Source organism: Anastrepha obliqua, chromosome 5 (genome assembly GCF_027943255.1).
Source record: "Anastrepha obliqua isolate idAnaObli1 chromosome 5, idAnaObli1_1.0, whole genome shotgun sequence".
NCBI classification, from domain to species: domain Eukaryota; kingdom Metazoa; phylum Arthropoda; class Insecta; order Diptera; family Tephritidae; genus Anastrepha; species Anastrepha obliqua.
The window spans coordinates 6,908,172-7,052,350 of NC_072896.1; the positions used below are offsets into that span (position 1 = coordinate 6,908,172).

Sequence of the window (144,179 nt, forward strand, 5' to 3'; positions counted from 1 at the left end):
GTTTCTTATGTAAACGCGTTGGATTGTAAAGATTGTAAAAAGAAACAAAAAATTTGCTCCGTGCTTTTATTTATGACTAGTTAAGACTAGTAATCAATATTGCTGAGAGTTATAAGTGTAATAAAAATTTACCAAGAGAATACTTAAATCGTAACTACTCGAATATCTACTCTAATTCAGTCCATGGAGAATCATGCGGGGTTTCAAGAGAGACTATTGGGACCAACATGTTCATATGATTTTCAGTAAAATCATCTGCTCCTTCAACTTCGTTCTGATCTAGCCACTCTAAGCCGTTGACGCTTGCGCACAGTAACTCATTAGCTCGTCTTGTGACAATAAGTGAGGGTCGCACTTTGCTCGCCTGTGCTCTGCAGCTCTTGTGATAGATACGAAGTAAATACCGCATGTACTGCAGCATCTGTTCTCTAAATTATCACGTATACTTGGGCAATAGAGATCATAAGGCGTGCTGATGAAGGCATTCAGCGGTTGAATCGATAGGCGTATTAGAAATGGAGCGAATGACTTTCCGTCGTGTTCTTTAAAGTCCGGAATTGTCAAACGTCCATCAACCTGAGTGATAGGGTATGGAGGTGGCAGAAAACGGTGGTGAAGAATCATATGCAGATCACTCCGGCGTGGGCTGTAACACTTCTGGTCATCGCATTTCACAACGTAAAAAAAAAATTAAAAGAGGTTGTCTGTAAAGTCGGTTTACTGACGATAGTTTAACGTGATAACGTCATAAGAAAATACTGACTGAATGGTTGCATTTTTCAAAAGAAAATTTTAATTTTATTTGTTTGATAGATATTTTGTATGGATATAGAGAATGAGGTAGCATTAACATAACATAACATAACATAACATAACATAACATAACATAACATAACATAACATAACATAACATAACATAACATAACATAACAAAACATAACATATCATAACATAACATAACATGCTGTTCAAGCAAGGTAACGAGGCATTTTTTGGTGCGTGCAGCCGGCTACATAGAATTATAAGAATTATCACGTCAAAAAATAATAATAACATTAAAACAACAGGTATTATTAACAAACTTGGTTTTATTTTAAATTCTTCAAGTAAACCAAATTAATAATAATCAATAAGAAGGCATATGCAAATACAAATATGTGAATTTATATATGTACATATGCGCATATACATACATATATACGCTCACTTAAGTAAGAGAGAGCAAGATGTCGAACGTTGCCGTTCGTTTGCTTTGTTTGCTTTGTCGTTCGTTCCGCGCTTTCGCTTGCAGTTCATTCAAGGTAACGGCAATGAGCAAGGTAACGACAAATGAGTAAGGTAACGGCAATGATCAAGGTAACACTAATGAGCAAGGTAACGACACATTTTTTCGTGCGTGCAGCCGGCTAAATCGAATTATAAGACGTTATCACGTCAAAAAAAAATTCCTTTTGTAACACTTAATGAAAATTTGTTGACATTCGCGCTCGTTAAAAAACTAAAAAAAAAAAATAAAATAAGCACGCATAAAAATTTGAAAAACATTTTTTCGTGCGTGCAGCCGGCTAAATCGAATTATAAGACGTTATCACGTCAAAAAAAAATTCCTTTTGTAACACTTAATGAAAATTTGTTGACATTCGCGCTCGTTAAAATACTAAAAAAAAAAATAAAATAAGCACGCATAAAAATTTGATATGAAGAGTAAATATTGGCTTTCTCTAACGTGCTCAGTGTACCATTCTTCGGCTGGCAGGTCTGGAACACTGGAAGTGTCATTATTCGGGCCTATATATTTAGCGACTACTTCGTGTCCGTCAATGCACACTGCAGACCATTTTCAGCCAAAATATTCCCTGCCTTTTTGAAATTATCCTTTTCCAGACTTTCGCCTAATATTCTGCCGCTGGAGTTAAGATGTGTCCCAAAAGAATCATGGGGAAGAACAACGCCTCTTAGCTCTCGACTGAGTGGAGCCATGTGTCTCTCTACTCTGTTGAATGCGCTCCTGCCAGTGGCATTAGTCACAATAAATACTGCGTCCAAATAATATTGTTTAAAATGCTCTATGCCGTGTGTGATCACTTTTCGATATCCTGGACTCTCGTCAGGCCCACCGTCACTTGTATGACGCTATATAAGTTGGCCCACTATATGAAATTATATAAAAAAAAGTATTTTCTTAAAAATACCTACCTTTTGAAGGAATGCTAAAGTAATATAGACCGAACTTTTCTCTCAGTGGATTCCCTGAGAAGCCGTTCAATCTCATGTTTAATGTGATGTATTAACTCTTCTTTCTTCGGGAATTTTTGCTTCGCAGTATTCCATAATTTTATCACATCGTCCTGGCAGGACTTCTTCGTCTTATAGACGTATCTTTTGACGTATGCGTTACAAAATCGTGATAACTCATTTTAAATTAGTAAGGGCATGAACTGAGTCGAGTAAAACATTTACAAGAATAAACAAAGAAGGTTGGAACCTGTCCGTGTGTCGTTGCCACTCAGTTCGTACGCTCTCGTTCATCGAGTCGCGCGTTCGGCTGATAGTGGCGCGAAAACAAACGACGGGCTACACTGTACCGTAAATTCAGATTAAATTGAGCTATTTGGTGTAAAACAAATATGGTGGTTTGACAGTAGTAATGTATAACGTCGAAGTATGAATGAAATTATTTTCTTTCGAACGAATTAGTGAATGATCTTAATCATACTACGATTACGCTTAAGATTAAATCTTAAGCATGTACAATCTGGATAATGGACCAAAATAGTATAATTTTTTTTGTTTCAATCAGAAAAAAAATTGCGCGATATTTGCCGAGACCCCTCCTCTCTCCAACGTAAGATTAGATGAGATTTGAGTCGACCCCCTCCCCCCTTAAACATCTCACGTAATTTATGGACGCCCCCTAAGCGGTAACATAGTATTTACGTTCTTATCGTTAAGTGTTTAGATCCCTCTGTATATAATATACATATATATATAGGGTTATTCAATAGGTGCGCTTCAACTTTTTTCCGGTAGGGAGGGCGAACGACGCAATATTTTTTATTTTTCGCTTGTCATTTGTAAACTTCATTAGTATACATTTCATCATGGAACGCTACACACTTCAGCAACGATTGCAAATCGTGCAAATTTTTTATGAAAATAATCGTTCTGTTGCTGCTACTTTAAGAGCATTACGGCCATTTTACGGTCCATTTAACAAGCCGTCCCGTTTTGGGGTTATGTGAAGTCATTGGTCTACAGTAACAAGCCGGCGACGATTTGTCAGCTCAGAGCCAATATTGAACGCGAAATTGCTGGAATTTCGGCCGATTTATGCAAAAGAGTGGTCGAAAATTGGGTTCAACGATTGGACTTCGTAAAACGTGCACGCGGTGGTCATGCAAAAGAAATCGAATTTCATACTTAAATGTATATGTTCAAACTCGATAATAAAAAAAAATTAGTTAAAAAAGTCAAACCGTTTGTGTTTTATTCAATAAAGTTCAAAAGTTGAAGCGCTCTTACTGAAAAACCCTATATATGTATATATGTATATATGCCGAACGGCAGATATTTATATGAAGAGCTTTTTCATGGCCTAAATACACTCGGGAGCTTGCCATTGCCTGCCGAGGAGCGACCGCTTTTAGAAAAATGTTTTTCTTAATTTTGGTGTTTCCCGAGATTCGAGCCACGTTCTCTCTGTGAATTCCGAATGGTAATCACGCACCAATCCATTCGGCTACGGCGGCCGCCCTGTAGTACGAGAAGTTAAGTCACTTGATCGGAAGCTTTAAGTTTGCTCCACAAAAATTCATTTTAGGGCTTTATTCAGTACATAATGAGGTATAAACATATATTTGGCTTCCAACAAAAAAATCCAAATAAAAATATTTTTTTCTTATTTATATGAGATTTTCAAAATTGGTAAATGTAATGATTTTTCGCAGCGAAAAATTGCAGTAGCTTGAAAAAAGAAAACCAAAATCTTATGAAGAATATGACTTTAGTTGATAAAAACCGAGTTTACAGCAACCGTAATTTGTGCGCGATCACAGAGTCATGTGCATGGCTTAGAATAGATAGTTTATCTTAAAACTTACAGTTAAAATTTTAAGTCGATCAGATAAAAATTGCGCAATATAGAGAAGTTATGGTTTCGTGACAAACAAATTTAAAATTTCAAAATATGGTGGTATAAGTATAGCGATATATTTGTTTCCAGAATTAAATAAAAAATTTCAATAAAATTTATAGGTGCTGTCGACAGATCTATTCCCTCAAATAGTACTTTTTTTTAATTTGTCTCAAAGTGAAGATTTTTTATAAATAATCAGAAAAATCACTAAATTCAGTTATTAACCTTCTGCTGGACACGTTTCTTAAAATCTTCTGTTGAGCACTCGGGTCTGGCCTTTTTCGTCCTATTCGAGGACTCTTCTTAAAAGCTTATATTCACAAATCGATAGAAAATTAAATTTTAGGAAGCTAGCTGGAGGCTTAAGTCCTTAGTTATAATAGAAATATGTTAAATTCACGTTCAAAGTCGAAGAAGTATGGCCGGGTGTCCAACGTAGGGTTAAAACAAAATCAAAAGTCCAAACATAAAAATCCTCACACGGAAGACATCGGTAACATCTGAAGACTTTTTGACGTGATAACGTCTTATAATTCGATTTAACAGGCTGCACGCACGAAAAAATGTGTCGTTACCTTGCTCATTAGTGTTACCTTGCTCATATGTCGTTACCTTGCTCATTGCCGTTACCTTGCTCATTGCATTGAATGAACTGCAAGCGAAAGCGCGGAACGAACGACAAAGCAAACAAAGCAAACGAACGGCAACGTTCGACATCTTGCTCTCTCCTACTTAAGTGAGCGTATATGTGTATGTATATGCGCATATGTACATATATAAATTCACGTATTTGTATTTGCATATGACTTCTTATTGATTATTATTAATTTGATTTACTTGAAGAATTTAAAATAAAACCAAGTTTGTTAATAATACCTGTTGTTTTAATGTTATTATTATTTTTTGACGTGATAACGTCTTATAATTCTATGTAGCCGGCTGCACGCACCAAAAAATGCGTCGTTATCTTGCTCATGCGTCGTTACCTTGCTTGTTATGTATGTTACGTTATGTTATGTTATGTTATGTTATGTTATGTTATGTTATGTTATGTTATGTTATGTTATGTTATGTTATGTTATGTTATGTTATGTTATGTTATGTTATGTTATGTTATGTTATGTTATGTTATGTTATGTTATGTTATGTTATGTTATGTTATGTTATGTTATGTTATGTTATGTTATGTTATGTTATGTTATGTTATGTTATGTTATGTTATGTTATGTTATGTTATGTTATGTTATGTTATGTTATGTTATGTTATGTTATGTTATGTTATGTTATGTTATGTTATGTTATGTTATGTTATGTTATGTTATGTTATGTTAGGGAATCTTTTTATAATAGTTTTGAATTTGAACACAATGGAATTCCCGCGCCTAAACGGGCTTACCAATTGAAAGGCATGAAATGGCGCTGTCATCGATAAGGACGTATTGAAGTTCGATAATCATAGAAGAACATAGAGTCAATATTGCGGATTTATAACCTATTCCATAATCACGTTTGCATTGTTATTTGTTTATCATCTCATGATGAAAAGATTTTTAGTGGCAAGAACACCCTTTGCTAAGAATAGCGAAAATGAAGAAAATGCAGAATTATCTGCTGAAACGACTGCGAAGAAACTTCGTTGTGAAGCATCAGGCAGTAAAAATACAGTCGAAGAAAATTCTCTCGATGAAAGTGGAGAGAGTGTTGAACAATGCATCCCTCAAGAAGTTATAAATAAAAATGGCATCGGAAATTTTGTCGACACACGTTTGAATGATTCCCGAAGGTTCGATTTATTAAAAAATGATTGAAAAGATTGAATCTGACTCGATGGGTTTCGAAATATGAGGCCGTCAACGACTTTTTTGAGTTATTCCCGTTTGTTTACGAAACTCTAGATGCAATAAGAACCTCGGAAAAAGACGCCAAAAATCTGAAAAACGCCGTGGATTGCGAATTTTTAATATGTTTACATATTATCAATGTAGTTTTTCAACTTTCGTTGCCTTTGAGTCGTGAATTGCAAAAGGTTAATTTAGATTTGGTCCAAGCCATGAATCTCGCCAAAGATTTGCGCGTGGAAGTAAAAAAGATTCGCGCAAAAGAAGACGCTTTTTCTGCAATTTACGAAGCTTCGAAAAAATTGCTGAAAATCTTGACATTGAGATCAAACACAAAAGAATAGCGCGCAGACAAAAAAATCGAGCAAATCCTGAAGTTCAAAGCACGGAAGATTATTTTCATGTGACAGCGCTCAATCCTTTTCTAGATTTTTACATCATGAATCTTGGAGAAAGATTTACCAAACATGAAAATATATTAGAAGGATTTTCGGCCCTATTCAAGCATGATTTGAACGAAATCGACAAAGTAGCTGATAAATTCATCAAAACAGTCGAGTTTTACCAGGAATTTCTCACTGCGGGGCCACATGCTGTTCTTGTCGAATTAAAAGTGTGGAAGAGATATTTAATTCGTAAAGGCGATATTAAACCTGGAAACTCATTGGCTGCACTTGATCATTGTCCAGAAGAAAATTTTCCGAATATCAATGTGTTGCTAAGGATATTAGCTACTTTACCAGTATCAACATCTACTGCGGAACGCACTTTCTCTAGTTTGAAACGGATAAAGACGATTTTGAGAAACACGAAAAAAGAAGTAAGTTTCTTTAAGATCTTAATCTTTTCTCTAAGATCTGTAAATTTTATTACAAAATTAGACATTTATTTTTGTCTCTTTTTTTATTGTAGGATCGCTTGAACGGATTGACTGCTCTAGCTATTCATCATGATATTCCAATCACAGCTGATGAAGTCATAGATGAGTTATCGAAACAATCCCGAAAACTTGATTTTCTTCTTTAATTGATGCAAGAATTTTTTCCATATTGAGGGCATCCAAGGGAAAAATTTATATAGAGTATGGTAAGTGATTCCCATGATTATGGAAAAAGAAAACCGATAAAAATATATTGAATGTAAAAAAAGATATTGTCAAATTATATCCCCCCGCCCCCCCCCATCACAAAAAGCTATCTACGCCACTGAATAGAAGAAATGTGTATTGAAACATTTATCTCCATTGCTTTAAGAATTCTGAAAGTGTGTTGAGCGATATCAGTGCACGTACTCTCTGTTGTCACTCCGTTTAATATTTGCGGTCGATAAAGCAGACTGCAAAAGGGCACTTGGAAACACGGCTTTCATTCGCAGAAAACGTACGCACAAGAAACAAATATGCGGTTATGTTTATATTCATAAAAACATGTATTATATTAAACATTTTGTTTTAATAACCACATATTTTCATAAAAGATATTACCAGCGAAAGAGCATTATTTCTTTTGTTAATTTCTATATAATGCTTTTGTTTTTTGTAGATTTCAATATAATAATAGTAATTAATAAGTATTTAATAAAATACCTTCGGTATAATTTCTAACCATTTTAAAATTCCGTTAAATAAATTAAATTTGGCTCTTACTGCACTCATTCACGCCCTGTAAACTCCCTATTCTATATAAATTTCACAAATGCAACCGTGTAACCTAAACAGCTGTTCATCTTCGAAAATCACAAAACACTTGACTTGTAGATACTTTGTTTTGCTTGGTTGTCCGACAAGGCCGACAAGTAGATAGATAGACAGATAGAAGTGGTGCGAAAGCGGTTAAAAGCGCAACAAACTGGAAAGTTTTTGGTCAAGAAAATTCGCAAAGCTTTTGCAAGCCAATATGCAGTGCCAATAGATACTCGGAAAGTAAAAGAAGGCCAGTGGCAGTCGGTTTTGTCAAAGCACCGCGTAGACAACGCTAACGTTCGGATGTACATCGAAATTTCGTGCTATTTTTAACTGATTTTCATTGCTGCCGGGAAAGTGCCGCGGAAGTGGATACAAGTGTTTCTGAAAGTGTAGAATATTTTGCTGCTACAACGTACAAAGTAGCGATACAACGTTACCTCAACATAAATGCTAGAGTAACAGTCACGCGACGCGTGCCTACGTGACGTCATTCGCAAATCAAGAGCGAACCAAATTTGTGCGGTGTGTAAACTAGCTAGGAAATATGATACACAATAGCCATATAATGAGCGCTTAAAGTTGTGACTAAATTAAACAAAAAGTTATATTACAATCGAAAGTAAAACGTAAACATCAGTTGCCGCTCTTTCCACAAGTTTATTTAATAAAGTTGCAAAAATGCAGACCGAGAAATTTTTATTAACACGCTTTGCTCGGACTTGTTTGCGTTTGATTCAAACGCAACAAAAACAAACATGCCAACAACAATCACTATTGTCACAGTTAGAAAAACAACGTAAACCGTTTCACGTATTAGGAGGCATCAAACTTGATATCAACACTATTTTCACTGCCAATACCGGCAATGTTGCCGGTGACTTTTCTCAGCGGCGATACCAGCATTACCTCCTCCCTCGCTTCCAAAACAAGCAACCAAACAGCCATAGTAACTTCCGTCTTAGTAACTTAGTAAGTTGCTACAATAATGACAACAACAACAACAACAATGTCAACTTCCGTCAGCAGAAAGCCAATATTTATACGCAATCTACGACACCGTTGCGGGGTAAATATCCCACTGATACGGTACATGAGCCCCTGTGCTCGGAACGCGCACGTGAATTGGTTTACAAGTTGAAGGATTCCGAACGGGAAGCTATCAAGGTGGCTCTACTGAAATACGATTCTGAGCGCCAACGGTTGGGATTAGAAGGTATGTACATACATACATATGCACATTTTCAACGTTTGCAAAAGCCTTACAGATTTTAAGTTTAGTTAGTTGGTTATTGAAGTATTTTGGCAACTGATAATATTCATTTTGACAAGTTTTTGTTTTCAGGTCAATGCTTACTTTTAATTATTTTTGCACATAATTATATAAATTATTTTTCTATATATAGTAATAAACCAGCTTTTTTGATGTAACTTTTATGAGTACAATAACAACGTAGCTTTTATGAGTACAGTAAAAGTAGACAAGACACGTTTGAGTGTCTTTGAATCTGTTTGTTATTATCAATTGTTTATTTTTCAATTGAAACATACAATTCATTAGTTACAATAAGTTTTCCTAAGTATGTATTTATGGGCACTGAGGTATGTTTTTAGCAATTTCTCAGCTAAAATTTTACAATAAATAAGTTGAAAATGTATAAATAAGGAAAGTTTTACAAAAAAACACACGTAAAATTCAGAAAAATGCATTAAATTTTTATTTAAATCGATAGTACAGTCCATATAATTTAATGTTTGAAGATTATTTCATGCAAATGTTGACCGTGACTGCGCTTCAAATGGTCCATTCGCTTAGTCCAATTTTGGCATACTCTTTCCAATGTTTCGGCCAGTATCTCACATATAAATGCTTTAATGTTGTCTTCCAATGCGTAAATTTAAGCAAACTTGTCTGAATAGACATGAACTTTAACATAGCCCCACAAAAAATAATCTAAAGGCGTTATATCGCATGATCTGGGTGGACAATTGGCAGGTCCCGAACGTGAAATAAAATTACACCGAACTCACCTTTTAACAAGTCCATTGTTACGCGTGCTGTGTGGCATGTGGCACCGTCTTGCTGAAACCACATGTCATGCAAGTCAAGCTCTTGCATTTTGGGCAAAAAAGTTGGATATCATTTCACGGTATCGCTCACCATTCACAGTTACGTGACGATTCGCAGCATCTTTGAAGAAGTACGGTCCAATGATACTTCCAGCCCATAAACCGCATCAAACTGTGACCTTTTCTGGATACATTCGTAGCTCTTGCAATTCTTCTGGCTGATATTCACTCCAAAATCGACAATTCTGCTTATTTACGTACCCATTGATCCAAAAATGAGCTTCGTCGCTGAACACAATTTTTCGACTTTAAACTTTCTTAACAGAACACGCATTTTTATAATAAAATTCAATGATTTGCAAGTGTTGTTCGTTTGTAAGACGATTCATGGTTAAATTATAGACCAAACTGAAGATGTTTTACAGTGAAACAAAACACGAAACGTGCGTCAGCTGTTTAAACCAACTGTTTAAAAAGATAATAGCTAAAAAATCACCATTTAGTAGGGGACGTAGGCGGCCTCTGTAGTCGAATAAATTGTGTGCGATTACCATTAGGTAGGGCTTGTGTTCGAAACCCACTGTGGGCATGAAGCACGAATATTACTGGAAAGTTTTATTTTATTATTATTTATTTATTAGCGGTCGCCCCATGGCCCATAATGGCAAACCTCCGCGAGCATTTCTGCTATGAAGAAGCTTGTCATAAAAAGCCAATTGCCGTTTCGAGGCGGCATAAAACTATAGGCTCTTCCATTTGTAGAGCAACTTCGAGACGTATACCACAGATTTGAGGAGGAGTTTAGCAAAACGCACAAAAAGGGATATACGGCGCTAAATGTGTATGTGTATTTACATAAAAACGTGTAAGTAAATCTTTAATCTTTACTCATTAAGGGGGGAGCCTGCTTTAGAGCCTTCAAAAAAACGATTGTTTTGTGGTTTTTTTTGGGAAGGAAAGAAATATTCGTTTGAAACGAAACTTTCAGGTTTTGTTGTTATATATTTCAACAGTCTTCTCAAATTTTTTCATTAAAATATATGTCATGTTATGCCTGGTACAAGCATTTTGCCGAGGCGCCTCGAGTGTACATGTGTCGTGCGGCGGAAAAGATGTAGGTCGCAATTTTCATCTGACACCAAAAATTCAAAAAAGTTTTTATTTTAGTATAGTATAGAAATTCAACAATTTTTCGCTAATTAAAAAAAATTCATTTTTTTGAAAAAACAAATTCACTTTAAATTGTTTAAAAAGTGGGTTAATCACAACTTTCTTAAGGTTTTTTAGGTTCAACTAGAAGAGAATTTAATTCCGAATACAATCAATGTTATCTCGTTTCGATAGGACGTTTAACTTTTTCCCTATCTTTCCCGCCAATTAGGAAAAATCGTAAAAATAAAAAAACCGAGAAATCGCACTTCGAGCGATCCGTCCGCTCGTATACCTGCTCGACGCTTGCTCACAATTTCTTCTGTAACTCTTCTGAAATTTTGAGGACACATTCTTGGATAGTTTGGGAAGACATTTATGCAAAAAAAAAATCGATTTTTTTAAGCCTCTAAAGCAGGCTCCCCCCTTAAAAAATTCTTACCTTCTACTGCATAGATAAACTAAAAAAAAGTACATATATCAAATTCTCTTCACAAAGAATAATAAACGAAGCCAATATCGTGTTTTGCGAGTCGATAAAGCCTGCATACATACATATGGACACATACACACATGCACATTTGGGATGGTATATCACTTTTTATTAACTTGCAACATTATTCAACTCCTCGCAGCCGCATGTTGCAGGTGATGAATGTGAAATATTGGCTGTTGCATATGAAAAACAAATTGCACCAAAGGGAAGGAGCTATCAAAAGTTTAGTCGTAAAACTCTACTGAAATCTTCGAATGGGTAGAATGTTGCAACTAAAACGGAAGAGGAGATATAAGATACAGATGTATGTAGGTATGTGGGCAGGTGTATCCCATAGGTGAATGATATACAGCTGCATATAGCTCATCCGCTTAGCACCTTTTCAGTTTTGCTGATGTTAAGTTGCACGTAGTTTGAAATACGTGATTGGCTGCAGATACACGCGCATATACACCTACATTTGCAGATACATATACATACATATATTCTTACCTATACATGTAAATGTGCGCTCCTCGGCTTGTTCTAGCTAATGTATGCCTTACACGCTCACCCAATAAGCTGAAAGTGTTTCAAGATTGATTTCTTTTAAATCGGAATGATGTGTGAATTTTAGGTTTTGATGCTATGGGCTGCGATATGTTTCATTTTACATTCGATAGCAAAAAGACGAATGGAAACACTTTATAAATCAATTATTTTTAAAAGAATTAGAAATCATTTGTCGATTGTGTAATGATAGGAAAATAAGTTTGCTGTCTTGTGTAAAGTATTTTAATCATGTATTTGAATTTTTTTTAAATTCACTTAAAGCCCTTTTTCGTTCTTCTAATAAACAATTTGTGAAATGCACATGACGACTCGTTACCGTTATTTTCAGTTTGCGGTTTAGTTTTGCGCACCTGAAAAGTCAAAGTCATCTGCTCTGCTTCAATCTTTCATGTGGGATTTACTGTATGCCTTTGTTATTTTACACTGTAGTTAGGTGTGTCTAGCACCACCAGCATGACAAGCTATTTTGCCAGCTCGTGTGCGATTTCTTCAGCAATCAACTGTTTATTTCATTTTGTTATAATGAGCCATAAGAATACCTACTTGTAAATTCTCCCTGTAAAAAGGTTTATACGCCCTGAAGATTTTTATTTGATTACGTGTTTTGAGGTATTCACACACAACCGACTTGCTCTACATAATTCGTATCTGTATGATTTCTTCCATTTGTGGAGCAATATCAAGATGCTTGCTACAATAAGGAGGCGAAGGGCGAAAAAGGGAGTAAGCGCCAATTATACAATAGGTATATATAAAAATATATGATTTCTTCTCTTATATGTACAAAATTATAAACACACCACATTTTTTTTTTATAAAAACATAGTTCAATCTTCAACAAAAACTATATAACTTTTTCAAAATTCCATCAATTCTTTGAACACTTTAACTAGAATTTAACAAATTTTTCGAGTATGAGATTTTATAGTCCATTGAATTTTAATATAACAAAAGCCAAGTTTCAAGTAACTCCAAAATACCGTTGTTTATTGCCAATTTTGTTTTATTGGCGATGCTAGGCTTTTTGTTTCATATAACAAAAGCATGTATCGGCTGTTTTTAAGAGCCTGAGAACTTAAAATGATAATACGAAACAGAAATATTGTTGAAATGAATTGTTTTTATTACAATCTGGTAGATAATTCCATGGCATTTACTTTTTGAATTTGATATTCGGCATATGTCCGCCGCCGCTACGAGTTACATAGTCCATTCGATTAAATCTATATGAGCGCAATCAGCAAAAACGCAACACAAAAGATGGTCATTTGGCTTCAATTCTTGCACGAGCTGTATTTTATTGTCACGCAAGCCAATATCTTTACGTAAAAATTTCCTCGTAGTCGAAGGACAAAGACCAACAAGTTGAGAATGACGACGAATCGACATTTCAGCGGCTTCTTCAACACTTTGCTCTATGAAATCTCGAACAGATTTATTTATTTTTTTTTTTTTTTCAAAGTAAATATCCACAATTTGGAAGCGTTGTTCTAGCGTTAAATGATTCACGACGACTTGACAAACTTTACTGAACCGAAATACCAACACAATTTGCCATTCTCAGCTGTCAAACCATAGTTATCGATAGTTCTTATGCAGCAAAAAAAAACACCCACACAACATACTTTGTAGGAGTACGAATTAATAGTGGTTATGCCAATTATATGCACAGCTGTATACAAATTCAACTATGGGGAAAAACAAATAGGTAGTATTTTTTTGTATGTAATATTTTTTGTATCTTTAAATTCTCATGTAAAAAACATAAATGTATTTTTGCTCAATAGCATTTCTTCAATAAAATAGGGGATTACATACATATTGAAGAGATGCTATTGAGCAAAAATACAGCCATGGTTATATGAATACCACTTTAGACTTTGAAAGCAAAGAGTTTTATTTATTTTTTTTAAATAATTATTTTTTATTGGGAAAAAAGCAACATAAAAAATAAAAAACTTATTTTCTTTCACTTTAAAACCAAAAAATGGTCAAAAAGAATTTTAGTTCCACTATAGCACATCCTTTTTGTTTTACCAGATTAGTATTTTGTACTATAGGGTGATCAATTAAGAGGAGTTTTTTTCATTTGCGTTTTTTTTTACAGATCGCGCGCGAGTTGTGGCAAACTGTCATCGTGGATTTGTTGAACAGCGTTTGGCATTTCATCATGGAAAGACTCACACCGCAACAACGTCTACAAATTGTTCAACTGTATTATGAAAATCAGCGTTCTGTGACAAGCCACTTGCCATACAGCTCGTGAAACAATGACTTTATTGAGAAGTCATTTCGGAGAGCAGCTGATTTCACGTTTAGGACCTGTGAGTTGGCCACCAAGATCTTGTGATATCACACCTTTGGACTTTTTTCTTAGGGGATTCGTGAAGTCCAAGGTCTATGCTGATAAACCAGCTACGATTGAAGCTCTGGAAGCCAACATTACGCGTGTTATTCACGACATACCAGTCGAAATGCTCGAACGAGTGATTGAAAATTGGACCTTCAGAATGGACCATTGAAAAAAGCACCTCATGATTGATCACCCTATATATCCACCGTTTTTGATTACTTCTACAAGCCGTCGCTCCATGCTTTCTACAAGCTTGTGGCATCTTTCCTTTGGAATCGAGTAACAATCCTCCTCAACTGCGGCCCACAAATCATCAAAATTTTTAAAATTTTTGTTAGCGATTTTGACCTTAACGTCATTTCACAAATTTTCTATTGGATTGAGATCAGAGCTCTGCGCCGGCCAATCCAGTACATTAATTTTTTCTCTTCTGAGCCATTACTTCACTGTCTTTGCAGTGTGTTTTGGATCACTGTCCTGCATAAATGTCTAATTTAATGGCATAAACTCAAACACAAATGGCTCCATTTTATTCAAATACTGAAATCTATCCATTTTACTAACCACGCGAACAATCGGCCCAACACCTTGCCAGGAAAAAGCTCCCCAAACCATGATATGTCCGCCGCCGTATTTAATCGCCTTTTTTGTGAACCTAGGACTTAGCGCTTGATTTCTTGGACGACGTACAATAGTTTTCCCATCTGGTCCCATCGTATTTATTTTGGTTTCATCGGTCCACAGTACGTTTTTCCAAAACTGAATAGATTTGTCTTTGTGGGTTTTTGCAAAGGCAAGTCGGTGTTTAATATGTCTTTTTGAGAGGAGTGGATTTTTTCTGCTTTTTTCTGCTTCGCCTTCCTACAAGCTTTCTGGGTAGCTGTAGACCAGATTCTTGGTTTATTTCAAGCATTATTTGCCGTGCTGACTTAAAGGATCTGCTTTGCTCTTGCGTATTATAGCTCTATCCACATTAACATCAGTTTTTCGCGGCTTTGGTTTTCTTTCCGTTTATTTGCTTAGATAGGATGAATCTTTCTTAACTAAATTAAGAGCATTATAAACCATTTTCCGAGAGCACATCATCATTTCAGCTATTTCTGCATAGCTTTTTCCGTGTTGACTCATGCGGTATATAAGAGCTCTTTTCTCTGGCGTCCAATGTCCCCGTTCCACGTCCCATTTTTAATAATTACTTTAAAATTCTATTTAAGAAACAAAAAATTATACTAAAAATCGCTGAAACAATATTAAAGTTTCACTCTCCGCTGCACAAGTTAAAATTTACTATTTTTGTGTCCATTTCAAAACAGCAATAAGCATAAATAAAATAGAACGCAAAAAAGTCCATCGAAAAAAAACTGTAAATGTAAGCTTAATAACGGAAATGAAAATAAACAAACAAATTTATTTGTTCAAAGCAGATTTCGTACTAAACACTTAACATATAAGGTTCACATTTGTGCTATCTATCTGCCCATGGCTGCCCTTCATATACTCGTACACATTCATATAAATGTACTTCTGCAAAAAGTTGAAGTACTTTACCTTTATAAAATCTATCAAATTAATTATTGGTAGTGTACCCACTATTATTGCTAACTGATCTCCACCAACACCACTTAGCTTCTGCCCTGTGATAAAGCATCATGTCTCTCATGCACTGAAGCGCTTGTAGTTTCCCTGAATTTTTAGCCTTTCTTGCTCGTTCTTAATTTTTACTTCATTCCAAAGGTTTTTTTAAGCTACTTATAGGATCGAGAATTTGTGCTGGCTAGAATGGAAATATAATTTTTTTTCTGCATTTGCTCTGCGTTTTAGATTATTATCGTGCATATAAAAACAATTGACAGAAATATGTAGCTAGGAGTGTGTCACATGTATTTTTTGATCAGCTGAATCTGGCCAGAAAACTATCGTGAATACCTAATATTGGGAGAGGTGCGGCCTTTCGCCTAAATAATTTATTTGCTTCATAAAACTATAATAAAACCAATAAATTTGTAAGGGGTCCTTGAATGTTGGAATTTGTTACAATTTACCGTTGTGACTGACTAGTGCAAGCACATTATTCTCCTCTCTCCTCAAATGAAAAATGTGAAACAACGCCTAGTGAATCTGTTCACGTGAAACTCTATAAACGGCAGTAGAATTACTGCTGCCTAAAGATGTTTGTATGTATTATATGTATGATATCTTCAAGGAGATACAACTTTATACTAATAATCAAGCGAGATTTGTATGCTTTGTTTTGTTTTTGCAGTCTGGCGATTTGAATGCCAAAATTTTAATCAAAATGTAAGCAAACAAGCAAAGCAACAGCAAAAAGCAGACCACTTATCTTTCATTCAAACCATCTAATCGGAACCACAAAAAAAAAAACAAAAACAAATCAGTTGCTCTAGTAACAACACCTATCAGTGCTCAGAAAACAATACATTCAACTAAATATTTTCTTTTCGTTTGTTGATTGGTCATACAGCGACTTTAATGCTCTTCGCCTCTCTGACAACAATTATGTGCGAGAGAATGACGTTAAGTGAGCTAAATACGAGTAGCGTCGAGTACTGCTCTAGGCTCACTGGCGGTGTATGCTTGTGTGGGTACCAGGTTGCAGAGAAACCAGTTATCCATCATTATTTATGCAGTAGCCTAATTAATCCTTATTTATGACCCAATGTTTTGATTTGAAAAGTCTCCCTAAACTATTGCACTTCCTTAACCTTATTACTGCTTTGCTGGTTTATTGGAAATTAAAAAATTTACCTATCGGATGATAAATAAATGATTTTCCATCGGGTCCAATGTGAGTGATTTATGCTTCAATGTTTCACAATATTCTTTGTTTAACATTTGATGCCCGTCTCTATGTATTTAGCTGTAGACAATATTTGAAATTTGTATAAATCGTGTGTACAAAAATATGTGTACTTACATACATATGTACATAAGCATATGCAAAAATTTAGCTTGTTTATAAAAATAACCTCAATATGTACATTACGTACATACATATATCTCATGTACACTGCAGTTTGTATGTGTATTCGGGCATTGGAATTTCGCATGTGCTGAAAGGTGCGCTCACGCATAGCAAGTGAAATGGTCGTTAAACAAATTTGGCTGTAAAAAATGCATGTTTTTTACAGAGTTCCTTTCCAGAAAATTGGCAGCATATCTTAATTGCCTTCTTTCTATAGCCTCTATGGGAGTTTCATCAATTTCCTCATTTGAATTTCTACAAAAGGCAAATGAGATTGAAGGAAAGAAGTTTTCTCTTAATTTTTTGTCGTTTATGGAAAGTTTAGCGACTTTTTGGTGCAAAATTACTGTTTTCAAAATAATTTAATAGCTAGCCAACAATAGCTGTTTCGTTTAACTTACCTGTGGGCAAAAAGTAAGGTGAATTTAGTTGTAAAATGAAAAATCTTTATTTATTCTTGTAAATCAATTTCATCCCCTTCAAAATAATCCCCTCTCGATGAAATACACTTATGCCAACGATTTTTCCAATCCCCGAAACATGCCAAATAGTCCATTTCCGGTATAGCCATCAGCACCTTCTTCGATTCAGCTTTTATCTCCTCAATCGACTCGAAACGCGTTCCCCGGAGTGGTCCCTTGAGTTTTGGGAATAGCCAGAAGTCACACGGAGCCAAATCAGGCGAATAAAGTGGTTGCGGAACGATATGCGTGGAATTTTTGGCGAAATGGTCACGAAGAACGAGTGCAGTGTGAGACGGTGCATTATCGTGATGCAAAAACCAAGGGTTATTGACCCATAATTCTGGTCTTTTTAGACGAATTGCTTCACGTAAACGGCGCATAACGCTCAAATAATATTCCTTATTAACAGTTTGGCCAGGTGGAAGGAATTCATAGTGCACCACACCACGAAAATCGAAAAAAACTGTCATCATGACTTTTATTTTTGAACGACTTTGACGTGCTCTTTTCGGTCTGGCCTCGCCTTTAGCACGATATTCGCTTGATTGGTCGGTTGTTTCAGGGTCGTAAGCATAAATCCAAGTCTCATTTCCCGTAATGATGCATTTGCGCTTGTCCTGATAGTCTGAAAGCATTGTTTCACACACATCAACGCGACGACTTTTTTCCAAGAAATTGAGAGTTTTCGGTAACAAACGAGATTTGACTTTTCGTAGGCCCAAATGGTCTTTCAAAATGGTTTTCACAGATCCTTCTGATATTCCGATCATATCAGTAAGGCCTTTAACAGTCAACCGACGATTTTTGAGCACTAACTCCTTCACTTTATTGACGTGTTGGTCATCAGTTGACGTCGATGGTCGTCCGGAGCGCTCCAAGTCATCAACACGCTCTCGAGCCTCTTTGAAGTCTTTGTACCACTTATAAACATCTTTCTGCGACATGGTCGAATCACCAAATGCCTTCTGCAACATGCTAAACGTTTCCGCAGCCGAAATTTCATTCCGCAAACAAAATTTGATGGCACTTCTCTGCTCAATCAAATCAGACATTGTAAAAATCGAAAAATGCACTCTTGGTCGTTTGGTTAACACAAGCGTAAATATATTACTGATAATGACATTCACATGAAAGTTGGCCCAGATGTTATTAACAGTGCTGCCAACTCATGAAAAAAATAACTAGAGCGTAATTTTAATCCCGCGAAGTTTGACAAATAAATTCACCTTACTTTTTGCCCACAGTAGTACAACAAATGGTTAGTAAACAATATACACGGTCATTCACAACAGAACATGTATAGGGCGTGTGAGAGCTATAGGAAGAAAACTAATTTTGTAAATTACGCTTGCAAGTGCTTATCGTCTCTCGTATGAAATTTCATAATTGGGCTATCAGTTAACTTAGAATTCATTAAGTGCATCTTGAGAGTATTTTGTAAATTCTCCCACGACAGTTTGTTTTATGTAACCGAAACGATTTGGATTTCTATCCGGTCAAGTAATGTGACTTCAACAATAACAACAAAAGTACTCTGTAAGCTAATCAGTATCGACTACTGCTCTAAAAGACGTTCTTATTGCAGTCGAGAGTCTACGTTACCGGAACAACTCAAATCTATGTTCGATCAAGAGCTGTCCGTCGGACTCCACACAAGTTTACGAGCAATGTTTTACGCTTTCATAACAACAGCTACTAATCTAAAGGAATGAAACCAGGAGATACACATTTTATTACTTCTTTTTTCTAACTGCGTCACTCCCAACAGCTATCGCATACTTTTCTGCCGTAAAGTGATTGTTCCACCAACTGTGTGTATAGTTATAATATTTTGGAGAGCTCGGCCCAAACTTGTCCAGACGTTATGCACAGTTGCTATGTGTTATACATACATACATACAAAAACACATACATATACGAGTAGACCCAGCTGTTATATGTAGATTTGTTCACATGCACATCCTACCAACTATTGTTTACAATATAAACATTTCGATCCACTCTTTTCTCTTTTTACGCGAATAATTAACATTAATTAAGAAATTTTAACGCATCAATGCTTTTGTTTTGATTCCGCTTGGTTTTGTCATTGTTTGCTAAATTTTTTTCATATTATGCTTGCGCGACAGTTCGCACGTACTACACTTTATTATATTCCAAGTAAACACTAAATTTTTTGTTGTGTGTTTTTTAGAGGAATACAATTTTTTGTAAAGAGCACAAAAAACAGTGAAATTTCGGATTGGAAGTATCATAAAACAAACACATTGGTCACACAACATGAAGCACTAAAGGTTATGAATTGAAGGACATAGGACATCATCACAATAAGCCGTTTGGCCCATTAATGCTTCTCTTCACCCTGCGGTGAGCGAGCCATAGCTACCGAAACCTAACCTAACCTAACCCTGGAAATGAATGCATGTATTTGTGTGGTAATCTGAGAATGTCAGATATGTTAAAAATAAACTTTCTTTACATGTAAATGCAAAAAAACAACATTCATAATGCGTCATAAAAGTGTCCGCAAATTAGTCATTCACTCGTGCAGTCAAAACCACGCGCTGTGGGATAAAGTCACTGCATGACGGCAGTTGTTATCAGCGTACAAATGCTCACATAACAATAATGTTTTACATAATTTTTCTTATCTGTAAATCTTCGCAGCAATTGACGAGATTTCTTCGCAGCAGGGAATAACTTTTCTACGTACATATCTACGTACGTTCATATATTTTTATACTCGCGCACTTGTGCACAGAGGTACCATAATTTGGTCACATAACGGTTGTGTGCAAGAGCATAAAAGAGTCGAGATTTTTATAGATACATATAAGGGTTGCCGTGAAAGTCGTCCTAGATACTTAAGGACATTAAGGATACTTAAGGACACTATTATTTATAATGTGCATATATGAAATGTGCCCTGACGCTCGGACAGGTTGAAAATGACTGCTTGATAAAGATTTGAACTTACGATTTTTCACTGTTTCTTACTTCACATCATTAAACAATTTTTGGTTTATAAGGAAACTTTCTAGAATTTTTTTTTAAACATTTTTAGCTGTCTTTTTTCAAGTTTTATTGATAATTTCTATATATTGACAGACATGTACTTTAAATAAAAACAGAAAAAGTCGGAACCTTCAAGTTTTTCTTCTTGATTTACACGATTTTGGCCGAGCTTAACAAAACCAGTCGTTTCACACTAAGTCAAACCAAGTCATTCTCCACCTGAACTCTCTAACGCAGAGAAGGCCTTTCGTTTCCTCTGCTAGCGCCAGCTGGTACCGCATCGATTACTTTCAAAACCGGAGCGTTTGTATCCATTCGGACGACATGACCCAGCCAATGAAGCCGCTGGATCCTTATTCGCTGCGCTATGTCTATGTTGTCGTAAAGCTGATACAGTTCATTGTTCCATCGTCTGCGATACTCGCCGTCACCAACGGACAAAGTACCAAAAATCTTCCGCACAACGTTTCTCTCAAACACTCCAAAAGACATGTCATCGTCCACGCTTCTGCGCGATACATTAAGACGGGTATGATGAGAGCCTTGTAGAGTGTTAGTTTTGTTCGTAGAGAGAGAACTTTACTACTCAGTTGACTACTTAGTAGCACTTGGCAAGAGAGATTCTATGCTGGATAAACGAAGTCTCTAACGAGTACAACCTCGAAATCATAACTGTCAACAGTGACGTGGATGCTTTGAGCTAATATTTGATTAAAAGTGGACGTACTACAAAAAAAAAATATATAATTTTAATAATTTTTCAAATCGATTATCTTGCAAACTGATAAGCTTTGAATATTATTTCACATAACCAAATTAAACGCAAATTACCTAATAATAATGTCCTTGAGACGAATTTCCGGCTAACACTGTGGATACCAAAATGCTCAGAATGAGTCGATAGGAGTCGATTTAGCCACGTTTGTCCGTCCGTTCATCCCGTCTGACAAAAATTAATATATTTCCATGGACCCCGGTTCACATATTTCCTTATATTCCAGGCAAGTTAGTATTGCAAATAGCTGAAATCGGTCAAAAACAACGCTCACCTTCATATAACGGTCACAAAAAAAAGAAAAAAAAGAAAAATGGTACCTCTGTTATAAGTGAAGCAAAATTGCTCAAGCTTGTTAAAAGTAATGAACTTAAAAAGAAATACGAGAGAAGTAAAACATTGAAAAATAGACAGTGCCACGCCCACTTTTGGGTAAACTCATGTATCTTAATAAATTTCGTCCAAATTTGATGTTCGCATATTAGAGCCGGCATTTAAGTAGTTTAGATCTGACATAAATATTCTTGATTCATATATTCTTTATATTCAAGTCAAACTTTCCCTCCGTTCGTCTGAGGTTACAAAATATAGCACTAGTTGTCTATGAGTTTGTTTGATTCTAAAAATTAACAGCCGGCCCAAATTAAATTTTACTAAAATGTGCGTGGGCACATAAAATTCGGTTCGGTCCGGTCTGAACTTAGCACCTCCTTACTTGCTTGAATGTATTATCAGATTTACTTTTAATATCTTTCGCTTTCGCTTTCGTTTTTTTTTCCTTGATCATCTTTTGCTGTACTGTTCTTCTGTTAACTATTCTTAAACTATTCCACAAAATTATTTGTTCTACGGTTTATTGACCTTTCACACCTCCCTAATCTAATCAGTTGCTCGTTTAAACAAAAAAAAAAAGATAGGCAAACTACATACACGTCGAGTATGTATGTGTGCACAGCTATTGTTATAACTAAATAGAAGTTCATTTGTTTCCACTTATCGAGTTTGAGACCTTCAAAAGCTACAGCTGTTCGATTAGTTTGCGCTTCACATGCACTTGCACGTGTTGTTTTTGGTTTTTTGTTACCCAAACTTTGCTTCTACATAATTTACTGCTTATAGTTCACTATTTATTGCTAGCTGCTTCACTATTGTGGGGAGGGTGCAGAAACTTTTTTAATTTATCTTTGATTCTATGCTCACATGTCAAACTCAGCTGTCCCAAATGACTATCAGTAAGGCTGGCTCACTTCCAACAACGCCTTTGAAAATATTTATACCGGAAAGAGGTGGCGGTAATGCCAGAACCGGTAATGGAAAATGGAAAACTTTTTTTTTGTTTTTAATCTGGACATGATACCCACCGCACCAGAATCTGTTTTAAGGCCGTGCCGCTGCTTTAGTGCTCTGTTAGCCAAGATTTGGACATAATTTTACACAACATAGACCAACCTACCATACCAGCATCACGTGTTTCTGGTTAGCCTAAGCACAACTTAACATAGAGAGCTGTAGGTTTTAGAGTACTAAGTTATGTATTTTACGAAAATAGAGAGCCGTGAGAGAATCATGCTGCCATGTAATTTTTGCACCTACTTAGAAAAATATTCCTCCAAATATACTATTCAAAATAGGTTTTTTGTTTTCAAATGTAAAATATATGGAAACGCGTCACAGCCATGATGGAAAGAATAATGAGATGGCGCCTATCGTGGTCCCGTTACTTTGCTCTCAGCGAATTTGACAACTAGTTACGTGATTTTAGCTCCAGTATGGCCAGATTACCATTTTCGTAACTTGATTTAGCATTTTTTTTGTTATTTAGTCTCGGAGTTTTAGTTCTTTCTTCATGACATTTTTCTAGCCTGTTCTAATTAAAATGTAATCTTTATAGTTTTGTAAAATATACATTTTTTAATAACTAGTTAAATAATTCACTCAGTTTTATTTAGCTTTAATTTTTTTTAACATCTGGTGGCATTGTCCACGATTGCAGGTGTTGTTGGTGTTCTTCTGCTTTCGGCAGTCAAATCTCTTTCTCACTACTGCAGTGCTGCCTAGCTTTGGATATAAAAACGCATTAAAATGCGCATTTAAAGAAAAAAAAACACCAAATTTTTATTGAATTACTTGAAAAACTTTGTATGCGTGACAAATTGTCTTTAGAATGTGCGTTTTTTTTTAAATAAATGTGTTATGCTTATGTACAATTTAATTTATGAGGTTTTTTTGTTAAGTTCTTTTGTTAAGGGAACGACTTATAACCTCAAATAGGTTATGTAACTAGATAAGGTACTCTTTTTGTAAAAATGTCAGTATGGTTTCTTTAATATTTTCTGGTATTTTGTGGCTTATTTTTAGAATGAATACATCTATTGATGCCCTATGTCCCACTAAGGATTGATGGCCGGAAGAAACGATTACACCTCTATGGTTTTAATCCGCATTCAGTAAATTAAAACGCCTTTTAAAATGCCAAAAAAGGTTTTCAATTTTAAGAAGAGTTGAGAGAGGGACATTTAATATTCTTGCATAACCCTAAAAGGAGCAAAAAATTAAATTTTCACTTTCAAAATATCAAATTTTATAAGAACCAACTAATTTTAATTATCACTAAAATCTTCTCAGAGTGGCCTTTTTTAACCTTCTTTTGTATAATAATACAGTTTTTTTAACTTAAAGTTTCGGTAGCTTTAAACAAACACTTCAAAATTTTCACATTTTACGGGTTTACGTGTTAAGTTTGCATAAAAGAAGTTTTTCAACCAAAAAGAAAATTGTAATCATTTTATCACTTCTAAAATAGTTTTCCAAGAATATTTATCAAGTCACAATTGGACCGTATGAAGGAAGTAATCTCTCAAAAACGACAAGCTTTAGGCAATAGGAGAATACCGATAGCGACAAGCTTGGTTGGTAGAATAGAATACGATTTCCCTCATGTGACTGCGTCGGCAGCATCCTCTTAATCCAATTTTCCAAGTCCTTGCTCGATATTCGTCTTAAGGACTTATAACGTTAATCAATTGCTCGCATAACTTCGGTCCTTCACGGCATACCACAAAAAATAAGTCTAACGACGTCAAATCGCAGCTCCGTGGTAACCAATTCACGGCGTCGAGGTGGCTGATAGCCAGATTATCGAAATTGGCACGCAAAAGATCGATTGTGGCATGGGCGGTGTTTCAAGGCGCGCTATCCTGCTAAAGCCTGAGATTGATGCAAGTCCATGACCAATTGTGCTGAGCTCATGTAGCGCTCACCATTGACTGAAATGGTATTTTCAGCAGCATTTTAAAAGAAAAATGGACTCCAAAATCCGCACCAAACTGTCACGCTTTAAAAATGCATTGGCTTCTCGATTGTCATGTGCGAGTTTGCTGATCTCCAGATGCGGCAGTTTTGCTTATTAACATAGCGCCGAGATGGTATAGCGCTTCGTTGGAAAAGAGGTTTTTGACTTCTTTTCAATAAATGCACTATACAACATTGACTTTCGAAATTAGTTTGCAATTTTTCCCAACGTAGTTCAAGCGCAAAGCGATTCATTTCGTTTCGCGGAGATATGATACTGACTTTCCGTCAAGATTTCCAGCGCTAAAGAGCTGTCACTGTCAAAATAACATATGATTCAGAAACAAAAAACCCACTACACGAATTACCCTGTATGAGAAAAGGTATAGAATTAATAACAAAATCCAAACCAGTTATTTTACTAACTAAGCCAAGAATTGCACATTATTATATATTTTATATTGAATTTCAATTTAGTTGAAATCTTCGAGTTTCTTGAAATTTAGTTTCTTTACAAATTTACAAACTAAAGTCTCCGTCAACAGTTTCAAATCGTGCCGATAAGTAAAACAACTTTCCTAGTAAAAATTGATTACAAGTCCAACATGAAACTCAATACAAAACTTTGCTATTTAAACTTCCTCTGTCAGATGGCAAGGGTAAACTGGGTGTGCACATACATACATACGTACATAGAATATAATACATTTGAGCAGCTTGATAGATACACTTTGTGTCTTTGCACTTGAAACTTGCTCTCGTAGATACGCAACATAGTCTTTAGACAACTTTTGCGTGTCTTGATAGCTGCCTTGAGTTAAACGGACAATGTAATATCTATAAATTTATGTGTGTATGTTTGTATGCACTTACATTTATTGGTTATCTGCTTTATCAGCTCTTTCGCCTTACACTATTTTTCTAGATAAGCTGCTAATCTGATATTGAACTTAAAGTTTGACACTAAAATTGTGCACTCTAACGTAGTTACTTATTGCTAGAGTTGGATTTAACTGCAAAAAAGTTTTGAAAATTTTCAACTTGAATTTATATATAATTCTTAAATTCTTTTTATTTTAATATACTATAATATAGTAATTCAACAGTGTGAATCACCAAACAAAGGTTTATAAAAATAAAATATTTTATATTGTCACAATTTGAGTTAAAAACAAAAATACTTCATGACTCCAATGAAGACAAGAGGAGCGAAATTGAAATTTCTTCCAAGTAGTGCAGTACAATGAGTTCATAGTTTATACTCGAATAAATGTGGCATAGTCTTGCTTAAGGCGTTATGTTACCTTGGGGCTTGAAAGAATTAATATGAAAAGCAAAAATAGCTACTAACTGATGTCTAATTTTCACCCTGTAACCCTGTAAGATTAAGGGATTCGACAAGTCCAAGCACTCAGTCAGGAAGATACAGATAGATACGGATTGATTACAGTTGAAAGATAACAGACGCAGAATAGATACTCGTACACTATGGATGGTAAGGCAGAAAAATTGGTTTGAGGTCACTCTTCCGCGAATGTTGATGAATCTTAAGAGATCCGGAAGAGAAGGAGAATGAAGTTTATGCATACTCAGTACATCGCAACCCAACAGCCTAAGTCTGATTCTAGATAACGCCGGACAGCTACAGAGTCATCTTTACTTAATAAATCCGTGATGTTCCCTTGGAAAAGCTAATTTTTATTGCAGAGCAAATTCTAAAGTAAAAGTACTCAAAAGCATAGAAATAAAAACTTTTGCTGAAAAGGTTAGCAGGCAACTCTGTTTTTGTTGTGCCACAAAACGCGGGCAAAAGAGGGCGTTAAGTTTGTGACAATATAAAAAGAAAAGAGTGGGTAAAATCGCTCGGTGCTTCTTTGAAACCAGGTGAAAAAGTTTGTGTGTATCTTTTTTCGGTAAAGGATATCGAGATCGAGCTAGATCGGAAGAGCGCGAAGTTGTTTAGGGATGCTCTTTCGATGCATATAGAAATTTTGCGTTGCTGGAATGAGTTCGAGACGGTCTATCCCTTGGTTCACGCTTTGAGTAAATCCTGACAGAGTAAATCCTTTTTCATATAAAAAAAGTGCGTGTAGCTTAGTACACATAACAGAAGTGAAACTCTAAAGGCAGACAAAGAAAGAGGGAGAGACCCGAGAGAGAATGAGAGAGAGAGAGAGAGAGAAAGAATATATCTAAATAAGTTCACACCATTTGCAGAGAATACAAATAACCAAAATTTACAAAAAACGGAGAAGGGTCGACCGGTGTAGGTAAACGCCGGACGCAAACCGTGGCAACAACGCGCACTACTCCGAGCGTTTATCACCCGCACAAACGCAGCGATTCCAAGACCGCAGTAACGGCACAAATTACCGTAAGGCAATACCAATAAATCCGACGACGGAATGGATAGCACTTTATAGTACGCACAAGCACTAGCCAAGAAACGGAAATAAGCGCCAAAAGTAGGCACCAAAAACAAAAACGCCAAAAAACGACCCAAACAGTAGGCACCAAGGAAATAGAACGCCAAAAAGTAGGCACCAAAAATATATTTCGTACAAGTTTGCACCAACAAAGAAGCGCCAAAAAGTAGGCAGTGTTATTGCTCACTAGAAAATAGCAACCATAAGGAAAAACTTAGGAAAAATAGCCTAAAGTGTATCTAAGTTATATAAAAGGTATAGCTCTCTCTCTCCTTTTCCTCTACGTTATATATTTTTTCTCTCTCGCGGAACGAAAATGCCCAAAACGTTGCATGACCTTGAAAGTTTACCCTCCATTCTCGCTCGTCCATCGACGCCTAAGAAGTTTCACTTCAAAAGTATAGTTTTATTTAAAGGAATTTTGATTAAGATCGTATTCCGCTTGTCGTGGGTTTCACCTTGAAAAAGAATTGATTTTGTCAAAGCTTTTGTGAAACGTACCGAAATTTGTAGAAATCGTTAAAATAGATGTCAATCACAAACATTGTGACAAATCCACGGGGATGGTTAAGTTAAATATTGGGTTTGGGAAAAAGAAATGTCGTATTTGTGATCGAAATTTGACGCTTTATTTAACGTACTTAGAATTATCCGATTCAAGTCAAATATGTCCCGTTTTGTTCGCAAACTTGTTGCCATTTAGAAGGCATTCATTTCATTATCCCCCCTTTATAAACACACCCCAGGTTGTCCTGGTGGAATACAACACCATTCCTATTGACCAATTCTGGCCGCTTCTGGTCAATCGCCTGCTTCAAACGGTCAAGTTGCTCACAGTAGAGGACCGAATTAAGGGTCTGGCCATAGTTGAGCAGCTCATAGTAGATAATTCCCTTCCAATCCCACAAAACACACAGCAAAACCTTCCGGGCTTGGCGATGGTTTGGGCCGGCTCGCCGCTTCTCGACCACGATCTTTTTTGCTTGGCGTTGTCGTACGTGATCCACTTTTCATCGCGAATCACCACCCGCTTCAAAAATGGGTCAAGTTCGTTCCGTTTTAGCAGAGAATCGCAAGCGTTGATTCGGTCCAAGAGATTTTTTTGCATCAACACGTGTGGCACCCAAACATCCAGCTTTTTTTTTAATCCAATCTTCTGCAAATGGTTCCAAACGGTTTTGTGGTCTACACCTAGTTCCTGCCTAATCGAGCCCATAAACTTCACAAATTTTTGCCGCCGCCTTCGTTGCATTTTTACCTCTAAGGTAGTAAAAACGTAAAATATGACTAATTTCTTGCTTGGTGGACTCCATCTTTGACGCGCTATAACTTAAGACTGAAGCGTAGGATCACAACACTGTCAAAGAGACATTTGTAGTACAGATTGTCGTCTTCAAATCGCCGTTTAGTGTGACCCGATGCAATAAGTACAACGCAAGATATGTTTAAATGTCGCGCTCAATTGACAAAATACGACATTACTCTTTCCCCAATCCAGCATATAAATAATTAAGTACCACTCATAAAATAACATAAAATTATTCTTTGGTTTACCCCAACCCTTTTCAATTTTTACTACCTTTTTAGAAAGGGTCAGAAACTCATGCCTCTCTTTCCCTTACTTCCAAATTACATCAGTGGAATGAGTGCTAATGTAAAATAATTGTTGCTTTGCACTGAGAACAAAGTGAGCCAAATATTTGTTTCTTTTTATGTTCAAAAAATTTACAATCAGCAAAAAGCTTAAAACTTACTTGCAAAGTTGGTGCCGATGTTCTCAAAAACAAAGTTTTAAAAGCCAGCCTAGCCTTGTATAAATACTACAGCGTAGTAGAAATGTCACAAGTTCGAGCAACAGGTATGTAAAGTAAGTTACCAAAAGAAGCTATCCTCGTGCTCGTGCGAGCCGTTCAACCGCGAATACCATATACACCAGCTGTCAGCAACTCAAAGTTAAGGCACTGGCTTGAAACAGGCCTGCTTTGCTGCTTTCCTTGCTTGCTTTGTTTTGCTTTGCTTTACTTTGAAAACTTTTATAGTGCATAGCTTTGAACGCGGTCAGAATAATAGCGAAAAATGAAGCGATGCGTGAAATTGAAATGTCAAAGGCCCACACAGCGCTGTCAAATAGAATATTGCGCTATTCGAAAATTTAAAGCGCTTCAAGGCGCCTGAAGCGAAGCTGCCTTGTAGGTATTTTTCATACGAGAATTGCGTTTTATACTTTGCATCCTGCGTTACACTACGTGTGATGAACTGCAATACGATACTTTTATCGTAAAGTTTGGAATTCTTTAGCATAAACTTACATACAACTTTTTCACTCACGAGCTTTATTTGTTATTTTTTGAGTGAGCTGAAAAATTGATCTTTAGCCGATTTGATAGTCACGCACAAACCCCTTCAGCTCAGGCGGCTACAAAAATATTTAATTTTCACTTTGAATAGATTTTCAGTGCCATGCATTTTGTTTTGTTATTTGTACATTAGGTGGGGTTCGCCGTTGAAATCCTGAAATATTCACCAGATAAAATGCAGCTTTGCTGTAGGCGCGAATATTTAAGATCGGTATGCAAATATTCTGAAAGACAAACATTGGAAGTTTAGTCAATGGAGAGTTGGCCAAGAGAAAAGAGCAGAAATGCAGTGCACATCAATAGAAACCAGCCACACTGAAAATACTGGTTAATTTACCTTTACGCGCTGTATATGAGCACGCCTGTGTATTTAATTTGAATACTAACGGCATTCGACGAAGTCCTCCCAGCCTTTCATAGACCCTGAATCGCAAGCATTCACGCAGCACCCACCAGCCCACGAGCAAGCCAACGTGTGCAACTGGAAAACCAAATATTGGCACAAGCAATAACCAACAACACTAGTACATAGCAGCAGGCAGGCAAGTCCTGCAGCCAGCCGGGAGAATGTATATGTACATATGTGTGTGTGTGTGTGTGACTGTGTACACCCAATAGTTTACTCGATACATGTACTTGCATAATTGTTCGTTGATGTGTGGTTTAAAGCACTAAAAGTTGCCTGACTGAAAGTTCAAATTTTTGCACGACTTGCCATTTAGCACCCCCTTCCGCTCGACCATGCCAGCCAGCCATGCTTTCTATGGCATATCGGATTAAATGAATGTGCGATGAAATGCTTGAAAAAATAATTCACTCAAGCTCAAGGTATATTGAAAAAGGACCTACAGGTCGAGCGAGTGAATGTGTAGTACGAGGAGGAGGCAGAGGCGGAGGCAGAGAAGTTTCGAAGTTTCGTAGTGCATACAAATTTATAAACGTGCTTTGGTGGTCAAACTAGTCACCCCATTGCGCTCTTTATTTGAGTTGAACGAGCGTAAGCTTTTTTGCATGTTTTTGCGTTTGTCGACTTTATTGATGTTTTTTTTATTTAAATGTAACTTGGCACTATTAATCACCCTGGGATTGCTATTCCTATCACGTGCAATGGATTAAATTGATGACAATGAAGTGCATGTAAGCGATTGTGTATGTATGTACTTATGTAGAAATAATTGTGTGCATGTACCTGTACGTATGCAGTACTCAGCTAGTTTTTAGTCGTATGCCTAGGCGAGTTTAACTCTCCGCCACAAAAACAAGTGAGCCGAAAAACGTTCTTAAATTAAATTCTTATATTGTGTGTGTGTGTAATTGGCGCTTACAACCTTTTTGAGAGTTTGGCGGAGCTCCTCCTCCTATTTGTGGTGTGTGCCTTGATGTTGTTCTACAAATGGAGGGACCTACAGTTTCGTATCGACTCCAAACGGCAGATATTTTTTATGAGGAGCCTTTTCAAGGCAGAAATACACTCGTAGGTTTGCCATTGTCTGCCGAGGGGCGATCGCTATTAGAAAAAACTTTTTTCTTCATTTTGGTCTTTCACCGAGATTCTGACCTACGTTCTCTCTAAATTGCGATGGTAGTCACGCATCAACTCATTCGGCTACGACGGCCGCCATATATTAAGTTGGGGAAAAAGAAATCCATTATTTTCTCGGCAAATGGCTGTACTGATCGATAGCTCGTAAAGTATCGATCAAACAATTTAAAGTTTATACTCGTCAAGGTGACATTCCACACTAAAAAAATGCTTTTGCTTTTTTTGTTTGTTCCTCTCAGTTATGAGTTTCCTGTAAAGTTTGGTTTATAAGTTTGTTCAAAGTTAAGTTAAGTTAATGAATACCATACGCCATCTTACACTTTACGTATTTTCACGTCTTTTCGTTTTTGAAATGGAAATGTATTGCGCTCGGCCTGACATATCTGAATCCGACCTTACCGGACTTAACAAATCACAATTTTGAAGCCACGCAGGGTTGCGATGACAGAATTCAGTATTCCCGATAAGTAAATACGGTTAAGACGCTCGACAATGCAGAATATAAGGAACGTAGTAAGAGTTCAGAACAATCCGTCACGAGAGTTCGCCACCTTGAACCGACTTCGGCTAGGGGCTGGGCTCTCATGTCTCCTCTTTAATATTGCCCTTGAAAAGGTTATCAGGGACTCTGCCGTAAACACAAATGAAACTATTTTGTTTAAATTACGCGGACGACATACACTGCTGTGTTAGGTTAGACGCACCATCGTTTTTTTTAAACAAAATCAATTATTTATTATCATACTTGTTCTAATTGTCGAAAATGCTTTTCTTATCAAAGTGCGAATCTTGTTCGAAAAAAAAATGCTGACAGCTGGTTGATTTGCGAAAAAATAACTGTACATTCGGAGATTATAGAAATTTCTATGGCAATCACACCTGTTTTCGGTTGGTCATTGAATTAGACGCAGCTTAAATTTCTTCGTCTTGCGTGGACAAGTGTAAACTTTTGTATTGAAAAAATATCAAAAATAAACAAATAAAGTGTTTTCGAGCTACATTTGAAGAAAAAAATGGGAAAAGCTGTCAAAGTAGCCTTTCTTCACTCGCAAGGACTGTTCAATCGGAACATTGCTAAACAAATAAATCGCAGCTCCAGAACTGTTGACAGATATTTGAAGGATCCAGAGGCATATGGAAATAACTTCAAAGGGGGGAAAAAGGCATTATCAAAACTAGCAATACGCCAAATTGTTAGAATTGCTTCGAATTCGACTAAATCTGCTGCTAAGATCAAGGAATTGGCCGGAGTAAAAGCAAGCCTATCAACTGTTCAGCGTACGATCAGAAATGCAGAACATCTGAAGCGTCTAAAAATCAAGAAAAAAACCCCTTTGAATGCAATACGCAAAGAAAACCGGCTTCAATTCGCGAAAGAATACATGACGTGGACTGTTCAATCTGACACTCGACTAAATGATTGGCGTTCAGTTGTATTTACTGATGAAAAACGTTTTAATTTAGATGGCCCTGATAGATTTCAATGTTATTATCACGATTTGCGGAAAGATGAGCTATATTTAAGTCGCCACCATAGCCGAGAAGGGGGAATAATGGCGTGGGGTGCTATCACGTTTTATGGAACAATTGACTTGGTTTTTATCGATCAAAAGATGAACGGCGATCGCTTCAAAACATTGCTGGAGTTCGTATTTCCAAAATTAAAAGATCTCTTTGGACCAATTCCTTGGATTTTTCAACAAGACAATGCTCCTATTCATAACTCTCGAGTAGTAAAATCTTTTATTTCGAGTCAAAACGTTAATATCATGACCTGGCCACCATATTCTCCAGATCTTAACGTAATTGAAAATGTTTGGGGCTGGCTAACACGGAAGGTATACGAAGGAGAAAACAATACGAAAATAAGGAAACATTAACTGCAGATATTAAACGTGCTTGGAGCGAGATTTCCTTGAACTACATAGATTCCTTGTATCATTCTATGAAGGACCGGATTTATGAAGTTATTACTAACAATTACTGAAATTATTATTTTTTTTTTATTTCAAATAAATCAAATAGTAATTTAAGTTAAAATCCTAATACTTTTCTTATAAAAATTAAAAACCCAAAGTGCGTCTATTCTAATGACCAATAAAAATTCGCTCTATTTTGAGTAGCTTTAAGAAAATGTTTGAAAAACACAATTTTGTTAAATATGTAAAATCATTTGAATATTATATTTAAAGTATCATTAAATAAGAAATGTTTTTGCATATCAACTTCTTTTCTATCGTCCTTTAATAAATAAATATGAAGCAAAGTTGTATGCAACTAAACATGCGTCTAACCTAAGACCAGCAGTGTAGACATAACCGCATCCTCGCTGCCGATTTTGAAAGAAGCCTTCGCAAGTATTGAGAAAGCAGCAAAATGTAAGGGTTTAGAAATAAACGAAACCAAAACTAAAGCGCTAGTTCCAACTACATCGGACTCTGTCAGACAAAATGGGGTCAAATACTAAAAATCGGTGACTATGGTTTCAAAGTAGTGAAAGAATTTCAATACCTTGGGGTAATCATTAATCCTGACAACCAAATTTCTGCACAAATCGGCCTCAACTGCTGCTATTTCTCGCTGTGTCAACACCTAAAGAGTCACCTCCTAGACAGAAAAACAAAGATTTCACAACACTAAACAACGATTGCAAATAAACAGAAACTGCTAATTTTCGAGAGCAGAGTACTGCGAAAAAATTTTGGCACGATATGCGATAAAGGCGAGTAGCGGAAACGCTACAATCATGAACTCGAAAAACTATATGCGCATCCATCTGTGATAACCATCATCATGATCAACAGATTGAGATGGAGAGGTCACATATTGCGGGCTAGCACCGATTACCCACCTCACCAAATACTCTTTGGTAAATGTCACAGACAGAGAAGAAGGGGTCGCCCGCCGCTTAGATGGATAAACGGTGTAGAAGAAGACGCAGGCTTATTGGAATTTCGGACATGGAGGACACAAGCACGAAACCGAGACAATTGGAGGTATATGCTAGAGCAGGCGAAACCCCAAAAGGGGGTTTCTAGCCAACAATGATGATAACTTTTTAACTTTGTTCTTCTTGCTGTTTTACAAAGCCGTAGTATGCATTACTACCGCACTACATTACTACACAGAATCTTCAGTTTCATGGGCATAGGGAATTTTTCCTGGATAACAAAAAGTTGATTTTTATCGCACGGTGTAATAAAGTCTTCTGTATGGCACATTTAAAGAAAGCTGTGCGCTCAAATTTAGCTTCACAGGGTCCGGCACTCGAAGTATAATCAATTAAAAAGGCCATAAATTTAGTTTGGAAAATTACTTTTATGCAATTCAAAGTAAAAAATGTGTGAAAATAATAAAAAATTAAGAATCAATTTACTTTTGCTTGATATGACCACCTTTTGCTTTGACTATGGCCTTGAGATGGTCCAGAAACGAATCGCAAACTGCCAAAATGTGACTTGCCGGTATTTTGGCCCAATGGCGGACAATGGCTTTTTTCAGCGCCTCGAGACTGGTGAATCTTTAATTTGGGCCTTGCTCTCGAAAATGGCCCTAAAAGAATAATCCGTCGGATTCGCGTCTGGTGAATTTGCCATTGGGCCATTGTGTGGACGTTATGAAGTTCGGCACGTTGTTTCTTAGTCATCTCGAGCTTTGTGAGATGGTGCCGCATCCTGTAGAAACAACATCCCGATAATATATCGCATTTACTTTGACGCCAGGCTCGATGAAAACGATTGGAGAGCGTCCATCTGCGGTTACAGCAGCCCAAACCATTACCTGCGGCGGGTGCTGCCTCCTGCCAATCGATGACTCAAACTCTCATATGCACTGTCGGTCAAATAAACCCTATCGTTTTGGGAGTTTACGAATTTCTCAATTTGAAAAATTTTCTCGTCATAAAACTAAATGTTCGGAAGTTGACCGCTTTCGGCCAAGCTAACAACTCTTTCGCTCTCTCGCGTCTGACTTGTTGCTGCTTTGGTGTGAGATCATACGCCTTTTGAATCTTGTAAGGCTTGTCTATGAGATCATTTTTCAGTATGCGGTGGATGCCACGGTCAGATATTTTCAGTTCTTTTGCCATTTGATTGGCACTTCGTCGGGATTTCGCTCAAGTCGCTTCTTCGTTTTTTGAACCATTTCACGTGACATTGCAATCTTTTGATGACCACCTCCATGACGTTTCGCGATGCTACCAATATCATTGCAACGAGTAATGGTGCGATAAACAATAACTTTATTTACTTTAAGATGATCGGGCTCACGAACAATCGCTGGTTTCCAGCCAGATATAACGCAATCACACTATTACGTTTGAAATCCATTACTGATTTTCTTTTTTCGCGTTTACGCTCGGCAAAATGCTTCCGTTCCGCGGGCTTGTAAACAATACTCTGGACTGTCATTTAGCCAAGCAGACCGCTGATGCACCAGCTGCGCGAGCGCTCTGAAGTTGGTTACGCTTCGAGTAAATAAATATTTTTAGCACTGAGCATTTTAACCTGCATAATATCGCCTGCTCGCGTTATCTCCACCTACTAAAATAGAACTAATTTTGTTAATAGAACAATACAACATTTTTGAGTATTTGTGGATAAAAAAGCAAAAACAGTGTGACTCAGTCAAACAACAGTGCCTTATCTCCCAGCGCTTTCCTTATACAGTTATGTAATCTCCATGCGAGTCAATAATCAAAATTAAATGTCAAGGGTAAACGCTGAGTTTCCATGAGACGTTTTTTGATCCAACTTTTAGCTGAATGCAACAGTTGAATGCGACAACTGAATTTCAGCAAATCGCTTTCAACAAAGTTGGTTGCCCGCAAATTTTGTGCCATTCAACTTTCCCCAAGTTTCCTTACATCCTCTACTATGGGTACGTCCATTTTGAAAGTGAAATTATAGCGAGTGGCTTCGTTGACGATTGTTAAAAATATAATATAAATATAATAAAATCAATATAATGAAGTTTTTAAAATGCTAGGAGCATTTCACCAAGTGTTATTATTTCTCATATTCATCCAAAACATGCAAATATTTTTTACTGCATTACTTCTGCCAATGTTTCTGCATTAGTTCCTCTTAGTTTTGTGGTTGGCTTGTGCTCAAAACGAAGGTCTGTCTGTAAGCGCCAACGAATCAAAGTAAACAGCAAAACGGTTAGTAAAGTTTGAAAATTGCCAACGAAAAGCAAACAACCAAAATATTTCAAAGTTACAAATTCGACATAAAATAAAATTTTAAACGTTTTTATTTGCAAATCCGATTAAAATTTTGCATACAGTTTTTTGTCCCAGTTGCTGTTACAACAGTTTTGCCTTCAAAAATATGTAAATTTGTCTTGCAAAGCTCAAATTTTCAGCAGTCGATTCAGTGAAATTTCTCACTTGAATAGATAAATGGCATTCTTTGATAAATGCCGGCAGTCAGTAGGATCCTCTAAATGCACCATTTAAATGCACATTAATTAACACAAGACAGGAAAAGTTGCCAACAGTGTTGGACGACTGATATTTCCGTGGGTTTTCTCTACTCGCAGCATTCAGCTGTTGTGGAATTAATGAAGCATGCATTTGCAATTTCCGTATTTGTTATCTGTTAGATAGGTAGAAATTTCAAACTGTTGTTCCTAGTGGTTCACAACTATTAAAGCGCAAATTATGCTTTTCTTAAAATGGCAAAGACTTGGTAGAAGTAGCCTTAATTAAGCAAAGCACAATTAGAAATGGAAAAGGTTCTTTAGTAAATTTGCGGTTTCTTGTTTGTTTTTTATTTTTTTTTCCAGAAACTTGCTACAATTCTTTCCTACTTCTTTCTAACTGAGCTGTAATATCTTTTGTTCACACCATCTCCTTAAAATTGTTGTGCTTGCTTTTTCTCCAATTTCTATTCTCCTCGAAAGTTCTACAATTGTGGCAATCAGACTGTCATAAATGTCTACAACTTTCGTTATTTAACAAATAAACTCTTTCTAACTTTTACATTCGAATCAGCGCGTAGTTTGGTTATGACTTTGCCATGTGAGTAGATGTGAGTATGGCATGATCTGCTTGAAATACACAATAAGAAAAAAACAATTTTTTTTAATTCTTCGTGGCAGGTCAAATGATTTTATTTTTGTCAATTTTAGTATAAATATGTCGATATATCACTAAACTGTTTATTTTTAAAGTCAAGAAAATGTGTTTATATGGGGAAATATAAGATAACATAGTTATGTAAATCGTAACATGAGATGTTACCAGAGAATGTTAATGAAATCAATACTCACTATGATCTTAACATTAATATTTGGTTGATACTCCGTCCTGCTTAATGACGGTTTTTATGCTGTTAAGCATTGAATCAAATAAAATTGTGTATTTTTGCCGGGAAATCACATCATTTCAAACTTTTTCAAAGATCAAATCTAACTCATTAATTCGAGTAATGTTCTAGGTTTGCTTTCATTCAACTCAACCTTAATTATGTGCCAAAGGGTTAAGATTTTGGCTATTTCCAGGGCATCCCAGTGTTTTTCAGACAAATAATTCTTTACCTAAGAGAGGAAAATCGTTAAAATATAGGGTGGGTCATGTAAAATTTGTTTTTGAATCGGCTATAAAAAAAAAACTAATCAATATTTTTTCAAACTTTTTTTTATTTTGAAGAATGAACATTGTCATTTATGAATGAAAAATAATATCGTTCAAATGACTGCCACGAGTGGCTTTACAGTAAGCCATTCGATCAACCCAATTTTTAAGCACATTTTTGATTGCTTGGGCTCCAATTTCCTGAATGGCAACTTCGATTTCGTATTTTAAAGCATCAATCGTCTCTGGATGGTTCGCATAGCATTTGTCCTTAACGGCTCCCCACAAAAAATAGTCCAACGGGCTTAAATCACAGCTCCGAGGCGACCAATTGATATCAGAATTTTGGCTGATTATTCGGTTTTCAAAAACGGTAGCCAAAAGTTCGAGTGTAACTTTGGCAGTGTAACAAGTTGCACCGTCCTGTTGAAACCAAATGTCGTCCATGTCATCCTCTTCAATTTTTGGAAACAACTCGTTGAGCATGTCACGGTAACGCTCGCCATTTACTGTAACCGCGGCTTCTCGCTCATTTTCGAAAAAAAATGGCCCGATGATGCCGCCAGACCAAAAACCGCACCAAACAGTGACTCGTTGTGGACGCATTTGCTTCTCTACAGTAACGTGTGGATTTTCGGAGCCCCAAATCCGACAATTATGCTTATTGACGTAGCCACCGATGCACACTGGGCCAGAAGACCCGAGTGAGTGGTCAAAACTCTTTTTTCTTAGGAAAAGGCCATAAAACCGATTAAAACCACGTTTATTATAGTTATTTAACTCTATAAATGCGAATCTGAAGTCAAAATTAAAAAATTCAAAATGGCGGATCCAAAATGGCGGACATGAATTTTAAAAAATCCGTATTTTTGCTTCAAACTCAGAATGTAGGGGTTTAGAACAATGCACATTACGAATATAATGTCAACTTTGAGAAATTCAAAATGGCGGATCCAAAATGGCGGGCATAAAATTTAAAAAATCAGTATTTTTGTTTCAAACTCAGAATCAAGGGGTTTAGAACAAAGAAAATACGTCTGTACTCATACACCCAGGATACACCGCGAGGAGGATTCTAGTACGATTTAGTATACCAATTTTTTTTTGTAATTTTTGTAATTTTTAAATTTTTTTGTAATTTTTGTAATTTTTAATTTTTTTTTGTACAATAATTTTTGTAATTTTTAATTTTTTTTTGTAATTTTTGTAATTTTTAATTTTTTTTTTGTTGTAATTTTTGTAATTTTTAATTTTTTTTAATTTGACTTAATTTTTGAATCTGCATTTAAGCTCAATTTATTCAGAATCAGAAGTTTCTTCTTCTGATAGTTCAAGTTCATCTAGAAGTTTGTGAACGTCATTAGACGCAATCATTTCATGATCGCGTTCGGCCTCTGTTTCATCTTCCGATTCATATTCGTCTTCATTTGCACTGGCACTGCTATGATCATTTTCCATATTTTGAGTGTCTAACAAAAGTAACTGTTTAACTTCTGCTGAAAGTGGTAAACGTCTTCTGTTATTAGCTCTAGACAACCTGTTCATACTAGACAGTAATGGATCAGAAGTATCTAGTAATCGATTAAAGAGATCCTATAAGTTTGTTTTCCTATCACATTCACTCTCGCTCAAAATATGACATCGCGAAATGACTTCGTAGTACTGCAAATAGTCGCTCCGCAGTTTTCGTGTACAAAATAAAAACGGGGGTGGGGGCGCACATTGACCGAACGATCTGCTGAGAGTCTCTCACTCTCTGAGGTACTGGACAGTTCTGGATCTTTCTGGAGAAAGTTCAATCTCTGTTTTTGGTCTACTGCGCATTTTATTTTAGTGACTATGAGCTCCTGTGTAAAACTACGAGGCAATTATTTTTCTACTATGACTCTGACTGTTGCGCAGTTAGAGTCATAGCTTGGAGTCCTAGTTTGACTTGTGCGCTATCAGCTCTACTCTGTAGTTGACAATGTTTAACTACATAGTTAGAGCAGAGCATTATTTGGGGTAGTACTGCTGCTCTGAAGTAGTAAATGCAAACACTGAATTAAACTCGATTTTCCCTCGGTAGTTTTGGCTCAAACATTAATGGGTCAGAATTATTTGAGATTTCTCTCACACTAATATCGATATTTCAGACATGTTTATGAAAAGGCGCAAAAAGGCGCATATATGCGTTATTTAATACTTCTTTACGAACAATTTGGCATAAAATTTAACTCATTTGATAGGGGAACTTCGGGGAACTTTGTTTTCAAAGTAAGTCATGTATGAATAAAAAACAGATTTTGTTGATTAAATGTTAAAAAAAAAACTTATTCAACATAAATACACATGGTTTCAATTATAAATTATTTTTTGATATCCATAAAGAAAAGTTATGGACGATAATAACATCTTGAGTAGTATTTTTCACAACAACTTATTGATAAACATTGTTTGAAAGTGTTAAAAATCGAACTAAAACTTTGACTTTGAACTGTTACATAAAAAAAAACTAATTGATAAAAACTAATGAAACTTTATAATTTGGTGTAAAAAATTACTCAAAATAAGATGATGTTATAAATTTCCTGTTTAAATTAAGTCGAAAATTTTTATTTTTGGCCACTCACTCGGGTCTTCTGGCCCAGTGTGCGATGTGAAAATCAGAAAAGAAGAAGAAGACTCACCCCTTTGGAAATAGGTTTTCAATAGTATTAGTAAAATTGGAAGTACACCTCACGATAACCGATGATGATAGATTACCAGATGACGACAAACGTGAGAGTAATTCTGGCTGTGACGCAACAATAAATAAACTAGTAAGAGAACCTCGTTGTATGGAAATTCGCTACTGAAGATCAATGACAATGAAAAAAAATTACAACAATAAAATGAAAACAAATATTTAATTATTACGCCACGAATCAGCTGATTCTGTCAAATTCACTGAAAGCCAGATAGTGATTCCCGGATGTCGCCATAAGCATATTGTTTCGATTACTGGATTAATGAAAAATCTCCTTTCACCTCCCAAACGTACAATGAGGGAATTTTTGTCAATAATTTCATATTCCTTCTAACCAATAAATGGGGAAGTTTTGGAGGATCTTTGCCCAAACCTCTCAAATGCAAGTGAGTAATGAGGTAGTTTTTGTAGAAAATCGCACTTCGCTGCTAAGCGAGCTATGAGCGAGTTTTGCAGAATCATCCCTCAAGCCTATATACACAAACAAATGAAGAGGAACCTCCTAAACAAGCAATTAAAGAGTACTTATAAAAATCTCGTAAGCGTTCAATAGGAAATCACTTTAGCACAGCAGCAAAATTGGTTATTGCGAAGAGATAAGACTAGAACAGCTTTTGGGTTCAACTCTAGAATTTAATTCTGCCAAAATGTTCTTTTTTACAATGAACGAAATTTGTTTTCTATTGCTGAATTGACGAGAAAATATAACGGATCTCTTCTGTTCCTCCAAAACCATGCCGAAAGGAGTACTCTCTTATTCACCGCTTGGGGAAATCTCACTTCAAGTTCAACTGGGAAGGAATCAGTATGAATGTATACTCGTACACATACATGCAAACATATATTATACTAAGCTTTCATGCTAACTAGTGCCTTTGTGTTAGCTCATGCAAGTGAACTTCGGAGAGATACTCGTAGTCCATCTTTCTCATAACTAAAAATTTGCATATTGATGGTCGCATTGAACAAGCATGTACATACATACATATGTACAATCCACATTAAGGCAGGTCGATTTTTTTACATGTCAATAATATTGGTTAAATATAATCTAGAGTTAGCTCGCGCGGAGGAAAAAATAGTTAAAATAATTGTTAATATTTTTTTTTTCAGGAATACCGCAATTTCTTATTATTTTTCGTTCATAGAAATGGAATGACTAATCGGAATATGTTTATATGACTAATAGGCGTATGTTTATTTCCATTGTGTAAAAGCACCGTTCAAAGTCGTATTAAAACTGTAGGTCCCTCCATTTGTGGAAGAATACCAAGACCCACGCCACAAATAGGAGGAAAAGTTCGGCCAAATACCCAAAAAGGGTGTAAACGCCAATTATATATACATATATTATATATATAACACAAGGGCGGCTAATAAGTTTGCTGTCTAAGGTATTTAGTAAAGCAGGACTTTCACAGATATGGTACGATGCATTTATGCCACTGAAAAAATATTTTTAGAATCTTTCTGCAAAATGGTTTTCTACAGCCGTCTTCAACTCAGTGTAGTTCAAAAATCTTCACCTCGTAACTATTTTTTTTTTTTTTGAGCTTAAAAAGAAAAAAGTTCACTAATAACCAGATCAGGACTGTAATGTTGGCTCAATTTCTGTGAATCTTGCAGTTTTTAAGGCGTCCCTCTCGACTCGAGTGCTTTAAATGTGCAGTAATACCAACAGCGCATCAACTGGAAACTTCTCTTCTGTATGGATACCTTACGTGTCTGATCCAGTAAAATAACGTTTCTTGAAGTTCTATTATGCAATTATTACTCAATTACTGAAATTCACTCGCTATCCCTGAAAATGGTAGCTATAATCTTTCACGCCGACTATTCGATTTTAAATTGGTTGCCTTTCGTTGCCTTTCTTCATCCTCTTTTATCCACTACATCGGTGCCTGCTTGGGCAGGTTTCATCAAAGGTACGAATATAGTTGTAAACTGCGTTAAAATCTTTCTGACACAACTCCGAGAAATTCTAACCACTCTCGAATCGTCACTGCCTGTTGAGCGATAAGCAATTGGCGGAAACGAAGATAAAGCAGAAATAGCTAAAAGGCCATCTAAAGCCTGGAATAGTTTATTGACTCGGTTAGTAAAGCGGCCGCCGTGGCCGAACGGGTTGGTGCGTGACTACCATTCGGAATTCAACGTAGGCGAAGGACCAAAATGAAGAAAATGTTTTTCTAATACTGGAACAGCCTCAATACACCCACCACAAATAGGAGGAGGAGGAGGCCAAACACCTAACAGAAGTGTACGGGCCAATTATATATGCATATATGTATAGTAAAGCTCACTTAATTGGGGAAATGAGAAAAAAGTCCTTAGCTTCCAAATGAGTCCTTCTCATATGAATATATAGATTTTTGTTTTATTGCAAAGAATCAGCATCTGCTGAACGCATATCGATACGTCCTAATGTATGGTACATAGTAGGTACTAAATACGTACACTGTGTGCTCCTATAAATAAGGCAAGTAGCTGACATACCACCTAACATATCCATCCGACCTATCAACATGCATAGGATGTACAGTTAGTTAAACGGATATTCATGTAAACTAGCAGACTGGCATGTCTGTGCCCATGGCACTGACAACTTAGCATAAAGAGGTTAGTGTGCTTTTACCGTAAAATCAACTTCATTGTATCAACTCAAATGCTAAATTTGTATGAGTGGCAAAGAATGTTATGTTAATGTGTGTATGCAAATATGACTTGTTACTACATCAATACATACATATGCAGGAGATATTTCAAACGCTATGTATGTGCTGCAAGTGTGACTATAAATAAATGAAATGCTCTGCTAAGTAAAGAACTCCATTTGAGTAGGTACACAGCTTTTAAGTGTGCAGAGAAGTGCAGAAGAAAAGTTATCTTTTTATTAGTTCGAATTTAAATATCCTTGTAAGTTAACACATCTGAATAAGCGAGCTTACTAATAATGCAATATAGGATGGTTTATATACTTGTATAATATAAATTTACATAACCTGCAAATATCTGTATACATGCCAAGGTAGAAAAATAGATTAATATTGTAAAAAATAATTATTTATTATACAGAAGCAAATATTTTTTGAAAGACTTTTAAACAAACATTTTAAGGTATAATGGGTAAGTAATTCACGTCAATATAAAAATTTGTTAATAAGACTCAGGTTGTTCAATAAGCTTTGCTGTTCTATAAGAAAAACACAATTTTATGCTTTGAAATACTATTTATTATTCAATATAGTCTCCCTGAACATCACTACCCTTGTTCCAAAGAGATTCGAATTTATGAATTCCATCGCTGTAGTGAGAATCTGGAAGGGCTGCAAAAAACGCTTCCACATCTGACCTCATAATTTAATGAAAAAGGCTTTCCACGCATGCATTTTTTTATGTCCGGAAACAGAGGGAAGTCGCTAGGAGACAAATCTGGTGAATATAGTGGATGCTCCTACTATTGAAACTTTGAGAGGTTGCATACGTCCAGCATCGTCAAAAATGCGCTAAAAGAAAAGCTGTTTTTAGAAAGGATAACAATAGAAATAAATATAATAAAATTGTATACATTTTTATTAGTACTTAAACTTTATAAAAAAATTTATTTTAATTTTTCTTTACAAAAATTAATATATAAAAAATCACGTGCCTCAAAGTCTCCACGCTCTGAATCATTTCTCCTTGAAATGTAGATGGATCTGTAAAAAGTTAAAAAATTTTTCTAAAAAACAGTTGTAAAGCCGTATTTTTGAATTTCGAAAAATTTTGCAATTTATGGCATTTTAAAAAAAAGTATGCGTTTTACGTCATAAATGTCACACTTTAATTAATATATATTTGAAAATTTTTTTAATAAAAATATCAAAAATCAAATCTATAGAGAAAACACTTTCGAATATTAAAAAAAAACCGCATTGAATAAAATATTAAAAACTGTATGAGTTATCATGCAGACCGTGCCGCAAAAAGTAGTTTCGAGAAAAACGAGTTTAAAGTTTGAGGCACAGGAGCGCGCGAACCGCACTCTACCTATTTAATGGGCTGTAGAAGCTATAATATTGGGAATTTCCGCATGAAAATTTCACAGTATATTCTTAAGGTACTATACTTTCGAAATATCCTAGAAACAAAAAATCGAAATTTCTGGATGCTTGTAACCGCTTAATTCAGGGATTTTTGTCAAAATGATCTTGTGACACGTTGCGTTGTCCTGATGAAAATAGTTTTTTCTTTTGCAAACTGGGTCTTTTTTCATGAATTCTTTTCTTCAACTGCTCTAAAAGGTTACAATAATGATCGTAATTTATTGTTGTACCAGTTTGTAAGTAATCCACAAACGAAATTTCTTTTGCATCCCAAAAAACCGATGCTAACACCTTAGCTCTTTATCGTTTTGTTTTGATTTAAAAAAAACATTTTAACGCCTTTTCGTCTCTCACAGTGGGCTTTTTTTACCCTTTATCTGACAAACACCTAAAATATTCTATTAAAAAAGGAATTAGACGGTTAAAAGGCTCTACAAATATATTCCTTGGAAAATTTTACTATGAGCGGTTGATATAGCCTATTCTCGATTCGCTTCTAAAGTTATTTCCATAATAATCAATTATTCCAATGCTGCTTCCAATTTGAAAACAGTTTTCATAGGCTTATTTGGGCTACAGTTCCTGCGGGTTTTCTTTCATCCCCTCAGTCGTCTCAAAAAAAAAAGCATAACGTGCATGACGCTCAATAGATATTCGAGAGAGACATCAGTTGCTATGCCCCTACGATGAGTGTGCGAAATTTTCGAGTTCCCGTAGCCTATCACATTTTCTACATTTGGGGAAATGATGAGATGCAGAATTTCATATATAATACATTAAAAAAAAAAAAAATAAATAATTGGCGCGTACACTTCTGTTAGGTGTTTGGCCGAGCTCCTCCTCCTATTTGTGGTGTGCGTCTTGATGTTGTTCCACAAATGGAGGGGCCTACAGTTTCAAGCCGACTCCGAACGGCAGATATTTTTATGAGGAGCTTTTTCATGGCAGAAATATACTCGGAGGTTTGCCATTGCCTGCCGAGGGGCGACCGCTATTAGAAAAATGTTTTTATTAATTTTGCTTTCACCGAGATTCGAACCAACGACCTCTCTGTGAATCCCGAATGGTAATCACGCACCAACCCATTCGGCTATGTATAATACATTACTCAATTAAATTTGGTATGGGGAAATTCACAGAGTAAATGCACCAAACAATGGCTTGTTTACAAAGTATGTATGTGTATGTATATATGTATGTATACATATAGCACAGTAAGAGTATTCAGCAAAGTGACTATTTAATGAATAGGTAAATCACTATTTACTAAACGCACAATTTCATACAGATGCCACTATTGCAGAATGGGGCCATTGTATCCATTTGAATTAATTATTTAGTTGTGCTTTTCGAGTCTGTACAAACAGTTGGTTGAGTGTGTATGTGTATGTATACGAGTATGTCTAAAATTTATAAGCTCTTCTACCTCAAGTATTTATTATGCAAGTAACTCCAAGCAATTGAAGCATGCGAAATAAATTCATTAACGGATTACAATGCCCGAAACTATATTTTTAGCGAAGTCCCATGAGACAGGACATTTAATTTGGAAGACATTTGGAATTATTTCCTTACAGCAGTTTAAGATTTATGGGGAGCATTAGCAAAATTAATGGAAGGAAACTTCGTGGATGCAATTTAACATTATTTACTTAAATTTTTTGGGCAAATGAGTAAAGATATCCAGCATTAGAAGTAAGAAAACAAATTTAATATTTTTGGCAATGAAATTTATATAGAATTATTTAATTAGGCAGAATTATTTAGAATTGGCCGATTTAGATCCATGGTTTAAAAATGTGCCGAAAATGTTTTTTTTTTATGTTAAAGCACTGCAGTTTATTTTGTTTTAAGAAATTCTTAAATTTTAATGATATAAAGCTAAACTTAACAAAAAAAGAGGTTGTCTGTAAAGTCGGTTTACTGACGATAGTTTAACGTGACAACGTCATAAGAAAATATTGATGGAATGGTTGCAATTTTCAAAACAAAATTTTAATTTTATTTGTTTGATAGATATTTTGTATGGATATAGAGGAGGAGGTAAATGGAATTGCAATGAAATAGGTCAAGTTACATTTACACAAACGTGAAAAATGACGAAACATTTATCAAATTCATGAAAGATATCTTCAATTTCGATTGTGCATCAGACGTTAATAAGTCAACAACACTAAGAGGCATCATCATCGATTTGCCTTTTTCAAGACACTTTACACTCGAAACACTCCCTTTCATTTCCTACTTTTTCTATCATCGTCCTATTCTCAACAGAGAAATGGTTCATTACCATGCACACAGGAAGAAGGCATATGCAAATACAAGTATGTGAATTTATATACAAATGCGCACATACATACATATACATACATATATATGCTCACTCAAGTAGAACAGAGCCAGATGTCGAACGTTGCCGAACGCGAGGGCCGATTGTGCTCTTTGTCGTTCGTTCCGCGCTCTCGCTTGCAGTTCAAGCACATTAGCTTACATTTGCTTGCGTACGGAATAGATTCGTATATTTGATATGTCCATATGACTTGTATGCATCTTTACATATAGATTTGTTCTTTTTGAAAATTGCGCGAAATTGTATATGTACATATATGCATGTTTATATACATATATTAGTATACAACATATCTTATAAGGTATATGGTAAATATTACAATACCATACATTTTTTCCTTCATATATAATAAAAAAATTAATAATAATAACATTAAAACAACAGGTATTATTAACAAACTTGGTTTTATTTTAAATTCTTCAAGTAAATAAAATTAATAATAATCAATAAGAAGGCATATGCAAATACAAATACGTGAATTTATATAAGTACATATGCGCATATACATACATATATACGCTCACTGAAGTAGGAGAGAGCAAGATGTCGAACGTTGCTGTTCGTTTGCTTTGTTCGTTCCGCGCTTTCGCTTGCAGTTCATTCAAGGTAACGGCAATGAGCAAGGTAACGACAAATGAGCAAGGTAACACTAATGAGCAAGGTAACGACACATTTTTTCGTGCGTGCAGCCGGCTAAATCGAATTATAAGACGTTATCACGTCAAAATCAAAAAGGACAAAATATAAATATAGAATTAAAAGTTCTACCTCTTTAATGTGCCAAAAATGTTTTATAATACTTTTTTTTATATCAAAGCAATACAAGTTTAGTATAAAGCAGCAATCGAGTTTATTTTAAAACAGCATTCCTCTAACTTCTTCTGCTAAAACAACAACAACAGCATTTTAAAACTAAATTAATTTTTTGTTCGTTTCAAAAAAATCGTCATCAAAATGGCCTTTTACTCTATTTATTGATTTTCAAGACAATTTCCGGTTTAACATTTCACATATTTTTTGTTTTTTTTACTCTCTTGCACACGTCCTCAGTCAGTTCTCCGCTTCCTTGAATTTCCCTGCTCTGTTTGCTTATTCTGACAAATTTTTGTGCACTCTCCCCAAAGGAACCAACAAAAGCATATTAACAAACAAAGGCACGCAGCCAGTTTCTATTTAAAACACAGCATGGAATATATACATTCATATGTCAATACATATACACAAGCACAGGCGCTTGTGTCCGCATATTGACGGTTTGTGTATCGTGCAAAATGTAAACATAAAAAGCAGTTAAAAATGGAATTTACCTTTTACACATCGCTCAAGCTTCTCCTTCCTCTCCACAATACCCATATTCACTCACATGTTGATGGAGCATTTTCCTGCTATTTGTACTTTTCGTACACCTGTTCTGTTATGTGTCTATGGAGAAATTCTATGCAACAATGCATGAGAGTGAGTGTGCCAATAACGATTACAGCGTGTTGTCAGTGCGTAACTGACACTCCGGAGGATTTATTGTCTAAATAAAAGTGTGTGCCAGTCGAATGAGATGCAAGTAGTTTCGATTTAACATAAATTAAATTAAACTAGACTGGATTCTATTAAAATATACATATAAGTAAAAAGCTTAGCTTAGACTTAAGGGCTTACAGATGCACACTTCGATTAAAGGCTCGTAATTGAGCACGAGTGAAATTTTAATACTTTTTATTCAGCGGTGACATATAGACTATCTACAGCTTTCTTCTATTCTATTTATTTGAGAGGCTTCGACACATATTTCTGTTGCAATCTTCAAAGATCATATGAAAGAGCCGTGTACTCCATAAGCGAACTGCAGGCGCTTAATATAATTCCCTCATAATTTGCTTGTAAATATTATATTTTGTAATTTCGAACGAAGACTGTGAAGCTAAGAGAGAGAGAATTTCTAACGAAGTATGGCCTCCTACTTAATGAGTTTCGAAGCATCTTTTAAGCTAATACAAAATTTAGATTTTATTTCTACTTTAAAATTGTTGCTGTTTCGACTAGCAGCAAGCATTACGAATCAATCTCCTCTTAACCAGATATATACTAGTTGAAAAGAGGGCGCAAAAGTTCAGATTTTTAGAACATTTAACATTGTCTTCTTTGGACTATTTGTGTGTTTTTAGATATTCATTAACAGAAACAAATTTAACCTATTACTTGTGGAGAGTTGAAAAAGAACGCGAACTAGTCGTAGTTCTAGGTTCACCAGAATAGTTTTAGTTCCAAGCCAGTCGACTTAGTTGCAAGTAATATCCCGCACCAGAGAAGTGCATTGGTCCCGACACTGTTGCCATTCTTTCGAATTTACATAGCTATTTCACCTTTCTTCTTCTTTCCATATAAACACCACCTGTGTTTGTTTTGTCGACAGTATATGTCGATGGCACTGTCGATTGTGCTATTCACCAACTTATGTTAACTAACACTGAACAGCTGTTTTCTTCTATTTATTCAAACTGATAGAGAGTGGCATCTTTGTAAAATTAAATGTCAAAATGAGCGACTAACACAAAGAAAAAGAACAAGAAACATACTAGCCAAGCTGTTAGATTCAATTTTAAGTGTTTTTTACCAATTATATTTGCATAAAGTAAGTACAATAAAATAACTGTTTATTTGAATTTATTCTTTTATTAATACTTTTTGTATATTGCTTTAGGATGACATCGACAGCTACTAAAAGAAACCGTGCCACACTCTAGCAGCTAAATCGTATGCTTGACTACCTAATGGAAGTCCCGTGTCTAGCAGGATCTAGGTTCCACAGCCTCCATGGTAAGTTCGAATGCGACAAAAAGTGGAGCGAGCTAGCAACAAAGTTAAATAGTCTGGGTGGAGCAGTGAAGACAGCCAATCAATGGCACACGGTAAGAAAATATTGTGTTATTACTTAAAAGTAGAGAGATGTTAATCATTTCCCTAAAAAGGTATGGCGGGACTTAAAAAGCCGCACCAGCATCAAAGCACGAAATCGGCGAAGGCAACCAGCTTTATCTGGAAACAGGCCTATCAGTGAGGAGCCCCTAACGGAATTCGAGAGGCGGGTGTCTGCTCTTATAGGGGAAGAATATATGAATGGGCACGATTCAACAGCTGAAAATATTCCACTAGAGGAGGTAAATTGCATGAAGTGTATGTTTGAAAGTGTAACTTACTGGTGTGTAAATTTTTAGGTAATCCAAATGGGTATCGAAGTGGAAGATGAAAGCATGATTTCGGAAGCCCCGTCGCCTTTACGGACGCCACTTGCAGAAAATTTCACGCTGAGGTCAGGTAATTCGCACATCTCAGACAGGAGAACACCATGGGCGAACTTGAAAAGAAAGCGCATGGAAGAAGACGGTGATGCTCGGAAGAAATTTTTGGAAATAGCAGAAAAACAGGCAGATGCACTAAAGGTAATTTCTTTTGAACTTTATGTAAAATAATTTTTTTATACCATTTGTCCATTGGTGATTGTTTTTTAATAGATGCTAGCCCAGTCGAGTGTAGAAACCGTAGAAGTCGCGAAACAACAAGCAGATGCTTTAAAGGTAATTTATTTTCAACACATAAAAGTGGCATTTTATTAATTGTTCTTGCTATTTTTTAATAGATCTTAGCCGAAAGCAGCTCTGCAAGTGCCCAGGCGAATAAAATGATGGCGGAGGCAATAGCCGTATTGGGGAATGGTTTAAGCGCTACCGCGGAAGCATTCAACAATCTAACGCCAATCATAAGCCAAATACTCAAAGGACATACTCGCGCTTTTTAAATAAGTTTTTGATCATATAATTTCACAGTTTTGATTAAAATCACTAATTCTTCTTTATCGTTTGATTTAACAACACCAAAATTATTGTCGTTTAGATTGCGATAATCGACATCGTAACCAAACAGCTGATTTTGTCTTGTCGATTTTCGTAATGAAATGGGTTACTGAATAGCAAAATCGTAAAAATTGTGGTTAAGGAAAGATAACAAAGCGAATATCGATAAAATGTGTTAGTGAATCGCACCACTGGTGAATTTTCTAGGAACTGTCAATTGTATGTTTGTTTCGAAGGCTCTGAATTAATACTAAATTCGACGGATGAGATCTACCATGCTCGGTATTCCTTTTTCGGTAGTTCCAAATCAGTGTTAAATTTGACAAAATGTATGTAATGGTAGCACAAAATTAGTCATCCAATTTTGTTTTTGAATAACTTTTATGAAATAAAAAAACAAAATGATTTTGAGCGATGGAAACCTTTATTTTGACTTTTAAGTGCTCCATTGCTTGTCTGTTTGTATATTGCAGCTATCCAAATCATAAGTCTGAAGTATAATTGATGGTAACCCCATTTGCATAAATTATAAATTATGGGGTAGGATGATTAATTTTGCGCCACCTTGTAACTACACTATAGTTGCTGCAATAGTCCAAAAGGTTGAGCTTTAGTGTACCATTCAATTTTCAAAATTTTTCATTCTTTTTATAACTTCTTTAGGTTTTCCTATCGGACTGCAATTGAGCTACCCCGTCATCGGCATTCCCCTGACTGTTGTTAAAGGAGTATTGCACAACTTATTTCCCTGGAAAGCGCAGAAAAGATGGAGCTCTAAATCTTCATGTTCTATTTTGATAACCATTTTGTCACAGTACAATAAATAGAAGACCCTGAAAGTCCTGAGGACTCCATCCCATTCAATTTCCAAACTCGTAGCTGTGTTTCCCGGTCGTTCGACAATCGGCACACATGCGAAAAAGCTAGGGTTACCATTTCATTCCCATTACAGAAGCTGTGGGGACCTTTTCGAGAAGGAGACTGTTCAGCACCTCCTCTGTAAATGTCCGGGTTTGGCAGTTATACGATTAAGTTCACTGGGTGCTACTTTCTTTGCAAGCCTGGGGCAGTGCGCCAACTCAAATCTCATAAATTTTCTCCATTACCTCAACAGGTCAGACTGGCTGTAGATTTGTGCGTGTTGGTGGTCACATAATGGTATCAAAAAGGCGCTTACAGAGTGTCAGAGTGGTACTTCAACCATTTCACCCACCCACCTACTTGAACAACTTAATTGAAGTTTATGTTTTATCGAAGTATCGAGTATTTACTGGATCCGAAGCTTCGTTCTTCAGTTTCCAAATAGTAGCTATCCCCACAAAAAAAAAAAAAGAATTGCAAAGGAAAGCTAAACTTGCACTGAAAAGCTGGCCCTTTGTCAATTAAAATTCATTATAAAGGCAGAATTAACACAAAACTCCTAACTGTATCACAAAAATCCAAATTAATATGGCTTTAGTGCAAACTTTGCTTGCCTTTGTAAAGTCTCACCCCCATCTTTATCATCTCAGAAAAACTCATATGTAAATATATTTGCGTGCAAAATTTAATGTTTCGTAATATGTTGCTGCACACCGAAGATTAATTTAACTTCTGCTTACTAATGCAACAATGAAAGGTGGGATGAAAGAAAAAAAATATGAAAATGAAAGGAAACTGCCTTTCTTACTCGTCAGTTCGTCAGCACAAAAGACAATGAAGCGAAGCATACCACTCATTTGTTTGTGTACTAAAATTTAAATTTCGCGAAGAGTTTGCTTACCACTTGGCTGCTCCATTACTTTTTCGTACATCCTTCGCAACATCTGTCATGAAAATTAATAAATTTTGAGGCTTTCCACAATGCATACTGAAAACACATGACTGCCCGACCGACTGGCGTATTTTATTTCACTTACAGTCTGTCTAGTAGAAGCGTGACCGCCATAACTTGGAAACTATTTTAACCAATTCCATCCTAACAAATTGCATTGTATGGGTTTGTTGTATTTATAAAACGCAGTATATCCAATAAAATGTACCGAGCCGTATTTTGTGTTAATTTCTGCGCAAGTTGTGGTTCCAAATCAGCCGAATATGCTTTGATAACTGTTTGAGCGTCCATATTTGTTTTTCTGTGAGTTTTTGCTTAACTATCATCCAAATATTTTCAATATGGTTGGCATCAGGCGATCCAATATTTCAATCCCATTTCTCTGTTTCCATACTACACCTTCGGCTTCGATGCGTGGGCTCGCTATCTCCTTGCACATAAAATCCAAGGTTGGTTAGCTCTTCGAAATATCTTCACAGCTGACAGTAAGAATGCTTTTTGGTAAATTTTGTTTATCAAAACTGCATTCAAATTGGCGGTAAACGCAAAAAAACGGCCAAATCCTATTTCGGAGAAGCAGCCACAAACATGAATCTGTACTGAGTGCTTAATAATTCGTTAAAGTTGTCAAATATCAGCAGTACACTAGAGCCGGTGTATGCCACTATTCGCTCAAAAGAAAGATACATCCGTGAGTATTACGCTCTGAATTTGCCTTAGTCATGCAAGTATTTTTTTTTTACGATGATAAGTAGAGCAGTAGTTTTTTCAATGAGCTCCGGAATTTGTGGTCTTCTGCAAGTAAACGTCCTCGAATCGTATTTTTGGATACATTGGCACCATTTTTCATTAAAACTGCTTCAGTTCCACGCAGCAATAAGTTCGGCTTTGTCACATATAAATCGATGATCTGATCTTGCTTTGAAGGGGTATTTTTTAAGGCTTGGGACCCTGGCTACTCTGGAGTGGAGGGAAATGAAAAAGTGGATGAGTGTGCAAGGAAAGTCTATGAGCTCGACCTTCAGCGAGTGGTAGAGAAGATAAGCATTCCTGTGATTGTCACAGGAAGCGTAATCGCAGAAATCAATAGAAAAGTGGTTTCTAACTACTAACTGCGGGGTCTCCTAAGCGCTCTAGTCAAAATTGCATCCTAAAAGGACAAACTGTCTGCTTGGATTCAACAGATCAACTGCCAGCGTCCTCAAAGGTGTTATAACGTGTCACTGCACTATTGGCATCCTAGCCAGTAGAATGAGTGTACCTCACCATGATTTCTGCAGGTGTGAATGTCCTGCACTTCAAAGAATGGAGGGACTAGTTACCTTCTTAAATGAATCTAAGTGGTTTAAGCAACTCAGTTAGAACTGGAAATCAAATGCAGGATCACAATGCGTTCCAGGGCCACCGACTGTCTTGCCTTAGACAACTAACCTGGCTGACCTAACCCAACAAACTGCACAACGAGTATTGCGAAACGGAACTGTAAGTAAGCGGTCACGCTTCTATTAGACAGACTGTATATGTGGTATTAATGTGAGTGGTGTGGTATGAAATGCTTTCAGGTAATAGGCACTCGACTTTTTCTGCCTAAACCGGATGTTGTTGCTCACAAATACAATAATAAGCAGGTACTCGGAGAAAACACAACAGGAGAAAGAGGCAGAAAAATTTATATAAAGCGAAATTAAAAAAAAAAAAATTAAAAATGTGCTAAAGAAATAAGAAAAATGCTAAAAAAGAACGATGCTAAGTATGGCAAAGTTGAATTGCATTACAGATAGTACTTATGTATGTATGTACTCGTATGTATATGTAAATACACATAATATAATTTAATTGTGGTATGTATTTTGCTGATGTTATTCTACAACTGGAGGGACTAGAGCTTTTCGCTGACTCCAAGTAGGAGATGATTTTGACAAGAAGCAGAGAAAGTCTCAGATGTTTGCCATTAACTGCCAAGGAGCGACCGCCCCTTCTACCAATTGATGTTTCATATCCACAGTGGATTGCGAACCCAGACCCTCTGAATGATAGTCACACGCAAGCTCATTCAACTACAGCGCCCACCAAATTTCATTATAGGATAAAGAGAGAGACAAAGTTGAAAATGTAAGTGGTTGTAAAAAAGCCTGCCGCAAAGTGAAAAGTTTGAAATATTAGTAAGCACGAGTATACCCCACTTGAGTGGCTGTAAAGTTTTACAAGTTGTACCTTGCCCCTCAAAGTGTACTATATCACGCGCATCTGTGCTAATATATCCCCGATTCAACAAATATTGTACAAACAAGAAACTTTTCTTACGCGCAGGGTTAGGTGAGTTTAAGCAAAATTACATCAGAAAGGTTCGTGGATGTTGATGAATTTGCAAGCACATTTCATTTTCCTCACATATACCTCTCACACTTGTTAGCATCCACACACGCACTAACACACAAACCATCAGTGGCATCTCACAGAATAAACTCAATGCTGTATGGTGGAATTACATGCGAATAGGAATTTGCACCTAAACTAACATTCGTCATGTGTCAGAATTTACAAAATAAGCCGCTTTTAATTTGAACAAAGTTGGGAGCATCAAAAAATCATTCGAAACGGCGTTGTCAATTGGCCCTCTAGAAGTTGCGATCTGACTTCATTAGACAATTTTTTTGTGGAGCATCATTAAGTATAAATATTGCGTCAAACACGTAGAAATGGACCGAGTGTATAAACATGACATTGAAGTTGCAATTGGTGTGATAAGCGCTCAACTAGCACCCAAATGTACTGAAAATTGGTCTGACAGAACGGACTACCGCAAAATCAGCCGCGCAAGTCATTTGAATAAAATTGTACTTCACGTTTAATGGCAAGACTTACACGTACTAATCAAAAATGCATTGCAAAATATGCTTGCGATTATTTTTATTTATAGCCGAAGTAAAATTAATTCCATACGCCAGCTGTGCCACTCCGTACCTGCATCCGATTGTGACTAGCAATTTGGCTTTTATTTTTTATTTTATGTCTTCATCACTTGGCATGCTGCAAATGTATTCTTTGAATTGGGGCGCAGATTTTATAGTACAACATTTTCTGTTCCATTTTCTTCTTTTATTTTTTATGGCTTTTCACTTGCGGTACATTTACCCGACCCATTCGTACATTATTTTTCAATCTTTCTTGCATCACTCCCTTTGATCCATTTTTATGTTTTTTATTTGGCTGTGAGTTTATTTGTACTCGCGCATTTACCTTTAATAAAAATTTGTAAGATGGTGAGCGAAAATGTGTGATTGTTTTGTGGGTAGAAACATATAAATAATAAATAAATTACCATTTGAAAAGTGCGATTTCCGGAGCATAAAATGAATTGTGTTGAGTTTTATTATTCCTTGTTGTACACATTCAGGTGCAAATAAATGAATCGAGTTCAAGTACTCTTAAAAATCCTAGAGAAAAAAAAAAACACTTTACGTCAGAAAATATTTGTTATGATAATGCATACATTTTTCTTTAGAATTCTATCGTATCGTTTTTGGCACAAAGGTCAAACTAGGCTGGCTTTATGGCTGTTTTCAAAATTGGTCACCATTTTCTTTCAAAATCGCGCTAAGATTTTCTTTAAAAAATTAACATGTAACAGTAAAGATTGATTCCATGTGCAGCGATTGAAGTATTTCAGACATTATCGTACATTTTTGTAAAAAAGAGGTTTATAAAAAGTGAACTGAAAAAAAAAACAAAAATTAAAAATTCCGAAATTTCGAAAAAGTGAAATATCTTAAGATCTTTTTAACATAACAAACAATTAATAATTAACATTTTTGAAAAATAAAAAAAAAATCCAAAAAAATTCCAAAAAATTTTATTTAAAATTTAAATTAGTAAACTTTTTTTTAAGAATTAGTAATTTTTTCTAAAAGTTTTATATAAAATTTAAATTATTTTAACTTTTTTATAGAATTAAATATTTTAACAATATGTAAGTTTTTCTGAAAATTTGATATAACATTGGAATTAATTGAAGTTTATTATAAAATTTTTTTTTAAGTTCAACTTGTTTTATAAAAATTAAAAAAAAAACAAACAGAGCCAATGAACTGAAAAAAAAATTAAATTTTGAGATTTATTAATATTGAAAATTTTAATATAAAGTTTTATTTGTAAGCTTGATTATTATAGTCATAGACATAAGGAATGAACAGGAAAAAAATAATAATAATTCTAAGATTTATTAAACATTGAACATTTTAATACAAAGTTTTTTAAAGTGAAATATCTTTAGTTCTTTTTAAGTTTTCATTAAATTTATCAACATTTTTCCAAAAAGAAAAAATAAAAATTCCCAAAAAATGTAATTTCAATTAGTTTAACTTTTTTTAAAAAGAGTTTTATAAGTTCAAAAAATTTTTGTGTGAATTGAAAAAATAAAAAACAAAAAACAAATTAACAATTTTAAGATTTACGTAATATTGAAAATTATAATATAAAGTTTTCAAAGTTAAATATCTTTAATTCTTTTAAGACTTCTTTAATTTTATCAAAATTTTTCAAAACTAAAATTTAAAATTTAAATTAATTTTACTTTTTTTATAAAATTGTTTTTAAAGTTCAATTTATTTTATAAAATTTTTTTTTGAAAGTTGAACTTTTTCTAAAAATTTGTTTTTTAGAGAATGCCTACCAAAAAATTAATAACAAAAATGTTTTTCATGTTTCAAACCGCCGCACGTTTTTCCTATCATTTTTTCATTTGTTTAATTTCTGTATAATTCGTACTCTCTCTAATTTTAAAATTGTGATTAATCGCCGAATCTTGCAGTATATTTTAAATATTTGTACTTGTACACCTTGAATTAAATTTTGTTTGACCAGTTTAGGACGCTGAATTTAATGCTTAATTTAAATATTTACCCCCGCTCCTTTTCAGCTACTTATTTAACACCTTTTAAACCCAAACGACGAGACGCACAACTAACTTCTTACTTTGTCTCACATTTTGCTTCTTTGTCTAGCAATGGCTTCCCTGCGGCCACGTAATTCAAATTAATTCTCTTCCGTTTAATTATTATTATTTTTTTGCCACAACTAAAATGCACCCAGCGTGGCAATTCCTTCACTAAACATTTTTACTATCACTTGAAGCTGTCATCGAGCAACCTTTCGTCCACTGCTGCTATTCCTTTGACTTTTGCAAATTTCATTATTTCATGGCACTTGTCGTTATTAGATTTTAACCTCCATCTCCTTACCCAATCGCAGCTGCTAATGGCTTGATTTCTGTCAATATGCTTTCAGGCATACAAAGGACGACACTTTTAGCTACGTCAAACTGTGTTGGAATTCTAGAGATATTTTCCTCGTTCTTGCAGTTTCTTTACTTTTATTTTATACAGCTCTAATGCATGGGTACAGTTGCGTGCATAAAAGTGTGGACATCAAAAAAGTTCTAGTTTTTTGCAACAATACTTTTCTTGAAATATTTAATAAAACTAATCCATTCATAGCCGTAGATTTAGTAACCTAACCATCTCAATAAAAGTTGAATAAAATACAAAATTTTTCTATGATAGTTCGGAATTTATTGAGCTGAGGGCAAAACCTCTTAAAGTCACATAAGTCGTTTTGCCAAAAATCCGCAACTGTACTAATCCACAGCCATTTACCCCTATTACACCCATGGCATCTTCAAGGCAGCGATCATAGTGTAAAAGTTCGATTGTTCGATGAGCTCCATGGCGCAATCTGCTGAAACTAAAAATAGTCCTAGTTCATTATGTTTCTTTTTTTTCAACCCAGAACCACCACTCTAAAATCGACGTCAAACTGTCATTATCGGCGAATGCATAAGCTTTTTCTACAGTTTCTTTCTTAACATAGCCGCTGAGATGGCAGTTAAAAGGTTTTATTACTTTTTCCCGCTTGTCGGTGACCTAAGCTGCTTGTATTCTATTTTAGATATTAAGCGTTGTATTTTATCCTTTGTTTATTAAATAATATTAATAATAATAATAATTTTTCCCTTATTAGCACATATTATCTGCCAATGTCACAATAAGTAGTTATGTATTTGAATAGAAGCTATTCTAACCGCAGTGGCTTATACCATCCTGTCCCTATAAACTTATATGTAAACATAAGCCTCCAATCTGTTAGAATTTTTATTTCCCCAGCTGTACGAGTAAGTATTCTTTTATGTAACATATGTACATCTGTTAAACCATTACAGCATTTAACAGGGCTCGTTTTCATGTTTCTTTCACACCGAATGTAACAAATTATGGCATTTCCTCTATCGCAAACCATTTTTGTTTTGAGCAAGAAAACCGCACACAGTTTGGTAAATCTGTTTGTGCAACTAAGTATGGCTTCACAATTATTCACCTTCCATTTTTATAGTCCTATAAAAGCGATTAAGTCAACAAATGCTCTTTCCTACTTTCCTTTTCAATCGCCGGCACGTCGAACGTTAAATGGCCTATAGCCGCAGCTGAATTTTTTTCCTGTTTGCGTCTAAACGCAAGCAATTTTATCACCGCCACAGACGTGCTTCTGAGCTTTTAAGAGGCCACAACATTCTAGCTACTTATGGCCTAATTTTTATGAACATTTTTCACTTGTTTGCCACTTTTTCTCGATTATTTGGTCATGGAAAACATTTTTCGACATTAAGTGCTTAGCAAATGGATTTATGGTAATGTTGGCTTGCACGTTTCTCGTTCAATAGTAGATGGTGGTATGCAAACAATTTTAGCGCGCTCACTTGTTGCCAGCGCAAATTGGAATGTCTTCTACTTGCTACGAAAATATTAAGAGATATTAAGGCAAATTGGTTACTTGTGATTCAGTTAGAATTGTGGTGATCCTTCTTGGCGCGTATTTGTATTCCGTTTTGAATATTTTTTTTATTCCTTGCCTAGCGAGTGAAAACTATTATTTTCCATTGCATTGCATTGCATTTTTGCTAAGTGTGGATTTCAATTACTTTATTTTATTATTTTCTTTTTTTATTCATTTTCTTATTATTATTTATTTTGTATATCCTTGTTCCTTTATCAGCTCGTCCAATTTGCAGATAAAGTACAAATATTGCCTCTGCTGTGTTGGCATGAGTCAACAGTTTTTGTGCACATTTCCATTTTGCTTTACTTTCCTGAAATACACTTGACCTTATAATGTCAATTTACAAAATCGGCAATTCAATTTTAGTTGTATTGCTTTGCCGCACGGTTTTGCCCTCGGGACTTATACGCCTGAAGGTTGTTGTTGTTGCTGCACTTTACAATATTGTGCTTCTGGCACTTCGTTCGCTTTTCTTCCTTTGTTAAATGTAATGCACTTGAAAGTTAAATTGCCTTCGCTGACGTTGTTGTTATGCAATAACAATGTGACTTGCGCTATTCACAAAATGCATAAAAATAAATTGCAGTTATATTTATTTTCCGTGCACAATGAGGTGAGTAAGAAGTCAAATAAATAAAATAAAATTTATCGAATTTATAAACAAATAATTTGACCATCAACAACAAAATTTACCGAAGTTTCGTTATTATGAACCTCCATAGCCGTGTGCTGGTGTGTAGCTAATAAATCGTGGGTCTTGTGTGTATTAAAAAAAAAACATTACTACCCTTTATAATAAAGGATGGAAGAGCTACACGGTTTCTGACCAGATTTAGCTTCAACTCACTATGCAGAGTCCACCATTAACTTCCTACCTTATAATCCCAAAAACATGGATTTCGTCTAAAAAGAAATGAATCCGCCAAATGCTCTACAATGTCGACTTATTGAGTGGTATGGAGCAATAGGTAAAAACAAGCTGAGAAATACTAGGGAAACTGTCAAAAGTGTCGAGGATTTCAGCCTAAAATGGGGTAGGTTCACAAAGCTGGTCAGTGATAGCACTGTCGAAAATTGATGAAGGGCATTCGAAAAAATAGCGACAAATGTGGGAAAAAAGTTATACAAGGTGGCGCAAAATTAATCACCCTGATGAATGATTATAATTTTTGCAAATGGCGTCGAACGCCAGTAATTTTTGTCACTTGTGAGCTAAACAGCTGCTGTATACAAGCAGACAAGCAATGGAGCGACAAACAAAATTGAGGGACTCACAGTTTTAAGCCGATTTGGAACGGCAGATGGTTTTTCATGAGGTGCTTTGAATGGCAAAAATACACTCGACTACCGAGGGACCACCGCTATTACAGTTTCATGCACGGCGATTCAAACCTCCTGTGCACTTCCGAATGGTAATCATGCATCAACCCATTCGCGGCCGCCATAAAAGAAAAAAGTTACTCAAAAACAAAATTGGATGACTAATCCAGCCTACTTGCGAACTCTGCATATGCTTCATTTGTTGTTTTTGTAACAGCATAAAAACTCCACCATTTGCGAAATGCTAATCAAGTGGTAGCCCCACCTGTCATTGGAAACGCTGCTTAATTTGCCGTTAATTGCACTTCCCCGATGCTAATCGTTGTTTAGCGACAATTTGCTACATTAAAGCGGGTCGGTGGATTTGCAACATTAAGCGGAATTTGTGCGGATACGATTATTTGCCGTGCTTTTGGCTTCACTTTGTGCAAGTACAGCTAAAAAAATTCTTGTAAAATAAATACTGGATACATGTTTTCTTAAATTGCGTGGAGTCTCCACCTATAAACCAAAAAATAGGGACACAAGGATTACTTTAATTTAGCTATAAAGCTTTATCTGCTTTGCCTAGTAATTTAGTCTAATTTGCGTCACTTGGGCAACACCGTCAATATATATTTGAAATGCTAACATATTTAGAAATGTTAACATTAAACTAGTGAACTTATTTCGATATTGTATGCGCATTCACATTTGTTTATTAACTTTAATCTAAATTCATCTGACTCTACTTAGTGGAAACAAAAGCTGACTAAGCATTGAAACGTATTTCAATTTGAACCTGAATTCACAGTTTTTGTTCTTCTTTTCAATTAAAATGAATATTAGTTGTTCACTAACATCGTTTTATTAGTTATATCAATTTGTTTTTGTTTTTTTTTTTTTCATTTTTGCACTTCACTACTTTCGCCATACAATATGTTACTCATACGCCACCGCGACCAACAGCAGCTGTTAAAATTCAGTTGCTCCGTGCAAAAACTGCTTAAGGGTAGGGTGTGAATGCAAATTCTTTGTGATGATTTAATTTGAAATTAATAAAGCAATATTCTGCAACTTTATTTGCTTCACATACTTGTACTTCTGATTTTTTTATACTTTTTTAAAAACTTATCATAAATTTGGAATTTTTTCGACAATAATTTTATTTTGAATATTGCAAAAAATTTCAAACACACTACCATACAATTAAAGTTAATATACTACTCATTCACCTTGAAATGATATTATTGTGTCACCTCTTACGTATAACTCTTTGCACGAATTCACACGCACACAAAGTTTAAACATGCCAAAACTCTGCACTTCATGCCTTTGGGAAATTCGAAAATGTTATTCCAACTGCTAAGTTTCCGGCCACTTCGAATGCAGCTAACCACGTAAGAGCTATAGTCGGGATTAGCATAAATATTTGGCTGTGGCCACAAATGCAGTTTTGCGCTATGTGACGTTTATTTTTCCACATATTCGTGGCGAAATACAACTGGGAGCTCTAAACGTTTGGCATTTTAGCAAATAGTGGAAGAAATATGTAAATAGACTAATTCATTTTGTTTTCCTGTGCACACCTGGCTGCTTAAAAAGAAACTTTTGTCGTCGAAATTTGTGAAAATAACTGAACAAACACTCGAAAATATTCGTATGCGCCAGAGAAATGCAAATCGTCGAAGAAAAGTGAGTAAAGAGAAGTGTGTAGAGTGTGCGAGAAAATTCAAGGCAGTCCCGCGTCTTTTTGTAACATCAGCTTGTTGCACGAATTCTTTGGCCAGCAGACAGGGTCTTGTTGCTGAATTTTAACAATTTTATCCATTTCAGCAATTCCATGTTTAAATGTTACGACTAAATAAGTATTCTCGCCAGCTCTATATTCTAACAGCTCTACACTGCCAAAGTTCGAGTGCTCTTAGTGTAGAGCTCCAAGTTCCACAACAATGGAGAAACTCATGCACGCACAAAGGGGAGGATATGAAAAACAGTTCAAGTATTTAGTAAGCTAATATACAAAAAAAATTAGATTTAATCATAAACATTTGAAATGCACGAGTCTTCGGGTCTTCAGGGGCCTGAATTGCATTAAATTATTATTTTAAGGTCGAAAAGTTTTTCCTCAACTGTTGTCATATCATCAGTTATCATTCTATCTACAAAAAACTTAAAAAATGTAAGTAGGCGGCCAGTGCAGCCGAGTGGGTTTGCGTGACTACCATGCGGTTGGTCCCTGTTTCGATAACTATTCGGTAAGCTATGGCGAACTTGGATCTGCTGTTCGAAGACATCTTCAAATTGTATATCCTTCAATTTGTGTTACATCATCGGGAAGTATACCAAAAATTGGAGGAGACGATCGACAGAGACATAGTAAAAAGAGATCAGCTAGAGGCAGAAAGACAGAAGATTTATGCGACAATTATAGCATTTTCATTTTGAATTAAACCCTTTTCAAATTAAATTAAAATTTTTCGAAATAAACGAAGCTTTTTTAATTTATTATTATTATTAATTTTTTTGTAATAAAATAACATTTTTTTTAAATTAAATTCAACCATTTTCATAATCAATTAGAAAAATGTACACTAGCACAGAGTTACAAAATTTGATTTTCAATAATAGCTGAGCCAAATATTTAAAAAGCAACGTCAGAGTCAAAAAAGCACTTTAAAACGAGATATAGAGCTCCTCAAGACTAGAGTAATAGCATATTGCTGTTGAAAATCGGATACCAAATAATCAAGTTATAATAAAAAGAAAAGTGCGGAAATTTTAGAAAAAAAAAAAACAATTTTTTTTGTGGCGAAATCCAATTAAGGGGTTTGGGGTAGTCAGAGGCCCAGAAAAATGATGATTTTTAATAATGTTTTTTTGTTGTATCGCAAGAATTAGTCAAAATGCTGGGGTGAATTATGTTATGGACATGACAAATCCTTAAAGTAGCGATTCATTAATTTCATGAACTATAATTTATTATATAGTTTGTTGAGATTGGTAAATTGGCCAGAGTAGCCAGTCGATTAAGTTCAAACTCACAGGATAAGAATTACAGGAGTTTCCTATAGGTGGCGCTATGGTCGCGATGTCTCTAAAAATCGTAGTTATGGACCGATTGGGCTCAAATTCAAAACGCGTATTAGCTATATGAAGGAAAATGTTTCTTTTCAAAATTGACTCGATAGATGTCGCTATGGTCGCGATATCTCTAAAAATCTTAGTTATGGCCCGATTTAGCTCAAATTCAAAACGCGTATTAGCTATATGAAGGAAAATATTTCTTTTTAAAGTTGACTCGATAGATGTCGCTATGGTCGCGATGTGTCTACAAATCGTAGTTATGGACCGATTTGGCTCAAATTCAAACCATATATTAGCTACATGAAGGAAAATATTTTATCCCTAATTTATTGAGCCGCAGCTAAATATAGCCTGGTTTATGTATTAGCAGTCTATTTTTATTAATATTATTTTTTAAGCATAATTTTTTATTTTGGTTTTTTGTTATCAAAATTTATGCGAATAAAGTTTCACTGAATTTGGAAGTAGTTTGTGTTAATTTGAATAATGTTTAGTTAATTTTTGATATACATATGTACAATATAAGTAGCTACACTATTAGAAGACTGGAGGGCTTGGGTGGGAAAAAAGCTTAAATTAATTATTTAACGCAGGTATCATATTTTTGTAAACAAATTTTTTTTCTCTTTGATAAAGCTAGAAATCTAATTATTCGCTATGCATATTGAAATTGAATTCTTTTCTATTTTTATTTTTTAGTTTTTTTTTTGCGAAACCTAGAATTTTAATTATTCTGCCAAGCGCATTTCTGTTATTTGATCAGCAATAGAGAACACGAATTCTGAGCGCACTTAACACCTAAAGTGTTTTTATACCAAATATTTTCCTTGCTTGCCTATGTTGAAGCATCGAAGCTCTTTGTGCAAGTAGTCAACTGAAATGGTGCGCAGTGTTTGTGGTTTCTCGCCTTTCCTGTTTTCAACTGGCCTCTCACTTTTTTGCTGTCTTCTTAAATTTTTTAATGTAAAATCGCTTAAATTACACGGGGAAAGCGTATGAATTCACTATTTTGTGCTTACAATCCATGTTGACAAATTTCACAACTTGTAAAGGCATTTACTCTTACTCCATCAAGTTGGGACGCTGGAGTTTAGGAAGAAATGTGCTCCATAAGCCCAAACCAATTACTCACTAAATAATGTGAAATGTCCCAGTTCTAATCTAATATTTCCCCCAAGAAATTTTGGGTAAAGTTACTGGAATATTTAATTATTTAACGGGCAGCGGCATTGAAAATATAAAAATATAAAACCGAAAACACTCATGAGCCTTAGCAAGTCCTGATATATGTGCTTATGTTGTGTTTTGCGAGCGTCTTGTGGCGAAAGTTGCAAAAACTTTGCTTCTTTGAGTGAACGAAATATTTTACGTGCAAAATTTGTACAAATTTTAATTCCAGCCGTAAAATCGAATCAGGAAAATTCGCTGCAGGTTATAGGATGAGTATACATGCAAAAGTTTTGCTACCGAAAGATGGAAGTGGGAAAATAATTGGAGCGTAAGGTAGTGCCGTTAAACAAATTTACTTGAAATGAATATTTTATAAAGGGAGTAATTTCCTCCTTAGTATTCCACTCCCTTGATATCCATATATGCTTGTGTGTGTATTTCAAATATAGATTCACAAATTTATAATAATTTTCCGAGTAACGTTAAGAAGTGAAAATTACAGATTCCCGCACATTTTAAATCTACTTTCACACACTTGCATGGTGAAAAAACGTTGAGAATTTTCGCACTGCCAATATTTGATTTATTCGATCATAAATCAATAGGCGCACTCATGAAAAACAAACAAAAATGCTCACGAAATAGTCGTACATTTTCGAATCAAAATCGATGCACGCTATTTGGAGCCAGCGCAATCCTTTCAAAACCAAATATTGAAAGCAACTACACACACACGCATACATATGTATGCATGTTCACTTGTGAGTTTTCATGCGTACGGATAATGTACAGCCGTACAAAGTAAACCTAATGGTAATAAATTATAGTAAGCTTTGTGAGAGAAAACGATCCTCAACAGCCTTAATTTTCACTTTGTTATACGAGTGTGCATGTTATTTCCTTTATTGGTGTTCGTATTTGTGTTTGATACATACGAGTACAAGCACACAAAACAGGCCAAATGAGCGAGTAACATTAGCGAGTTTAGGTATAAGCCCAACATCATGATATTGATTGTTATTGTTGTATGCTTTTTCCTGTATTCGACACGTTGGTTAAATCACTCGTCATTGAAATTATCCAACAATTCGCGAAGCTCCTCGTAAACACAAAGCTGTGCGAAATTTCTTTTATTACGTATACGCAGAGGCGTACACTCTCACTGCCATTGCTCTTACGTGCGATTGTGTGTTTGTTTGTTGATTACGCTGTACGTGTGTTTGGTCGGATATACACATACACATACATACGTGCTTGTACGTGTTTGCGTGTTTTGATTTATTGCAAGCGTGCGCCAGTGTATTTCGTTGACTGTGGCAAAATATTCACGAATGCCAATTTAATTACCGCCATACAGCGTTTGTTCTTGCAGAAACTCTCTGCTCAGTTCTTTTTTCGATGTTTATTTCTTCCCTCAATTTTAACTCTTATGATTGCGAGATAATCTGTATTCTGGTTTATTTTGCGCTATTCGCTTCACAATAATTGAAACCTTTGGCTTCCTTCTCGCTTTTTTACATCATCTTTTGTACCCTGGCGCTTTGTTTTACTTATCTAATTTTCTTATTTCTACGTTTTCTTGCTATCACTTGAAATAGTGTTTCGCATTTGCTCAATCTTTTCGTTTCTCCTCGCCCCTCTTACTTTTTCTAAGTCTGACAGCAGCATTTCGACTATTTTTTACTCCAGGAGATTTTCTTGTCAGCTGTGCACTTACACTGAGCTAATCAAATTATTCTGTCAGTCATTTGGCATTATCTCGCCAACTGATTTCCCTCCACAGTTTTTATTTAACTTGAAGTCAAACTTGGTTGCATACTAAAAGATTGGATGACTTAATCCCACGAAGTGATGGATCATGCAATTTAAATTTTGTTAATCTAGTGATTGCACAATATAAAATAAAATCGATATTCGTGTGAAAAAGATAGTGACATAAAAGGACTATTCATAATAAAATTTAATATTGAACAACTTTCTTTGCTAAAACAGTCAAATATAACCACCACCCAATCAATTTGTTCTACCCTTAAATAGATTTTAATCAGCTCCAGTTAGTATTTGTGTTGTGGAAGTGTGCGGCCGTTAAAGAAATGAAATGGAATTGCAGCTTCTTTTCTTTATGAATTCGCTGTTTGTGCGATAAGATAAAACAGAAATATAAAAGCAATCATAACAAGCAAATGACAGAAAACTGATGTCTGTTTCTTCCTTTTTGAGGAAAAATTAAACGCGTTTTATATAGAAATGTTTATTTAACTGGTTCTAAAATTTAGAAAATTCTTATTATGCTCAAACTATTACCATTTTGCTCTACAATTGCATTATGTTAAAAAAATAACATTTGTTGAGCAGATATAACATATATGTGGGGTAACATATACTAATATACATAAAAAAATAAGCTATTCAACTACAGCTTACTCTGAGCTACAGTTTAACATCGCACTGAAATGCCCAAACTCCAAGCAATTTTTGTTGCACCAAAAACCCGCAAACGCTCAGTGCGGAGTTGATTCAACTGTTAGGCTACATTAAATGTTATACTAACAGTGGTAGCCATATTACAAATGTAAATATTTTTTAAGCGATGTTTGCTGGCGCAACCAGATAAGTAATACTGAAAACTAAAAAAAAATTTTTTGAATGAGTTGTGTGCGGTAGAATTTTCATACAAGTAATTACTTTTTACTTTATTTTTAGCGTATAAAAATAAACATATTTTGTATAAATGAAGCATATACTCCGTTATTTGGAAATGACGGTGTAATGAAAGATTATTTATTTGAGTTAAATATATTTATTTGTTTGTCGTCCCAAGCTAGGCATCCAGCTTGGCGAACGATTATTTTCTTTCTTGTGTCTTACATACTAATTACAAGCGTTTTTATAGTAACTTTTATCAATGCAAGCCAACAACAATTTTTTGGTGTTTACTTGTGTAATATGATTCTAGCATTCACGCGCCGCGCATAAACTAATTACGTTAGCTACGTTTGCGTTTACTTTCAAGTGTAATGAACCTTTTAAGAAATATGATACTTTATTTAAACGGCACAGCACAGTGAATGCATAAGTGGACAATAAAATAAAAAGCCAAAACAAAATGTTTATGAATATTAATGTTAAGGCATATCCGACTTATAATCATACTACAACGGAAATACAGCCTAAGAATTTAAATAAAATAATCGGGCAGGCTCCGGAAATTGAAATTTGCTGAAAATTGCATTGAAATTCACTCGGACATGAATTATAGAATCCGCGCGAATAATCCGTTTTACATAAAAATATAGAAAGCTTTAAATGTTAACAAAAGTCACACGCTCTTAAACACAGTGAGCCAGCCATGCTTGATTTATGTGTTAGTAGTTTGCTTCCATTAACCCATAGGCAGCAAATGACGCAAAAGCACCTAAGAATTTCATGTCAGATATATTTCAATCAAAATATTGTAAAATAATGTAAAAAATGCGTTTGATTGTATAGTAATTTTTTGGTATTGCTTTTGCTTCAAAAGACAACCTTCTTCAAGTGGCATTGATCTGACCCAGTTGCTAAGCGTTGAGCAACAGGGCAGTGGCAAGCCTTTCTTTAGGAGATGCCTGTATGACCTAGGACCAACTGCGTTTACGGTGATAACACAGCTTGAATATGTCTTTACTGTCCCAGCGAATATTTTTTTGAGTTCTTAATTTGTGTATTTGACCTCGATGGAACTTCAACATTACAATTTTTTTATCTCGCTTGAGTTTTGCATTCCTTTTATGAATTCATTGTTCTCTTGACGTCTATAGAACTTTTACCAGGTGTATACCTATGAAATGAGACTTTTTTCGATTTCAAACGTTTATTAACAAAAAATGCTTACAAATTTAATCTTCAAAATAATAGCCATCGCTAGCGACACATTTCTCCCATCTCTTAGGCAATTTGTGGATGCCGCGTCAAAAAAAATTGGTCGTCTTTAGCCGCAAACCAATCATCGAGCCATTTTTCGGCTTCTTCGTGAGAATGGAAGCGCTGCTCGGAAAGTGCGTGTCCCATCGATGCAAACAAATGATAATCGGAAGACGCCAAGTCTGGTGAGTAAGCCGCATACACCAGCGGTTCTCAATCGTACGTCTCCATCAATTCCCGAGTCGCTCTTGTTCGATGTGACGGTGCATTGTCAAGAAAAATTACTTTGCTACGCCGATCGGCATATTCTGGGCGTTTTCGGTGTATAGCGCTGTTCAAATCGGCCAATTGTCGTTGGAAGCGTGCACCATCAACTGTTTTACCTGGTTTTGATAGCTCGTACCAAATCATACCACGCTGATCCCAGAAAACACACAACATTGCCTTGCGGCCGAAGCGATTTGGTTTGGCCGTTGTTTTTGGCTTGTGGCCGGGCGGACCATACTATCGTTTACGCTTGGGATTGGAGGAATACACCCATTTTTCATCACCCGTAACGATTCGACGTAACAAACAATGAACTGAATATTGTTGACAGATGACAGACGAAAAAACAAGACATTTGGAAAGGTTTAAAAACACTCCTAGCGACATCTATGGACTAATAGCTGAAAGTCTCACTTCATAGGTATATATATGTCTATATGTCTATGTCTATATTATCAATAATTACTCGTATATTTACGAAATTTCAAATGAGCCTTCCTTACTCCTTTTGCGTATCAGCTTTCTTTTTGAAGTCTTTATTTGAATGTGAATTTAGGAGATGGGAAATGAATAGGGCTCATGAGCAGAGGAAACGTGTTTTACCACAAAACTCACATTGCAAAGAATAATTTTTTTATCGTCAGAAACTTGAACAAATTCGCAAATTACGAACCTTGAGTCCTAAAGTGGAGGGGAATCACTTAGCTCTGCTCAATTATCTATTCGACTTCCCACTGATTTTCAGCTTTTGACTTCGCTCAAGGAAGAAACTGCATTCATACTACGTCGTAATTCAAATGCTTTTGCTTTATGCCTGAACCAAAAAAGTCATTTAGACTGAAATGATTCCCCCAAATATGAGCTGTGGACTTTAGTGAAGTACGACACGCGATTTTCCACTGTTTTTATGCAAATTCGTCGCATGCAAATGGTTCTTTTTATGAGAAGCTTTTTCATGGCAGAAATACACTCGGAAGTTTGCCATTGCCGCTATAAGAAAACAATTTGTCTATCATTTGGTGTTGCATGCACGGAGATTCGAACCTGTGCTCTTCAAAACGGTAGTCACGATTTAGTGTGATTTAAAAAAATTATTTATTCATGACCCAGCTCTTGGTTTAATAATCGCTCGCTTGTGTAACTTTAAACTAAGTAAATAATATTCAGAACGCTTTTATCATTAATTCTCAGCAAAGTTTATTTAATAGCATATCGTGATAAGTTAAGGGGTTAGGGGTAGCCAGAGGCCCGAGAAAAATGATGATTTTCAATAATGTTTTTTTTGCTAGTCAATTGCTTTATTTTACAAAAATGAAAACATAGCCTTAATACATCATGTTTCGACTTGACTTTACCAAAATTTCAGAAAAAAATAAATAATATTAATAATTGTAAAAGTTGTTTGTGTGGAGCCCGTTTTTCCAGAAGTCCCTTGCGATGATCAGCACAAGTCCTCGGAGGTTCATCTAAAATCAATCGGACAAAAGAAATTAGTTTTATTAATAGATCATCTTGAGCCTGATCGGCGGCCTCAGGAAATATTTTTAAGATTTTCGAGAAAAAACCCGACAATTAATATTAAACAAAAAATCGAAATTTAAAAAAAAAAATCCTTCGATCAGGCACGAGTTTTTATGTTTTTCAAAAGCAGTATAAATTTTATTGAAATCTACAAAGCTGTTTTTAAGTCACAGTGATCATCAGTTCAAAAAACTTACAGGGTTTGATTGAAAAGATATGAGCCTCCCCGCGGGGAGCGTCTGCCAAGCGATCAACCGAATCGGCTGGTGGGGGAAAATGATCGGTGGACCTTCCCCTTCCACTAGAAACCGGTCCCAGTTCGCTGGCAACATCGGTGCAGTCAACATCGCTCCGCGCGTGAAAGCTGTTTTAAAAGTGTGTTAGGACTTTGCAGTGGCGAAAATGCAGCGATCGTTGGAACAACGTTACTCGATCAAAATTTGCGTAAAGCTAACCAAAACGAGTACCGAAACCATTGGGCTACTCAAGGAGGCTTACGGGGACCAATCTCTGTCCAGTGCCCAGGTAAAACGGTGGCACAAGTCGTTCAAGGAAGGCCGGGAGGACGTCGAAAACGAACAGCGATCTGGAAGGCCTTCGACGACGCAAACAGACGAAGATGTGAACCGGGTTCGTGAATTTTTGAACATTGACCGTCGTGCTAGTCTACGTGAGATCAGTAAAGAGTTAAATTTAACTTATTACAATGTGCGGGAAATCGTGACCGGAAAATTTGAAATGCGCAAAGTGTGTGCCCGGCGCACACCGCCTTCCTCTGCATTGGCCAAGACCGGAGAAGCGATTGCATGCTTCGAGAAGGATTCAGAAACAGGGGACTTGGGTTCGTTATGAGTTAAAATCAAGGATGTTGAACGTCGTTTTTCGCCTCTGAACAACAGCTCCAGCGGCAAAAAAGGAAAAGTTTTCTTCATCGCATCGAGACGGGTGATGAAAAATGAATTCATTACAGCAATCCAAAGAAAAGAAAGTCATGGAGACTGTCCGGCCATGTTTCTACGTCGTCGCCTTGGCCGAATATTCACGCTGAGAAGGTTATACTATGTATTTGGTGGGACCAAGTTGGTGTTATTTATTATTAACTGTTAAAACCAAGTGGAACTATCAGTTAGGACCGCTATCGACTTCAATTGATACGATTGAGCCGAGCACTGCGCGAGAAGCAGCCGCAATACGCGGAGAGGCTTGAAAAAGTGATTCTACAGCATGATAACGCTCGGCCTCACGTTGCCAAGCCCGTTAAAACCTACCTGGAAATACTGAAATCAGGAAACCTGGAAATCCTACCCCACCCGCCATATTCACCACATATTGTGCCATCCGATTATCACCTGTTCCGATCGATGGCGCATGGTCTAGCTCACTAGTAGTTCCATTCACATGAAGACATCAAAATATGGCTTGATCCGTGGATAGCCTCAAAAGATGAACAGTTTTACCGCGACAGTATACGAGATCTACCAGAAAGATGGAAAAAAGTAGTAGCCAGCGATGGGCAACACTTTCAATGATTCGCTTGTAACCATTTTTTCAGAATAAAATTGTATTTTCATCAAAAAAACAGCGAGAACTTAGTTACGCATCTAATATAAAAATAAACAAGTGTTTTGTATTAATGAGTAACTGTACGTGAAAGCTTGCGTAAATATTATATATTCAATTTAATATAAACTGGTTTCATACATACTTACAGACACATACATGCTTATGATGAACCAATGCAGCTATGAAAGTACCTCTTTCTAAAATCCGTCACCTATTAAGTAGAGAAGCTAAAAATTTCTATCCATTTGGAGATGTGAACTTGTGAACTCATTAACCTTGCATAAAGTGCCAGTTTACTCAGGCATGTCTGCTTTGAAGAGCATTTTATATGCACACAAAGAGTGATGTACCATAAGTTGGACAGGTTGTAAGTTCGTAAATTTTTAGTGTGTCAATTGCATATGTACGTACATACATACATGCATCTTTGAACATTAGGATGGCACGTCTGTTTAGTATTTCGTTTTTTTTTCGTTTCTTTGAATGTGATGAGCTTGGAAACTTGTATCGAAATGTTTTATTTTTTGGCGTGGTCCAAAGCGCATTAATTTTTTTTGTAAGTGCAATATATATCAAAATCTTTACGCTCGTACAAACATAAAGGGTGAATGAATTGTGCTATCGAGAGATGATTAACGATTTTTTAAAGCCGGAATTGGATGGTATTGATCTGGACAACGTTTATTTTCAACAAGACGGCGCTACGTGCCACACAAGCATCGAAACCATTGATCCTTTACGGGAAAAGTTTCCGGACCGTGTTATCTCTTGAAGAGGTGATCACAATTGGCCACCGAGATCTTGTGGTTTAACACCGTGTGACTTTTTTCTTTGGGGCCGCGTGAAAGAGAAGGTCTACGCCAACAGCCCAGGGTCGATTCAAGACATCAAAGATGGAATTCGTGAGGCTATCGAGGACATAGGGCAGCCATTTTGCAATTCGGTTATGGAAAATTTCATGAAAAGGATATTGTCTTGTAAGCGTGGTCGTGGTGCTCATTTGACTAATGGTATTTTCCACTATTAACGGCATACCTTCCTCTTTATAATGAATATCAAAATAACACCTCTTATTGGAAAACCCTATATAATTTAGTGGTAGCACAATAGCAACAGTCGCGGCCGCCGTGGCCGAATGAGTTTGTGCGTCACTAAGATTCAGTTTTTGGCATTACTTCGAGTTCCTTTTGCGTCGCTGTCTGGGTGGGTCAGCACTTGAAAAACTGCCAGCATAATAGCAGCAGCAATTAAAAATTTACTACGAAAGCTATAATTTTTCTGAATATAATTCTGACTTTGCTATGCTATGCACGTTTCAACAGCTGCATCTACAGCACAGCGCTTAAATTGTTTCGTTTAGCTGTTCTATGACTCCAACTGCGCGACTTCAAACAGCTTTGTGGGAGAATAACAACACAACATAGAAAATTCTAAAAGAAAAGTACAGCCATTACTTGAAATTTTGCAACCTTTGAAAAACTATGGAGTCTTTGTACCGCCAGTTCGGCCTAAGCAACATCCTAAAGTCGTCTTTTAATATACACAAAAGGTAGTAGCAGTTGCGGCAGCAGAACGGCAACAAATTCGAAGGTCATACGACAGCAATAACAGCTACAGCAGAACTCTGGCTTTTTCTAAATCGCTTTCGCTATGCTGACGTGCTGTGCTTCGATGTTTTTTTTCATTTTGCTTGCTTTCGCTGAGAGCAACTTCAATGTTTGCAGTCGCAGTTGGTATAGTCGAGGCAGTTGGCATGTAAAACTGAAGGCAATTTCAAATGCAAGGTATATCCATCTCAGCATCTTCTCATTAACTGTCCTGCTTTCACGAGACTGAGATTTAGTCAATTTGGCAGTCAATGTTTTCCACGCCTGCGGAAATAGCTGGTTTGGATATCATCCGCTCAAAGCGGTTAACACAGCCTTAAATATCAAGTCATCTTTTGAATATTGAATTCTTACCCATTTATTTTTCCCGACACCCCCTTTTCTTCTTCATTAGTAACTTATTGAATCAATTTATATTTTCATCCATATGAGCTCCTTATCCTGAAGGGGAAACATCAAACCTAACCTAGGATTCAGTTCATTCCGATTTCGGAGGCTATCAAGCTTTTTAGGCTACCCAATATATAAGAATTTTTAAATTTAGTATTAAAATAAAATTAATATAAATAAACGGCGGTTAATTTTTTCGTGATCTGGCAATGTCAAAATTACCCTCAAAGTTTGCGCTTTTATCATGGCGAAATTCATCGACATCTGAAAGTTATTACCTATGACAATTTCAACTGAATTTCTGAGTGGAAAGCCGGAATTTTAATCACAGTTAGTACATTCACAGGCCGTTCATAGGAATTGCAAATCTCTCTTAGTGGATCAAAAATCTAAAATAGCTTAAGCAAATCCAAACATTTAGAATTTAGTAATTTTTAATTTAATTTTTCATGCCCAGAGTAGGCTTCGAGTCAGGAATCACCGAATGGTAGTCACGCTCACACCCACAATTTCCGTATACTCGTATATAATAGGCATAAATGTTTTTATGGTCATACTCCTGCCAACAAACATGTCTGGGAATTCGCAGCTAAAAATACTCACACAAATGTAGGTATGTAAGCAATATTACAGCGCATTTCCCTTGCATCATAAGCCTCTACTTTTCATGTGCTGGCTTGTTTTTTGCCAGTTAATTACATTTGTGCTGACTTCGCGTGTCTATGCCATTTTGCCGCCATTTTCCCAGCACATGGCATTGTGGCGCGCACCACTGCAACATTTCACTTTTAATGCCACCGCTGCACTGTGCTTAAATCGAGTTTAATTGCATGTTTTCATGTGCAATTAGTAGAAGGTGGCTGCAAATTATAAGTCCTTTTGACTCCACTTCGGTTGCGAGCGTTCAACCCAAATATTCACTTTGCCATTTTACAGTTTAACACGCTAAGCGGCAAAGTCAAACTGGTCACGACACGCCACTGCAGCTGATCTTTAATGCACATCAAAATTAGCGAATGGGAATGGCATTTTGGTAACGCACCGAAGAATGTAAGTGTGTAAATGCATGTCAATGTTTTTCAGCGCCACTGAGGACACCAATTTTGGACAATCGGAAACCCAATATGGCTTCCAAAGTTTGCAACAAAGTTCGCTAAAGTAAAACACTTGCGTTATCGTTAGGTTTTGGCATTTTGCCATCATGGCAAGTCTGGCAGTCTGTTCAACAGAATAGCTATTATTTTACTATACTTGTAGCTTGGAAAGTATAAAATATTAGGTAAAGTAAGGAGTGCTGGATATGTTTCGCTAAATGTTTTCACAGAGTCATATCTCACGGCGTATGCACTGCATCGTTTTACGCTACTTATACGTCACTTTAGAAGTGACTTTACGCTTGCAAATAAGTTCTTCGGAATTGTTGTGTTTGGTGGAGCCAATTGTGTGTTACAACTTTCCAAAATCAAGGCAAAAAAGAGAAAATCGGATATATTTTTCAGTACCACTACGACAAAGGTGAAAAGTCGGGCAGTCGGTCAAACAAATGACGACAAATCAAACGACTCCTTTTTGGTAGACAAATTATAGAAACGTTGATAAAATCAATAATACTCCAGCCGGCCTGGCATGTTAGTACTTATTTCATTGCCTAGAAATTAAATATTATTCTGAAAGATCTATTATGTCCCTTTTGATAGATTTACAAGATCACTTAACGAAAACTTAAGAACTAAAATTAAATAGATAGACTCAATAAATGACATAAACAGAAGCCTTGGCATCGCAAAATCGAGATCAAGACTTTTAGGAAGCCGAATAAACTCTTCCAGTCCTCTTGTAAGAGAGGCGAAATTGAGGTAATTAGATCTGAGCACTCCAGTATAAAATGGATTATAAGAGCGAAGTAGTTTCTGGGAAAGAGTAAATATTTAGAATGCTTGAACTTCCAACGTCATTAATGAAAAGTATAAAAAAGGTAGAATGCTACCTTGTGGTACCCCAGAAGTTGACAAAAATATAAGAGATTTAGTATTCCCAATTTTAACAAATGAAATTATACCAGGGCGGTTCAATAAGTAGCCTTGTGGGATGACAGAGGGCGTACTTGAATGAAGTTGGTGTTAACATCGTGTGCTGTTATCTATCATATGACCCAAAACAAATTTCAGACTGATTGATAGGTTAGCTAGGATTTGACAGCTATTCGAGTAAGACGTGTTTCGTGATTTTCACTTTTTGTCTTTGAATGGGAAAAAATGCGAGGAGATAAAAGCAAAGTTGGATGCTGTCTATGAGAACGCTTCGCTATCTATGACCACAGTTAGATATTGGTTCAACGAATTTAAACGTGGGCGAACATCCGTTTTTGCTGAGGAGCGACCAGGACGCCCGAGGAAATCATTCAAAAAGTTCACGACATGATTCTCGCTGATCGACGAACGAAAGTGCGTAAAGTAACAGAGGACATAGGTGTGTCTACCGGAACGGCAATTATTAGTTTACATGATAAGTTGGCGATGAAAAAATGTTCGACCAGATGGGTGCTGCGATTGCTCAAGGTGGCCAACAAGCGGACGCTTCAAAGCAGTTTTTGGAGCAATTTAAGCGAGATCCCAAAAAATGTTTGCGTCTAGTTGTCATCGTTGATGAAACTTGGATTCATCATTACACATCAGAAACTAAGCAACAATCAAAACGACGAAATCTGCCGGCCGGACAGGTCGACGATTTTTTGGGATGCAAACGGCGTCATCCCCATGGATTTTTTAGAAAAAGAAAGAAAAATCACTGGACACAACGGCGGATATTGAAGGAGACACGGCCGCACTTGGCGAAAAAGAAGGTGCTGTTTCATTACGATAACGCACAGATATGATAACTAGCACATCCATCCGGAGTTGTCGACGCCAAACCGCATGAATTGTTGCCGCACCCCCCGTATTCACTCGATGTGGGTCCTTGCGACTTTTTCTTGTTCCCTAACATGAAGAAATGGCGCGCGAGAAAAAAATTTAGTTCAAACAAGGAAGTCATCGCCGAGACAGAGGCGTATTTTGGAGAGTTCGACAATTCCTATTTTTAAAGACGTTAAAAAATGGCCGGAGCGTTGGGAGAAGTGTATCTTTCGAAAGGGGGCTAAGTTGAAAAAAAAAATTTTTTTTAATTTTGTCTTCATTTCTAACACGTGTACTTATTGAACGCCCCTCGTATTTGACAGCTATGATTTTAGCCATAAAAGGAAATTTATACTGAAATCATTTCTGAAAGACCCTTATGACCAGCATACTGTGAAACTATCTCTTGATAATTTCTTCTTATTCTTTGACTGAGGCACTTGAAGTTATAAATAAATTCATTTCTGTTGGTTTGGTGTCGGAATATTATAGAGACAATCTTTTGTGATTCGGAAAAAAGGCTGTAGTATTGTAGTTACTGGCTGTTTTTCGTAATCCAATTTGAATTTTTAGATTCAAGCCTTTTATGGGCTTATTGGGCCTGTGTTTTACATGCAAGAATTACTTGTGGTAGGAGCAAATAGTCGAACCCGAGTTCCGAATATATTCGCATTAACTTTAACCAGCTGTTTGACGATGCTTTGCATGCAACATTAAGATTATTTTTGCTACCATTCATTACCGCAAAACTTTCTACACGCATCATAGGATCCCATGCCGCAATCGCCTGATATAAAACATAACAACCGAAAAAGTACAAACAATAGTCAACCCAAAAACGCATAGCAGTAATTCACAGAAATTCACTCAACTATGGGCACTCAATAAATCCAAATTCGCTCTTTCTTACATGAATTATTTAAGTCCAACGCCGATCCAAAAATATTTTATGCTTGTTTTCATAAAATTAAAGAAGTTTGTTCAATTTCCACCCTCGTCTCTACGGACGTTTCTAAAACAGAAGATTCTACCAGTTTTAACATAACCTTAACTAACAACCGCATGCACAAAAATCTCACACCTGGTGTAGAGAATCAAGTTTGGCCATATGCTCAGCTTCATTATTTTCCTCAGATACTATATCCTATCGTTGTCGAAAGCACCCTTATCAACAAACATTACCCAATAATTAAAATTGTTTGATTTAAGAATATGTCACATTTAAATGTAGCGTATTTGCTTATCAATCGGCAAAGAAGGCAAATATGGCACCTTCAAAGGCAACACGGAACTACAACGAAATTAACCAAAATAAAACCAACTGCATTCAAACCTAGAACATAACTCAAAACTGGTACAAAAAAATGAAGGGGTAAAACATGGAAACATAAACAGAAACTGCCAGACTCACAAAAACTCCAAACAGCAGAGACCTAAACAGACTTCACTTCATAAAATCGAATTTGAACACACTAAAATATGCAAGTTAAATTTATTTTTGAAAATAAAATAAATTGTTGAAGTTTTATTTTTTAGTTTATTATAATTTAATTTATCTTTATTAAAATAGCACAAGTTTGAATTTGTCTTTACTCTTCAAGGTGACTTTGAAGACTACTTTTAACATTAAAAACTATACTTATTCAATTTATTTTAACAGTTAGATTTATACTTAAAATGAAGAGAGAAAGAGTTCCCCATTTACTATTACAACAATTACAACAATTAAATATATAACTTACATAGCTATAATAATTATTCCAGTTAGATAATGAAGAGAGCGAGAGCGAAAGGGGAAAGTTACTTATAATATATAACTCGCCTCTCCTTAAAGAATTCGAGTCTCGTCGAATCTTTTACAAATATAATATACAATCCGAAAATTTAATAGTTTCTTATAGTGATACAGATTTAAATCACACTTAACTAATAACTTGAAATATATTTAAGTTGTTTAGCGGTTTTTTTTCCAAGATAAATATTAAACTATATTAGCCATAAATATTCATTTCTTATTCTATAGTTTACATTTTAAAAAAATAAATATAGTGTGATTTAATATAAAAAAAATATTAACGAATAGTTTTCCATGTTTTGCTCTACAAATCCATTTCATTTTTTTTATTATTATTATTTTTTTTTATTTATTTTTATTTTATTTTATAGACTTTAATGGGCGTCTAAATTGTGCAGTGTCTACTTTATTAGGGTTGCTGTGGTGGTATCTGTTAAATCTTTTAGCAGTTTTTTGTCTAATTGCAGTAGGATTTTTAATATATAAATTAGATTTTTGTAAATTAAGTGTAATATTTTCTCTTTTAATATTTTCTCTATCAATGGTTTTCTTTTTAATTGCTTCAGATCTTACCTTAACCTCTTTTAAATTTATGTGTAACTTATTTATAAAATCAATTGGTTTTAATTTAGTCGTGCTGTGAATTGTATTATTATAGAAATTAACTGCTTTTAGTACTAATTCTTCAGAGTCATTAATATTTTCAGCGTTTTTTAATATTCTTATATGCTCTAAGAGAGTCGAATGCATTCTTTCTACATCTGAATTTCCTGTGTGCGAATTCGGTGTTGTAAAATGAGTTTCTATATTATTTTCTTGACAGAACAACTTTATAAGTGCATTATTAAATTCATTATCCATAATAATTTTATCAGGTTTTCCTAAAAATGCGATTCGCTCTTCGATTTTAGTTTTAATTGTTACCATATTTTTGTCATTTAGTTTATGTGCCGTTCCTAATTTCGTAAATTTGTCTATTGTTGTCAAAAAACTAGTCTTTTGTATCTGAAAAATATCTATATGTACTATTTCATTTGGTTTTTCTGGTGTTGGAGTATGTTGAAATATTTTATTTATTGGTTTTCTGTCATATTTGTTTTCATTACATATTCTGCAGTTATTACAATATCTATTTATAAATTTTAATAATTTAGGATTATAATAATTATCTTTTAATTCTTCGAAATTCTCCTGGATTCCTCTATGGTTACCTTTAATATGAATATCATCAATGATATTCAATAAAGATTCCTCGGATTCAATATCACTAGCAACTTTAGTACAATTTATGAAATTTATTTTATTGTTATTAGAAAATAATTCAATTAATTTATTCTGTATTATATTATATTTATTATTGTCAAGCTCCGAGTATACCCCAATTTTTCCTCTTTTTATTTCACGTCTAAATAAATCATTCAAATAATGAGTATTATTTAAGTCATTCTCAGACACATATATTATTTTATATTTTTTAAAAAGTATTTCGGTTTCTTTATTTTTATTTTTAACTATTCTTATTTGCGTCCTATATTTATTAACAATTTTATTTATTCTAAAGAAATTAATATTTACATTTTCTTCCGTACTATGATTTACTTCAACTCTGCTCAAAAAATCAGCTACCTTATTCTCCTTTCCCTTAATATATTCAATATCGAGATCAAATTCATCTAATAATATTTTCCATCGGATGATTCTAGAATTGGGCTCTTTAAGTGAATAAAGCCATTTCAAAGGCTGATGATCAGTTTGAACTAGAAACTTTCGACCAAAAAGGTATGGACGGTAATATTTCACTGACCATACAATGGCTAATAATTCTTTTTCCAGCGTTGAGTAGTTTTTTTCATGTCCATTTAAAGTCCTACTGGCGTAACTTACTGGTTTGCCATCCTGGCTCAACACCGCGCCAATAGCAGCATTGCTTGCATCCGTGGTCAATACAAATTTTTTATTAAAGTCTGGATAGCATAATATTGGTGGATTTGTTAAAATTTTCTTCAATTTTTCGAAAGCGTCAATATAAGATTTGTCATTAATATCAATTTTACTATTTTTTTTTAAATATTTTATTATAGGGCTAGCAACAAAGGAATAGTTTCTAATGAATTTCCGGTAATATCCGGTTAAACCTAAAAACGATTTAATTTCTTTTACTGACTTTGGTAGCTCCAAGTTTTGTATTATATTAATTTTCTCGGGGTTGGGCTTTATCCCATTATTTGTTATGATATGACCAAGAAAGTTTGTTTCTTTCGATAAGAATCTACACTTATCTATTTGAACCTTTAAATTGTAGTCATTCAGTTTATTAAATACTTTTTGCAAGCTTTCTAAGTGTTCGGTTAGCGAGGTTGAAAAGACTAGTATATCATCCATATAAATTATACAAATTTTATTTATATAATCAGCCAAAATGTAGTTTAGCATTCGCTGAAATGTAGCGGGCGCGTTTTTGAGACCGAAGGGCATTCGAATGAACTCGAAGTGACCACGGGGCGTTGAAAAAGCCGTTTTCTCAATGTCGCTTTCCTCCATCAAAACCTGATGAAAGCCTTTCGCAAGGTCCAAGGACGAGAAATATTGTGCCTTACCTAACTTGTCAAATAATGACTCTATATTTGGCAGAGGAAATTTGTCATCCACAGTTATTTCATTTAGCTTCCTAAAGTCTATAACTAATCGCCATTTCTGCTGGTTCGAATTATCGGACTTCTTTTTAACAATCCACAAAGGGGAATTATAAGGCGATTTGCTGGGGCGTATTATATTTTCTTTTAACATTTCATTTATTTGCTTTTCTATTTCATTTTCTAAAATCTGTGGATGCCTATAATTCTTGCAGTACACTATTTTATTAGAAGTAGTTATTATTTTATGTTTTACACAGGTAGTTGTAGTTAAATTTTGGTTTTTAATATAGAACGTCTTTTTATTTTTATGTAAAAAATTTTCTAATAACTTATTTTCTTCCTTATTTAAGTTTGTAGGCATTAAATCTTTGAATTTATCCAGCTCAAATTTTTCTATATAATTAATTTCCTCATAAGAAATGTTAAATTTATAGTCAATTAGTTTTATTTCATTATTATTTACTTTAAGAGTATTATTTTGAAAATCTATTATAGCTCCAAAGGGCTGTAAAATATTTATTCCTATTATGCAATCGAATTTTTTATCAATAAAATTAATTAATTTAACAGACATGGTGCTATTTTTTTCTTTGAATTCGTCCGGCACATTTACTATCACTTCATCTATAATAATATTATTACCGACCAGGGTATTTAATAAAATTGGTTTTATTAAACTTTTCTTTATTCCTATATTGGAAAAAAAATTATAATCTCCGAGGGTAGTAGCAGCACCACTATCAATTAGGCATCTTGTTTTTGTATTATTTATAGTTAATATTACTATGGGTAATGATAATTTCGAGGCTGCACAGGAAAATTTTCTGTAACGTGAATTGCATCAATTTCCATTGGTTCTTCATTATTACTTAAATGTCTATTATATGAATTTTGTTGATTTTGTCGTAAATTACTAAAATTTTCTAAGTCATAATTTTGGGTTTGTTGTTGCTGATTATTTCTGTTAAAAGTGTTAAAAGTTTGCGTTTGAAAATTTCTGAAATTTCTGTTACAATTATTAAAACCACCACTATTATTTCTGTTATTACGGCTACTATAATTAGGAAAGTTGCTTGAATTTTGAAATCTTTGAAAACCATTCCTATTTAATGAATTATTTGCATTTTGAAAGTTATTATTTGGAAAGGTATTGTTATTTGGATAATCATTATTGTTTTGAAAACTTTTATGCGCAAAACTATTCGCTTGTTTATTATTTACTAGTTTTATATCTTTTAATATATTATTTTCTAAATAAAATGTATAAGCTATGTTAATAGATCTAATATTATTTTGTAGCAAAAGAGATTTAATACTAATAGGTAAGTAGTTTACATAAATATCAAAAATTAATTTTTCATTATTTTCAGGTGTATACAAAATGTCAGGTTCTAAGCTATACTTTGTGTTCATTAAACTTAAAATTTTACTTAATTTATAATGTAATTCCTCAATGTTTCTAGCTTCTTCGTTTAGAGCGTCACTTCTTAAATTAAAAAAACTTCTTTTTACTCCAAATTCCTCCTTAAGCTTAACTATTATACCCTCCCATGTAGGGTTAAATAAGGTTTCAACCGCCTTTAACGCCTTACCTTGCAGTCTGTTGCTTAATACTGTTTTTATTGTCTGTACATGTTCTGCTGGCGTTAGCTGCAACACAGTTGCGACGTCCCTCAGGTAGTTGCTGAGCGTATATTCACTGCTCCCGTTAAATGCAGGCAAGCTCCTCGCTTCACGCAAGCTCTCAGCTAGCGTCAAAGCCATTGTGGGTGTTGTTGTTTGTTCTAAGCAAACGCTGCTCTGCTTCTTTCTCTAATGATAGCTGGCTTGCTTTCTCTTTCGTCTTTCACGCCGTTAGCACTGGAATGCACACCGTACACTTTCTTCTCTTTTTCCGTTAACTTTTAACTTCTAGTAATTTCTTTTCCTTTTTTTTTTTGTTTTTTTACGAAGCCAATCTTTTTTCTTGTTTGTCAAAGATTTTGTCCGCTTTAAATATATATATGTACAGTAGTCATATCAATTTGGGCAGTAAAATTGCTCACAAATTATGCACAAATTTGCCGTTTTGCACTCAACTAATAATTTGATATTTTGGTGAGAAAATGCACTTTTCCATTTGTTTTTATATTTACAAAAATCTGCAACTAATGCCACCCACCTGCGCTAAGTTCAAATTATTTTCAACGATCATAAATTTGTTAGAACTATTCTTTCGGATTAGTTATTACACGAAATATTTTTTTTTAGTTTAGTTTTTAGTTTTTAAGTTTACAAAAATTTCGCTTTTTGCCACACTTTAGTAATGTCCACTTGAATTATTTGCGGTTCACATCGGTTTCTTGAAAATTTTAAACTTTTCTTTTGCCGATTATCACTGGATATGTTTTAACTAACATATCCCATCCTCGTCGCCAGTTAAATTTATTTTTGAAAATAAAATAAATTGTTGAAGTTTTATTTTTTAGTTTATTATAATTTAATTTATCTTTATTAAAATAGCACAAGTTTGAATTTGTCTTTACTCTTCAAGGTGACTTTGAAGACTACTTTTAACATTAAAAACTATACTTATTCAATTTATTTTAACAGTTAGATTTATACTTAAAATGAAGAGAGAAAGAGTTCCCCATTTACTATTACAACAATTACAACAATTAAATATATAACTTACATAGCTATAATAATTATTCCAGTTAGATAATGAAGAGAGCGAGAGCGAAAGGGGAAAGTTACTTATAATATATAACTTGCACATGAACATCTGTTTAACAACATCTCCCCTCCTTCCCGCCCCTCCAGCCACGTGCTCACTTTATCATATTCCACCTCGGCTACCTTAAGTAGCATTCGTAAATTAAAATACACCTTAAAGGAACTTACACCAATGCATCCCAACACAAATCATAGTTAAGCTATCAACTATTCAAGAGACGCGTGTGCGTGTACAAATACACAAATGCAAACTTCACATAAACCGAGCTTAAGGCCAAATGTCATAGTTAATTTTCGGTAAGCATTTAGTAAATAAATAAATGCACTCAAAAGTGTAAAATAGAAAACATTGGACGTCGCCTTTTTTTATGGAGCAGTCTACTGAAGAGTCTTGACAAAAAAAATGTTCATTTAATTCTTGTATATTTAATTGTATTTTAATTATTTCCGTATATTATTTTTGCATTTGAAATTCCCAATGGAAATTCTGCTATTCGCTGCTGAAAAATTAATGCAATTAAAATTTTTTTCAGTAGCAAATGAAGTGTCATTTTGCGGTAGATGATGTTTATGTGAATCTTTTTCATAGCAAAAACGCAACCGGCAGTTTGCCCATGCCTATTGAAAACTTATAGAAAAAATCTTTTTCAAGCATCGAACCCCATACCTACGTCAAAGGCGTGATTACCATTGGGTGGGGCGCCGCTTATATTAAATTCCGAATTATTTTTCTTTTAGCAAAACTTCACATTTTCCCGCTTTATATGCTTTTAATTTCCTTTGTAAATATCATTCATAAATACTCATTAATTCTCAAATTAAATACAGGCATTCGCTCATTTTTGCGCCATTTTTGTCATTCTTCCGTGGCTTTAGTGCGTGGTCCTCCCTTGATGGCTTGGTGGAGCAACATTAATTATTTGAGCAGCTTATCCCCTCATTCATTATTTCACGCTGCCCACACCAATTTATTTCAACAACTGTCGCTTTATTTATTTATATAAATATTTATTTATATACAGACTAACGTCACAAACAAGGTCACAAGACTTGGCGACAAAATGGAAACGAGAAGTAATTGTGGCCAATGGCACTTAAAACATAAATTTTAACTTTTAAAGGGGGTATGGTGCTGGCGTATGTATGCATGGGACTAAAAAATTAGTTCGGAAAAGTCCACATATACAGTCATGATGGCAGCTACCGTGGCATACACGCGACATTTAATGTAATTAACTTCTTACTGCTTTATATATATTTTGATATAGAAATACTCGTACCCAGCACAAAATGCGCTCCTCCGACATTACAGTGATTCAAATGCAAATTTCAGCTTAGCAACCAGGTGTGTAATTTGCTATTGGGACTGTGTCTGCTTTTACTGAGTTTCATGTGCATATTAATTTTAAAAGTGCTTGCGAGCTGCTGTTGCTATTTTGAGATTCAACTATCGCTGCATTTACCTTTTACACTTTTCCTGGTTGCTTTCCTTCTACTTTCAGTCGCGTGCCTCATCAGAAATTCATATGAACAATTATGTGTAATGAAAACTGCTACCCCTGCCATGCGTTGCTTCACACCTCTAATAACCAACGGCATATTACATGAGTCCACATTGATATAAATATTAAGTGTGTATAAGTAGATACATACATATGTACCATATGCTTACAGAATACAACGCAGTAAGCAAAAAATTTCAATTTTGTTGAAAGTCTATTTCTAGTGCCTTTTATGTGTTTATGGGTACAGTTTTTTTTATAGATTTTGGACTGGACTCGAAGAAAATATGCAAACACTCAGCAGATGGGCCGCCAGTAGCGGTCTCAGAGTCAACTCTGACAAAACGGAGTTGATGCTATTCAACAGAAAATACAAACCTCCACTTTTTAAGCTTCCTAGACTTAACAACCAGTGTCTTACACTTTCATCGGAAGTCAAGTATCTTGGTGTTATACTTGAATAGAAAATCGAGTTAAGAAGGCCAATATAGCCTTCTACGCCTGTAAATCTATGTTCGGCAAAAAATGGGGTCTCAAACCACGTGTCGTACTCTGGATGTACAACTTAGTAGTTCTGCCAATTTTGACATACGGTTGCCTAGTTTGGCGGTAGCTCTTCAGAAGGGCTACAACTTCACTAAATTAGAGAGAGTGCAGAGAACTGCATGTGTGGGCATCACTGGTGCCTATAGAACATGTCCCACCGCTACGCTCAACGTTATTCTCCACTTAATTCCTGTGGATCTGCAGTTTAAATCCATTGCTGCTCAGAGTGCTATCAGACTGAAGGAGTTTGGCCTTTGGAGACAACTTCCTGTAGGACATAGCATCATCTTGAAGCAGATCTCCCCTTCCTTCTCTGATATTCGCACCGACCTCTCCATCCGCAAACTGTGCTTTGAGGGTTGTGCTAGGGCTATCTTTCCGAGCAGGCAAGATTGGAAAGAGGGGAGAGTCGGAACGGATATAGGTACCTCTGTTTTCACTGACGGATCCAAACTGGAGTCTGGAGTGGGAGCGGGGGTCTACTCTAAATCAGCCCGCATTTCGGTCTCCTATAAACTGCCGGAGACAAGCAGCGTCTTTCAAGCAGAGGTCTTCGCGATCCTGCAGGCATGCAAAATGCTTCGGGATCGCTGTTGGGAGGGAGACATTAATATTTTTTCCGATAGCCAAGCTGCAATCAAGGCACTGTCGTCGCCGTATTGCAGCTCTCTTCTCGTGAACTCCTGTAAGGAGGAACTTAAACGCCTCGAACGTGCAGGAAACATTTCCCTCATCTGGGTTCCTGGGCACAGGAATATAGAGGGAAATGAAATTGCCGATGAGCTTGCCGGGAAGGGGGCGGCAGAACCGGATCCAGCTGCCCTCTTCTCAGACATCGGTATCCCCTTGGCCGTCGTTAAAGGGAAACTACACAACTTCTTTCTAAGAAAAGCGCAAGACAGATGGAGGTCTGTCTCATCGTGTGCCATTTCAAAAGCACTATGGCCTCAATACGATATAAACAGAACGCTTAAGGTGATGGGAACCCCCCGCCATTCAATTTCCAAACTCATTGAGGTGATCACTGGCCACTGGGTGATCGGCACTCATGCGGGGAAGCTTGGAATTCCGTACAACCCCCATTGCAGAAGCTGTGGGGATCCTGCAGAGAAAGAGACTGTGGAACACTTTGTCCGGCTTTGGCGGCTAGGCGCTTAAGATTTCTCAGCGTCCCCTTTGGGGATGACTTGATGAAATTCTCCAGCCTACATCCCTTTTCTCTCCTCCGCTACATCAACAGCACTGGATGGCTGTAGACGGTTTTATCTCTTCCCTTAATCCTTTCACAGGTAGTGGTCCACTTTATGGTATCAAAACGGCACGTAAGTGCTACTTGTAGTGTACCTGGGGTACTCTTGCCATCTTACCTACCTACCTACCTACCACTGCAAGACAAAAATTTAAATATTAAATATTTTTTATTTGTAATACTTTTTCAGTAATAAAAGTAAACAGCTTTTAAGTTTCCTCTTGACAAATCGGCTCTCACAGAAAAACACTGGGTTGTTAACTCTACAAAATTTTGAGTAAAAGTGGATTAAAAAAATCTCTGGGAAAATATATATCATTTTTTAAATGGGGTGTTTAAAAGCAACAATTCGCTTAGTGGTTTACAGTGAATGCATTGCAGGCCTCAATATCAGAAAGCTGGTAATGAAATGAGCCTACCTTCACATGGGTGGATGAAGTGTCCAAAGCACGTATGTAAATAAATGCCAGTCTCGATGTCAAGAAGCTCCTTTTAAGAAGAAAAATATATCAATTAATTAAGAAAGCCCTTAAAATATAATTATAATTAATTGAAATAAGTGCAGGTAGTTTGTCAAGTAGTTAGTAATGTAAGGATAATCCTGACTTGGCGGTCAAAAAGTGAGCGAAGCATAGTAAAGTTAGGTGCAAGTCATGGTTTTTTCCCCCCAAGTTCCATCTGGACACTTTGAATAGCTGTAACTGTATCCTCCACATGACGCACTTGTTCAGCCAATAATTTTTGTACTTCCAAGTTAGTTTTTATTTCCGACAAAAAGTTGTAGTTTACATTAATATATAGTAGACTAATCGTGCTTCAATAGAATAGTTGCTATTGCTTTTTTACCTTCAATATTTCATTGTGAAATTGTCTCACATAAAGGCAGAAAAAAATGCAGTTTAAAGTTTTTGGTTCAGATAAATATTTTTATTTAATTTTGTTTTTTAGTTTGTTTTGTGTAAAACCAAGTTATATTATTGGTTGAGAATAATTTTCAATCTCTTCCAAAAAGTATAAAATGATTATTTAAGGGGTATATAACACCGAAAAAATGAACGATTGTCATATTTTTTTTTAAATAGGTTTTAGAACTTTTATTCAAATGAGGCATATATCATACTGAAGAGTAACTCTCGAAGAATACATTTTGGAGTTTTTATTTTAAAAAATGTTATTATTTATTGTTGATATCGCCCCTCCCCCGAAACGCCGTTTTTTAGAAGAGGCTTGCGGTAGCGCATGAGCAGCTCAACTGAAATCAAAAAAATTAAATAATTATTGTAGAAAAATTATTTTTTAGTGAATCTGAATGGTTTATTTACCCAAACAAAATTTTTCTCGATATGAAAAGCGCTTTGCACCAAAAAAACGATTTTTGAGGGGTTGAAAAATTAAAAAAAAATTTATTCCAGCGAACTATGCAAATATTTATAAAGAGTGAACCGTTCAGATTTTGTAACTTCGAATAATTAAAAAAAAAGTTTAGGCAAATCGGTCAAATAGTTTTTGATACATAATGATCACCGCGACGGTAATTTTCAAAAAACACGACTTCGAGATAATCGCGTCTAAAGTTTTGCGTGCACTTTATTTATGGATAAAGCGCGCGATTCCACGTTCTGTAACTTTCGTTCTAGTGCTCCGATCTTTATGATTTTTTGAATTGATATTTTTAAGATATGTACTTTTATTAGGAGGTTGAATTAGTTTTAAAGGTGACACACAGATGGCGCTATTTATCACTTTATCGCGTTGGCAATACTGAATATATATTCATGACAAAGCCTCATCCCTAGGCTTTGTTTATCAGTATCTGTCATTTCGCTGAAGTATAAACAACGCAGTGTTTTCGTGCTCCCAGTATGTCAACTTTCGTGCCGTCGAAACGCAATTTGCGGGAAGCTTTGCTTTTCTGCTTCAATTTGAAAAAAAATACAGCCCAAGCCCGTGAATTGCTGCAGGAGGCCTACCCAGACCATACTCCGTCGATTTCAACATGTGAGTACTGGTTTCGACGATTCAAAAGTGGTGATTTTCACACCGAAGACAAGGAGCGTCTTGGCCAGCCCAAAAAGTTCGAGGACGCGGAATTGGGGGAATTGGTAAAAGAGGACTCGTGCCAAACCCAAGAAGAGCTTGCTGAATCATTGGGCGTTGATAAATCAACCGTTTGCAAGCGTCTAAAAGCGATGGGAATGATCCAAAAGCAAGGACATTGGGTCCCGTACGAGTTGAAGCTGCGCGACGTCGAACGGCGATTTTTTACGTGCGAATTGCTGATCGAGCGACAAAATCGGAAGGGTTTTTTGCATCGGGTGGTGACTGGCGACGAAAAATGGATCCACTACGATAACCCAAAACGCAAAAAATCATGGGGTTTGCCCGGCCACGCATCAACGTCGACGGCCAAGCAGAATATTCACGGCAAGAAAATCATGCTCTGCATTTGGTGGGATCAGGTCGGCGTCGTATATTTGGAGCTGCTCCAACCGGGCGAAACAATCACGGGGATCGTTACCGACTGCAATTGATGCGTTTAAGCCGGGCATTGAAAGAAAAACGGCCGGAAACGGTAAAAAGGCACGACAAGGTTATTTTGCAACATGACAACGCTCGGCCGCATGTTGCTCAACCTGTCAAAAAATACCTTGGAACGCTTGGCTGGGAAGTGTTACCCCACCCGCCGTATAGTCCAGACATAGCTCCCTCCGATTATCATTTGTTCCGGCATATGAGTCTCGATTTGGCGGACCAGCGGTTCTCCTCGTACGAGGCTACCAAAATATGGGTTGAGTCATGGATAGCCAAGCAGCGGCCAGAATTTTGGAGAAACGGCATCCGGAAATTGCCCGAAAGATGGGCGAAAGTTGTAGCTAGCGATGGCCAATACTTCGAATAAAATATTTTGTACCGTTTTTTCACAATAAAGCCCCAAATCTTCGAAAAAAACCTTTAAAACTAATTCAACCTCCATAGAATATGCCATAAAAAAATGTTCGATTTTTTAGTCCAACACAAGGTATATAAATGAATAAATAATTAAATAAAAAATATAGAAATTGTCCTGAAGCAAAACGATTCTTGAAACCAAAAAAAAAACCACAGCGTAAATATTAAGCGAAGTAAAAAGTTCTCAACGTAGCGAATACACGCAACACCGCCAACTAATAAAAACACTATATTTAAAATCAACAGGAGTGTTTATCAACTTCAAATTTGCACTTTGTTACTTACTTGCACTTACTACGTACTAAAATTTAATAAGCTATAAAACTGCATACCAATAATCTTTCTAAAAATTCCATTTAAAAGGCGTGAAATTTGGATGAAAAGTTTTATATTCGCACATAAATGGAAAATTTATGTATATGATAGAACTATACTTGTATACAAAAATAATGAACATTACAAAAAATAAAAATTTGCTAAAAATTTTGATCTACACCATTATGGCTTAATACAATGTAAATACACGAGATCGTGAGTAAGTAAACTTTCAGAACTGCTCAATTCACCTAAAGTGTAGGAAGTAGCATTAGTCGAAAAAATTCACACTGCTGTATGAAATACGTAAATCTTGTGAAGAGCATTGAAATTGATAGTTAGAAACTTATATGAACAACCTGTGTTTATTTGATTAAAAATTTACAACTGAGCAAAATTTTCCACATTTTATTTTCTCGGTACGAATAATTTCCTAAATTCTACTTGTTATTTTTATATTTGTATTCCCGCAGTTTTAGTGAAGCTATTCAACTCTTTCACGTATTCTTTCACGCCTCTTTACGAGGTTTCTCCTACTTATTATTATTATTGTTTCCTTCCTGCCCTTTCCTCGTAGTTTCGGTTCCTATCGAGTTTTCTATTTGAAAATTTTCCAATTTAATAAAAGTGATTTTAAAAATAGAATTATATAAATCGCTTCAAAGAATACTATCACTCTTTTGGCTGGGTGGACACTAAGTTCGTGAGGGCGTTTCGTAGTATTTCGCCCATTTGTTGTAAATGTTTCCTGGGTACTGAAATTGTAATGTCTTCGGCATAGGCTGGGAATTGGCAACTACTACCATGCGCAAGTAAATTCTAAATCAAAGCATTATCAATCAAAATCTATAATGAGGGTGATGGAATGTGTCCCCAAAAGGCGCGTCTGTTCATATATTTAGTTGCGGACATATCCCTGATTTCTGGGTAATTCCAACCCGTGCTATTCCCATCTGAAGTAAGATCTAACAGTTATGCTCCGGGCGGAACATAAATCCTTTGAAGGCTATATTTATTCTATCTTCTATCTAATGTACTTTTACGAGAATACGCGCTAATCTGCCGTTACGACAAGGTATATACGAAATAGTAGAGAGCAACACAATAACAAATCGATAATATAGAAAACAGAGAGCATATCATTTTTATGTTTGATTTCCCCTGCTTATTCCCAAGCAAAATTATGAGAGCAACTTCGGCTGCCACATCGCCGGGTACTCGGCTTACTCATTTCACACGTGTTCACAGACTCGCTGACTCAGTTGTTCAGACTACAACGAACTTATATGAGTGGGGGTTGTGTTGATTTTTTTCGTATATCACCTACACAAGCACAGTTTTTTCGTAAGAAAATCGATGTCATGATCCCAGTTAAGTCAGCCAATCAGTTGATTCCTTCCGCTTAGTAGAGTTTTTAATAGTAATAATAAATAATTAATAAATATGATTGACACGGAGTGTTAGTAAACATTTCAAAGTTTTATAGCAAAAACCAGTATTCCAATCGGTTAACTTATTTTTAATTTATTGTAGTTTGAGAATTAATTTAATGATTTTTAAATCCTTTTTTGTTGGTTTGTGCAATTTATGTCGAAAAAGCCTTTGTTCGGTGCAAATTGGAGCATTCTGAACATATTTATTAGCGTACATACATATATACATATGTATAAGGTCAGTCCATAAGTTCATGCGTATTTTACCCATAATTTCACTTTGGTACGATTTTTGCATACAAAAAATTATTCGCGGAATATAACGGAACTATTTATTTTGAAACTTTATTTTATGAGATGTAGAAAATAATTGTAAAAAAGTAAGTTTATTTAATTATTTAATAAATGAGGCTGTATCTGTAAGACTTTTTAGTCTATAAGCGTAGATTAGCGGTTTCTTTTTTAATTTATTCTATTTTATTGGAATTTTAAAAATTATTTTAGAAGAAATGCACGTACATATTTTGATAATTTGTAAAATATTTAATATTTAAATTTATCATCGAGTTCGTTTATTTAAAAAAATTTTATTTACATTACTTTTCGAATGCAGCATAGAAACCTGCTATACAAATTTTATTTTCCAATTTACGAATTGATTTTACTTTATTTTGCTTTCCTCCTTCTATTCTTTCGCATGGATATTTTCTGCACAAAAACAAACACAATGGCACAATCACAATTGCCACCGCTACCGCCACCACCAACAATAACAAAAATACGCACACAATTGCTGCTGATGACAATTCTGATGGCAACACAAACGAAATATTTATACTAAACTCCCAAATAAACGCGACACACATACACACGCGATATGGCATACAACACAAAGGCAAACTGGCTGCAACACAATGGCGTACACGGTTTGGCCGCCCCTCGCAGGTGCCTCGTCTTGGCGATGTTGACCCCACAGGCCGATTTTGTGCCTTTCCCGAGGATTGGCTCAAACAAAAAGCGGGTAAAATGAACAAAGAAAAAAACTCATCTCACAAGTAAACTAAAGAAAGCACTAACACACTTTTTTCCTCTATTTAAAATATTTATAATTTTGAGTAAAATTTTGAACTAAATTCGTTTTCGAAATTCGCTTTCGTTTTCATATTATGGCAAAAATTTACGTGAAATCCAAATTACTAACCCCTTATAAATTTATTTAAAAATAATAAGTAAATGTGGTTTTCTCGTTATTTATTTGCTTTTTCACAATAGCTGCTAAGGCTCCCGCTCCCACCATGGCAGATTTGCGTCGAAGTGAGTACCTTTAAAAATTTAATCATTTGAAAATTTATGAGTCTTTACTGCATTCACCAATATTTTATTCAAATTTTTCAGTTTGCGTAGTCAACGCTGTGCCATTCATCGCTTTCGGCTTCCTGGATAATTTCGTCATGATAGTTGCGGTAATTAAAATATTCCAATTTAAAGGCTACATACATATACGAGTATAGCTTTACTGAGCAATTGTGGGAGAGGCTCGGTCAGTTATAGTCCGGGAGCCAGGGGTCATTTTGACCTCATCATTTCATGCCGACTGATTTTAATACTGAAGGCAGACGCCATCCAATGGATGACGAAACCAACCGTCACCTGGTACAGTAGCGGTGGGTACGTGCGTGAGATGCTGCAAAACGTGTCGAAAAACAATTTTTAACAACTAATTTTATACCGGCTGAAATTTTTTTCATGTGTTGTTGACATTTCGTAGAATAAAAAGAAATAGTCAGCTGCGCCGTAGAGGGAGGAAAATACGTCAGCTGAACAGGCGAACTTGTAAAATAAATTAAAAAGTAAAACTTCTTATGCCGATTGAAATTTTTTTACATAATTTTGGACACATATGAAAATATAATAATGATGGTCAGCTACGTTTATAGCGGTGGGAAGACCGTCAGCCGAAGCAAGAATGTATCATTGCGTTCAGCTAACGTGTTGTCCCCGCTCTACGGCGCAGATGACTATTTTTTTTTATTCTACTAAATGTCAATAATACATGGAAAAAATTTCAACCGATATAAAATGAGTTGGTAGAAATTTTTTTTCGACACGTTTCGTACCCTCCCACAATCATACCCACCGCGGGCGCGCCAGCTGACGTTCACTTTCGTTATTCATGAAAGCTAAATCACAAGTATAGTCAAGAATTTAACGGTAAAAAACGCAGTCCAAAATCGACCCCTGGCTCCCGGACTATTACTGCGAATATCTACCAACAAAAGTGATTGACCGATTCTCTTCAACTCGCTCCATTATTTGTTTGTACAATTAAGTTTTATTTTTATTTAGAGTTTACAATTAAGTTTTATTTTTATTTTGGTGGTTTTTTATGATATTCCCAGACAACAGTCAAAGCTAGATTTTTCCGTCATACAATGAAAAGCTTAGCAGAAGGTAAGCAAATTCTATGGGCTTACAAGAACTGGCACCACCAATTTCAGTAGGTTAGTGCTGGCTTAGACAGCTCCATTGTGATGATTTAGACCCAAGCGGCCAACACAATTGAATCAGGTTCCTGAATGCTGTAATAGCAGACCAATCACCACCTATTGCAGGTGAGGAGCTTCAGCTCCCTTTTAAGTACTCGCATAAGCGCTGGGATTTTTGGTCCCAAAGCAAATTTGTCTAAGCTGATGAGCAGTTTTCTCAGCATTTTCAAAGCGGAGGTGTATGCCATCTGGCTAGGTGCAAATATCAATTTAGAAAGAAAACTCCGGAATGTGCAAATAGCTCTTCTCAGTCGCAGTCAGGTTGCATAATAGGCTGTATCATCCTTTGAAGTAAAATCCTCTCAATAAACCTTGAGAGCATAGAGAACCTAAATTTACTGAAAGCACACAATCGCATCAGCCTTATACGGGTCCTCTGATACTGCCCCGCTTTTGACAGAACGCGATATCGCTGTCTAAACTCTTACTTCTTCGGATGTCCAGCAGATTTGTAATCAGTAGCGATTCACAGTATTTTATAGTTTATCCGAGAGGCGAATTGGTTTCACTAGAAGAGAAATGGGTCCTTGGGCCCAAGTAGATTCCCTCCACAACCTTATGGAGAGTGGCAACACGATAATCTAACCCAGCCTACGTGGGTCCTAGGACACATGGTAATAAAGCGGCAGATGCATTGGCATGCAGAGAATGTGGCTTCGGTACTGAAAGCAATCGAACCCTTCCTTGTTATGGGACAACATAACATCAAGGAAGAACTTAGAACAAAAAGCTTATTAGGAGAGTGCAGCCTAAAGAAGATGAAGTATTCCGTAAGCCTCCTAAGAAAAAAACTGCGAATACCCACTGACAGTGGCACTGGAAGTATTTGCTTTTTTTCTTTTTTTATGTCCATTTCTGCTTTTAACGATGTAGCTTTAAACCCTTTTTCACACAAGGCATAATAGATATTTACCATTTATTTACCTAAACATATGGTTTTGGCCGTTTATTTTCTATACTTCTTTTGTGCTAAAAATTTAACTGGTTGTTGAGAAAAATAAATTGAATTTTTTATGTCAATAATTTTCTTGGTTATTAACAGGCAGTCGAGAAAACGGGCCTAGAATTTTTCATTCTAATCCTATAATTTTTACTACTGTTTTTAAGCTTTTCATTCCAATCTGATATCCATTGATTTTCGAATTTACAGGGCGACTCAATCGAAAGCATTTTTGGCGCTTTCATGTGCATATCTACAATGGCCGCAGCTGGTCTCGGCAATACGGTGAGCGACATACTTGGCATTGGATCGGCCTACTACGTGGAACGTGGTTGCGAAATGATGGGCTTCCGTTTACCGGACTTGACGCCAATCCAAATGGAAATGAAATCAAGTCGGCATGCAGCAAATTTGGTAAGTAAAAATTGCGAGTGCCGAAAAGTGGTTAAAATTTATGAAGAAAACTTTTCATATTTTTTCTAATTTAATTTATTTTTCCTTTTTTATTTCCAGGGCCGCATTGTCGGCATAACAATAGGTTGTCTTCTGGGCATGATGCCATTAATGTTTATGAAAAAGAAGGATAAAACTGAAAACGTGGCTGTGAACGAGGATGCGAATGTCATTGTTGTGACTCCTGTTAAATCTTAAGACAGTAAATTTTGTAATTAAAAATCTTCTATTAGCAAATTGTTTCTAGTTAAATTATTTGTGCTGTACGCACAAAATTTTATTTTATTTTTATTACTCTTTTGTAATGAAAAGGAAATAATTCGATGTTTTCTTAATCGTTAGTGTAACTTAAGAAACGTAAAATGCGGATTGCTTTACGAAGACTTTAATTTTAAAGTACATTCACATAAGTGTGTATAAGTCATTGTGTAATCAAAACGTTTTTCATATTTTGCAATTTTTAAATATTTTAATTAAGGACTAACTTTTTGTGTTTTTAATACATGCAATTATTTACACTTTTTATTTAATGTTGTATGGTGTCCGATGTGCACTTTCATATATATTTTATGTTTTTAAAAATTTAAGATTTAAGACTTCAAACGAAAAATATATGCCAACTTTTCCATATTGTGTTTACTAAATTGTATATTTATAGTTTTTTCCTTGCATTTTTTAAACTGTCTTGGTTTGTATTATTTATTTCCATATTTGTAAGTTTTTGTTTTTCTTCTTTTTTTCTAATTAACAATACAAAACCTTCCTCATAACTTCGAGGGCACATATTTTTGAAGTGAAACTTCTTAGGCGTCGATGGACGAACGAGAATGGAGAGTAAAATTTCAAGGCTATGCAGCCTTTTGGGCATTTTCGTTCTGCAAGAGAGAAAAAAGATATAAAGTATAGGAAAAGGCGAGAGAGAGCTATACCTTATATGTATGTATCTTAGATACACTTTAGGCTAATTTTCCTGAGTTTTTCCTCGTGGTTGCTAATTTCTAGTGAGAAATAACACAGCCTACTTTTGGCGCTTGTTTGTTGGTGCAAACTTGTAGGAAATATATTTTTGCTGCCTACTTTTTGGCGTTAGGTTTCCTTGGTGCCTACTTTTTGGTGCTTATTTCCGTTTCCTGCGCTAGTGCTTGTGCGTACTATAAAGTGCTATCCATTCCGGCGTCGGATTTATTGGTATTACCTTGCGGTAATTTGTACCGTTGCTACGGAATCGCTGCGATCCTGGAATCGCTCCGTGCTGTGCGGGTGATAAACGCTCGGAGTAGGGCGCTTTGTTGCCACGGTTTGTGTCCGGCGTTTACCTACACCGGTCGACCCTCCTCCGTGTTTTGGAAATTTTGTCTATTTGTATTCTCTGCAAATGTTGTAAATTTATTTAGATATATATTCCTTTTTCTTTCTCTCTCTCTCTCTCTCTCTCTCTCTCTCTCTCTCTCTCTCTCTCTCTCTCTCTCTCTCTCTCTCATACTCTCTCGGGTCTCTCCCTCTTTCTTTGTCTGCCTTGAAAATTTCACTTCTGTTATGTGTACACTTTTTTGTATTTGAAATATCGCATATATTCATACATACTTTCTTGTTTCTCAAAAATTGTATAAGACTTATAAAACCAATTTTTTATATATTTTTTGCCACTCTTTGGATGTTATCTGTGTTACTTTTTGAGTTTTACCTATTCTGTATATTTTCCTTTATTAGTAATTTCGCATCACTTAATATTTATATCACAACGTAGCTGTCAGGAAGACAGACTAGGGTCTAAAATGCATTGGAAGCGTAGATTCTAATTTATTGACGGCTAACGCCTTTTTGAAATTCTCCAACACTATTTTAATTGTTTCGTCACTTAAATTTACCGGGACATTTTTTTGCTGTAAAATTTTGAAAAATTCGGTTTTCTATTGTAGAATTTTGAGATTCCAAATAAATTTTTTTTTTCAGTATTTCGGTTAATTCCAATTGGAAAATTCTTCTTATTTTTCTGACATACTTTTGTAGTTTTGTAACATATTTTCCAGCACGTTGCGTTTTTTGAGGATACTGTATTATTCTCAAGTTACAGTATCCTCAAAAAACGCCACGTGTTGGAAAATATGTTACAAAAACTACAAAAGTATGTTATTTTAGCAGCATTACTCAAACCCCGGCGGGGTCGGTGAAACTCAAGTATTGCCGTCTAGGTAGAACCATAGAACGAAGGATTTTAGATGAGTTGGTTTATGTGGCAAGAGAATAGGTTGGTGAAGCCATTCATGTTTTCTTCGCATAAAAATTATAGTATGTTGAATATGTCGATTTCTATTCTGGTTAGGCAGGAGTTTTGCCTAAAAAGTGAAACCCAAAATGTTTGAAAATATTTTGAAGATTACACCTCATCATCCAAAAGATATTCAAAGTTATGATGAGCCCCGTTTAATATTATTATTATTTCCTATGGTTTCACGAAGGACAAAGGGCCACAACAAATTCCTTCCATTTAGATCTTTTCTGCTAAGAGAGCTTCATTCCAGATTAAATACACGGCACGCGTTTCAAAATACAACAATCGTGTTCAAGTGTTTGATGGTCTAACTCGTCTACGGCTGCCTTGGCGATTCCACTCAATAGCGGCATATTTTCTTCGTAGGACGTGGCCAATCCTACTGCATTTTCTTCTGAAAATCTCAAGGAGTATTGGTGTTTGCTGTGTTTTTCTCCACAGATCAGCATTCGAGATTGTTTTTGGCCAGAAGATTTTCAGGATTTTCCGAAGGCATCGAGTAATGAAAACTGGCAGTGCGTTTATATCGGTCGCTGTGGCATTTCATGTTTCACAGGCATTGAGTAAACATGATTCGGCACTAGACTTCAATATCAAATACCCGCAGCTTTGTGCTTTGCTTTCCAGACTGGAGTAGGGTTTTTGATGTCTTCGCTCGAAAAAGATTGTTACTTCCTCCAGCTGGGTCTTTTGCGTGTTAGTACGCCTTTCTTTAGTTTTAGAGATGTTGAAAATCAGCTTAGCTTTAGCGGCGGCTTCCTGTATCGATTGGAGTTATGTTGAGCCTCACTGCATAGCATCAAAGGAATCGCCACCTTCCACCTCTTTCTGCTGTACACAGTCTCCTGCGATGTGGCTTTGAGCATGAGCCGAATAGAAAAGCATTCAGATGCAACCGAAAGGGCAGTCAAGCGTTTCTGGACCAATTTCGAATACGCCATCAGTAAGCACTGGCTGTCCCCTAGCTATTAGAATAAATGTCGACCAGGGCTCCTTATTACTGTTAGTTCTTTAATAGCCTAAGAGATTTTCAATACATTTTTTTCGGTGGAATATAAAACCGAGCGCTTGATTTGATGTTATATATTTAACGTAGACCTGAAACGTTTCTGATTACGAATTATTTATTTCTTACTGCCCCAGTTTCTATTGTCGTTTTTATTATTAAAAAGAACCAAAATCAAAAAAGATACTTCTGCTTAAATATGAACGAGACTTTATCAATAAAACGGTCCGCGGATGACATATGACAAAAATAAATTTTTTGTTGGATGGTAGGACTGTTATAAGCTTACATGGCAAATTTCAGCGTGATATGTCACATAGTTTGTTTTCTGTGCTACTGTAAACAAGTCAAGCTCGAGTGTGTTCTTCGAATTTAACGATGAAAATTCAGGTTGAACAAAGAATTTGTTTGAAATTTTGTTATTCCAACAAAATTTCGGCTTCAGACGCCTTAAAAATGTTGCAGACAACCTATGGGGCCTCTGCTCTATCGCGTGCACGTGTTTTCGAGTAGTACAAATCGTTCAAAGAGGGCCGTACATCAACCCAAAAAACCACGCCAAAGTCGCTCAAAAATTAAGGTTATGCTGACTGTTTTTTTCTATTACGAAGGTGTGGTGCACTCGGAGTTCCTTCCGCAAGGCCGATCGGTTAACGCTGAATATTATTTAGACGTTTTAAAGCGTTTGCGCGAGAACATTCGTCTTAAAAGGAAGGAATTGTGGGACAACAAGTTATGGTTCTTGCATCACGATAATGCACCAGCTCACACATCACGTCTTGTTCGCGATTATTTGAACAAAAATAATGTTAATATCGTTCCGCAAGCACCGTATTCGCCTGATATGGCTCCATGTAACTTTTTCCTGTTTCCCAAGCTCAAGTTGCCGCTCCGTGGATACATTTTGAGACAATTGAAGTCATAAAAGAGAATTCGAAGAAGGAACTGAAATCCATACCGAAATTGGCCTTCCAGAAATGCTATGATGATTGGAAAAAACGTTGGCATATGTGTATCGCCTCCAATGGTGATTACTTTGAAGGAGATAAAATAAAAATTGAACAATAATTAACCGTTTGTGTTTTATTAAATCAGTCTCGTTCATATTTGAGCAGAAGATATTTATCATGAAAAGCATGGATTCAATCGCGTTTATCACGAAGTCTCTTTCTCTTCAGCGAAAACGGTAAAGTTGGTGGTACTTTAAGAATTAAAATTCACTACGATCTTTTTATTCATTTAGTTTCATTTTATTTGTTTAATTCAATAGTATACTTTTATCTCATTTTACGTAAATTTTTGTTTCACTATCCTTCCTTTAATTTTTTTTTTTTTTTTATTTTCGAATCATCACTTCAATTTAAAAATCAACTCTTGAATCAAGTAACTATATGCCTTTTACCAATCACACATGTACCTTCTATCTATGTATCGCTATTTTAAAAAACTTACACTGAAACAAAAACAAAAGCAAAAGCAAAAAGAAAAAACAAAAATCAAAAATCAAAATTAACTGTTTCTATTACCTACTAAAAGTGGAACCTAAATTGTTATATTTAGCTACAAGAAAGCGCTTAAGCTCGGCAAGTGAGAATTAGTTGTAGTTGGTAGCAAAAAAAAAAACAAACAAAAACAAGAATTATACTCGTAAGTAGTAGCATACATGAGCAAATGCTAGAAGAGAGTGCAAGAGTGCATAGGTGAGAGTATAAATATGTGTATTGTTAGCTTAGTTGACAGTTCATAGAAAATGTTTCAATATGCAATTGAATGTAGGTTACATCGGGCAGGCTTTAATTCCAGACTTTTGGAAAAATATCTTAAAATTACTGCTTATAAATTGTTACTAAAATATTTTTGTATAAAACTCTACTACTGCCTTCCTAAAAATTATCTGTGAAGTAGTCCCTGAGAGAGTTTTTCCCAGTCATATATGTATTTATATACATATTAGTTTAGGGAAAAATAAATCCATTATTTTCTCGGTTGTTGTTGTTGTTGCAGTAACTTTGCCCTGTCAGTGTAGTGTAATCAGCGGTCGTCTTCGTCTAGCTCATCTTGCTGTTTCGACAGGTTGAGCCCAGAGGGCAAGGGGTATTAGATGAGTGGGTTTGATGAGGCATGTGAAAAGGTGGTTAGTGTCATGCGTGGTGGCTTCAGATGCCGATTATTTTCTCGGTAGATGGCTGTAGTGACTAATCGATCAAACAATTTAAAGTTTGCGCTCGTTGTCCAGGTGACATTTCGCAACAAAAAAATTTATTTTGCTTTTTTTTTTTTTTGTTTGCTCCATTCAGTTGTGAGTTACAGGGTGTTAACAATGGAAGTCAGCAAAGAGAAAATTCTGTACATTTTACAGTTTTCCTGTGATAAAGGTGAACATGCAAGCCGGACCGCTCAAATTATGAATGGTGTTTAGGTGGCAATACTGCAACAGATAATTATGTGCAATTTTGGTTTCGTCAATTGCGTTCAGGCATTTTTGATGTTAAAGAAATTGTCGATAATGTCGATAAAATCGCGGAAATAAACGAATTTGACCGGCATGTCGTAGCATCGCCCAGGAGCTAAAGATTTTATGGTTTTAAACCATTTGGGCAAAAAATTTACGCGAAAATAATGGATTTGTTTTTCCTCAAACTAATATACATATGCACATTTGCATATGTAAAAATTAATTCCAAACTATCTTCTCAAGTCAGAGCACTTTACTCAAATAAAAGCTGCCATACAACTTTAGTGTAAAACGCTGCTCATTCATCTACTCGCAAAGCTTTGAAAAGTCTTAGAGTACTACAGTAGAGTACAGTACAGATTAAAGCTGCCAAAAATACAGTATTTTAAAATCAAAAATGGTTTAATTAAATTAAATGATAAAGTCGAAAACGATCGCATACTAATCTCTTACCCAATTAAGGCATTACTTCGGAAACAAAGCAAACCCGTCCTATTTAAAGATATTCTTTTGGAAATGAAAACGTAGATCTTTTAGAAATATACATACATAGGTACATATTTATTTCTAAAATGTAAATCTTATGTGAATATATTTCGATGAAAAATTATACTTCAAGGGATAAAATTTTCAAAATTGCTCAAAAGCAGTATTAGAAAACGGATGAAATTATTATTAATAAAAGTTGGATCAAAAACATGCATACATATACATATAAACGACATGCAACAATTGCAATCACGCATATGCATCATGAAAGTCAAACTAAAAAACAGTTGTGGAAAATGACGTTCGCTGACACCAATTATTGTAGTTTAAAATTTGAAGCTAAGCAATAGTAGTATTTATGATACATACAAACATACACACAAATACCGCATGCTTACATAAATTCAAACACAAAAATGAGCTTTACAATTCGCCGAAAAAAATATAACAAACTTAATAATACTATTTTTATGTGTGTAGTAGAGTAGTTGAAATTTAAATATATTAGAATAAATATAAGAACATAAAGCTTAGAATGAGTAGTGAAAAAATGTAGTTAAATTAATTGAAAAATAATAATAAACAAAATGAAAAAGTACTTGTCGATTTATTCGCTGAGTAGTGTCGGCCGCCGAAGCCGAGCGGGTTTTTGCAGATCGTTTGGCCACGAGACGTCAATAGGAAAAGTTTTTTGCACGTCATCGGTTTGTTCATATAAAAATTATCCCGTAACTTGCCAATAGCTTATATTCACCAAAACAAAAAAAAAAAATATATCAAAAAAAAAGTAGATGAACGCAAAACCAGTAACAATTTGCAAGTTTTATGAACAGTTGTTTCAATTATTGGCGGGGGAAAATCACAAAAGTAAAAAAAAAATCACTTAAGCTACCTTGTGTTAAATAAAAAAAGAGGTTGTCTGTAAAGTCGGTTTACTGACGATAGTTTAACGTGATAACGTCATAAGAAAATACTGATTGAATGGTTGCATTTTTCAAAAGAAAATTTTAATTTTATTTGTTTGATAGATATTTTGTATGGATATAGAGAATGAATTAACATTAACATAACATAAAATACTTTAACATAACATAACATAACATAATATAACATAACATAACATAACATAACATAACATAACATAACATAACATAACACAACATAACATAACTTAACATAACATAATATATCATAAAGCATTCACCAACAGCTTTCATTTGATACCCATATTGTACATACACGTCCGAAGGTTACCCGGGTCCACGTTTTGACCTATATCTCGAGACCCTATCTACCAATAGGTATTCAAACTATACGGAAATTATCTTCAATACCTACTTAACAATGTGTGTAAGTTTGGTTTAATTCGGTTCAAAGACACGGCGGGTCCACGTTTTGACATATATTTCGAGACCCTAGTCATCAATAGGTATGAAAATTACCCCGTATTGAAGCACTTATCAACAGCTTTCATTTGATATCCATATTGTACAAACACATTCTAGGGTCCACGTTTTGGTCTCTATCTCGAGACCCTAGTCACGGAGCGGATGGAAATACTCTGAACTAAAGCATTCACCAGCAGCTTCCATTTGATACCCATATTGTACATACACATCCGAAGGTTACCCGGGTCCACGTTTTGACCTATATCTCGAGCCCTATTTCCAAAATAAAATATAATCCATGTTACTCGTGGATGATGTAGCTTTCGAATGGTGAAAGAATTTTTAAAATCGGTCCAGTAGTTTTGAGCCTATTCATTACAAACAAACAAAGTTTTCCTCTTTATAATATTAGTATAGACAACATATCTTATAAGGTATATGGTAAATATTAAAATACATTTTTTCCTTCATATATAATAAAAAAATTAATAATTATAACATTAAAACAACAGGTATTATTAACAAACTTGGTTTTATTTTAAATTCTTCAAGTGAATCAAATTAATAATAATCAATAAGAAGGCATATGCAAATACAAATACGTGAATTTATATATGTACATATGCGCATATACATACATATATACGCTCACTTAAGTAGGGGAGAGCAAGATGTCGAACGTTGCCGTTCGTTTGCTTTGTTTGCTTTGTCGTTCGTTCCGCGCTTTCGCTTGCAGTTCATTCAATGCAATGAGTAAGGTAACGACATATGAGCAAGGTAACTACACATTTTTTCGTGCGTGCAGCCTGTTAAATCGAATTATAAGACGTTATCACGTCAAAAGCTAATAAAATGCAAAATAACGAGCTTAGCATCACATCATCTTATTTTGTCCACAATAATTAATTCCATTTCGTCATCGCTGTCGGATGAGGAACATTCCATTAGCAATTTTATTGTTGCGGCAAACACAGCTTTCTTCATATTTTCCTTGCTTCCATGTCTATGCATGTATATATGTATATATTTACTTATACAGGGTGGGCCATATAGCGTTTGCAGGTGGTTCAACCTATTTTTTTGAGAATGGTAACACAAATGACATGTCAAATGTGTTCATCATTTACTTAAAGGTTTGACATTTACGAAATGGGACGCTTTCCAAAGTGGTGAGTCTTCTTTTCTGATTTTCATATCGGTGGGTACGTCAATAAGCAAAATTGTCGGATTTGGGGCTCAGAAAATCCACAAGTTACTGTAGAGAAGCAAATGCATCGACAACGAGTCACTGTTTGGTGCGGTTTTTGGTCTGGCGGCATCATCGGGCCATTTTTTTTTCGAAAATGAGCGAGGAGCCGCGGTTACAGTAAATGGCGAGCGTTACCGTGACATGCTCAACGAGTTGTTTCCAAAAATTGAAGAGGATGACATGGACGACATTTGGTTTCAACAGGACGGTGCAACTTGTCACACTGCCAAAGTTACACTCGAACTTTTGGCTACCGTTTTTGAAAACCGAATAATCAGCCAAAATTCTGATATCAATTGGTCGCCTCGGAGCTGTGATTTAAGCCCGTTGGACTATTTTTTGTGGGGAGCAAAAGCTATGCGAACCATCCAGAGACGATTGATGCTTTAAAACACGAAATCGAAGTTGCCATTCATGAAATTGGAGCCCAAACAATCGAAAATGTGCTTAAAAATTGGGTTGATCGAATGGCCTACTGTAAAACCAGTCGTGGCAGTCATTTGAACGACATTATTTTTTATTCATAAATGACAATGTTAAATCGTCAAAATAAAAAAAAGTTTGAAAAAATATTGATTCGTTTTTTTTTATAGCCGATTCAAAAAGCAAATTTTACATGGCCCACCCTATATATTATATAAATGTCGCTATATTGTTGAAACTCCACCGCAATCGCCGAATTTGATCGTCATCAAAAATTTGTGGTCGGTCTTGAAGACAAATTGACATCCAAAGCAAATCTGATCTTAAAAATACGATACTTGAAGAGTAAAACCAAATTAGTCCAGAACACACAAAAAAAATGGTTGACTCGATACCACGTAAACTTCAAGCTGTAAGTGATATTAAAGGATACCCAACAATGTACTAATAACCTTAAAATTTAAAAAATTAGAAATATTTTTTTTTTGGCATTTCAATGAAATTAGTGGACACTTTTTTGTATTTTAGGCTGAGAAATGAACTAAAACAAAATAAATGAAATATCTACATACTCTGTTTTTCCTTTATTAGCAAAGCAAAAATGATCTGTATCATATAAGATATGAGTGACTGTATTTTGCATTCGGTGTATTAATATGTGACATAATACAACTCTTAAACGAATTATGAATATATGTAAAAAAATATTATTTATAGCACAATCAGAAATCATGTATTTTCCAGCAGCTCACAAAATCTAAGCTAAATGTGTATGTATAATGTGAGGCGGTATTTTGGTGATTGCATTTAGAACCGCAAAGACACTTATTTTAATCAAATAACATAATTGTCCACATATTTAACTTGAGATTTCTTAACTGAGACATTTGGGAGTATCGCCCGTGGCTTAATACATGAAAGAACACACAATGGAATGTGTAGGGAGCACACATCTTTCCCCCACTACCATCAACTGTACAATCTATGAAAGTCTCTACGCATTTTCGTATATATTCGTTTCAACTGCTGCATCTGCATGGCACGTGGAATTGAGTCGCTCTCCTCATCCGCAATATTCTCATCAAAAGTTGGCACTTGCAGAAGAGCAGCCCCACAACTTGTCAGATCGCATTGGAGTTGCTGGGAACAAGAAAAAAATTACGTTTTTTTATCAAGAAATTATTTAAGCTACTTACCATCAACATCTGCTGCCTTTCTTCGGCACCATTTCCATCACCACCATTCACCAACAGCTCAGGCATGTTTATGAGTAGTTGAATTTTTAGGTAATACAAAGCCACCGCATCCACGCTTTCGATTGTAATATGATTCTCCTCCACTATGTGCGCGATTTTAATCGGTGCAGACATAAAATACAAATCAAAACTCTGCTGTTCCGTAATTGGTACCTGGAAGCACGCAGCAATGGCACTGAAAGTCCACGTCGATGGCAGCCGCAATGTATGTGACAGCATTTCTACGTCAAAGGTAGTGGAAGACTTTTGGTCATTATCCATATTTAAATTAACCTCCTCGCTCGCTCTCGCTTGTACTACTTTGATTTTGCTATGCTTGAAGAAACTTTTTATAAGTTTTGGAATATCATAGTCATTGCAAATAGTCACGCAGCGTTTAAAACGCGTGAAGAGTTCAGCATAAGTACTCGAATTTACTTCTAAATCAATGGGAAGGTTGATAGCCACAAAATCAGCTTCCAAGCACACCAAAGTATATAGTTGCACTTTGATCTCAGCCAGCAATTTTCCCGCAGTCCGCATTAAGGGCAATGCTATACACAATTGTTGATTCAACAACGGGCTGGGGATGTGCAGCATATAGCTATCGCTGCAGTCAACATCTATGTGCAAATGCCATAGACTGTCGCCGCTATGCAGTAAATCATTTTTGTCGATTTGCAAGTAGATTAGCGCCGCATAGCTATCATGATGCAATTGGTAGGAGTTATTTGCATACAACATGATTACACCTTCCTGAGCTGCTGTTGGTAATTGTATGCTGTACATTAGACGCGCTTTCGCCAAATATCGATAGAGGTGCCTATCCGAGAGCACACCAAGGAGCTGCTGTTTCACACATTCGTTCTCCACGGCGGCGTGCATGCGCGCTGGCAGATTTACCAATTCGTTAACCTTTTCCACTTTTGCGAGCAAACGTGACAAACGAGCCGGCGTGAGCTCGTAAAGTAATTGCAAATTTTCATACTCCGTACTAACTGCTGCAGCCGAACCGGTAAAGTTCGCAAAAGAGTGCTTAGCGTTATGCGTTGGTTCGAAATTTATTTTATAAAAAATATTATTGCAACTTAGGCATATCAGCTGATGCTGCGTCTCTACCCAAGTGCATGCCACCATGCCGGGTATCGCTTTATACGTCTCTTGCACTTGACAACTGTCCATTTCGGCGTCATAACTGAAATGCAATTGGGCCACCTGCTCTTCATCGGTGAAATAAAAACAGCGCGCAGCGGGCACATACACGTGATGACTATACTGTGCGCCAGTATAATGCTGCATGCGACGTAAACCACAGGTAGAGTGCGAGTAATACCAAATGTCAATGGTACCGCACTGCAAAAATATCAGACAACGATTCTCTTCACAGTCCAGCTGTATCGAACTAACATTTGTTGCATAGGCACATAGCTGCTGTATGCTGTAGTCGCAATCAGGCGCACTCTCACCATCATCAACGGCGCTGCATTCCACACCAGCTGAAAGTCAAAATAGCCAAATCATTAATTCACCGGGGTTTAAACCGCATACCAAGTACCTACAACCAATGCAAATACAACAGAGGAAACCGTAAATATGTGGATCCACTGGTCCTCTTTCAATTCCATTTCCCCCATCAACAAGTACTGCAGAAATGTTTTGTTCTTTGCCGTAACTTTTCTCGAAACTAGTGTATATCGTTCATCATCCCATGAGCAGTTGAAAAGGTTTTTATCATCAAATGTGATGTCGCAACGCTGTAATAATACAGGTACACTACGTCCTATATCTGGCACATCTCGATACATCTCCAAAAAGAGCGCAGTCTGCGCCGCCACGTAACGTATACAACTGAATCCCGCTGTTGGGGCAGCAGACATGCAACGCACGCCGCCTCCATTATCATTCAGCCAGTCTATTGCATGCATAGACTTAACAGAACTAAAATAATATACTCGCCCACTACGCATAAGTAGCAAAGCATTCATCTCGATTATGAACATATCGTTGATGATTTCTCCTAATGGCATCGGTATGCGCACCTTAGTCAAACTAATTTTATTTGTCCGCTTTGCGCGCTTGAAAACGAAATTTATTAGGTAGTCCTCATTCCATGTAACAAATACTGTTTTGCCGGCGTCTGTGCCGTGATTGGTTAAACCAAGTGGCTGAAAGAGGGTGTCATCATCAATTGACCAGAGCAGCTTTTCAAATTCCTTATCTTCGTTGTCATCAGTGTCTTCTTGATTCTCCTCATCTACTTCCATCGCTTCTAATGCGCGCTCTGAGGAATCTAATCCTGAAGTGCTCGCGCATTTTGGCAATTCAAAACACTCGGAATCACTCATTATTCTCCATAATTGAGTAAATTGTTTGAACGGATGCTGAAACTAGGATTTGTTTACATGTTTTCGCGGTAAATTGCTATATGTCAAATTAGAAGCGATGCTATCGGATGTGTTTGAAAATTACCATTAATGTTAGACAAGGCGAAAATATACAAGGTGATATGTATTCTACTAAAACAACATTTTTATTTAATTTTTTTTGTTTTAGTAATCATTTATGATTTGCAATCTAATCTACTAATACAACAATTTGATGGGAAATTACGAAATTTCAAATGACGAGATGAAAATTCAAATACTCTTACTTTAACAATCAGGCACCAATCGGTTGATGAAAAAACGCTACCTCGTCTATATTCACCTTGACGTTAAATGAATGAAATATAAATTAACATTTTGTTCTTATCTCTCTAATCAGGTGGTTAAAGTACTTAAGTTGTACCAAGACGAATCTATAAAAGGGGGTGTTGGTAAATCAGCTGAGTTGTTTATTCTCTTTCGCCGTGTCCATGTGGCTGTAGGCTCAGAATGAAACAAGGCGAATTCATCATTTTTTTTTTTTCTTGTTTCTCAATAGTTTCCTTTGACAATCAAACGTAAAGAACATTGTTGTTGGTCTAGTGCCATCAACTTTAATGAATGCGCCTTGAGTTGTACCTTCGCTACAAAATCTATTTTACAATCGCACCAACGTGGGTTTCTCAGTGGGTGTCACAAATTTATAAATTTTCTTTGAATATTGTGACTTAGCTTTTAAATTTCCGAATTGTCATCACTTACACAGATTTCTTGAAAGCATTTGATAGACAGTCGCTTGTTATTTCATTGCATAAACTCGAATGTATTAGGTTGCACTATGTGTTTTTACTTGGCTAAAATCTTATCGTTCCAACAGATTGTAATTTGCTGAAATGGAACACCACAAGCTGTTATCTCTTAGAGGGTTCTTGGGTGTTCTGCAAGGTCGTGTTCTTGGTTCGATTTCTTTTAATCCTCTCATGTTTCCTGTTTTCAGAAATTCTGCGCCTGAAGAGTCATGAGATTAAAGTTCTTAACTATCTCCCAAGTTTTCATTAATTAAAAACTTAATGCAACCCTGCGGGCATAATGTCAAATTAAGCAACAGCTTCCAATTTCCGAACTATCCCGCTGCGAAGAAAGGGTACTGGGAACAAAATATTTTTACTTGATGTGAATTATTCACAATCGTGTGGATTTTACCATTATGGTATGTGAAAGTTTATTATTTAAATTCGCAAGGATATTTCTATAAATTTTAGATTTCTCTTAATTTTTTGTTTAAAAATTGTTCGTTTGGTAAACCGTTTGTGCGCATTTACAAAATTGTAGTGAAAACCGTGTCACGTTTTAGCTGAGAACAGGAGCCATTATTGACAAGCGACGCAAATAAAAATGGCATACGGGCGTAGCGCCAGAAAGCGCAATGCCAATGGTGGTGTGCCATACGGCTCAACCGCTAAGGCCAATCAGGTAGATTTTTATTAATTTGCTTGGGGACAGTTATATATCAACGACATGTGTTTGCAGGTGATGCCGCATGGAGAATTCATTGATCGTATACGGAAATCCCTTTATTTCGGTGGTGATGCACTGATGGAGGAAATGGAAGTGTCACGTCCACTCGCAGAATATGCATCGGAACTATTCTCTGCACCGCACAAAGGACACTCATTAAATCGTTTGAATACAGTGACGGCTGGAAGTGTACACGCTTCCCCGTGTTCGCTCATAATGGCATTAATTTATTTGGACCGTCTGAATGTGTCAGATCCGAGTTATGTGCGGCGTATAACACCACAGGAACTTTTTATTGTATCGATGGTATGTAAATGAAGTGGTAGTATGACGTTCAGATTCACAGTTTGTTCACGTTTTTGTTCTGTAACTCATTGTATTAGTCATTACGCAAGCCAAGTTGGCAACCTGTTGAGTAGCCGCTATAACTTTGCTTATTATTTACAAGGCATTGAAAGAAAAAAACATTTTTTATTAGATGATTAGTGAATTATTTAGACTTGAAAAAAAAATTCTTTTCCGCGCGTCGTTCCCGCAGTTGCTAAAAAACGGACAGTTTTTTTTATCTCTAAAAATACATATATTAATGATATTTTGCTTTCATATATTAAATTATAATTCTTTATGCAGTAATCAACCTACTAAAACGCGCCATTTAACAATTATCAAATAATATTAACACACCTATCAAAATTCTAGCACCTCTGACTCTTTATCATTTTTTTCGTTAAATCACAATAATATCAAACACCATTTGAAGCGTGATAATAAGTAACGAAAAAATGTTTCTGAGCAACATACATATATCAAATCCAATGATTGAATAGAAATACTAAAATTTGCAGATGTATGTATGTATGGTGTTGGTGGCCGCCGTACCCGAATGGGTTTGTGCGTGACTACCGTTCGGGAGTGCGTAGATTCGAATCTCGTTGCATGAAACAGCAAAATGATAGAAACAGTTTTTTTTTAACAGTGGTTGCCCCTCAGCAAGCAATGGCAGCCCTCCGAGTGTATTTCTGCCACAAAAAAGCTTCTCATAAAAAAGCATTTGATGCGCGGAGTCGGCTTAAAATTGTAGGTCCTTCCATTTGAGGAACAATATCAAGCTACACGCCACAAATAGGAGGAGAAGCACGGCCGAACGCCTAGCAGAAGTGTACGCGCCAATTATTTATTTCTTTTGTTCATTTTTATGTATGTATGGAAAACCAAACCTATGTATTTTGTTCTCCTTTTGATCTTTTTGCTACTCTTTGTAGCCTTTAAGCTCTTCATTCCTCTATAAAAAAAATTGATAGATGCCCAACATACCATATACTGTATCTATTTTGCATTATCAAATTCTTACTAACGTTTTTGACAAAATATAAATAACTCTTAACGTCTCGATTGCCATACTCGGCTTTCGTTGTTGTTGTGTTGTAGCAGTACAAATATTTTACATGCATTTTTGGGCAGTGTTACTGGAAGGGATATATTCCGGATCGTTTCTGTAACGTAGAACCGATTGTCATTCGAACGTTACACACCTTTGTGAAACTAGCCCAGTTATAGGTGCATCTGGGCTAAGTACTATGCTGGACTTTACAGGGTTTGATTGAAAAGTAATGAGCCTTATTTTTTTAAACAGTTTTGTTAAACCTTTTGGCTTATACAACTTATATTCTTCAAAATAGGACTCTTGAGCGTCAATACACCGCTGGTAGTGGTCCTTCCACTGCAGGAAACATTTTTTAAACTCATCCGCCGGAATCGCGTTCAATTCGGCTGTCACAGTTTTTTGGATCGCCTCGATGGAGTCGAAACGCCTCCCCTTCAGCTTTCTTTTCAGGCGCGGGAAGAAGAAGAAGTCCGGAGGGGACAGGTCTGGGCTGTAGGGAGGGTGGGGAAGCACCGAAACCCCCATATTCGCCAATGCAGAGGTGCAGAGGAAGGCGGTGTGCGCCGGCGCATTGTCGTGATGAAGAGTTCAATTGTTGAGGAAGTCGGTTCGAACCGGGCGACGCGGTTTTTCAGCCGAAGGAGCACTTCTTTGTAAAATGCCGCGTTTACATTGCTTCCTGGAGGTACAAACTGTTTAGCTTTACGCAAAATTGGATCGAGTAAAATTGTTCCAACGATCGCTGCATTTTCGCCGCTGCAAAAACACACTTAAAACAGCTTTCACGCGGGGAGCGATGTTGACTGCACCGCTGTTGCCAGCGAATTGGGACCGGTTTCTAGTGGAAGGGGAAGGTCCAACGATAATTTTCCCCCACCAGCCGATTCGGTTGCTCGCTTGGCAGACGCTCCGCGCGGGAAGGCTCATTACTTTTCAATCAAATCCTGTAGTTTGATTAGCTAATAATGGTAACGGTATGCACCATCCATTATTAGTTTATACTAAGTTAGCTTATTTTTACACCCGAAGAGAAAGCCCTGGGAATAAAACGCACTTACGATCCAATTCTCAGATTTTTTTGGTTTTGAGAATTATGTCTGTTCCCTTTGGGATCATATGGGCTTCCGCATGGTAGTGTGGAAATTACCATTGTACCCATTGGAAGATTTTTACGCTTTAGTAAAAAAGTGCTTGCTATTTTAGAAATCCAATACAAATGTTTTTATAGTTTGGCCTACATACATATGTTTCATATTATATTTCTATTTTGCAGATGATATCAACAAAATTCTATGCAGGCCACGATGAGGAGATCTACTTGAGCGATTGGGCTGAGGACGGGCATATGAGTGAGAAAAGACTGAAGAAATTAGAACTGGAATTTTTGTGTGCTATAGTGAGTAGACTTAAACTAATGCAAATACTATTTTTGGACAGACATATATACGGTTTCTTCTTCGCAGGAATGGAATATATACATATCGAACGAGGTGTTCTTCGAGAAATTGGGAAGTATAGAGAAGCAACTTGCACGGCGTGAAGGATTACGGCGTGGTTGGCTTACCTACTCTGAACTAATGCAGATGCTACCCTCCTTTACGTTGGCCAAATTTATACTGAATAATATTGCCGTAATGGCGGTCAGTTATGCAGCAAGTGTTATCACCATAGCTGGTGCCTTCTTCTTGGCCAGCCAAATTCCAGGTACTGCGCTACATCGAAAAGCAGTGTCAGCAGTAATAGGTGGTAATGTGACAGTTCAACAATCTACACATATAGTAGAGTATGAGGCTGCGCAGTTGAATGTTCAACAGCGTCTAAGGCGGACTAATAACACCGAAACGGCATCATCGGCAGCAATTCCCTCAACTGTAACAAACGGCGATATAAATACACTAAATGATACCTGCACCGCTTTGAATGTTGAAGCGGAACTCTCGAAATTGGAGTGCCAGTATAGGGAGGAGGAACAGCGGGAGGCAGTGCGTCAACGTCAACACGAAATCGAGTCTGCAACACGCTTGACATTGCCCGATGCAGTACAACGCATTACAAATGGGAATAAGAAATCGAAGAATGGTTGCCATACTACGTGCTTTGGCATCGATTTTGTACGTAATTGGTTTGCGCTCAAAGAGGAATATGCGGATGACGGGCTAGGCAGTTTGCTACAATCCCTGGAAGAACTAAAAATATCTCATGAAGGTGACTATATATCCGCAGCACAAGAAAAAAAGCAGCAAGCCAGTGATTTTGTCGGGTGGAATGTTTGGAGTTTGGACAACTGTACAACGTCTGGATTCTGGCAAATGTTCGGTGACACGGCTCAACCATCGTTTGTGCGTTTGCCATTAACGTGGTTGAAATTTATTTAGTATATACTAACATACCCTACACAACTGGGTTGCAACGCACATGTGACACGTAGGCTTGATAAGTCTCTCGTTAGCAAATGGTTTATATGCTTGCTTCTAATGAATTCTTTCCATACATATAGACATGAGAAATTATTTTCTGATATACGAATTACATTACGAATTGAATTGACATTTTCAACTAACTTGATTTTTTATTAAATTATATATTTGATTTATTTTATGAATAACAACCAATATATCGCCCAAAATAAAAGGGAAGAACTATGACCTATTTACACAAAATATATTTAATTGCTTTGTTACATTTATCCAATTTTAAATACGTAATATAAAAAATGTATAACTGATATATAAACTGATTTTGTAACGAAAATAATAGTTCCATATTGATTTAATGAGTTTTTAAAAGCTAGATAATGAAATCTTAGATATCGAAGGAATAAAACTGAAAGTAAATTTATTTTTTATACGAAAGCGAAGTGATGAAATATAAAAACAAAGATTTCTTAACTTATGTAATTAAAATTTAAACTAATCAATTTGTGAAAATATTCCAAGTTTAACTGCTCACTGTTTTATGCATACAATAGTGCACAAACTTTCCCCTAATACAATACTAATAAAGTTTATGCTTAAAACTTGAAAATTTTATGCTGTAGTAAAAAGCGTGAATTGCATAGCAAATGACGATGAAATGTTACTAAGAATTGATGCCTATATTTTAATAAAGCAGCGTAAAGCAAAAATATGTACATGAGTTTTGGTTTTTTGCATCTAAGCAAACAAATTCATTTTTGAATGAACTAACAACTACACTAGAACAAACATTCACTCATTTCGGTCTTCCAGTTAAACATTTTCGGAAAATACAAATTAATAAAGGCGGCAGGTGTCTGACGCCTAATGGGATATTCAAATGATGGGGAGAACACTTCTTACACTTGTTGACTGGAGGCAACGGTGGAAGTCACAGTGACTTGTCACTTCAGTATATGTCAAATTGTTAATCAAAAGGATCAATATAATAATAGAAAACAAAAAAATTATACCGACGCACCAATTTGGATTCCGCACGAAGCATTCGACTATCGATCAAGTACATAGGATAGTGCGAATAATAGAAAATGCTTTCGAAGAAAGAAAAACCTGCTCTGCGGTATTCCTTGATATATCCAAGGCGTTCGACAAAGTATGCCACTATGGGCTACAGAAGAAAATAAATGCGTTGCTACCCAAGCAGTACTCCACCATCCTACATTCGTATTTATCCGACCGCTACTTCAGAGTAAAACAAGAAGATTCATATTCATGTCTCAAACCAATCAAAGCAGGGGTGCCCCAGGGAAGCGTATTTGGCCCTTTATTGTATTTGCTCTTTACATGCGATCTGCCATGCAATTCAAACTGCGTAACAGCTACTTTTGCCGACGATACAGCTATTCTTTCGATAGGAAACACGGAAAACACATCGACATCACAATTACAATTAGCCATAAATGAAATATATGACTGGACCAATAAATGGCATATTAAATTAAATGAAAGCAAGTCTGTGCATATAAATTTCACCCAAAACAAAATTAAATATGTTCCAATATATTTAAATGGTAGACAGGTTCCATACTCAAATACTGCAAAGTATCTGGGCATGACTCTAGACGCCAAGCTAAGATGGAAAGCCCATGTAAAGAAAAAGAAAGAAGAAATGGAATTAAAATACAGAAATATGTATTGGCTTATGGGAAAGGAATCAGCACTATCCACCAATAATAAAATTATTGTATACGAACAAATTCTGAAGCCTGTATGGTCCTACGGCGCACAGTTATGGGGTTGCTCCAGCCAAAGTAACATTCAATCTATACAAAGGCTCCAAAACAAAATTATTAAATGTGCAGTCGGTGCTCCGTGGTATATCCGTAGCTCCGATCTTGAACGCGACCTAAATATTGACTCGGTGGTAGACACGATAAAAAAGCTAGCAAAAGCCCATGATGAAAGGTTAAAAAACCACGTCAATACGGAGGCCATTATTCTCGCTAATCCAGCTAATTGGAGAAGAAGACTGAAACGCAGAAAGCCCAAAGACTTAATGTACTAACCACACCTTAGCGTTAACTGTTGTATATACCTTATTTTCTAAATTCTAAACAAATTGCTCGTTAGTTAATAAAATTTTTGAAGGGAAACTTCTTTTGTCTCGAAGGATGAAACGCTGTGAGGAGTAAAACCATAGCGTTTCATCGATATGTGACGCTACGCCAGCGCCATCTGTTAAAAGCGTGGCGTGGATGAAACGCTGTGAGGAGTAAAACTACGCTAAACTACGTAAAACTCACGCTATGCCAGCGCCATCTGTTAAAAGACTGGCGTGGCGTGTCGTCGTGAATGTAATGCGGTCGTTTATTATTGCATTCTTATCGAATGTAATTTGTAAATATGACATTTGATTGACGGCCGCCGTAGCCGAGTGGGTTGGTGCGTGATCACCATTCGGAATTCACAGAGAGGTCGTTGGTTCGAATCTCGGTGAAAGCAAAATTAATGAAAACATTTTTCTAATAGCGGTCGCCCCTCGGCAGGCAATGGCAAACCTCCGAGTGTATTTCTGCCATGAAAAAAATCTGCTCATAAACATATCATAAAACAAAATGAAATAAATGTATAAAAAAAAAAAAAAAAAAAATTTTCTTGTGATTCGAACCAAGGATTTCGGATCGGAAGCCCACATTGCTAGCCGCTGGGCTATCGCGCTGTGCTGTCGCCGCAAAATAATGTATCATAAATCTGTTTACCATACCAAAGACCATACACTTTGCGAACGCATTTCGGTGGAAACAGTTGACAGTTATCCCAAACACAATATTATTAGTAACGCGAGACGCGTCATAGAGTGTGTGTGTAGTTTTGAGCAAATCTTACAAACATATTTTGTTTTGTTGATTGATTTCTGTTAAATATGGCATCAAATCAACAAAAACGGAAACCGAAAACAGGTGCTGAACGGCAACGTGAGTATTTGGAGCGTAAAAAATTAAGAGCTACTGTTGAACACCGTGACAGGGAATCCTCCGGTTGTACGATAAGTGATAATTTGTAGTACCAACAACAAGATGCGGAACTACCATTGATGCAGTATTTCATCGATACCTTGATAGATTAGAATGTAGATCATTTTTTACGTATTTCAGTTACCATAAAGCCCTTGTTTCATTTTTGGAAAACGAATCCAATAATGATAATGACAATGCCGAGAACCAAATGTAATTGAGTACAATAAATTCATTTCTTTTTATATTAAAATAAATAAATAATTCTGTTTAATAAAATTCCATTCCATGCTTTCCATGACTTCTGCATGCATTATATTGAAATAATAGTTAAATTATTGATTTGTTGATAAAAGAAGTTTCACTTCAATCGTGCGGGTTCCGTGAACTACCACACACTTTCTTTTTTTTCTTTGTAACTAGTCGCAATGTAAAATAAAAAAAAAAAAAAAAAAAAAAAAAACTCCCCGTATATGTATGGGGAATGTTTATGCTGCTACAACAACAACAACTCCTATCTCAAGAAGAATCTCTCTTCGTTCCCACGACAGTCGGTTCTACGTTACCGGAACGACACGGATTTATATCTGGCCAAGGACTGTCACTTCAGCAGCATTCCCCATATACATATGTAAGGGGAATGTTTATGCTGCTACAACAACAACGGACTACCGACAGAGCTATTCATATACGGCTACGAGGATCCTGTAAGAAGCATGCATCAGCTCCTAAGCAAAATATCGTAGAATGAATGCATATCTGTCAATTGGAATTTCAGAGAGCTCTGGTCTTAACAAGAAAAATAACGGCTGTCGCTCATTATCGAACCTGGTAAAATGGTTTAGGCAGTTATAGCGTCAATGAAAAAGAAGGGCAGAACAGTTTTTAAACCGCACCAAAAGCGAAAAGGAACTGCCCTAATTCAATTAATAACTTCCGCCTAGAACCGCTGTTGCCAGACTGGCAATTTTCATATAATCATTTAACCCTTTGACGTCCGATTTTTTTTTCACAAAAATGTAACCAAAAACATAAGGCTCTTTTATTTTGTATGCAGAAAGTTTAAATTGTTTAAAAATTAAAATTATTAAAAATAAAACAAAAAATAGTTTTGTTGTTTCAATAGTAGGTACATACATAAAATAAAAATTTTCATACGTTTTATAAAAGAAAACGTAAAGAAAAGAAACCATATGCAGAAGTCGCCACAAATGACAAATAGCGATTGGCAAGAACGATTCGTTCATGTGTCGTATGTAATACAAACATGTCGAAACCTGCCAGCACCACTCGGGTTGGTGCGTTAGAGTATGTCCACCGCACGCGAGCGCTGTTCGTTCCAAATCATTAAGCGATTAACATTCCATTTCATATTTGATTTTGATTTTTTTATATAATGTACAAATTTCTTCAAGCAATTTTCTGAACTTTTAATTGAAAATATCAGCTCAGTCCATAAGTTCGTGCGTTTTTTAAATGTGGTTTTAAAATTAATAAAAAAAAATGTTTAAATATTTATTAATCAATAATATATTTTCCTTCATTATTTGCAATGTCTTCCCAACGTTTAGGCAAATTTTTAATTCCCTGCTCAAAAAATTGTTTGTCCTTGGAGCCAAAATACGCTTCGCTATCCCTTTTTATAGCTTCCTTTGAGGGGTAGTTCTTGTTTCTAATGCGGGATTGAAGTCCGCGGAAAAGGTGATAATCACAAGGTGCAATATCCGGAGAGTATGGTGGATGCGGCATTAGCTCCCATCCGAGCTCGTTCAGCTTGTCTAAAGTTTGCTTTGCGGTATAAGGTCTTGCGTTGTCGTGGTGAAGCAAAACTTTGCGTCTATTCACTAAAGACGGTCGTTTTTTGTTAATTGCCTCATTCAGGTTTGATAGCTGATGGGAATAATAATCAGCAGTTATCGTCTGGTTTTATTCGGAGTCGATGGCCATTGTAGCTAGCACTCTTATATGCAATTAGGTTTAATATCTATATATTCTTCCTAATAAATAATAATAATATCGTCTGGTTTCGTTCCAGAAGTTCAGAATAAACAATACCGGCCATATCCCACCGAATAGACAGGAGAATCTTCTTGGGGTGAAGGCCATCTTTAGGGGTCGGTTCTGGTGTTTCATCTCTATCTAACCATTGGCGTTTGCGAACAGGATTATTGTAAAGGACTCATTTTTCATCACCAGTAACGATACGGTTCAAAAAACTTTCATTTTCAAGCCGTTGCAGCAGCTGAGAACACACATTCACTCTCTATTGAAGGTTGGCGACGGAAGTCTATGCGGAACCCATTTTCCCAGCTTTGAAACCTTTCCCAACTGAAAAAGGGGCCTGTGAACTGTTCCATGCGATGAATTTAACCTCTGAGCTATCATATCGACTGTCAAATTTGGCTCAGCTTCCACGAGTTCGAGCAAGGCGTCGGAGTCAAAGACTTCATGACGCCCAGCGCGCGGGGTATCCTCCACGTTGCAGTTACCACTTCGGAATTTTGAAAATCACTTTTGCGCAGTCCTTACACTCACGGTATCCTCTCCGTGAACAGTGTTTATTTCTGGAGCAGCAGTTGTTGCATTTTTACCACTTTTATAAAAAAAATACAAAATATGCCTCTTATCGCGTCCGAAGATTCCATTTTATTTTTTAACAACACGTGCTTCTATCCGCGATTAAAATCACTTGTTGAATGCACAATATATCAAAGAAAATATAAATAGTTCCGTTATATTCCGCGAATAATTTTTTGTGTGCAAAAATCGTACTACAGTGAAATTATGGGTAAAATACGCACGAACTTATGGACTGACCTGATAGTTAGAGAATCATAATCTTTTATTAACGTGAAAATTCCTTCAGCGTGGCAGCTTCGTTATAATTGGGGTGTTGTCATTTCTTTATTGACAGTTTGGTTTACATGTGCAGATAACTTTTTCTGCAAGTGTTTTTATACCGGCTTTTGTTTTTTGTGTGCTTATCCTAGAAATAGCTCCAAACGTATATCCAAAATCATGACAAAAATAGCGGTGATCGAAATGCCAAAAATTCAACTTGGAGAGTATATTGTAATTCAGCGCCAAAAATATACGAAATTACAGAAGTTCGGCAGTCTGGATACAACGTCCATGCTGGGCAAGGAACAGTTGGAGCTGCGTGGTTTATTGGATCAGCCATATAGCGCTACGTTTAAAATGTGCCCAAAAGAAACTACCCCTTCCACGCAGCGCGGACAACGCAACCAGCGCCTACACACATTGGAGTTGTGCAGTGAATTGGAATTGCGTGATATACGCGAACGTTTGGGCATATCGGCCAGCGGTGCAGATAACCGAAACATAATTGACGATGGAGATTCGCAAGCTTTACGTCCGGAAGATATTGAAGAACTGCGTGAGAAGCACAGTGACTCGACGAAGATTATTGAGAAGATAGTCGAAAATTCTAAGACGTTTCACTCGAAGACGGAGTACTCCCAAGAGAAGTATTTACGTAAAAAGGAGAAAAAATATTTTGAGTTTGTTCAAATACGACGACCTACACTTCGATTAATAACAGAGATTTACTACCGACAAGATGCTGATAAAGTGTTGGGCATGCGATTAGATACCCTCTCACAGCTTATTTCCTATGCAGGTGTGAGCGCATTTGGTAATTATTTGTTGTATGAAAGTGGCACAAATGGCTTGCTACCAGCCAGTTTCCTGAATTCGATGGGTGCCGGCACTGAAGCGACACTGGTGCACATGCACCCGGGCAATGTGCCGCAGAAGCAGGCGGTGTTAGCGCTGAATTTGCCATATGAGCAACTGCAACGTTGCATCTCGGTGAATTTGTATTCCGTATTGCGTGAATATTATCAAGGAGAGGGACAAGAGTTGCCGGAAATTGCAACGGAGCCCACCACACCAGTAGAAGAGGCAGAGCCTAGCAGTAAAAAGCAGAAATTGAGCGACGGTGATGCAGGTAAGTAATCGAAAAGTATTAAGTACATAGTGCAAATAAGAAATGTTACCTCTTTCTTTTATATAGCAACGTCTACAAGTAGTGATAGCAACGGAGAAAGCCATGAGACAAAGAAGTTAGTACCAACAAGTACAGCGGCGCCTGCACAAAAATGGCAATTGGAAAATCAACGTGCTTGCGAACTAATCCGCACCAAATTCGATGCGCTAGTGATCGCTGCCAAAGAGCATCCTAGTAATATCGTACAGGCCTTATTACCATTTGTAAAACCATCTCGACCTATTGTATTGTATAGCCAAAGTAAGGAGCTACTGATGGATTTATATGTGGAGCTGAAGAGTTGCTCGAATGTCACGAACTTGCACTTGACTTCAAATTGGCTGCGCTATTACCAGATATTACCTAATCGCACGCATCCGGAAGTTAACATGAATGGTAACAGTGGTTACCTATTGACGGGATACACTATAGAATAACATATACATACAATTTTTTTTTTTAATATAATGAGTAAATATATTCCAAGTTAAATACATTTCTTAAACATTTACTTTATTTTCAAACTGGTTTTATTTCCTTTAATTGGAAATAATGTCCACACTCACATCGTTTGGGTGCACCTTTTTCCAACCACATCCAATTTATAAAGCGATTCCCCTTACCTGGGCACAAAATGCGATAAAAGTAAACGCTTGTTTTTGTAATATCTGAAAGCAAATTTGAATAACTCACAAGAACACCCAACAATACGTCCATCAAATGCGGATGGAATCATAGTTGGTTGCTCCTTAGTGCCAGGACCGCGTTTTAAGACCGTATCAAGCAACCAAGGGTCCTTATTGCCCGCCTTAAACTGTTCTAATTCGCGTTTTTCGATACCAGTCGCATGATCCATAGGATCATTCATATCTGCAGAGGCAGAGCAATAGTTAAATTCAAAAACGAAGATTTTGGGGTTATATACCTGCCAAACGTATTTGAGTATTGGAGAAGCAGCAAACTGTTGTTTTTAGGCTATTGAAGATATTATTGAATAGACCTTTTGGTAAAGTAGAGACGCAGTTGCGTAGTTTCTGGGCCATACTTTTAAATAACCTTTATTATTCGGTTTGAGTAGTTTTCGAAGTTTGCGATTGCCGCCTGTAGCTTCGCTCCTGTACGAAATTTATTATTTAATATTCTTTGAAGTAAAATACAAAGCATACTCGAAAAAAAATAGCCAGAATTGTTCTTTTTTAATTGAATTAAAATGTATGGTTGGTAACAGCATAAACATTCCCAATAAATGTTTGGGGAATGCTGCTGGAGTGATAGTTCTTGGCCGTATGTAAATCCGGGTCGGCCCAATAACGGTTAGCCAATTATCTTAGGAACGATTTCTATTAAAACTGCAATGGAGCCCTGTAGAAGTATGCATGTCTATTCCAACGTTTGTTTCGTTCCTTTACTGTGTTGATAACATTAGTATATTATTCGAAAAGATCCTCGAATGATGTGGCAACGCATTGCGCGCTTCCATAACATACAAATTTAAGTAATATTCACAAGCTAACACAACACATCACTTTGATTCAATAATTCAAATAAAATGTATTTATTTTATTCACTTTTCAAATACACCTCGATTTCTGCGATGCTTTAATTCTGGCTTTAACAATTGCAATTATAGATATATATGTACATGCCGCTCATAAAAGCAGTCATAAAAAATTGGTTACCGACAAAAAAAGTTTGTTCGGTTCAAAGGAACAATAACGTAAAATGTTGAGCAACAAAAAGACATTCGTTAACGAAAGCAGTTTCACCCGATACAAGTAGAAATAAAATAATAAGCATACAAGTTTTACTTAAAACACTGTAGGTGTTATTGTTGCTTGTTTTCATTACATACAGTTAAATTTATTTATTACAGTGTCCATTATTTTAATAATAGGCCAGTGGTGAATTGTTGGCTTTACCAAAGCAGCTTTCATAGAGCGGTGCAATTCATTTCTCACATAGTTTTGCTTTAAGTTTCCTAAGTTGTCGTTTTTTAATTTCACTATTACTTCAAGGATTTGTTGATGTTGGTTTTATGAATTTATTTGGTTACTTTTTGCTTAGTAAAATGAAATTTGCAATTATTTTATTTAAACAGGAGCCTTCTCAACCAATTTGAACCAGTGACCGCATTCACAGCGTTTTGGTGTACCCTTTTGCAGCCACATCCACTGCACGAAGGTTTGGTCTTCCTCGCCTGGGGTAAAGAGTGAAAATAATTGGAAATTCAGAAAAATTGCGCGCATGTAATGAATAGTGTAGTGTAGTTATATCACACCAGTAAAAAACTATCGATATATTCAGTTTACATATACTTACAGATGCAACCAACAATACGGGCATCAAATGCTGATGGTATCAGGTTGGGGGTTTCTTTGGTGCCAGCGCCACGTTTGAACACTTTCATGTCGAAGGGATTATCGTTACCAGCAGCCTTGGCCAAAAGTTCACGCTTCTCCAAACCGGTAGCGTGCTCCATGGGATCGTTCATCACTGTAATGGATAAATTATAGGTAATAGGTAATTATCGAAAAATATGGTATGCGGAATGTAGCATTTATTTATAAAGAAATAAAATTCTTAAACTTACAGGTCCTTGTGACTTGTTTAAAAAAAGTCAATACACAAGCCCCTCAGCTCATAATGGCTCAAGAATTTAACATCCCATATCAATAGAAAGTTATTTTGGCCGTTCACCCTAACAGCTGACTGCCCTTAGCCGATGTGTGCATGATGTTTACCAACTAGTGAATCATGGAAAAAAGCCGACGTGACTAAAACACAATAATACAACCTATTAAGTGTTCCTGAAGTTTATCCCAGAATTTCGTAAGCACAAAAATACTAATGCGCTTATAATTTTTGTGGTTATGTCACATACATATATGTACATTCATTAGTAAATAACTCTGGCGTTCCCTTTCAAAAAAAAAAAAAAAAAAAAAAATGCTGTAGGGAAAATACTTTCAATGACATGAAATTTTATAACTGTGAAAGGTTACATAAACAGACAGGTCTTCGGCGAAACATGGGCGGCGGTGAATTTACTCTTAGTCAGTCAACCAGTCATCTGTCATATAAACACATATAAATTAAAGAATTCGTAATACTTTGGTTTAGGGCTCACTGGCCTAGTCACATTGGCAACGTGATCGCTTGACCGCCCCATAAAAATCTCTAATATTCAATGTTACATAAACGCAGTCACACTGCCCATTGGCATTGAAAACATTATTTTTATTTAGAATTTTTATTGCAGATTAATCAGAAAAATTTTTTTAAGAACTCCATTTTTCACTTTATCCACGTTACGTAACATTCGCATTCCGACCCCTCTAATCTAGCACAGAAAAGTTTGCTACACGAGAAAAATGCTTGCGTGAAATGCTATATGAGACCATTAATTTGGCATGACATTTCTGTGGTCCAGCCTCAGTGTGCTTCTATAGGTTATTTTCAAGCAACTTTTTTCATTACAATAAAGGCTCATCTACTAGTGGTAGCATTTTATAATAAAATTTTCTTACTTTTGCAGAAGCGCACTGGAGTGTATTGCAAATTTTGACGTGTCGCCGCACGCAAAGCCAAACGTCCACAAGTCGCTGCCATTTTCTTTTGATTTATGTTATTTATTAACTGGCTTTCTTTTGGAATTCAGCAAATGCTCGCAATCTGCGATGGCACACAAAAGTTCGATTTTTGACAAAAAGTCTGATTTATTTCGTAATTTCCAACACACACACAAGCTCGTTGGCTCGCTCGTTGTCGCTGCTTGAAAGGGTGAAAAGTCAAAGTGACAGCTAGTTTCAGAGGTGCTTCCATTAGCGAAATTGAAGTTACTAGTTGAAAATGGCAGCACTGTAAAGTTTGACTAGACGAGATGCAGAGAAAAATGTACGCTGCTTTTAAATACTAATTTGTTGATAAGCTAGTGCCTTTTATAAATTTAAAATATGAGCTATAATAATCCTGTTGGGTCTTGACAAATATATTTATGCAAAGTTTCACGATTTTAAAGGCAACAGCCCAATCAATAATTTAGAGCCAATCTTTTGCCGCGGAAATTGTCAAACCATATCATTTGTATATTATTGTTACAAACATATATACAAATTATCGGTCAAATAAACCTTATTTTTGTAAAATTTCCCACCTACGACATGAAAAATATAGGTACATACATATTCAATCTGAAATACTGTCCAAAATCGAGAATAGATTTCCGCCGTCAGTGTGGCAACGAAGAAAAAATTGGAAATTTTCAAATTATTCGTATTTTTACAATATACTATATCAGATTTGCTAGAAAAAGTTAATTGCTGATTGCGGCTGCCCCTCAGCTGACAATGGCAAGCCTCCGAGTGTATTTCTGCCATGAAAAAGCTCCTCATAAAAAACCATCTGCTGTTCCGAGGCGCCGTAAATCTGTAGGTCCCTCCAATTGTAGAAAATATCGAAACATACTCCATAAACAGAAGGAAGAGCTCGGCCAAACACCCAACAGTGGTGTAATCGTCAAATATATATATATTTCTTACATAATAAGTCCTTGATTGGTTTGTCGGCGTAGTAGGGGGACATTGCGCATAACAACGGTTTGTCAGAAATCGTTTGAAAAGGCACCCATACTATCGCTGAGGAAACAACTGAAAATTCCCGTTTCTCTAAAAGTATTGCTTTTCAAATCTGTTTCCATTTACTAAAAAATTTAGTACAATCTGAGTTTATTGGCAATACAGTTCCAGTGTGTAGGAGATTTATAGATAGTTTGACAGAAAAACTTGTCTGTGTAAGCATCTAGTAAAACGTTCCTAACGATTTAATACATTGGTCCTCAAACTTTCAATTACTTGCTGGCTATTAAGTAATACGATTTAATGGCATACAAAATAGTAAATATTTACAAAAATTGTACATTACAAAATAATCGAAATAAATATATGTATATTAGTATGAGTACATCTGTGTAAAGAAAATTCGGGAGCTCACAGTACATCAAGAAAAAATTGCAACGCTGTGCATGGTTGCTAGGAAACGGATATGCACAACACAAACCGGAAAATTGAAAATCAACTGCTGCAAGTTACTCAACGATTTTGAGGATAAGAAGCCTATAGAATTAAAAAAAAAACACAACAAAACATATAGGTAAGTATGATGTCCAAGGGCCTTATTTGCTTCGACATATCAAAAAATGAGCGTTTCCAACTGGCGGACAACTATAAAATGCTGCATAGGAAAATTAAAATACATTGGAAGGTTGACCAGTAAGTAAATGCACGCAAACACAAAAAATGGCGAAAGTTTGTAATGCAAAAAAAAAAACTGTTTCACAGGATCGATGGCGAGCTGAAGAAAGAAAAGCTACAGCGCGTCAGCATATTTGTGCTAGCTGGGCCACAAGATCGCTTTACTGAGGAAGAGTTTCAAGTGCTGAAGGAGTTTGTGGAAAAGGGTGGCAAACTGTGGGTGATGCTTGGAGAAGGAGGCGAACAGGAATACAATACAAATGTGAATTTCTTTTTGGAACAGTACGGCATATACATAAATAGTGGTGAGTGCAGCAAGAAGATATACATTCTGTCAAAAAAAGAGGTTGTCTGTAAAGTCGGTTTACTGACGATAGTTTAACGTGACAACGTCATAAGAAAATATTGATGGAATGGTTGCAATTTTCAAAACAAAATTTTAATTTTATTTGTTTGATATATAATTTGTATGGATATAGAGGAGGAGGTAAATGGAATTGCAATGGAATAGGTCAAGTTACATTTACACATTTATCTTCAATTTCGATTGTGCATCAGACGTTAATAAGTCAACAACACTAAGAGGCACCATCATCGATTTGCCTTTTTCAAGACACTTTACACTCGAAACACTCCCTTTCATTTCCTACTTTTTCTATCATCGTCCTATTCTCAACAGAGAAATGGTTCATTACCATGCACACAGGAAGAAGGCATATGCAAATACAAGTATGTGAATTTATATACAAATGCGCACATACATACATATACATACATATATATGCTCACTCAAGTAGGACAGAGCCAGATGTCGAACGTTGCCGAACGCGAGGGCCGATTGTGCTCTTTGTCGTTCGTTCCGCGCTCTCGCTTGCAGTTCAAGCACATTAGCTTACATTTGCTTGCGTACGGAATAGATTCGTATATTTGATATGTCCATATGTCTTGTATGCATCTTTACATATAGATTTGTTCTTTTTGAAAATTGCGCGAAATTGTATATGCATATGCATGTTTATATACATATATTAGTATACAACATATCTTATAAGGTATGTGGTAAATATTACCATACATTTTCCTTCATATATAATAAAAAAATTAATAATAATAATATTAAAACAACAGGTATTATTAACAAACTTGGTTTTATTTTAAATTCTTCAAGTAAATCAAATTAATAATAATCAATAAGAAGGCATATGCAAATACAAATACGTGAATTTATATATGTACATATGCGTAAATACATACATATATACGCTCACTTAAGTAAGAGAGAGCAAGATGTCGAACGTTTCCGTTCGATTGCTTTGTTTGCTTTGTCGTTCGATCCGCGCTTTCGCTTGCAGTTCATTCAAGGTAACGGCAATGAGCAAGGTAACGACAAATGAGCAAGGTAACGACACATTTTTTCGTGCGTGCAGCCGGCTAAATAGAATTATAATATTACGTTTCCACCAAAAGCAAACACCGTGTTTGCAGGAGTTGTGTTTGGGAGAACTGTTAACTGTTTCCACCAGAAGTTTGGGAGAAATTGTGTTTGAACTGTCTTTTGTTGACATTGTGAAATAAGAATTATGAAAATTGATAAAATTATAAAATGGTGCATAAAATTCAATTTGTTATGTTGATTTTATCATTTTATTTTAAAATAATTGATAGTGAGTTGGTCACATATTATTTAAAAAAAAGGTTAAGAGAAAATAAAATAATTTTAAGCGTTGCTGCCAATTTAATGCGTTCGCAAAGTGTATGGTCTTTGGTATGGTAAACAGATTTATGATACATTATTTGTGTATAATGTACATGTATATTTTAGGAACATTCCAGTACCTTTTGGGAAGTAGACTGCCAGAGTAATGGGGACAAGTTTTTCAAAGATAATTTCCGAATGGAAAGATCCTGCTTTGAAAAATTGTGCAGAAAACTTGAAAAAATAGCCAAAAGAAAAACGAACTATCGAAACCCGATTTCACTAAAAAAGCGCGTGGCAATTGCTCTGTATGCAGAAAAAAACTGCAGGCATTCGAGGTCAATCTCTATTTAGCACATTACTGCCGCCTTGATTTAAAAACTTGGTATCTTTTCTTTATTGAAAATAATTTGTTTATATCGTTAATCTGGAAAAAGCGAATTTAATTATGCATAGACTCATGGATACGAACTTTAAATCAGACGGCAGACTATTATCCTTTTAAATTTGGTGTTCATCTGGTTGCCCGATTGGCCACTTGATCCTGCTTCCACTCTTATGATACAATTTTCTAGAATTCGTGATCTGAGCATCCATTGAGTGTATGAACCATATTGTAAAAAAAATCGCCACAACTGCACAATTGCCCATCGTAGACAACTTCGTGACGATAACGACCCTCTGGATCTTCGCGTATATCTGGACGACAGATATATACGCATTCCCACACTCGTGTGCGCAAATTTAAGCGATGCACATCACAAGAGTAATCATAGCCAGTTGTTCCCCCAACCGTATATAAATAATGTTCGTGTAAAACTATTCCCGGTCCATATTGCGGAATTGGCGCATCACCAGTAGCCTCTATTCGCTTAACACTCGGTTTTTTACCTGTTGTTTGATATATATAACAGTCGTTTGAGCAAGATTCACCAAATGGATAGCCGGTGCGTCAATCAAATGTCATATTGACAAATTGCAATCATTGTTGCCATGTTTCGATAAGAATGCAATAATAAATGAGGAAAACGAGCAACATTGCCACCACTTAATAATTATATTAGACGCAAACCCAACAAAACACACTTTGAAAAGTGGGTTTAGGTATGGAGTTGTGTTTTAATTTTGTATGGGATTTGACAGGTGTTTTGTTTGGTGTTTGCGCTAAGAACACGATAGCGGCAGAGAACCCAAACTCCGGCTGCGGTGAAAACTTAGTATAAGACGTTATCACGTCAAAAAAAAATATCGGGAACTGTTTATTTAAAAAGCGCGCGTTACATATGTATATGTCTAAATTTTTTTTTGCTGGAATGTTGATACAACTGTCCTCTATAGTGTGTCTTAGCGTGTGTCAAAAATCAATTCGCAACATTTTACACCATCAATTGGTCATAAGACGCGTGGCTGCTTGACTCGTTCCAAGAGAGTTGAATTTCTTTAAAAAAATTCATCGGAAGAAGGAAGCTAAAGACATGATTGAGCAAGTGAATCCGGACACAAGGCTTATCCAGCGGTTGAATGACGCTATCCACACGAGCCGAAACCCAAAAAACCACGTCAAAGTCAGTCAAGGTGAAAGTCATGCTACTCGGTTTCTTTAGTTATCATGGTGTTGTGCACTCGGAATTCGTTCCGAATGGTAAATAAAGAATATTATTTAGAAGTTATGCGACGTTTGAGAGAGAATGTGCGTAGGACACGGCCCAATTTGTGGAAAGAAAGCTCATGGATCTTGCAATATGATAAGGCACCTTCTCACAAGGGTCATATTGTGAACACTTTTTTGACCAAAAACTCGACAAATATCATCGATCAACAACCGTATACTACATAGTATTTAGCCCCCTGTGATACTTTCCTTTTCCCAAAACTTAAATTGGCACTCCGCGGACGCCGCTTTGAGTCGATAGGCGCCGTTAAGGAGAATTCGCTAAAGAAGCTGAAGAAGATCTCTTTAAACGCGTTTAAAAGGTGCTTTGATGGCTGGACTAATCATTGGCGTATATGTATTGCTTCGAATCGAGCCTATTTTGAAGGCGTCAAAATAAATTTTGATGATTAAACAATTACTTTGCGTTTTATTGAGCGATTCCGGTACTTTTTTGACAGAATGTATTCACGTAGAAAATAGTTCGCCGAGGTATTATTATTTTATCATTTCTTTAGATACTGTCGTGCGTCCCCATTACTATAAGAACTTCCATCCCAAGGAGTGCATTATTGGCGGCGGTGTAGTTTGTGAGTCCATGTGGCACCATTTAATAAAGCAAGATATCGAGATCGTCGATTATGACTTTAGTGATGAGAAATACAAAATACACTTTCAATATCCCTATGGTGCAACTTTAAATGTCTCTGAACCGGCAAATGTGCTGCTAACCACTGGTCCTGTCGTGTATCCCTTTAATCGGTGAGTGTTAAGAAATGTACGCTTACTTTTATTGTGCTAAAAAGTGATCTGCTAGGCCTTTGGCTGGCTACTATACAAACGAATGTGGCGGCAAGATTCTTGCCATTGGTTCCGGTTATATGTGGCATGATAAATACCTGCAAAGTGATAAAACAAATGATGCGCTGTTGGAGTATTTTCTACAACTTTTAGGCGGCAACGAGATACAGTATTCACATTTGGATTTTAATGATGTGGAGGTGAGTGGAAAACGTGGAATATGAAACGAAGATATAATATTTAACTTTCTAAAAAATACTAAACTAATAAATTTAACTGCTATTCGTATTTATTTATGGGGTTAGGGGTAGTCAGAATTAAAATAAAATTGGATTTTCTTTTGCATTTTATTAAAGTATAATATCTTAAAAATATTGTTTGAAAATTTGAAGTGAATTCGACAATTACTTTTCGAGTTATTTAACAATTAACAAAGGGCGCTCGGGCGCTCCGGAACGGCGTTCGAGGGCAAGTAGCTAAACTTTGAATGCATTTTTCTCAAAACTATGTTTTTTGAACTGATGATCAATGTAACTTAAGAACCGTTTGGTAGATTTCAATAAAATTTATACTGCTTTTGAAAAACATAAAAAACTCGTGCATGATCGAAGGATTTTTTTTAATCTCGATTTTTTTTAAACAATTAATTGTCGGTTTTTTTCACGAAAATCTGAAAAATATTTCCTGAGACCGCCATATTGTTAATTTTGAAATAAAAAATAGTTTAAAAAAACTAAAAAACACGCTTTTATTGCCAATCGAACTAAAAAGTATAAAATAAATTTTAATGACAAAGAGACCTATAATGAAGTAATAGCAAATCGAACGATCAGTCATAGTTTCCACGTTTCCACGATAGTCGGTTCTATGCTACCGAAACGACCCCGATTTATATCCGGCCAAAGACTGTGACTCCAGCAGCATTCCCCGTGTGTAAGTATGAGGAATGTTTATGCTGCTACAACAACAACAACATCAGTCATAGTCAACTACCTCAGAACAGAATTATAACAAAAATTAAGATACAAATAGAATAATTCAAATTAGAGTTAAAAGCGTGGGATGCTTGATATAGTAAATATTACAATCATTCTATTGGCAACTACCTATGTACAGAAGGTTATGAAAGTGAAGCAAAATGCCTCCCATAAGAAAGGAACTTATCGACTGTGAGTCTAAAGCTATGCAGTTATCGGCCGTGATAAAGAAGTAATCGGGATGAAGAACTTATTTCGTGGAGGGAGCCTAAATAAAGATTTTTCATTTTACAACCAAATTCACCTTACTTTTTGCCCACAGTAAAAAAAAGAAAATATTAATCCTGGCAATCCTAGTAAGGATAATGGAAAACTTTTATCAAATTATTGCATTGTTATCGGTCCTTGATAGGTGTGCAAAATTTCAAGTCGATCAGATTTTTAGAAGCCAGTGAAAATTAAGCTCAAAGATTCCGTTACATACATAATGATCACCGCAAGGGACTTCTTGAGAAACGGGCTCCACACAAATAGCGATAATTTATAATTATTAATTTTTTTTGGCAATTTTGCTAAAGTCAAGTCGAAACATGATATATTAATGCTATGTTTTTATTTTTGTAAAGCAAAGCAATTGACTAGCAAAAAAAAACATTATTGAAACTTACTACTCCTAACCCCTTATACTAATAGCTAATTTGTAGAAAAAAATCCAGATATTACAGTTATAAATAAGTTTATCAAATCTTATATTACTAAAGCTTGCCGTGAATTTACAGATTAATGATAACAAAACCTTCACCGACATAGCATTCATCGCTAATCGGCCAAAAGCTTGTCTCATTGACTCTATGGGCGGCATAGAAACACCAGCGGACTTCAAGCAGATGTTTGATATGACAATCTACTCGCTAAGTAATCACTTACTAAAGGATATTATGGACACATACGAGCAATTGAATGTCAAATATGAGCCGTTGAAAATTATTAAACCGCAATTTGAGATACCACTGCCGCCTCTACAACTAGCGGTTAGTATGGTGCTTAGGTGAAATCGCGGTGCCCTTTGTGGTGCCAATAAAATTCAATTAAGTTTGTGTCCAAATATTCATTTTCTGTTTCTTGCACGTAGACCTTTCCACCCATCTTCAGCGAACCGGCTGCACCACCCTTAGAACTCTACGATTTGGATGAGGTGTTTAGCGCTGCGCGCACACAACTTGCCCAAATGACGAGCAAATGTGTGCAGTCTATTTGTGCGAAGGATGCGCACAGGCCACTAAATTCACGTGAATTGGAAAATTATATTAAAGAATGTGCGCGGATCACAGGCATTATACACGAGCATCAAGACGTGGCAGCGCGTGAGATACTCAATATATTGGCGCATCAGATTATTAGCTACAGGCCTTATGCAGATGAGTGAATTATGCTGGAGTAGCGGGGTTGCAGCAAAAAGGGAGAGTGGGTGTTGTGCCGAGCAGGTGTGGTATTTCGACATCGATGTAGATTAAACATTTACTAAATTTAAATTTACTGATTAAATTTTATATTTAAATTGTCAGTATTTTCTAGTGCTCTATTATGTGAAACAAAGTAAAAATTCTGCCCATAGACAACTTAATTTGCAACTGCAGCGAGTTCCAACAACTATACACACATGGACATTTTTCTTATTTGCAACTAATTTATAGGGAGTTGGCATTTTTTTTTTTTAAGTTTTTGTCACACTTGTAAATATACCGAATGATCATATTATATATACCTACATACATATTTTGCATGCTTCAGTTGAAAGTTGATCACCGCAAGTGTCGACATGTAGTGGATTCAAATTTAATTGAAATTCTGAGAAAAGTTCGTAGAAACAAAAAGTATTCAAAATTGTAGAATTCATTTAGAATTTTTAAAATAAATTTAAGAGTGTGCTTTAAATGTGCAAATGGTATTTTCCCTAAAATCATATGATGCGAATATGATATTCTTTTTATGTTTGTTGGTATTGGGTGAGGGCAAAAAACTTCAGCATTTGCCTTTCGCCTTTGTGAATTTGCATCAGTTACTTATGTATATACTTACATACACTGTTTACGCACTAAGACCTCCCTACTGCCTTTACGAAATTGGTCCTATCATAATTTGTTGCTGTTGTTGCAGCAGCCTGATTAAGCCATGCCTAGGTAGCTGCCCGCCAAGCGAAAGCAACGTCAATGCCCATGTAATTGTACAGAGCAAGACTCAGCTCTGGGGAAAAGTTTTGTATTTGTGAATATCATCGTGCAAGCGCAACAACTCCTTTGCTCTTTCGCACCGAACTTTTTTTTGCTGGGGTGAAAGATCGTGTGCTTTTTGGCACTTGTAAGCCATGACCATGAGCCCATTTTTCAATATGCGGCGAATGCTGTCTTGCGATATTTTCAGTTCTTTGGCCATTTTTCTTCCACTTCGACGTGGATTTCGTCGAGTCGAGCCTTCACTTTCCGAACCATTTCTGGCGTTGTTGCGGTTTTTTTGGTCCACCTCCATAGCGTTTTGCAATGCTGCCAGTATCATTGTAACGTTTTATAGTACGATACACAAACATTTTATTCACTTTGAGGTGACTGAGCTCACGAACAATGGCTGGCAATCCCACTATTACGTTTGAATTCCATCACAGAAAAAAAATTCAACAACGCAAATGCTTTTGATGGTTTATAAGCAATATATTGAACTGTCATTAGAACAATTTTGACGTTGATGTCATGAGCTGTTTTACAGATACAAGCAGTGTGAAGTTGGTAACACTTCATATCGTTCACCCTGTACATTAAATTGAAAAGGGAGAATAAGTTGCTATCGTTTAGTACCGAACGGTTCGGTAAAAAAAAATATAAAGATTATGTATGTATATGCAAAAATATCTTTCAGTAATTTGGACTAAGTGTGGTGTTCTGAATGGTACCATCGCTGCCATCGATTTATGTATACGTGTTGCTTTATTATTATTATGATTTGTTAACAAAATTAACTTGCTTAAAATATACTAATTAGCATTACCTGCCGGGGCTATCAGCTCTTCTTATATGAATATAATGCATATAATTTTTTTTTGTTTTTTTTTATACTAATTTTAGATTGTTGCTTTCACAGCTTTGATAAAGTTTTAAATTGAAATGATGTTCATTTCATTGGGAATCTTGAGGAGTTCCATTCGATTGTGTTTGAAAAGACGGTTCCTGTACGGTTTCTGCGAGAGCAGTGCATTCAAAAAAAATGTGATTCAGAGTCCAAACATGTGGACAGAGCGGGCAAGTTGGTGGTGGATTGCCTGTTAGAAGGTGTTGATGGTGCAAAGAGTGTGACTTGGGCTCTAGTAGTGTAACTCTAGTATGTTATCTTTCATTCTCGTTATGTGTAAACTAGTCATTGATTTCATAGGGAGGAGTGTAAGTCAGTTAAAGGGTTATATACAGTTAGAATTTTCAAAAAATATTTTTTTTTTTAATTTTTTTCTTAATGTACATATATTTAAAAATACACACAGAAAATTTAATATCGTTCCGGTGAATATTATCGAAATTACGGAAAATTTGAAAAGGCGTTTTAGAGTGCTTACAAAGTGCTTTTCAAACTTTAAACGCGTTTTCCTCAAAATGGTGTTTTCAAAGTCGGGGACCAACATTACTCGAAAACGGCTAAACCGATTAGTATCAAATTTTAACACGAACTTCTTAAATGTATTCTTTAGTAATTAGTAGAAGATTTTTTCTCACCGATAAATATTTTTATTTTATAAGAAACCGCCATTTTGTCAAAACAATTTATTTTGCTTATTCCTTCGATTAATTACTACATACATACTTTAACGAAATCTGTTTGGTTTTTTAATTTCAGAGTATTCAGTTCAGAGATACAGGGTGGCTGATGAAAGCCGCTACCAAAAAAAAATTGAATAACTTTTTTTCTTTTTAAGTTATCTGTTCCATTTTTGTTTTAATTTGCAGATTGATCTTTAAAATTTATTAAAATGGATAACTGGGACACGCAAACACGAATTTGGATAGTCCGCCGCTATCACGCACTGGAGTCCGTAGTTTTGGTACAGAGAGAGTACAGGCGGATGTTTGGCGGCGATCCCCCGAGCAGATGGACCATAATGAGACTGGTGAATAATTTTGCTGAGCAAGGAACAGTCGCAAGAAGGCCTTATCATCGAAACCCACCAGTTCGGACGGAGGAAACGATCGCTGCTGTTGCTGCAGCTATACAAAGCAATCCAAGGGTTTCAACAAGAAGCTTATCTGCTCAACTTGGTGTCAGCCGACAGTCTTTACAAACAATAATGCACAAATATTTAGACTTATTTCCCTACAAAATTCAAATGGTTAACAAACTGAATGCAGCAGACTTGCCGATTCGCTTGGAATTTTGCCAGAAGATCCTGCAAATGGTGGAAGAAGACCAAAACATGTTAAACTGCCTTTTCATGTCTGATGAGGCCCATTTCGATTTAAACGGCAATGTGAACAAACAAAATTGTCGAATATGGAGTACTTCTAACCCACAGATACTCCACGAGACGGAATTGCATCCTCTTCGCGTGACAGTGTGGTGTGCGGTTTCTTCACGCTGTATTGTCGGGCCTTATTTTTTTGAAGAAAATGGTCACACCGTTACGGTTACTGGAGACCGTTATTTGAAAATGCTGAAAGAATTTTTCTATCCAGAACTACGCCGAAAGAGAATTCCTTTCAACTCTGTGTGGTTTCAACAAGATGGGGCAACGTCTCACATAGCCCAGACTGTTATGACAGAGTTGCGACGAAAATTTCCCAATAAACTGATTTCAAGAAACTCCGAATTTCGTTGGCCCCCCAGGTCGCCTGACCTTACTGCACCTGACTTTTTCTTGTGGGGTTTATGTAAACAAGAAGTTTATAAAACAAAGCCAACAAATTTGGATGAACTAAAACAATCCATTCGGGCAACAATTGCGGCTATTCCTGTCGCAACTCTCAAAGCAGCAATGAACAACTTTTTACTAAGATGCCGCACTTGTGTCAACGAGTATGGGGGGCATTTAAATTCAATTATTTTTAAAACTAGTTAAGCTACATTTAATAAAATTTAATGACCTTCAACTTGAAAAAAAAAATAAATATATATATATAATATAATATATATAATATATATATATATAAATAAAAATACACACAGAAAATTTAATATAGTTCCAATGAATATTTTCGAAGTTACAGAAAATTTGAAAAGGCGTTTCAGAGTGCTTGCGAAGTGCTTTTCAAACTTTAAATGCGTTTTTCTCAAAATGGTGTTTTCAAAGTCGGTGACCAACATGACTCGAAAACGGCTAAACCGATTAGTCTCAAATTTTAACGCGAGCTTCTTAAATATATTTTTTAGTAATTAATCCAGAGTTTTTTCTCACCGATAAATATTTTTGTAAACAATTTAAGGCCGAAACTGTGGTCAAAAATAGATTTTTTTTAAGAAATCGCCATTTTGTCAAAAAAAAATTATTTTGCTTATTCCATCGATTAATTACCAGATTTAACAATACTTTAACGAAATATGTTTGGTTTTTTAATTTCAGAGGATTCACTTCAGAGATATAGTGGTCACCGCAAAACGTCTTTTTTGAGAGGAGCGCCCGGAGACCAGCTGTAGCTCCCTCCCAAATAAATATTTTTACTAATACTAAGTCTTGAAATACAGTTAAAAGGTAACATAATATTTTTAGATCAATAAATTTAAAAGATTTCTCAGAAAAAATTCTTAAGAAAAAAGTTCAGTTCAGAAAAGTAACCATTCACTTTTGAAAATAAGCATCAACGTCTAGGCGCGTTTTTTGAAACACTTTTTTTTACAAATGATGCGTTTTAAATTTTGTACGAAATAAAATATTTCTAAAAATGCTCATTTTACAATGCATTTTGAATATCAGTGCTTCGCTGGCTTGGCTTTCTATTTCTGTGCTGAAACTAGCCACAGTTTGGAGATCATTTGCGTGCTGCCTTATTTTCTGTTAGGCTTTTCGAGCTGTATTTCTGCTCTTTCCTTCTTCACACAGACAAAATAAATTTTGGTAATTCTCAGGATACGTCAAACCATTTAAATTATGATTCCTTTAGTTTGATGACAAATTTTCTCAACACCAAAATTCTTTTGTCTACATTTGTATGTACTCATGTAGTACATATGTATGTATGTATGGACATAACTACACATAAACATAAGTAAAAGATTGTATATTGTCAAAACAAATTACTTTTTAATTTATCACTGAATGATGCTTGACTTGACGCGCACGCGCGTCTGCTACATCAATGCGAGATTCCCTTTCACACTTACCACCGCATTTCTATGGAAATCTGGAGCTCTTTACAACACAAAAAATCAAGAACACTTGGCGCTTCCGTACATACATACATAGTATGTGTGTGTAAGTAACTGTGGCGGAGTAGCGTGGCAGCTAATTGAAGTGTTGACAGCGATCACCGCATAAATTTATCATGGGAGCGACATTGTTGGTGGGATACTGCACTACAATATGATTCTCATCGAAGTTGGGCGAGGGAGCTGTGAATTTTCGCTTAATTACTGGAGCACAACAGTCAAACGTGGGGGTGATATTGGTGATTAGGACATTTTGGAAATTATTTAGTATTAAAGTGTGTAAATGAGCTTGTTCCATTTTGTACGGAAGGAAATAAAAAAAAAAGAAATTGATATTTTCAGTGGCCACTTGGGATTTTTTGGTTTGTTTAATTTTTTAGTTACTTGTAAATAAAGAAATTAGGAAATAAAAATTAGACAACAGGGATGGACAGTTGTCACACTTACAACTTACATGGCAGTTTTGTTATCTTTATTTTATGAGTATGTGCAGAATAAGAAAAATAACAAAAATATATTTTCACATTCAAAACGCATTGGCATTAAAGGATCTGTGGAAATAATTGTTTTAAGAATGGAATAAATGGTGTATAATACATACATACTAACGGTAAGTGCATAAAAACAGATTTATTTTCGTTCAATATTTTTAAATAATTTTAATTTCAATATTAATGAATAAATCGCAAAAGGTATTTGTAAAACATGACTTCATTGAAATGGTTGCATCTGCTGACTCTTCAGTGGTTCGTCCATTTAACCAAATTATTTAACACACTTTCAATGGTATGGGTCGGAGATCCGATTATGGTGAAGTTGGCAGTTGGTCGAAAGTTATGGTTGAAAGTATTCTGGCGTATTGCGCATTTTCTGGGCCAATACCATTCAAAATACTGTGCTTTGGCAAGCCACAAAGCAGAAATCCATTGTAAAGAAAATTACCAAATGCAAATGGAATTGGTTTGGCCACGCACTATGTCGACCTAATACTCGTAACAACGTCACCAGAACTGCTGTTGAATAGAACCCGCAGGGTAGCCGCCGCAGAGTTAGGCCGACTAACACATGAAAATGGGTTATTGAAGCGGAGGTGGAAAAGACGAACTAAATATGGAGTGAAGTTAAAATACTAGCGCAAAATCGCCAGTGGAAATCATTTGTAAGGATGATATATTAATTTGCGTTCAATTTCTGAACTAAATAGACCTTATAAGCGAATAAGTCAAAGACTTTACCATGGATTTTCCTCAGGATAGTGCAGGTAATATTGAAATGCAGATATCAGCAGCGAGCTGACGTTCGGCTTCATGCGCCCACTGTCGTCCACAGCAACAATATTCCCGGTTCAAAGGATGGTTGTGAGTTAATGGTCCCATTTTTTAAACTTACTTCAAAATTTTGCGTATACAGGGCGGGGTTATATGAAACTCATTTTTAAACAGTATGAAAACAAGTAAATAACAAAAAACAATATATTCTGGCACTTATTTCAAATTGCCCAACTAGGAATTTAGCAGTTTTAAATGGCTCATCTTATTAACAACTCCAAACTAGATGAGGATAGATTCCGGTGTAAGTCAGCTGTTGTTACATTGTGGTATCATACCACCCCTACCTATCGTAAAAGTCCCAGCAAGAAGTCTACGGCAGCCGAAAAACCACACCAAACAGTGACTGCTTGTTGGCATAGTTTTTTCTTTGATGGCAAGTGGATTTTCGCCACGTGGATTGCCATAGTTTTGCTTGTTGGCGTTTACGTTTAGATGGAATGTGTCTCATCGCGCAATCACGCCATACGTTAAAAGTACTTCTTGCAGAATGATTACATTCATAAAAAGCTTGGATCACTTTTATGCATTTTTCAACTCGGTATCGGTCCATGACTAAGTTTGCCAAAGCAAATGGTATAAATGGTTTGGGGGCAAAAAACCTAACATATCACAAATAATTGATCTCAAAAATCTTTGCCAGCATTGAATCGAGATCGAGACTCTGATCGGGTATTTACGAAATTGAGAAAATTTTTTCAAATTAATCCGAGACTTGTAGATGTTTCTTTCGTTGCAATGATTGCATTTTGGTGCAAGATTTCCAAGTAAGTGTAAGAAGCTGCTGCTAGGGAATGACTCAAATCATACAGTTCATTGGTGTAAGAGGGTGAATCATATATAGGGTTGTTCAATAGGTGCGCTTCAACTTTTTTCCGATAGGGAGGGCGAACGACGTAATATTTTTTATTTTTCGCTTGTCATTTGTAAACTTCATTAGTATACATTTCATCATGGAACGCTACACACTTGAGCAACGATTGCAAATCGTGCAAATTTTTTATGAAAATAATCGTTCAGTTGCTGCTACTTTAAGAGCATTACGGCCATTTTACGGTCCATTTAACAAGCCGTCCCGTTTTGGGGTTATGTGAAGTCATTGGTCTACAGTAACAAGCCGGCGACGATTTGTGAGCTCAGAGCCAATATTGAACGCGAAATTGCTGGAATTTCGGCCGATTTATGCAAAAGTCATTGGTCTACAGTAACAAGCCGGCGACGATTTGTGAGCTCAGAGCCAATATTGAACGCGAAATTGCTGGAATTTCGGTCGATTTATGCAAAAGAGTGGTCGAAAATTGGGTTCAACGATTGGACTTCGTAAAACGTGCACGCGGTGGTCATGCAAAAGAAATCGAATTTCATACTTAAATATATATTATATGTTCAAACTCGATAATAAAAAAAAAATTAGTTAAAAAAGTCAAACCGTTTGTGTTTTATTCAAAAAAGTTCAAAAGTTGAAGCGCTCTTACTGAAAAACCCTATACAAGAAAACCAACATTCGGTTCAGTGGATGCGAAGTACAAAAATGAGTTTCGAACAAAGAGCTAATAACAAATTTTGTTTTAAAATCGGTAAAAAGTTAACTGAAACATTTGAATTGGTGAAAAAAGTTTATGGTGATGATTGTGTATCTCGTGCCAGAGTTCAAGAGTGCTGTACATGTTTCAGAGATGGTTGGGCTTACGAAAGGTCTGTGCACGTTTCATTCCGCACAAGTTAACTGAGGACCAAAAATTGCTCAGAATTAAAAATTCGAAACACCTCATTAAAGGGGCGAGAAAAGACGAGAACTTCCTTTACAACATTGTAACTGCTGACGAAACGTGGCATTTCCAACATGAAGCTAAAACTAAACGTCAAAATGCCGAATGGAAGGCCCCCGACGAGCCACCACCCAAAAAATTGGGTTTGAAGAAGTCAAAAATCAAGTCGATGCTCATTTGTTTTTACGATTCCAAGGGAATTGCCCACAATTAGTTCATGCCAATGGGCCAAACGTCAATGCAATTTTCTATCTTAGCGTTTTGAAGCGTTTGTTGTATCGCATCCGTCGAATTCACCCTGAATACCGCGAAGGAGGAAGCTGGCGCTTATTGCATGATAATGCGCCATCTCATCGATCCACACTTGTGACTGATTTTTTGACTAGAAATCGCATTTTAACCATCAATCACTCACCGTATTCGTCTTATATGGCTCCCTGTGACCTCTATCTATTCGGAAAATTGCATTTGGCCATGAAAGAAAAACGTTTTGCGTCCGTAGAGGCCATCCAAAAGGCTTGTACCGACATCCTGGAGGACATTCCGGTCAATGACCTGAAACACCCTTTCGAAAAGCTTTTAGATCACGTAAAATAGTGTATCGAGGCCAGAGGGGAATATTTCGAATAATTAAACTCGAAGTTATCAGAGCAAAGCTCCTGTCGTTTCTATTTTAGCTCAGTCTTGTTTATTTTGGACTTCACCTTGTATACCTGGAGTAAAGACCGTTTCCTGATCACTAAAACCTCATTGATGTCGATGAAGATGCTATTTTTTTGAACTAAACTGACGATCTGGCATGACTCGAAACGACTATCTTCACATCAATATTGAAGATTAATTAAAAGGAATGCATGATTCTCACAGTTTCTCATACAAATTCTCAGACTGCACTGACCAACAAAAATTTTTGTATTTTAGCCGTATTTTTTAAATATCCTGCAAGGTGCGCCCATAGAAATCAGTGCAAATATACATAGGTATACGCCTATTCATACATACGCACACATATTCACACGCTGGAATTTTTTCGCTTTCTAAATATGTATCTACATATGCATGCAATTATTAGGGATGCCAATACTAGTGGAAAAGTCTGAAACCGGGACTTCGTGATATTTTTCAAGTAGTCCCGACATCCTGGGATTCATGTCGGGATTCACCTTGGAACAAATGTCACTTTTTTGATATGAGTAAAAACTCTATAACTGAAGGCATTGAAACATACCCTGAAATAAAATCATTTAAAATTTCAAATAAACTGATTTTAAAAATTACATACAGACAAATTTTTGAACATTACCTTGTTGAAATTGTACTTAAAAAACCATGTGGCCCAGGAGCGCATACATCACAAACAAGAATGGTAGGTACTTTTGAAAGTAACAATTAATACAAAAAACATTACACCAAAATTAATAAAAATCATATTTCATATTGATAAAAATCAATAAATAAAATTATTTTATTAAATGTTAGCGATAGAACAGCACCAGCCGAATCATTAACTATTTGAGCTACTTGTAAAAATATATTTATTTATAGTGTAACCTCTTCTAATGGGGACCTCTATTGAGCGGTCACTTCACTTGGGCGGATATTTTTTTTATACCAGGCTTTAGGTATCGGAACTTTTTAACCTTTCTTAAGCCGACACCTTTATTGGTCGCTCATGGCAGATGTCACTGTAGAAATATCGTTAAACTCAAAGCATTTAGCTTGATTTGTCAAAATTTGCTTATAACAAAAAACAAATTCGGCTGAATAAGTAAATTTAAGGGTTTACCAGAACAGGTGTTATTTTAAATAGCCCACTATTTCGGTAGATGTCACTTTTGAAGCTGTCATTTGATTGATATTTGACAAGTAGAAACTACGTCATTAATAAAAATGGAAAAATGATGTGATCCTTCACAACCCGTGCATGTCGCTCAAGAACAGCCGAAAATATTGCTGTTGTAGCCAAAAGTGTTGAAGAAAACCCAGGTTTGCCCATTTCTCGTCGTTCTTTGGAATTAGGCATTCCACATTCCACGTCATTACGCCGTATTTTGCATAAAGATTTGGGTCTTAAGACTTATAAAGTCCAGTTAACACAAGAACTCAAGCCGGCCGATCATCAACAACGTCGTGTCTTTGCTGATTGGGTCGTTGAAATGCATGAAAATGATACGGAATTCCATCGGAAAATCATCTTGAGTGATGAGGCCCATTTCCACCTCGGTGGCTTCGTCAACAAGCAAAATTGTCTGATCTGGGGCTCAGAAAATCCAAGAGTTATCGTTGAAAAGCCTCTCTTTCGTCAACGTGTGACTGTTTGGTGCGGCTTATGGTCCATTGATCTTTTGCGGGAAAAGATCTCCAATAACACCTTTTATTGGAAAACCCTTTATTTATAAGTACAGGGTGCGTACAGTGGTTGAGGACGTGCATATGTGTGGCTACATCTTCTCAAAACCATTATTTTTCTTATTGCGCTTTTTCAGATAATACAAGGAGCACTACAACTTAACTCAAGAAATGAAGAGACATGTAGTTATAATCGTTAAGCAATTCTAATTTTCTTAAGAGCGCCTGTTCATTCATTCATAAGATCCGTCGCGAATTGGAAGCAGCAGGCGGGGGTGTAACAGATTCGTTGCAGAACGCGAAAAACACGAGGAACATTCTGCAGAATTTATTTAACAAATGCAAGCGAAATCAAGGGAGCTTAATGTTTCTGAATGTGTTAACCCGCAAGCTGTCCATGGAGTTTTCCGATATAAATATATATATATATATGCGCAAAAGACAGCTTATGTCGGAGCAAACACGAGAACAGCGATATTCGATCAAAACGCTTTCTAAACAAAATTAAACGACCTGCAGCGCCTGAGATGCTATGGGGGTTTTCGACGAAAAAAAATTTGACAAAGGGCAAAAGACCACACACGGAAATGACAGATGGCCATGATCTAAT

The 144,179-nt window shown here is 36.0% G+C and overlaps 8 protein-coding genes across 8 annotated transcripts; 5 read left to right on the top strand and 3 right to left on the bottom strand.

Annotated features, from left to right (window-relative positions):
- The first annotated feature begins 7,750 nt into the window (after positions 1-7,750).
- On the top strand, positions 7,751-96,676 carry LOC129249491 (uncharacterized). Its single transcript, XM_054889341.1, has 6 exons — positions 7,751-8,870; positions 93,091-93,216; positions 93,468-93,509; positions 93,591-93,658; positions 95,892-96,095; positions 96,195-96,676. Exons 1-6 carry the CDS (start codon positions 8,336-8,338, stop codon positions 96,330-96,332), a joined length of 1,113 nt encoding a protein of 370 aa, XP_054745316.1. The 5' UTR covers positions 7,751-8,335; the 3' UTR covers positions 96,333-96,676.
- On the top strand, positions 49,921-50,879 carry LOC129249492 (uncharacterized). Its single transcript, XM_054889342.1, has 4 exons — positions 49,921-50,020; positions 50,078-50,302; positions 50,375-50,437; positions 50,500-50,879. Exons 1-4 carry the CDS (start codon positions 49,976-49,978, stop codon positions 50,656-50,658), a joined length of 492 nt encoding a protein of 163 aa, XP_054745317.1. The 5' UTR covers positions 49,921-49,975; the 3' UTR covers positions 50,659-50,879.
- Positions 96,677-106,027: 9,351 nt separating the features above from the next.
- On the bottom strand, positions 106,028-109,044 carry LOC129249071 (uncharacterized). The gene is made up of 3 exons (XM_054888695.1): positions 108,207-109,044; positions 106,613-108,147; positions 106,028-106,556 (listed from the first exon to the last, which is right to left on the bottom strand). The coding sequence occupies exons 1-3, from the start codon at positions 108,994-108,996 to the stop codon at positions 106,386-106,388; spliced, it is 2,496 nt and encodes an 831-aa protein (XP_054744670.1). The 5' UTR covers positions 108,997-109,044; the 3' UTR covers positions 106,028-106,385.
- A 1,118-nt stretch (positions 109,045-110,162) lies between these two features.
- LOC129248202 (uncharacterized) lies at positions 110,163-115,042 on the top strand. The gene is made up of 5 exons (XM_054887664.1): positions 110,163-110,224; positions 110,347-110,487; positions 110,545-110,838; positions 113,190-113,312; positions 113,380-115,042. Exons 2-5 carry the CDS (start codon positions 110,410-110,412, stop codon positions 114,289-114,291), a joined length of 1,407 nt encoding a protein of 468 aa, XP_054743639.1. The 5' UTR covers positions 110,163-110,224; positions 110,347-110,409; the 3' UTR covers positions 114,292-115,042.
- Positions 115,043-120,093: 5,051 nt separating this feature from the next.
- LOC129247790 (tRNA (adenine(58)-N(1))-methyltransferase non-catalytic subunit TRM6) lies at positions 120,094-121,849 on the top strand. Its single transcript, XM_054887102.1, has 2 exons — positions 120,094-121,314; positions 121,381-121,849. The coding sequence occupies exons 1-2, from the start codon at positions 120,363-120,365 to the stop codon at positions 121,788-121,790; spliced, it is 1,362 nt and encodes a 453-aa protein (XP_054743077.1). The 5' UTR covers positions 120,094-120,362; the 3' UTR covers positions 121,791-121,849.
- On the bottom strand, positions 121,816-122,511 carry LOC129247791 (cytochrome c oxidase subunit 5B, mitochondrial-like). The gene is made up of 3 exons (XM_054887103.1): positions 122,279-122,511; positions 122,047-122,223; positions 121,816-121,976 (listed from the first exon to the last, which is right to left on the bottom strand). Exons 1-3 carry the CDS (start codon positions 122,394-122,396, stop codon positions 121,873-121,875), a joined length of 399 nt encoding a protein of 132 aa, XP_054743078.1. The 5' UTR covers positions 122,397-122,511; the 3' UTR covers positions 121,816-121,872.
- Positions 122,512-123,155: 644 nt separating this feature from the next.
- Positions 123,156-125,141, bottom strand: LOC129247792 (cytochrome c oxidase subunit 5B, mitochondrial-like). Its single transcript, XM_054887104.1, has 3 exons — positions 124,881-125,141; positions 123,673-123,846; positions 123,156-123,550 (listed from the first exon to the last, which is right to left on the bottom strand). Exons 1-3 carry the CDS (start codon positions 124,960-124,962, stop codon positions 123,444-123,446), a joined length of 363 nt encoding a protein of 120 aa, XP_054743079.1. The 5' UTR covers positions 124,963-125,141; the 3' UTR covers positions 123,156-123,443.
- A 1,183-nt stretch (positions 125,142-126,324) lies between these two features.
- LOC129247789 (intraflagellar transport protein 52 homolog) lies at positions 126,325-133,202 on the top strand. Its single transcript, XM_054887101.1, has 6 exons — positions 126,325-126,620; positions 126,690-126,907; positions 130,468-130,711; positions 130,767-130,950; positions 132,507-132,758; positions 132,860-133,202. The coding sequence occupies exons 1-6, from the start codon at positions 126,508-126,510 to the stop codon at positions 133,151-133,153; spliced, it is 1,305 nt and encodes a 434-aa protein (XP_054743076.1). The 5' UTR covers positions 126,325-126,507; the 3' UTR covers positions 133,154-133,202.
- Positions 133,203-144,179: the final 10,977 nt, after the last annotated feature.

What these genes read in the sequence shown, in the direction of transcription:
- LOC129247792 (XM_054887104.1), bottom strand. Translation starts at nt 124,962, where the DNA reads ATGGCAGCGACTTGTGGACGTTTGGCTTTGCGTGCGGCGACACGTCAA. An exon ending in TCCAGTGCGCTTCTGCAAAA is followed by an intron (nt 123,847 to 124,880) that starts GTAAGAAAATTT and finishes TATCCATTACAG; the next exon opens with TGATGAACGATCCCATGGAG. An exon ending in CCGTATTGTTGGTTGCATCT is followed by an intron (nt 123,551 to 123,672) that starts GTAAGTATATGT and finishes TCTTTACCCCAG; the next exon opens with GCGAGGAAGACCAAACCTTC.
- LOC129247791 (XM_054887103.1), bottom strand. Translation starts at nt 122,396, where the DNA reads ATGGCCCAGAAACTACGCAACTGCGTCTCTACTTTACCAAAAGGTCTA. An exon ending in TACTCAAATACGTTTGGCAG is followed by an intron (nt 122,224 to 122,278) that starts GTATATAACCCC and finishes CTGCCTCTGCAG; the next exon opens with ATATGAATGATCCTATGGAT. An exon ending in ACGTATTGTTGGGTGTTCTT is followed by an intron (nt 121,977 to 122,046) that starts GTGAGTTATTCA and finishes TTTTGTGCCCAG; the next exon opens with GTAAGGGGAATCGCTTTATA.
- LOC129249492 (XM_054889342.1), top strand. Translation starts at nt 49,976, where the DNA reads ATGAATGGGCACGATTCAACAGCTGAAAATATTCCACTAGAGGAG. An exon ending in AACAGGCAGATGCACTAAAG is followed by an intron (nt 50,303 to 50,374) that starts GTAATTTCTTTT and finishes GTTTTTTAATAG; the next exon opens with ATGCTAGCCCAGTCGAGTGT. An exon ending in AACAAGCAGATGCTTTAAAG is followed by an intron (nt 50,438 to 50,499) that starts GTAATTTATTTT and finishes ATTTTTTAATAG; the next exon opens with ATCTTAGCCGAAAGCAGCTC.
- LOC129247789 (XM_054887101.1), top strand. Translation starts at nt 126,508, where the DNA reads ATGATGTCCAAGGGCCTTATTTGCTTCGACATATCAAAAAATGAGCGT. An exon ending in GTCGTGTATCCCTTTAATCG is followed by an intron (nt 130,712 to 130,766) that starts GTGAGTGTTAAG and finishes GTGATCTGCTAG; the next exon opens with GCCTTTGGCTGGCTACTATA. An exon ending in TGGATTTTAATGATGTGGAG is followed by an intron (nt 130,951 to 132,506) that starts GTGAGTGGAAAA and finishes GTGAATTTACAG; the next exon opens with ATTAATGATAACAAAACCTT.
- LOC129247790 (XM_054887102.1), top strand. Translation starts at nt 120,363, where the DNA reads ATGACAAAAATAGCGGTGATCGAAATGCCAAAAATTCAACTTGGAGAG. An exon ending in ATTGAGCGACGGTGATGCAG is followed by an intron (nt 121,315 to 121,380) that starts GTAAGTAATCGA and finishes TCTTTTATATAG; the next exon opens with CAACGTCTACAAGTAGTGAT.
- LOC129249071 (XM_054888695.1), bottom strand. Translation starts at nt 108,996, where the DNA reads ATGAGTGATTCCGAGTGTTTTGAATTGCCAAAATGCGCGAGCACTTCA. An exon ending in TGTATTTGCATTGGTTGTAG is followed by an intron (nt 108,148 to 108,206) that starts GTACTTGGTATG and finishes TTTGACTTTCAG; the next exon opens with CTGGTGTGGAATGCAGCGCC. An exon ending in AAAGGCAGCAGATGTTGATG is followed by an intron (nt 106,557 to 106,612) that starts GTAAGTAGCTTA and finishes TCTTGTTCCCAG; the next exon opens with CAACTCCAATGCGATCTGAC.
- LOC129249491 (XM_054889341.1), top strand. Translation starts at nt 8,336, where the DNA reads ATGCAGACCGAGAAATTTTTATTAACACGCTTTGCTCGGACTTGTTTG. An exon ending in CCAACGGTTGGGATTAGAAG is followed by an intron (nt 8,871 to 93,090) that starts GTATGTACATAC and finishes TACAACACAAAG; the next exon opens with GCAAACTGGCTGCAACACAA. An exon ending in TTGGCTCAAACAAAAAGCGG is followed by an intron (nt 93,217 to 93,467) that starts GTAAAATGAACA and finishes TTTTCACAATAG; the next exon opens with CTGCTAAGGCTCCCGCTCCC.
- LOC129248202 (XM_054887664.1), top strand. Translation starts at nt 110,410, where the DNA reads ATGGCATACGGGCGTAGCGCCAGAAAGCGCAATGCCAATGGTGGTGTG. An exon ending in AACTTTTTATTGTATCGATG is followed by an intron (nt 110,839 to 113,189) that starts GTATGTAAATGA and finishes TCTATTTTGCAG; the next exon opens with ATGATATCAACAAAATTCTA. An exon ending in TGGAATTTTTGTGTGCTATA is followed by an intron (nt 113,313 to 113,379) that starts GTGAGTAGACTT and finishes TCTTCTTCGCAG; the next exon opens with GAATGGAATATATACATATC.